General features: G+C 46.0%; 2 protein-coding genes and 2 pseudogenes across 3 annotated transcripts; 2 read left to right on the top strand and 2 right to left on the bottom strand.

Moving 5' to 3' along the window:
* The first annotated feature begins 13,266 nt into the window (after positions 1-13,266).
* Positions 13,267-85,981, top strand: LOC102148233 (cytochrome P450 4B1-like). Its single transcript, XM_070247352.1, has 9 exons — positions 13,267-13,492; positions 16,747-16,895; positions 17,694-17,818; positions 18,117-18,268; positions 18,421-18,524; positions 69,720-69,728; positions 71,212-71,393; positions 73,775-73,905; positions 85,875-85,981. The coding sequence occupies exons 1-9, from the start codon at positions 13,267-13,269 to the stop codon at positions 85,979-85,981; spliced, it is 1,185 nt and encodes a 394-aa protein (XP_070103453.1).
* Positions 23,982-30,820, bottom strand: LOC138920118 (cytochrome P450 4A11-like; annotated as a pseudogene).
* Positions 85,982-88,073: 2,092 nt separating the features above from the next.
* LOC100064287 (cytochrome P450 4B1) lies at positions 88,074-107,448 on the top strand. Of its 2 annotated transcripts, XM_005607074.4 has the most exons (12): positions 88,074-88,364; positions 99,853-99,994; positions 100,175-100,219; positions 100,790-100,917; positions 101,742-101,866; positions 102,165-102,316; positions 102,468-102,574; positions 103,287-103,477; positions 105,253-105,386; positions 106,133-106,197; positions 106,304-106,386; positions 106,800-107,448. In XM_005607074.4, the coding sequence occupies exons 1-12, from the start codon at positions 88,185-88,187 to the stop codon at positions 106,990-106,992; spliced, it is 1,545 nt and encodes a 514-aa protein (XP_005607131.3). In that variant the 5' UTR covers positions 88,074-88,184; the 3' UTR covers positions 106,993-107,448. The 2 variants fall into 2 exon arrangements, with proteins under 2 accessions (XP_005607131.3, XP_070104331.1); XM_070248230.1 differs by lacking the exon at positions 99,853-99,994 and having other exon boundaries at positions 88,085-88,364.
* Positions 107,449-111,600: 4,152 nt separating this feature from the next.
* Positions 111,601-115,731, bottom strand: part of LOC100630182 (cytochrome P450 4A11-like) — a 13,718-nt pseudogene continuing 9,587 nt past the window's right edge.

Raw genomic sequence — 115,731 nt, 5'->3', positions numbered from 1 at the left:
CAGGTATTGTCCTTCATCTTGGTGACCCCATCCATCCATCCAACAATCCTGCCCTGAGGGAGCCCCTATCTTGGAAAGGTCCTGTGTGAGGCCCTGGAATATACCAATAATAACCAGGTTCTGCCCTGCGAGATTTCCCAGGAAGCAGGTAATGGCCCCTGGGTCAATGCCACACAATAGGTTTATACTGGAAAACACACAAACAAACAGAAGGCGAGTCTGGAGTGACTGGGTTTATTTTAGGACGAGAACAATAACCCTGGGAGGAAAGAACCTTCACTATAGCCTCCAGCCCACCTGTCCTGCTCCTGCTCTCTTCCGCTGGGGCTTGAGCTGGAGAGGGGGCTGCAACTGGCCACAGAAGGAGCCCTGGACCAGCACATCTGGGTTGGAGCCTCAGCCTCTCTACTCACTAGCTCTGTGACTTTAGACAAATTCCTTTTCCTCTCTGAGCCTGTTTCCTCGTCTGTAAATTGGAACTAAGAATGCTCACTTCTTGGTAGTGCCTGTGGTAGGGATTAAACTTAAAAGGTGGGAATTAAAGGGCTTCAAGGAATCGCCAAGTTCATCGAGTGGATAGGGAGGCCAGGAAACAGACCTCTCAGCAATCTCATGTGAACCAGGAAATGTAAACAGCACAGGCTGGGAGAGAAGGTGATAGGATCGTGAAGGGTGGGCTCTTCTAATTGAAGAAAGGCTGTGTGTCTCTTTCTCTCTGCTCCCTCCACCAAGGCTGAGTGTTTGTGGGTGAAGGAGTACACTGCAGGAGATGCTACATCAGCAAGGCCATGTGGGGAAAAACCTAGGGGAGGCTTCCCGGGCTCTCCTGAGTCCTTTTCTGAGGGAATAGCACTAGCTCTGTGTGTCTAAGTCAGCCTAAGTCTCCAGCTCCGGCTCCATCTGGTAGCAGCCCATACTCACCTGAGACTGAGACTAGGGAGACAATAAAGACATGCACGGCCTTGTGCTGCCCTCTGCCGGTCTCCTGGACAACTGCACTTTGTAGTGGGACAATTCTCATTCATGCAATTGATAACTCTCCTGTGTCCAGTCCTATGTTGGGAGGTGGGGATACACAGGTAGACAAGATCATATTCCTGCTGTTTAAGAACTCCTGGAGTGTGTGTGCGCGCACGCGCACATTTGAGTGTGTGTGTAACAGAGAGAGAGAGAGCGAGTGAGAGAGAGACAGACATATAAACAATAGAGGTGTGATCACTACCATGATAGAAGATGGAGAAAGGGTAGGGCTGGCATCAAGGAAAATTTTTGAAAGGAGGTGATTTTTTATCCATCCATCACATATTTATTGAGTACTTAATGTATCTAATCTTTGTGCTGGAGCTACAACAGGGAACAAAATACACAAAAATGCTTGCCTACATGGAGCTTGCATTCTAATAAAGGGAAACAATATGTAAGGAAGATGGATAAATATATACATATATATTTGGATATATATATTGTGTTGGACGATGAGTGTTAAGGAGAAAAATGAAGCAGAAAAGAAGGACAGGCAGTATTGTTGGAGAGATTGCAACTTTTGAAGTGACATTTGAATAAAGACCCAAGGGAGAGGAATTTTAGCTCTGAACATGACTGAGTAAGTCGTACTGGACTTTCTCTACTGTGTAAATAACTAGAATGCTAGACCAACATATGAAACAACTGTCCAGACATTGAACAACAGTTAGCATAGGACTATGATCCCTGAGAGAAGGAAGACACACAAGGTGAGCCTGATGATCACTCTAGCTTTAGGCCTGAAGGCAGTTTCTGGCAGAGCAGGGAGGGGAAACCCATAGAGCACAGAGGTATTTTTGTGTTGAGGAGAGGGATATTAGAGTTTGAAAAGGCTGACACACTAGAATTTGCAGGGAAGAGTACTAGAGAGAAAGGAGCTACTCAGAGAAAGAGCTCCAGAAATCTGCATAGGGATCTCCCTTGAGTTTTTGTCTAAATACTGTGCATACACAGAGTGAAACTCCATGAGTGTGGGCAAATAACAACTACTCGGGAGCTATAAGCTGAACAACTTCCAGAGTTCAGCCTAGGCTGGGAGACATTCAAGTTCCAGCTGGCTAGAGTGGCGAGGACGTGTTGAATACTTGGGGCATTCAGTAGAGACCTCAAAAGGGTTCTAGTAGTATAGCTGTAGTAGCCTTAGGGTAAAGGCTACTCCAGAGCTACCTGAATAAAGCTCAAAAAAGAATAAAACTGATCCACAGGTAACTTAATTGCCTACCCAAACAAAACAAACTTCAACATTCTTTAAAGGAAGGAAACAAAATTTGGACCCTCAACAATGGAACTTTCACAATATCCAACATCCAATGAAGTGATTACACATGGAAAGAAGCAGGAAAATATGACCTAAAAGCAGGAGAAAAATTACTGTATAGAAATAGACCCAGAAATGACAGAGATACTGGAATTAGCATAGACTTTGAACAGCTATTTTAAATATAGCTATAATATATTATATATAATATATTAATAATGTTAATAATATATTATTAATTAACACCAATATTTAATTAATTTATTTTAAAGTTGTTTAATTTATATTATTTATTGTTTATATTATATATTATATATTATAATATATTTATATAATTTATATATACTATTATATAATCTACATAATTATACAGTTATATAATTAATTTATTAAAAATAAAAATACAATATGTAATTATATAATATATAACATAGCTTATATAAAATATAAAATATATAATATAAAGTATAATATATAAATTTATATATTATATATAAATAATAAATTATATATTATATTCATATTATTTAATTTATTTATATCAATTAATTTCTTTAATAATCAATATTAATATATAATCTATGTTACACAGATTATATATTATATATTATTAATATATATTAAGAGATTTAAATGAAAAGACGAACACAATGAGGAAAGAAGTGGAAGTTACCAAATGAAATTCAAGAGTCTAAAAGTCTAATATCTGAACTAAAGAAAACATATAGTAGCTTAAAAGCAGATTAGATGCTGAAGAATAAAACCTCAGTGAATTTGAAGACATAGCAATAGAAAATATCCTAACTGTAGCACACAAAGAGAAAAGACTTCAAAAAATGAATAGTAGGGCTGGCCCCGTGGCTGAGTGGTTAAGTTCCCGAGCTCTCCTGTGGTGGCCCAAGGTTTCCCCGGTTCATATCCTGGGCACGGACATGGCAGCACTCATCAGGCCACATTGAGGTGATGTCCCACATGCCACAACTAGAAGGACCCACAACTAAAATATACAAGTATGAACCAGGGGACTTTGGGGAGAAAAATGAAAAATAAAATCTTAAAAAAAAATGAGTAGAGTCTCAGTACCTGTGGAACACTACAAGTGGTATAACATATGTGTTATAACATATGTGATATAACGTATGTCTCAGAAAGGGCAGGGGCAAAAAATATTTGAAGAAATAATAGGCCAAAATTTTACAAACTTGAAGACTATAAACAATAGACTCAAGAAGATCAACAAACCCTAGCAGGATAAACACACAAAAAAATGATACCAAGGTGTATCATAACCACTTTACTAAAACACATGTGATAAAGAGAAAATATTGGAAAGAGAAAGAAGAAGACATGTATTATGTACAGGGGAATAAAAATAAAACTTATCATTGATTTCTAACTAGGAGCAATGCAAGCCAAAAGACAATAGAGTAAGGAGCTGAAAGAAAAAGAAGAAGTCAAACTAGAATTATACACCAGTGAACATACTTCAAAAATGGAGGAAAATAAAGATATTTTCAGACAAACAAAAGCTGAGAGTATTTACACCAATGGGTTTGCCCTATAAGAAATGCTAAAGGAAATTTTTCAAGCTGAGGTAAAATTTCAAGCTGGGAATTTGGATGTATACAAAGGAATGAATAGCACTGGGAATGTTAAATACAGAATCCCTTTTTCTTAGTTAAAAAAATTTAAAATGTACTATTTAAAGCAAAAATAATAGTATATTGTGCTGTTTATAACATTTGTAGAAGTAAAATGTATGACAACAAAGGACAGGAAGGAGAAATGGAAGCATATTATTATGTTTCCTTCAATATGTGTGAAGTAGTATAGTGTTTTCGGAAGGTAGATTGCGGTAAGTTACAGATGCATATTATAAACCCTAGAGAAACCACTGAAAATAAAAGATGGATGGCTAATAAGCTAATGGTGGAAATAAAATGAAATAATAAAAACAGACAAACAACTCTATCCAAAAGAAGGCAGGAAAAGAGAACAAAGGACATCAAAATTTGAGGGTAGTGGCTAAAATTACTTAGAAGGACATTTATAACTTTAAATTCTTTTGTTAGAAAAGAAGAAAGTTTGAAAATCAGTTATCTAAATGTGTACCTTAACATACCAGGAAAAACAGAGCAAATTAAAAATAAACAGAAGGAACGAAATAATAAAGATATGAGTGGAAATCAACTAAATAGAAAACAAACAGTAGAAAAAAATTAAACCAAAGGCTGATTCTTTAGAAATACCAGTAAAATTGATGTATCTCTAGTCAGATTGATCAAAGGAAAAGAAAGAAGACACAAATTAACAATATCAGAAATGAAAGAGGGAACATCACTCCACATCCTTTAGGCGTGAAAAGGATAATAATGTAATATTTTGAAAAACTTTATGCCAATAAATTTGACAACTTAGATGAAATGGACAAATCCCTTGAAAAGTACAAACCGCCAGAGCTTAACTAAAGAAAAAAATGGATGTTTGAATAGCCCTATATTTAGTCAAGAAATTAAATTTGTAATTAAGATCTCTCTCCTCTCCTCCCAAAAAATAATAAAAGAAAAGAAAATCCAGGTCTAAATCGTTTCACTGGTGAATTCTATTAAATGTTTAAGGAAAAAATAATACTAATCTAACACAAACTCATTCAAAAAATACGAGAAAAGGGAAATCTTTACAATTTATTCTTTGAGGTCAATATTATCCTAATGTTAAAACCAAACGAAAACATTACAAAGAGAGAAAATTACTCACTTTCTGTTATGAAAATAGATGAAAAATCATTAACAAATATTAGAAAATTGTAACTAGCAATATACAAAAGTGATATAGTTTGACCAAGTGGAGTTCATCTTAGAAAGGCAAGATTAGTTTAACATTTGAAAATCAGTATAATTCACCATAGAATAAAGGAGAAAAACAATAAGACTATTACAATATATACAAAAAAATCATTGACAACATTTATCATCTATTCACAAGAAAAACTCTAAGAAAATTAAAGGTAGAAAGGAACTTCCTCAATGTGATAAAGAGTATCTGTGGAAAACCTGCAGCTAATAACATACTTAATGTTGAAAGATGGAGTACTTCTACTCAGGTTAAGAACAAGACAAGGCTGTCTGGCTCTCACCATTTCTACTCAACACTGTACTAAGGTTCTCTCAGTGCCATAAGCTAAAAAAAAAGAGATAGATGTGAAGAAGCAAAATTTTCTTTATTTAAAAATGGCATGATCATATAAATAAAAATTCCTAAGAAATATACAAAAGAGCTATTGGAAGTAATATATTAATTTAACAAAGTCACAGGCTAAAAGGTCAATATACAAAAATCAATTGTATTTTTATATACTAGGAATGAATATCTGGAAAATAAAATGTTAAAAACAGGGGCTGGCCCGGTGGCATAGTGGCTAAGTTTGTGTGCTCCACTTTGGAGGCCTGGGGTTCACGGGTTTGGATTCTGGGTGCACACGTACACACTGCTCATCAAGCCATGCTGTGGCAGCATCCTACATACAAAATAGAGGAAGATTGGCACAGATGTTAGCTCAGTGACAATCTTCTTCAAGCAAAAAAGAGGAGTTGGCAACAGATGTTAGCTCAGGTCCAATCTTCCTTACCAAAAAAAAAAAAAAAAAAAGAAAAAGAAAAAAAGGAAAAAACACCACCACTTATAATAACATAAAACATGGAATATTTATGGGTAGTTTTAACAAATCATGCATACAATCTGTACAATTAAAACTACGAAATATTTCCGAGAGGCCCAAATAGTACTGGGAGATCTGAACAGAGGTGGAGCCAGACACACAGCGCAAAATCATCTTTTATCAAAACCTAAGGCCTCTGAGCCTCTGGCCATATGTGGGGTGGTGCTATGCTTGTTGATTGTGTGCCAGCTCTGAGAGCTGAGATGTGAGCGCAGATACACCTTCAAGAGGTCGAGACAGGAACTTACAAATCAGCACCACGGACAGAGGCCTCGGCAATCTTTTCTTCTCAGAGTTCAGGCCAAACCAGGAAGACCCTGCTGAAATCTTTGGCAGAAAAATCTCTGGAGACTTGGACACTCCAGACTCACAAGGACAGGGAAATCCCCAGATCAGGAGACCACCAGCCCTGATCTAGCCTGACAGGATGACATCACGATTGTTCTTGCCTCCTCCCTGGTCTTCCTGCCTACAGGCTCACTGTGCCCTAACCTCCATTTCATCTCCTCACTGCTATCAGAACAATCTTTCTACATCTTGAGTCTGACCATGACTCTGTCTTTTTCGAACTATTCAGTCATACCCCTAGCTTGGCATTCAAGGTTCTTTATGACTTCCATGCCCATATTCCTGACCTTATTGGTCATCTCTGCTCCTATACACCTTTGCTCATAACAAAGCTTTCCCTCCTGCTTCTCTAAGGATCCCCTCTACCTGCTCAGTCTCTAAATGTTGGAGGATACCCAGGGCTCAGTCCTTGGAACTCTTCTCCTATTTCCATTCATCCCATTAGTGATCTCATCAAGTCTCATGGCTTTAAATATGTACCTAACCTAGATCTCTACCCTGGACTTTGGATGCATATTTCTAGATAACTACTTGATACGTCTACTTGGATATCCAATAGACATCTCAAACTTACCATGTCTATAACAAAACACTTGACCTTTTCCTCCCAAAATGACTTAATCTTTATAAATTGAATGGGGATAATTGGGATTTCATTTTCACTTACCTGATTACCAATGAGGTTGAGTAAATATTTATTGAAGATATGGCTTTCTTCTTTTGTGAAATGCTTAATTGTGACTTTTATTCATTTTTATATTGTTTTTCCTTCTCTGAATGGTTTGAGGCATTTTATACATTCTTGATACAAATCCTTTTTGGTGATCTGTTATAATTATTTTCCCTTTTGTTTGTAAATTATTTGTAAATTTTTGTAAATTATTGCTCTTCTTTAAAATGTGTCAATGAACAGAAGTAATTATTTTAGCAAGTTCAATTTATTATTTTTTTTATGATTAACTCTTTTTTGTAAATTGTTTAAAAAAGTATTACCCAGGACAAAGTTATAAATATATTAAACTTATTTTATAGTATATATATTTTCTAAATGTTATATATATTTTATACTAAATATTTTTAAAGTTTTATCTTTTCTATTTTGGTCCTTAGTCCATCTTGAATGAATTTTTGCATATGGGATAAAATATGGATCCAATTTCACCGTTTTCATTTCTGTCATATTATATGATAGGTCTGTTTTGGGACTGTCTATTCTTATCCATATTGGCCAATCTGTACCATCATGCTGTCTTAATTACCATGATTTCGTAATACATTTTGATAACTAGTACGGTAGGTCCTTTCTCTTTCTTTCCTTCCTCAGAAATGTCTAGGATATTCTTGGCCTTTCCCTCTTCCATATTAATTTACAACCAGCTTGTCAGGTTTAATTTAGAAAAAGCCCTGTGGGGATTTTGATTGACATTGCATTGAATCTAAAATTAATCATATTAAGTACTTCTATTTAGAAACATGGGATAGTTATTGTCTCAATTTGTTTAGATCTTCTTTAATATCTTTCAGTAAGGTTTTTTCCCAACTTTTTATTTTGGAACAATGTCAAGGCTATATAGAATACCCACAAGAGTAGTAAATCAACATCCACATACCCTTGCAAAATTAGCCTTAGCTCTCTATATTTATGTAAGTATTAATATGTTCTTGTATTCTGAACCACTTGAGAGTAATGTACTCTCAAATGATGAAATTTTACCCCCAAATAGTCCTACACATAATTCCCAAGTACGCAGACTTTATTCTGTGTGAGTACGACATAATTATAACATTCAGGAAATTTAACACTGATACATTATTATTCTCTGATATGCAGTCCATATTAAAAATTCTCCAATTGTCCCCTTAATGTCCTTCATAGTTGATTTTTTAAAAATCAGGATCAAATTAAAGATTTCACACTGTATTTAGTTGTCTTGTCTCTTTTATCTTTTTTCATCTAGAACAGTTCTCAGCCTGTCATTGACCTATGTGAATTTTGTCCTTCACTATATTTTTGAAAGTACAGGCCAGTTGTTTTGCAAAAATATCATTTAATTTAGATTCAAAATGGTTGTACCAATATGTACTCCCACCAGCAATCCTTGTATGATTGTTTCTTCATGGTTAGATACAGGTTAAACATTTTTGGAAGGAATATTATGTCACTAAGATGTCTATCCCTGTGTTTCACATCTGAGGGCATGCAATGTCATTTGTCTAATGATTGGTGATATTAGATTTGATCACTTGGTTGAGGAAGTACCTCTCAATAATGTATTATAATTATTTTCATATAGATCTTACACAACTTTTAGTTTCAGTCATGCCTAAGTACTCTATAATTTTGTTTCTATTAGAGATGGCATCTTTTAAATATTACGTTTTCTATGTCAATTGCTCATCGCTGCTGTGTAGAAATGTAATGGCCTTTGTATAGTGACCTTACATCCAACTGCCTTGCTTAATAATTCTAATAATTTGTCTGTGGACTTTTTGTTTTGTTTCATTTTATGTGGACAATCCTATTATCTATACATAATGTCAGCTTTATTTCTCACTTTCCAATCATTTATACCTGAATGTCTTTTTTACTTATTAGGGCTGAAGTTTCCCCTTTGTGCTGTCAGGCCCTGTGCTTCCCTCAGTCATGGCACTGACAGAACTGTATTATCACTGTCTGGTCACTTGTCTGTCTCTTTACTAGCCTGAGAATTCTTTGAGGACGTAGATTGATTCATCTCTGAATCCGTGTTACTTAAGTCTTGACCTACAGTGAATGTTTGGGAATAATCATAACCATCTATTGAGCACTGTGCTATGCATTTTACATAAACAATTTTATTTAATTCTTCCAATAACACTTCAAGATGGTACAATTATTATCTACATCTTTAAATGAGGAAACTCAGACTCAGAGAGGTTAAGCCACTTACTAAAGGCCACATAGCCAGAAAAAGGCAGAGCTTAGATTTGAACTCAGATCTAACTCCTGATACTGTCCTCTTGATCACTATTCTTTACTGCTTCCCCAGAGAGTAATGAGTGGGTGGGTAGGAGGAAGGACGGGGTGGGGGGGTAACTCCTTGAGTCGCCAGGGGTTTTGGAAAGATCTCTTGGGGTCCCTCTTTCCTTGGAGAGGTTTGAGCACCGAGGCTACTGGTTCTGGGTCACCTTGGGAAGCCCTAGTGGTTTTCCCTCCAACATAGCAGGGCCCATCTTACATTCTGGGGCCCCTCCAGCTGTCTTTGGGAGCAGTATATGCTGGGGATTCAGGATTTAGCAGAGAGATCATAGGGGCTGCTATTCTAGAACAACCCTTACCAATGCAGGCAATTTGAGAGATGGGCCAAGACTTTTCCATGGGCCTGAGGAGCGACCAGTTAGTTCTGATTCCTCAGGTATCATGGGGTCACCATCTACACCAGCTTTGGCAGCAGATGGCCTATGAGCCTTCAGCCTGAGAATTCCTGGGGGCAGTCCTCCAAGGGTTCATTCTTGGCCCCTAACCTTGGGCTGCCCAATGCCCAGGGCAGAGAGTACTTAGTTTACTATCTACCGTGGATGTCAGACAGGTGAACTGGCATCACTGACCTGGGATCCCCCGAAGTCTTTTAGCCTCTGAGGTTACCCCGCCCTGTGCTACTCAAATGGAATCATCTGGGACCCATTTCCACACATGATGGGAAAACTAGCATGACCCTCACAGTCAGTATTTTCAGAGATTCCCAGTGGCTTCTGTTTCTCCTAGTGACTTCTTGATCTTTGTGGTCATTTTAAACACGTCTGCAAATTTGTTGATACTCTTCCTATCAAGAGTTGGAGTCTAATTCCCATCCCCTTGAGTATGGGCTGGCCTCTCTGATCTGTTTCTCATGAACAGAATGAGGTGGAGGTGATGCTGCTTGATTGATTCCTGAAACTGGATCATAAAAGACAGTAGAGCTTCTGTCAGGCTTTCTCTCTGGATGCTTGCTTTTGGAACCCTGGTGCCATGCTGTGAGGAAGCCCAGACCACACGGAGAGTCCATGTGCAGGTGTTCTGGCCAACAGCCTCAGCTGAGGTCCCAGGTAACACTTGAGTGGCACAGGAGCAAGGAAGCCTTTGAGATGACTCCAGCCCCAGCCACCATCTGACTGCCACCACTCTAGGTCCTGGCAGTGCTTGTCCTCTTTCTTTGCTACTTGGTTCCACACACACCACTGCTCCTCCTCCTTCATCCTCACAAAGCATCACTAATGCAAGGCTAGTGTGGATGATATTGAAGATTTTGGGGCCACAGAGGGTAGCTGCAGCAAAGACCAGGACAAGTGAGAAATTAAATTTGAGTATGAGACTCACTTTAGTGGAAATTTACAGGCACTGCAAACCATGGGGGATTTTTGCTGGTCCTGTTCACCCTTGAGCTGAAGCTTTCTGCCATCATCTTGGGCCTCTCTTTCTCCCTCTACCCTCATTCTTCCTCGCTCTCTTCAGCTGCATTAATTCTTGTTTTGATATGCAGACCCAAAAACCATTAGATTCTTAGTCCATAAATATACGGCTGCATGAAATGAAATGTTATTTCTTTTACATTGAAACATTTTATTTTTCTGACACCCTTCCTCTAGGTGGCATAAATGTTCTCAGTCACTTCAGGCTTTCCTTGCTCCTTCTGCCAGATGTGTGTCAAGTTCTAGGAGTCATCCCAATACTGGTGAGGCTGGAGTGTTGGGGGCATGCCCTGAGCTACACATGGTTCTGTCTCACCATTCTTGTCAATTCACAAGGATGGCCGCTATGTCTTCCTTCATTTCCAACCACAACATCTCTCCGGGTCCAACTCCCTCCCAGCGGCCGCTGATCCCTAGCAGGGTGCACAGAACACTCATTTGCTCCCATGCTGTAAGGCTGTTAAGACTCCTCAGACTACAAGCACCATGCAGCTCCTTTTTCACTGCCTTTCCAGAGCCACATGGGCCTCCTGCTTTCCTGGGTTTGACCCAGGAAGGGCATGTATCCTTTTTCACTCTCCGAGTTCCCAGTGTAGGTAACAAAAGGACCTTCCTCAGGGACTCCTCAGAGTGTCATCTCTTCTTCACCACTGGCTTTTTCTCTCTCCTTGCTGCCTCGTTTCATATAGTTTTGGTCTTAGCTGTGGCAAAGTGGCTCCAATTGATTGTATATTTCTGCAAATCTACTATTTATGTTACAGAGTTTATACAAATCCTTCAGGGCTTAGGTTTTCGAAGTTCAAAAGCCTGGGTTTTTGCAACTCAAGGTCTTAGCTTTTGAATTCCCAAATAAATAATTTAACTTTGTTTGCAAAGAGTTGCAGGCCTAGCTGCCTGAGTGGGGATTGGCAAGGGGATGGGGAGAGCAGTGAATAGCGAAAGCAGGGTGCTGGGTCATAAACATCTTACGCAGCAGTTTAAACTCTCTCTGTCCCATGAGCTCACATTTAACCTATGGCCAGGGGAATTTCATCAAAATTTACCTCTTATGGTCTTTTTCTAACCAAGAGAACATTCTCTCCCCAAGAACAATTCTACCTTCTTCCTTAGCCAATTGGCTCAGACTGCAGATGACTTTTAAAACTAGCACTTTTCCCTTTTCTGTTATATACTTATAAAACTGTTTAATCACAGCTATGGTGGAGGCCAGCACTGGGGACCTTGGGGAATAAAGTAGGGAGAGACAGATTTCAAGGACAGCCCATGGAAAATTTCCTAGAGGAAGTGACATTTGAGCCGCCAAGAAGCATTCCGGGCAGAGCGAACAGCACAAGCAGAGATGCAGATGTTGTCTTGGGCATGAAGAGCAGGAGAGGAGGATGCACTGCAGAGTGCAGGTGTGGAGAGGACACCAGGTTGACCTGCAGGAATCAGCTTGTGTCAGGCCTGGGTGGCAAAGGGTTTGGCTTCCATCGTGAGCGTAAGAGGTGGGATCCCACTGGTAGCTTCTACAGGGGCCGTGCCATAATTCCAATAGTTTCCTCTCTGTTCCCTCTCCTGGTATTTCCTCATTCCACTCTCTCTACCTGAAGTGCTCAGTACTACTCTCTCTCTTGCTTCCTTCCTGGGGTGGCTTCCTTCAGGAGAAGGAGCAGGGAAGTGGGATGGGCAGTGTTCCCAGATCCTGGAGCCTGTTTCTGACCTAAGGTTCAGGGCACTATTAGTGAGAAAACACCATAACTCAGATTAGGTATAAAAATTTGTTGAAATTCTCATGTATTTGAATGGAGAATGAATCATGCTGTTGCTATTGCTATTGCTATTGCTATTGTGAAGCCAATCTCTCCAATGTGAATATAAAAAAGTCCTTGAAGGGCAGCTGGACTAGCATCGGCTAATCTACACCGTCATCCAGTTAACAGAAATGACATAATTTCCACTCTTTCTCACCCAATAGTTGAAAGAGGTTGCTGGTGGCAACTAAAATTAGTATTAAAATATGACATAAAAGTAAATATCAAAAGATTTGGCTGATATTAGGGTCTGAATGTGCATATCAAATTGAGAATTCCATTTGATCATGTAACAAAAAAGTGCTACTGAATGAATGTTATTGGAATATAGTAAACTAGACTGTGGATTCCTTGAAGTCAGAATTCGTGTCTGTTTTGCTTGCAGTTATGTCCCAGCATCTACTGTCCTGCCTGGCACACAGTAGGTGCACATAGTATTTGTGTAGAAAACTGATGACTGGAAGTTTGATATGTACTGGGCCATTATCACCATCAGCTGAGAAAGCTATTCTCCCACTGTTTCCCAAGGTTGATCCTCCACAGTTAATCAACTGTGGTGGCCCAGGTCTAAGCTCTGCCCTCACCCTGTGCCCTCCTCACAGGTGGGCGGGACAATCTTCCCCTGACTGACTTGGTCTGGGCTGTTCAGGGGAGGTCGCAACGGTCAGGGAAGTCAGCACTCCAGAAGCCTCTGCACCATGAGTGTCTCTGGGCTGAGCCCCCCCAGACCCCTGGGCAGTGTCTCTGGGTTCCTGCAAGTGGCCTCCCTGCTCAGCCTGGTTCTGCTGCTGCTCAAGGCCGCCCAGCTCTACCTGCGCAGACAGTGGCTGCTCAAAGCCTTCCAGGAGTTCCCGTGCCCTCCTTCCCCCTGGCTCTATGGGCACAGCCGGGAGTCAGGAAGGAGCGGGATGGGAGAGTGGGACGGTGGGGAGGGCCAGGGCTCTGAGAGCCTGGTCAGCACATCCACCTGACAAAGCCGTGTTGTGTGATGAGCATGTGGCCCCCGGGAAAAGTCAGTTTCCCTCTCAGGTCTCTGCTCCTCATCCCAGTCCAGGGAGCTCACTCCCTCACAGGGAGCCTGTACTGGTGTTCTCAGGTCTGTCAGACAACGCTTCCTTAGGTAGATCTGCAGGCTGACCTGACAGCCCTGCACTTAAGGACAATGACTATTCCTTCCTGAATCTCCTCTCTGTCAAGGCTGAGCAGCCTCAGATGTTCTCACAGAACAGTCTTCTAGATGCTTCTCTGCCCCAGTCACTCAATCCCATCCTCTCTGCCTGGCCCTGAGCTTGCCTGGGAATGCAGACATCAGTCCATGGGTCCCTGCCATGTCGGGTCACAATCTGTGGAGATGATCGACAGGAATCTGAGAAGGCGTAAGGAAAAGAGGCTCACATGCTGGGATGCAGGGGACAGTGGAAGCCTTCTTGTAAGAAAGCAGAGGTAAGCTGAGTCTTAGTTTCATTGTGTGGAAAATGCATGTAAAGAGTGAGTGCCTATGACCTGCTTCTTTGGGTCAAATGACATTGTGTGTAGAAAAGTGCCTGAAACATAAAGGGGCTTGGATGAAAAGGCAGTCGTTATTAGGTGATGATCACACCAAGAATTGCCTTCTGTGTGCTCCTTCAAGGAGCCAAGGCCGGACACATATTGCCTGGTTTCTTTGAAGTCCACCACCTGGTTTCTCTTCAGCTGAGTTCTGTCTCCTCTGTTGTCTGTGACTTTTGAGGCTGCTGTCTCTGCCCTGTGGAGCTCAGCCCAGCCTGGGCTGCTGCTGGCTGCAGGGCGTGGCTGGGGATGGGAGCTGGCAGGTGCCTGGGTCCTGAGTGTAAAGGAAACCAGGGGAAGCAGGAGGCAGACTAGAGCCTGGGCAGGTGCATCTCCAGCCATGGTGCCTGTCCTGCTCCCCTTGAGTCTGTCCCACCTGGGCCTGTGGGCTTCTGGACTGATCTTGGTCTTAGGTTTCCTCAAGCTCCTTAGACTCCTGATGCGGAGGCAAAAGCTGGCCAGGGCTATGGACAGCTTCCCAGGGCCCCCCACGCACTGGCACTTCTGGCACGCCCTTGAGGTATGTTGTGGGGAGTGTAGAGTGGAGAAAGAGAACAGCCTCGTCTCTTTCAGAGAATCAGGCCTAATCCCCTGGGGCCGTGGAGGGAGACCCTATGTTTGGGCAGGGGGATGACGTCCTGGAGGCGTGGTTCCCGTTCAGCTTTCCACTGATCTCCCCCTCACTGCTGCCTTCTGAGCTGGCCTCCGATGGGGAGCATTTCACAGTTGGGGCCCATGCAGGCCACAGACTCCTTCCCACCATTCTGAGGCCCAAGGTTCAGAGAAACCTCTGCTAAGGGCTCAGCGAGAGTGTTGGTGAGAAACCCTAAATAATTCGATAGAACTAGGCAATCACATTTAGAGGGTAATCAGCACCCTCTTTGTTCTGCGCAGTGTAAAGATTTCGATTTTTAAGACTAAAAAGGAAAGTGAAGGCAGAGATGAGTGCTGTCACCTCAGAGACCTCCCCGAGTGTCTGAGCAGTTGGTGCCCACAAAGGTGGGGTTCTCCCTGTCTTGCCTCTGGGCTGGCTCGAGAGCCGTGGCATCTCCTGGGTTCAGATCCTGGCTTGTTCTGCCCAGTTATCTCAGCGTGGTGGGGCCCACCTTAGCATCCATTGTCGGGAACACCTCTTAGCTCCCTGCCATAATGGGGATGTGGACCAGAGGTTTCTGAACACAGGGCAAGGGACACCTGCATTGGAATCAACTGGGAGAAGCAGAGTCCTTCTGAGAAATCTGCTCCACCAGAGCCCCTGGAGATCCTAATTACCATATTGGAACTAGGAGTCCAAAGTTGAAAACCTCCCCAAGAGTTGTGATCTGCAGCCAGGTTTGGGAACCCAGAGATGAAGGCTCAGAGAGGGGCGTGATGACTTCTTCCACCTCCTGAGTACACTTTCCAATTTGCAGTCTAGGGAATTGCCTCTCCTCCATGACTGATGCTGGGAATGAGCTGGACCTCTGGTGAGGACTGCCCAGGCTTATTCTTGCCCCTTCAACTAATGGCCCTCTCAGGATGGCCTGGTAACCTACATGCATCCTGAAGACACTCAGCAAAGGAAAGGGTGAGTCTGGGAGATGAATCAGACCCAGGCCCTGCTCTCAAGGAGCTTCCTGTCTAGAGGGGAAAACAGATACCAGAGCCTTCCCTGCCACAGGCGAGGTGGGGTGCCTAACCAGGATTGAGCATCAGCCCCATGCTCTGTATCTCACTACTTGTCCCTTTGGGTTGTCATCTACTGTTTACTAGTTTATCTTCCTCACTAGACCTAGAGGATGGAGATCTGCTCTGATTCATCCGGGTACTTTCAGGGTCCAGCACAAAGCCTGGCACAGAGCAGGGATCACTGAATGAACAAACAGTGAATGTTGGAGAGCAGGGAGAGGAGTCGACAGAGGAGACAGAGTGATGGAGAGGACAAGTGGAGGGACCAGGAGGGGTTTGGGAGAGGCTTTGCTAAGTCCACAAGGAGGCCATGGCAAGTTTGAGGTCCAACCCTAATGGGGGTATGAGAGGCATTTAAGGAGACCTTCAATCCCTTTGCTCTCGCATCTTCTCCACTTTCACTTGCCTCCGTCAAGGCTGGGTTTGCCCTCAGCCTGTGGGCTTCCCTAGGACAGGGACCTGGCTACCATACCCCCATGTCAGAGCTGGCTGCCCTCTTTCCCCTAAATGCCCCTGTTCCCCACCTTAAGAGTATGTAGAGGGCCTGGAATACAGCTTAGTTCTGGCTTCTTGGCTCTAACACAGTATCTGAAGGGCCTTGGTGCCAGGAATGGTGGGCAGGGCTGGAGGGGTGGTTGCTCTTGGGAGCTACAAAGGTTTCCTGGGAACGATGGCAACCCCCACACCTCTGTATTTCTCCAGGGCTTGGCACTTCTGCTCTGTCCGAGATACACCTGAGCCTGAAAAATGGGGAGGGGTGTGAGTGATTATTTTTTCTAAAGTAAAGACAAGGAAATTGAGGCTCAGAAATGGCCTGGTATTTGCCAATGTCCATGTGGTAGCTCAGGAACTGAGTCAACGCTTGGCCCAGGTCTGGGGTGGGGTGTGCTTGGCTCCAGGAAGCAAGGGGTGGGGCAGGATTGTGTGGACTGACCAGCCCTCTGCTCCCATCCTTTCCCCAGGGAAAGGCCTGCTGGTCCTTCAGGGACCCAAGTGGTTCCAGCACCTCAAGCTGCTCACGCCTGACTTCCATTATGATGTGCTAAAGCCCTTTGTGGCCCTGTTCGCTGACTCCACCCATGCTCGTGGGCACCCTGCCAGGCTCCTGGAGGCTGTGGCTGCTGGCCAGGCCCTCCCCACCTGGCTTTCCCTGGGAGAGGACAGTGAGGAGAATCACTGAGGCCTCAAGGCCCCGTTCTGCCTGCCATAGCAGTGCTGAGCCTTCTCCACCTGCCACCTGCTGAGTGCAGGTGCTGACCAGGTGCTGAAGGTCCCAGTGGCCAGGCAGCCCTGGCCCTCGTCTCCACCAGGAGACCCAGCCCTCCCTCCCGGACCAAAGGGCCTCCGTGGGGCCCCAAGAAGGCTCCGACTGTAGCAGATTTGAGGGCTGCCTGTGTGTGAGGATATTAGGAAGCCCTTTCACATGTGAAAAGTGTCTCCTCCTCATTCTCTGTCCCCCTCAACTGCCTAAAACAACACCATTAGCGCCTCATCTCTAAAAGGGATGCTGGGACCAGGGGGCAGGCTCAGGGTCTTGGGGCTGATAATCCCAGAGGTTACCAGGGCTAGGATCCTCCCTTTGCAACAACTCCTCCCCAGCATGACTGCAGGCCTGACTTACTCACAGACTGTGCTGGGGAGCTCACCACCCCTCGGGCCTCCTCTTCCCGTCTATGCAGGCTGCCCCGGCTGGGAGGAAGTGTCCTTGTGCATGTGCAAAGCCTGCCTTCTGGTCCTGCCCTCTGAACTGCAGCCCCTACCCGCCCCCACCCCCACCTTCTGGCAGGATGGAGGCCAGGCCAAGGAGTGGGGGTGCATGGGAGGAGGACAGGCTGTGGGTTCTGGAGGGCAGGGGTGGGGCACCCAGTCCAGCAGGCCCCTCACATTACTTTCCATCTCTCTGCTCCAGGACAAGTGGGAGGAGAAGGCTTGTGAGGATAAGAGCTTTGACATCTTCTGTGATGTGGGCCACGTGGCGCTGGACATGCTCATGAAGTGCACCTTTGGCAAGGCAGACACTGGCCTGAGTCACAGGTCAGGGGGCTCTTGGGGCTGACCACACTCTCCACCCAGGCCAGCTCCGAGGGGAGACTTGGCAAGACTCCTGGGCCCTTTTCTCAGAGGAGATAGGGTCCTGCCCTGGGTAGCCCCAGCTCGGGGGGAGCAGGGCCTTGAACACGGTGGCGAGACAGATTCTGTCTTTAGTGGGGAGACTTAAGGACAGGGAGAGGAAGGCAGAAAGCGCTGCAGTTGGGGAGGATTCTGGAATGGAGCTGCTCGGGCTCTGCTGGAGGTCAGCGTCTGAGAGACCCTCCCTTTCTCGGCTGTGCAGGGACAGTAGCTATTACCACGCGGTCTGTGAGCTCACTCTGCTGACACAGCAGCGCATTGAGTCCTTCCAGTACCACAATGACTTCATCTACTGGCTTACCTCCCATGGCCGCCGCTTCCTGCGGGCCTGCCAGGTGGCCCACGACCACACAGGTGGGCCTTTGCCTCAGGGCCCACCCATAGAAAGCCCAGCTTCTAGTCCAGTTCCTCTCAGCCCCTCCAGGGTCTGTCCCTTTGCAAGAGCTTGGTTCCCCTTAGAGCTGAGGATGGGTCCCCAGCCAGTGACACCCTGTGCTCTGGCCCAGACCAGGTCATCAGGGAATGGAAGGCAGCCCTGCAGGATGAGAAAGAGCAGGAGAATATCCGGAACCGACACCTGGACTTTCTGGACACTCTCCTGAGGGCTCGGGTGAGTGCGCACCCAACTGAGAACTGGTCCCAGAGGGCCTGCACGCCATCCTCTGGGATGGGGCTCACTGGATGGCAGCAGGGGCTCTTAACCATTGCTGTCCTCTTTCTCCTGCAAACATGACCTGTTCCTTGTCCCAGGACACACAGCAGCACAGGCTCAGAGGTGGGAAGGTGCTAGGTATGGCTGGCCATGGTACTGGGGAGAGATGTCCTAGCAGGGAGGTTGGGTCACATGCTGGAAGGCCTGAAGACCAACTCCAGACTTCTAAGACTGAGAAGAATCTTTGTACCCTAGAATCTTAAACTTTCTTCATTCATTCATTCATTCACTTGAGCCTTTATTCATTCACTCCACAAAACTCCCTGAGCCCTATCCTGGGTTTGTTCCTGTGCTAGGGACGCAGAAGATGACGAATACCTGGCCTTGCCCTCCAGACTCTTACAGTCTAGTGGAGGAGACAGGAGCTGGATGTTGACAGAGAACCTTTCCTCCAGCAGGTGGCGCTCTGTGTGTCAAGTGAGCAGAACTGACAGGGCCCCACAGAAGCAACACAAGGACAGTTCTTTAGTTCTGACCTTACACAGCCCTGATGCCATTTTGAGCTCTCACTGCAGGAGCTGCATTGGGCAGCAGTTTGCCATGAACGAGATGAAGGTGGTCACGGACCTCTGCTTTCTCTGCTATGAGTTTGCCCTGGACCCTTCATGGCCACCGTTGTGATGCCCCAGCTGGTCCTGCACTCCAGGAACAGCGTCCACCTCCACCTTAAGCCCAGGCTCTGGGAAGCAGCTCTTCTGAGAGTAGGGCCCCAGACAGCCCAGGCTGTGGTCTGTCCCTGGGTACTGCCCTCCCCAGGCTGGGTTGTGCAGTAGCTGTGGCTCTCTGCCTTCTGGGGGCTTGTAGATTAGAAGGGGAGGAGGCGCTGGCGTAGACTATCACCTCGAGGGCAGGGCCATGTTGTCTATAAATGCTTATCATGCCTGTATGTCTAGGGCTTGCACCTACTTGCTTCTAGAATCTTCACTTATCTCCCATAATTGGCAGTCTTTCTAAAATGTAGCAGAAACTTACATCCAGCCTCAGTGACTCAGTGACTGCAATGGAAGCTGTGCCTCAGGATTCATGGTTATGACCAAGCACTTACCCACCCCATGTGACAGAGGGGTGGCTTTGTCCCTTCACTGAGATGGGTTTCTTTGTTTCACTTTTGTGTGTGTGCTTGGAATATAACAAAAATAAGGAAAAATTGCCTAAAGCAAAAACATCCAGAACAATGAGTTTCTCAAGCAAACTCCAGGTGACCGCCACCCAGGTCGAGGAATATGGAAGATGGTCTCACGGGTGTGTCTTCTGCCCTCCTGAGATAGGTGTCTGTGGCACTCCTCACATCGTCAGCATCTGTGTCACAGTCACCTGGTGCTCTGGGCATTTGGGCTTTGGCTGGGAAGGTGGCAGAGTGGCATTTGATGGGGCTTCCTGGAAGAGATGGTGCTTGAATCAGGCCTTGAGGCAGGTGAGGCCCGAAGCTGTAAAGAAAGACTTTTGGGGAGGCCTCAGGTGGGGCCCATGCTGAACCAGAGACCCTTCCCCAGGAGTCCCTGCAGCAGCTGCCTGATGGCTGGGGGCAGACTCTCCTCTAAGGCCTCAGGCCCAAGGCCATTAAGTGGGCTCCAACCCAGGAATTAGACAGCTGTGGAAGGGAGGGCATGGAGAATGGGGGAGGGACGGGAGAGGGGAATTCTGGCCCTGCGACTTGGGAGGTCTCTATGCTACCTGGGGATGCACCATCTGGAGACACATCCTTCCTGCTATTGATGCTTCCTCCCTCAGATGAAGGCCACAGCCCTGGAAGGTTGGCATGGGCCACCTGCTCACTCCTGCAAAGCCCTTTCCAGACCCACACCTCCTTGCCCACCTGAGACTGGGATGCCGGGGCCCCAGCCAGTCTGTCCCCCATGCCACCCACTTTCGCCTCTGTTGTGACCCTGGACAGACCTTTCTCTGCTCAAGCGAAGATAGGGTTTCAATAGCCATCACCTGGGAGCTGAGCCCAGTGGTCATAACCGGCTCTGGCCCATGGGTGGTGCCAGAGTCTAAGATGTGTCTACTTCCCTATGTCTTTGGATTATCGGGAGGCCTGTGAGTCAGGCCAGGAGGAGGCCATCATCCCACTTCAACATTAAGGGAAGGAAGCTGCCAAGATGCTCATCAGGCAGAAGCTTGAGCTGGGGCCTTCTGACTCAGGCCTCTTTTGACCAAGACTCCGTAGGGAGCAATGACTCTCTCTGGGGGGGCAGGAGTGGGTGGGAAATAGAGCTGAGAGCTCTGAAGCCTGAGGGAAGGGGGAGGCTTCCTGTGTGAGAGGAGGACAGAGGCTGGGGACAGGTGAGCTAGTCCTCCCAGCTCTGCAAACACTCCCTGCTGCCTCCTATGATCCCAGGCGTTTTCGTGCACGTGTGCGTGTGCAGTGTTATGCGAGAGGGGCACACACAGGGATGGCTGCACAGCAGTGTCTGTATGTGTGTGTCGGGGGGTGTGCATATGCGTGTGAACTCAGCCTGGGTTTTTCCCCTTGCCTGGAGCCAGCAGGGTCCCTTCTTGGTCACTGTCTTTATCTCCTGTGGAATCCTGTGGTTAGAGCTCGTGTCCATGGCCTGCCGCCCAGAATTCCGGGTTCTCGTTGTCTTGTACTCTCTGAGACGGTCAGCCGAGCCCTTCTGCATCACCTGATGCCAGGGACCTGCCGACCTTCCTGTCCAGGACTCTCCCGGCTTACTCTCATGCCCCAACCCCGGCCAAGCGCTGAGTGTCCACCCTTCTTCTCACGGCAGGGTTGAACTAGCCCAGTGACCTAGACGGCAGGGGACTTGGAGGGAGGTCCTGCCTGCAGGCACTGTTACTGAGCCTGAAATGGATTTGCTCACTGGTTGCACAGCAAGCCAATCTCTGACACCAGGTGTAGTGGAAAAAAGTAGGAATTTTATTGCAAAGCACTCAGTGAGGAGATTGGGCAGCTAATGCTGTAATCCTGAACTCCCCAAAAAGCTACAAGCAAGGGTTTTTATTTGAGGTTTTAGGTAGGGGTGGAGGAGCATGTGGCCTTGGGGGCTGAAGTTTGAAGAGTCCCTGTGCAGGCGGGACTGTCTTTCATGTTTGTTCATGGGTCGCATGTGCAAATTCAGGGGAGTTCTACCTGTTGGATGCAGTGGGTTTTTAGTCTGTGACGTCTAAAGTTTACAAAGAGTCATTCTAGCTTCTCAATGCCCTGTGCAACGTTTCATAGCGGGGAGCTGTCAGCAAGCTGCTTTCTTATCCGTGGTCCTCTTGCTGTTCTGCAAATCAGCTCAGAAACTTTGGTTACTTTGTCCCTCATGTCAACCTTGTGGGTACAGGCACGGTTTCACCTAATCCGGGGAAATTTTTCCTCCTTCATTCTCAGTTTCAGCACTGGCTGGGGGAGAAGCCCTTTCCTGGAGGCAGAATGTGGCATCACAGCACAGGCAGAGGCTGCAGGGAGCTCTGTCTATGGCATCATGGGCTCTGGCTGGGAAAGGCAGGGGGTGAGAAGGGGAAGGACCTGTGCGCAGGACCAGCAAGAGAGCAGGGCGGGGTTGAGAGAGGCCAGTGGAGGAGTGCAAAGGGGCCTGGTACAGGGTCAGGGCCCAGGGTCAGGCGTGAAAGTGGGGACCAACTAGCTTTAACTATCCTCAGTTAGTTGTCTGTTTGCAAAAGTAATTAGATAATGCATTACTAAAGCCCAGCCTCCACGTAACATCTCTGATGCTTGGGTCACCATGGTAACAGGTGCTTAAGTGTCAGGAACTGAGGGTTGACTCCTTGTCCAGTTCAGGCCTGTTAAGACCACTGACTCATCAACTTGGCCTGGGTGGATGACCGATAGGCGACTCTTTGACATCAGGAGGCCACCCTCAGATCGTGTTGACGCCATCGTTTTGTGAAGACGTGTCCTACGGAGAGTCAGGAAGCTTGACTCCACTTGTGCAGAGCATCAATTACTTCATGTCTCCTTCCCTCCAATCCTCTATCCCCGCACTTCAGACTTCGCTGCCCCATTTATCCCATAAATATCCCTAACACCCATTGTTGGGGAGGTGCGTTTTAGGTTTGTTTTCCCATTTCCTTGCCTGGCCTCCATGGGAATAAACCCTTTCTCTGCTGCGACCTCGTCTTGGTGACTGGCATTTCATGTGGCGGGCAAAATGAACCTGAATCAGTATCAGGAGGACCAGTCCCCACACAGTCTGCCAGTGTGATGGGGTTGAAGAAGCCCCTCCTCCCTCAGGGTGGCTGACCAGATATGCAGGGGACTGTCAAGGGGCTGTCCTGTGGGGGAGTTTCCATAGCTGTTTACTGCTTGGGGTCTGACGTCCTCTCCCTCCAGACAACACATCTGCCTCCGTGGGCTCCCCCTAGTCCCTCCTGGACAGACGCCTACGCTGTGGCCTCTGAGGCGACAGGACATGACTGGCCCTGCTGGGATCCTGGCACCACAGAGCAGAGATTGTGTCCCTTCCTTGTCTCCTCTGTCTTCCCTCCCCTTCTCTCTCTCTTGTCTTCATCCATCTCCTTCCAAGGGAGGACAACACTCCATGCGACACTGTGAACTTTATTGCAGAGCGTGGGAAAGAAGGAGCAGGTGTGTGAATGACAAATGGGCAGACGGTTCACACAGTGAAGAGACTGGGAGCACAGAGTGATGGTGGTTACACAGAGACTCAGCAGGCTGACTACTGGCTCCCCGTGGTGTCCATGTCCGAATTCCTGGACCCTGTGACTGCATCCTGTTTTACCTGAGTGGGGCCTGTGTAATCAGAAAGGTCCACATAAAGAAGAAGGCCAGGTGAAGACAGAAGCACAGACACATTTGAAGATGCTGCTGGATTTGAATATGGAGGGGGCTCCAGGAGCCAAGGAATGCAAGGAATGCAGCTCCAGCTGATGGAAAGGCAAAGAGAGGTTTTCTCTCCCAGATCCCAGGAGGTCAGGTGGCCCTGCCAACACTTTGGTTCTGGTCCAACAAAGCCATTTCAGACTTCTGACCCCAGACTGTAAGAGAAGAAATTTGCATTGTTTTATTACGACTGCAGTAAATTAGTATAGCAGCAAAGGAAACTAATAGAGGGACAGACAGGCAGACAGAAAGGGAAAGAGGGAGAAGGCAGACAGGCTGGACGACAGGCAGGTGATGAGGAGTTAGGTGACAGTCAGAGCTACAGGTGAGTCAGAGACAGACAGACACACAGGTAGGGAGCCTGGAGAAAATGAGAGAGAGAAGGGCGACAGGGTGATGGGCAGGTGGCAGGAGAGAAGGTAGGCTGACAGGTGGGCAGAGAGAAAACAGGAAGTGGGCAGACAGGCAGGGGCAGGAGAGAGCGACAGGAAGACAGGATGGCTGCAGGGGCCCCGCAGAGCCCATCATTGTCCCCACAAGGGTTAGAGGAGCTTCCTGAGATGCAGGTGGATCCCATTCTTGGACTTCAACACGATTCTTGGAATGGGAGCAGGGACTCTGGAGGGATCTGGTGACAGCTCAAAGCAGAGCAGGGTCAGGGCCACAGCCACCTTCAGCTCGTTCATGGCAAACTGCTTCGTGATGCAGTTCCTGGGCCAGGGAGGGGAAGCAAAGTGAGAAGTGGCCTCAAACTCTATTTGGAGTTGGGCAGGCATTGACCACTGAGCCCTAGCCAGGAACAGGGCATTCGGGGCCCTCCTGCATGTGGCCCAGCCTCCATCCCATCCCTCCAGGTCACACTCCTCTACCCCAAGCTTTGGTTTACATTCTCCACTTGGCATCTGACAAAGCCTACCTCTCCCCCAGGACTAGCTCCTAGGCGCTACCTCTGCTCTCAGCAGGCCTGAAATCCCGGTAGGTGAGGGTCAGCGCTCTAGTCACCAGTCAAGTAAGTAAATCACTAAAATTGTTATTATGAACTTGTGCACTCCCTCCAGAAGCAGTTTCTGGTTTCACAACATGGAAACTAGGTCAGGGCATGGTAGGGGGTGGGCTGGGCTGCACTTTCAGACCCTCACCCTCTAGGGGGACACACAGGGACAAAGATCCCAGAGAGAGAACAGGATGGGGCTGTGTGAGGACGTCAGAATGGCAACAGGGAAGCTTCCTGGAGGGTCCACAGGTTAGCGGCCCTCGGCTTGTTATACCATCTGCCTCCCTATTAATGGTCCAGACCCCTGCCTCCCCCTCATGCCCTCAGTCAACCAGCTTCTGTAGCCTTCCAGTCTAGTCCAGAAACGTCCCCCCTTGCCATCCCTCAGTCTCCTCACCTGGGCTCTTCTGTCTGCCTGCCTCTCCTATGTCTACACTGAAGCCATGGCCCAGCTCAGACCCTCCTGGCCCTCCATCATGGGAAGGACCTGTCCAAATGCCTCAGCTGGCACCAAAGCCCTCTGTGGGTCACTGCCTCACTCACCTCTTACCTGTCCAGCTCCACTTCCCAGCTCAGCTCTTGTTGAGATCGCTGAGAATGGCTCCCTCCACCTCTGCCTGCCACATGCTCAAGGTTACGTCCAATGACAGCCCACCCTCACCCCTCTGCTGGCTCTACCTCTTCCCCCCAGGCCCCCAAATCACCATGAGTGTTTTACTCAAGGACGCATCACCATCCTGTGCCCAGGACAGTGTCAGGAACACGGAACATTCAGAAATCTGCTCAGTGAGTGAATGAGTGACTGAAAGAAAGAATGAATGAATGATGTGTGTCTTGAGTAGAGGTATTTGTTTCTTGACTGTGAAGTCTTGGAGGCAGGGACAGTGTCTTTCATCTCTGTGTTCCCATCTCCCAGCACAGGACTTGGCACACAGAGCCAGGCTTGGTACATAGTTTTCTAATTGAATGAAGTTAATTGAATTGGAAAAAAACCCAGAGTGGCAAAAAATAAAAGTAGACATTAGTACTGACCTAGACCTTGAACTGCCTAGTGCTTTCCTGTCCTCTACTGGCGGCCACAGCCTGCAGCCCATGTCTATGAGGAAGGACCCTGTTCTAGGAGAAACCAAATCCTAGAGCCAATTTCGGGAAGCAAAATTTGCTTAAAGCCTGTTCTCTGAAGGTTGAGCCACCATTTGAAGAATTCACAGAATTACGGATTCAGAAAAAACTTGTTTCTGGTAACTACTTACAGTGTTTGTGGAAGTTCCTGTTTCACAGGATGATTTCAGCAGCCCTGGAGGATTTTCATAGCAGCCGCTCTGGAGTGGACTCGTCCAGCTCAACAGCTGTCTCGAGTGTGCTTTAGATTTTACACACCAGGAAGCTTTCGAAGGCGTGTGTCATACACGGAATAGTGGATCTTCTCTCAAAAGCAGTGGATGGTCCTCATTGTGATGCTTCTTGCCAACTTTGGACCGTGTAGACTCTGGGACCATAGTATGTAAAGAAATTCATGTAAAGAAATTTGCCGACTGGAAAAGTTGTCATCGTTGTGTGAATATTAACATGCAGTCCAATTCTATTGGGATAGACCAAAAACATAGAGAAGACACACATTGGTGTGAAACTTTCTTCCAGGGCTAATGTAACCTTCCATGGATATGGCTGAACAGTTCAGACAAGGAAGTGGCTGGAAATCCATACACACGGGAACATCACTAAGACAGTGAGTGGGAGATTAGAGAATTAAGGAGAAAAGACCCTGAGCTGGACTGCGAATGTGAGAAGAGAGAAACCTGCTGTTAAGATTACTGATAATTGAGAAAAACAACAATCTGAAGTTTAATTTTCACGAAAAATTCTAATTCTGAAAAGTCATACTCCTAAATTGTAGAAAACACCAGAATACACTGAACTTTGGAACAGCCACTGTCACTGATTGTGGCAGCCAGTGGGAAAGTCAATGGGTCCAAGTCCCTGTGGCGTGCCCAGAAATGCCACCTTTCTTTGTGCAGAGACACACACCTCCTTCCAGACACACCAACATACAAGGGGTATAATGCAGACATCAATATGAACGTAAGAGGTCACAAACATCGGCTGTGCACCCAGTGACACTCCTCCCTCAAGTATTGGACATCTCACCTTGATCCTCCTGAGAAGGGCAGGAAAGCGTGGCTGTGTTGAGCGGATCCAGTACAAACTGGGAAGGATCAAACACCTGCAGAGAGAGCCCCAGGACCAGGACAGGTGGGGTCAAGTCCCTCCTTCCAATCCATGAGGGGACAGGACTGCCTGAGTGGGAGTGGGAGGAGGTGTTGGTCTGGAGAGATCACCCCATCCCTTCCTCCCACACCCATCACACCTCTGGGTTTGGCCACACCTCCGGGTTGTAGTGAAAGGCATAAAAGGAGAGCGCAATCATGATTCCTGTGGGGCAGAAGGAGAAGAGAGCAGACTGATCATACACATGTGGTGGGTCCCTGCCCCTGTGGCAGGAGGGGGCATGTGCATGCAGGAAAGATATGAGAACCACTTCCCATCACTCTGAGTGGAATGAGCCTGCTGCAAGAGAGGTGGGGTGGACATGGCAAAGCTCATGTGCACAAATTAGGAGATAACCAGGACCCAGGATTGAGAAGCAAGAAAGAATTGGAGGCTTACTTTTAGGAGCAACTCAAATGACAGCTCATATTTATCAGGTGCCATCCATGTGCCCTTGGGGGATATGCATTAACTCATTCAATCCTCACATCCACCCTCCAGGAAAGGCTCCCGTAGCCCCATGGTTCAGATGAGGCACCTGAGCCTCAGAGAGACTGAGCGACTTGCCTATGATCACACAGCTAGGATGTGTCAGGGCTGGGCTTGAAACCCAATGGAAGGTGAGCCAGAGGGCTGTCTCCAGCTGTTGCAGGGGTCTCAGATCTGGTAGTCAGCTGCTCTCTGCCAGCAAACCGTGGGGTCCTCAGAGACTGGACTATCTGATCCATGACGGTGGATTCCCTGATCTCCCTCATTTGCCTAGACCCCATAAGGAAAGAACCACATCTCCCCCGACCCCTGTCTGATTGTCTCTCCAGCCCTTGCATCTCAGGGAATTAGAATTTTAGGGCCAATTCCTGAGCCCACATTCAGAGGCTAGCATTTGTTTATTGAATTTTGTTGGGTTCAAGGTCTGTGCTAGGCATTTAATATACCTCATCCTAACTACAATGTAAGTATTGATTTTCCTGAGGGGAAAACAAGACCCAGAGATGTTCAGAGCTGCTCTAGGACACATAGATTCCTGACCTTCCTTGTTGCATTCTTGCAGAGTGCTCAGGTTAGTGAGCGTGATGAAGTTCACACCTCTGGGTAAGGGGCATCCATCAGGGAAGGTAAGGGGCTTGCTGAGCTCTCTGCCAATGCTTGGTACTGGTGGATAGAGTCACAGTGCTTCCTTGATACACATGGAGATGTTGGGCATCGGGTCCAGGCGGCCCCTGAAACCAAAGCCCATCCTGAAGGGCAGGCAGGGTCTGGGCAGACCAGGGGCTTCTCTAGCTGAATGGGCAGGGCTCTCCCATCTCTTGAGCACTCACCAGCTGATGTAGGCGCCATCCCCCAGGAGGCTCTGGATCTCCTCCCGGCACCCCTGCTGATGCTAAGGCTGTGTGGCCAGAGCAGAAAGGATCCAGGAGATGCCACTGGCTGTGGTGTCTTGACTCTCAAACATGAACATGTCCACCTCAGCACGAGGTCCTTGTCAGACAAGCTGCTCCCATTCTCCATCTGGGGAAGGCACGGCAAGAGTGCAGGATTTGCCCCATCTTCTGCACTCGTGTGCAAAGCCTCAGGCCTCTCCTACACACACTCACTCTGGCAGTGAGGAGGATGTCCAGGAAATCCAAGCGTCTCTTCTTCCTGACCTTCTCCAGCTCTCCCTCCTTCTGCAGGTGAGCCTTCCTCAGCTTGATCCCTCGGTCTGTAGGGCTTCAGAAGATCATAGTGGAAGGCTGGGGTCAGCATCTGCTGGTGCTGGAAGCACATCTGCCCATTCAACAGGAGCAAACCATGCCCTCAGCATGAGATGGGTGTGTGTGTGAAGGTAGGAAATGGGATCAGAGTGACGACTGGGGGCAACTTGGCAGGAACCAAGGAATCACAAGAAGGCCCATCATGGACAAAGACAGGAAAGGCCAGTACATCTCAGGACTGAGAGTTCCCCCAAGTGGCTGGCACATAGGAAGTGGTTGTGACAGCTGTGAGGTAAAGGTTGAAAAAGAGTAGGGGCAGGTCATAGACGGACTTCAATAAAAGTCAGGCTGAGATCGTCTGTGAGGACTGAGAAGTGACATGGAGGAAGCTGAGCTTCAGGAGGGCTCTCACAACCATTAGGAAGGGGGAGGATCTTGTTGCAAGAAGAGAAATGAAACTTGATCCAGAGATGAGGGTGATGACATGGTGGCGGGGCGCCTGTTGTTCTCTGTGAGCCAAAGAGATAGCTCCTGGCAAACCGAACTGGCAGGTGGACTACAGTCCTAGTTAGACAGACTTCCCAATCCAGGGTGCCAGGAATCTGTAAGATCCTTGAGACTTTGGGTCTGAAACATACAGAAGGGCATTACAGGAGGCTGGAGGGGACCAAACAATGCCTATGCCACCTCTCACTTGCCTCCCATCCCTAATTGTGTCTCTCTTGATAGTCACTGTGGGCTCAGGGGCGCAGACTCAGTGTCCTGGCAGCAGGACACCCACAGGACCAGGATGGTGAACCTGCCGGAAACACAGGCTCTGTTCTCAGTGCCTGAGAAAAGACAGAAGCCTGTGGTTTTCCTCCAATTTGTGGCTTAGCCATCCCATGAGAGAGGATAGCTGACAATTAGACACCCCAAACGCGAGTCAGTGTGCAAAAGAAATTGTCTTTCAGATCTAGGGCAATTTACGTAACAGATCATATTCACTTGGTTAAAAAGGAAAGAAAGAAAGAAAAAAAAAAAGAGAAATTCAGTTGCACAGAGCTCTTTAAGCCTTCAGTTTAGGCAAATAGTATAGGCCTTAGGCTGGCTTCTGTGCTGGGAGGATGCTTGTAAGAGTCAGGTATTGATGGCTGAACTGCTAGTCTCTTCTGGAATTTCACTGACCCAGGGGCATGGACCCAAGAGAGAAGAGATGCTCCAGCCAAGATGCAGGTTTTACTCTCACCTGGTCTCCCCAGGATCACCTTCATGTAGTCAGGGTCACAGCCCAGGAGGGTATCCTTATTTCCCCACAGTTTACCTTTAATATATGTGATGACTGTGTGGCAACCTCGCTTCCCCACAACCAGTGAGGACAGGCACGCAGGAACTTCTCTACCCATTTCTTTATCTGCTGAAGCTCCTCACCCTTTTTGAACTGTCCCCAAGGGAAAGGTAAATCAATAAAACCCGTCTAGTTCCAAGGCTGGAGTGGGGATGAAGGGTAGGATGAGCACAGGGAGATAGTTCTAGATCTACCAGCAGAACGAAGAGTTTCGCACTGTTTCACATGACCTGGGCTCTGCTCCAGAATTTGCATGCTGTCCAAAGTTTGTCCTAAGACCAGCTTCTGTCTCATTGTTGGTGAAGCTGTGGGCCCTCACCCTGAACTGCCTAGAGAAATGTGGTCAGGCATGGACTCCATGGTGTACAAAAATTTTTCACAGACTTAATATATTAGAGTTATTGGTCGAATTGTGTCCCCCTAAAATTCATGTGTTGAAGTCCAAATTCCCAGTACCTCAGAATGTGACTTTATTTGGAGATAGGGTCTTTACAGGGGAATCAAGTTTAAGTGAGGTTACTAGAGTTGGCCCTAATCCCATATGACTGTGTTTCATACAAAGGGGAAATTTGGACACAGACAGACATTCACTGAAAGAAGATGATGTAAAGAGATGGATGGAGAAGTGAGTGATTTACTAGCCAAGGAGACAGCCTGCAGCAGATGCCTCACTCACAGCCTGCACAAGGAACCGACCCCACTAATTCTTTGATTTTAGATGTCTACTCTCCAGAAGTGTAAGACACTAAATTTCTGTTGTTTTAGCCACCCAGTTTGTGGTGCTTTGTTATGGCAGCCCTAGGAAACTAGAACAACTATGTAATGCTGAAGGCAAACCCCAGTAAGGGATGGTTTCTTACTTGATCCTGTTTCACTGAAGAAGGAGGAATCTCACTGAAGGTTGAAGGTTATGCCCAGGTGAGCTGCATTTCAACCCAAGCTTGTTGACTGCAAGGTGACCTTCCCAGAGGTTCTGAAGGCTCCATGGGTGTCTCCATTATCACATTTCACCTCGATGTTCTCATTGCTGCACACCGTGTTGACAAACTTACCTCTAATATCTGTGATCTCTGTATTCTTGGGGCCAGCATAGAGCATGGTTCATAGGAATTATGCCTGATTTTCAAAGAAGGAATTAGTGCATGAAGGATTGAATGAGGACATGTAGGACAGTGCATGAGTGAGTTTTGGTCAAAATTCTTGTTGCAAAGGACAGATATAATCATGAGCTAACGAAAGATAAAAAAGGGACAAAAGATATATGAGGATCCAGGGGTGTCTCATGGAGCCCAAGGGCAGGGGCAGCTAGAGTGTGGAAGGGACAGAACCAGGGACTGGAGAGCTTCCAGGACTGAGTCCCTCATTCCTTCTCTCTGTACATGCATGCATTTATTCTCTCAACAGATAGTTATTGAGGCTCTATCTTGTTGCAGAGATGTTTCTAGAAGCTGGTGATATAGCCGTGAATAAACAAACAACGGTCATTGTCCTTGTGGAGCTGGGTCTCTGCGGTGGAGAAGGGCCATGCCCCCCTCCTGGGGTTGGCACATTACCATCCTACCACATGTCATGTCTGAGTTGCCCTGTGAAACCTACTCTGAGAATGTGGTTGTAATATCACAGCCAAGGGGTCCCTGTGCTACAATCAGCTGTGCCTGGTGTTGAATAGGGCTTTCAGGGGCTCACTGTTTGTGGGGGAAGAGATCTCAGAGCAGGTGAGCTGGGCAGATATCCCAAAATGTTTCTATTACCGTGAATGGAAAAAAACATGTATGAGTAGACGAGTAGCTGGATTCACTCATTCATTCATTTGATAACTGTGTGTGGAGAAATTACTTTGGGTCAATTGCCATCCTCATCGCTGGAGATTCAACAGTGAACCACTCAAGTCCCTGCTACCATGGAGCTTATGTTCTAGTGGGGGCGGGGGTGGCGGTGGGGCAGACAATCCTGCCCTTACCTGAGGAGCATCTTGCTTGAATTACTTCGGAAGGCCTCTCTGTGGTCCAGGTCATGTCCATCACTGGTGCCGCCCTTCTCCTTGGATGCAGTGCAGGGACTGACCAGTGGGAGCCTCTTACCACACCAGCTATGTTACCTGGTCCTCTAGGATCCCCTCATAATGGCCAAGCAGTGGCCTGGGGACCCTTTTGAGCACAGCAGCATGCCTCCTTGCTGATTGCTTGGTGCCCAAGAAAGTCAGCTTCCTGAAAACCCTGCTCCTGGACACTGTCATTAGTTCCCCTCAGGGACCCCAAGGAGCTAAACTGTGTTCTGCCTGCCCATTCTCCTCTCTGGGCCATTTTGGTGCCCACTGGTCTGTCAGCTCTCCTGTCAATGGCTGTGGCTGCTGTCTGTCCATGAGCAGGTCTGGCCAGAGCCAGTTGAGACTCTTGCATCAGAGATGGTGACCATGGTGGCAGTGGCAGTAACCGTGTAGGCAAATACGCATGTCCCTCTGGGCTCCAGGCTGGGGCCACTCGGCAGGCAGTGCTCCACTGGAGCTGTCCTCCCCTGGCTGCTCCTGGGAACTGCAGCCACAAAGGCACTGCCCCAAAGGGAGACACAAAGAGAGTAGGCTGACAGGTACTAATGGGGCCACACAGGCCATGCCAGATGGATGGGCTCTGCTGACAGGGCAGCTATGCCTGGAATAAGAGGGAGGACATGGGGAAATACGGGGCTATTTGGATCCCGAAGTTGTGAGTCCCCTTTCATAGTTCCTGCTGGATTTCGTCCCTATTTAATGCAGTGAATTTGTTAAGCCTACAAAATGCTTGTCCTTCACAGGCATTAATATTATTTGAAATCATAGAAATTAGAGTGAGTGGAACTGTGACCCTTGTCTGTGCCAGGCCCCATTTGGAGATCATAATAACTCACTTGAGTACCAGTGTAGTCATCACTCCCAATTTACAGATGAGGAAACTGAGGCAAAGCGTGGGCATTCAAAGTATGTGGCAGAGCTGGGATGTGAATGCAGGTAGCTTGGCAACAGAGCCCATAGGCTTAACTGCCCCCCACCTGTCACTTGACATCTGGCCTGAAAGATTAGCTTCAGCCTAATTACAAGGGGCATTCTAATTCCTGACTCAGCCAACAAGAGAGGTCTTGAATAAATGAGAATCTCTGTTATAAGAGCAGGAAAAATTGGGCTGCCAGATCTGTGAGGCCAGCAGAAGGTGAGAGGTGACTCAGCAGCAGGAGGGCGCGCGGTACGTAAAGAGCGACAATCTGCTTCCTGGGTCTGCCTATCAGCTCATGGCCATCCGCGTCCTGAGGAAGTCACTGGAGGAAGTTTCACTGGTTCCGTATGTGAAGTCCTAGCTCAGAAAGGTGACAACTGCATCAACAAAAGGTCACAATTTCTCCAAATCAAGAAATCATCTGGAGTCATCAGTACAACCGTTTGCGTGAACAGACTGGGCTTTGGCTGTCTCTCTGTGGCTGCTGTCACAGTTCCCGTCTGGACTCCCCTCTGCTGATCATTGCCTGGCCTCCTTCTCAGAGAAGAGAGAAGCCTCAGCTCTCTGCAACGCCCCACCTCCTGAGGCTTGTTCAGTCCACAAACCCCTGGTGAGCCCTTATCCATGAGGCACCTCACCTTGCTCTCTGCCCTCCTCCTCAGGGATCAGTGCTAACAGAGCTGCCTGGGGAGGCACCGTCTGTTATCCAACCTGCAGGCTACTCCTTGCTCTGTCACTCCACACACCTGGGTTAAGCATCCCTATGTGTCACGCTCTGTGCTGGGTACTTGGGCACAGGAAGGGGGACGACATCCTCAACCCCAAGGAGCTCACACTACAGGGGTTTGGGGATGAGAGGTGGGAGGAAATCAGACTCTGTTTAGTGGTGCCAGTGACTTCTCAGGGTTTTATCAATGAAATCACCAGTGTGGAAAATTCCCCAGTCTTGGGGAAACCACCCGTTGGCCCCCTACACTTGACCTCACCCTCCTAGACCGGCAGGTGAGCCTCTTTTCCTGTGACCTGACATCTTAGATTCCTGGCTATGGTTTCCACAGGGTAGGAACCCACAGAGTAATGTCTGTGTTATGGCCAGGTAGAGGGGTTTCGGTTGAGTGACTTGGGCAGAGAAGCATCTAGAAGTCTGTTCTTTGAGAACAGCTGAGGGTGCTTGGCCTGGAGGAGGGGAAACTCAGGAATGAAGAGTCACTGTCCAAAAGTGCAGGGCTGCCAGGACAGCCTGCGGATCTACCTAAGGAAGGGGTGTCTGACAGACCTGAGAACACCAGCACGGGCTCCCTGTGAGGGAGTGAGCTCCCCGGACTGGGATGAAGACCAGAGACCTGAGAGGTAAACTGGGTTTGCCCAGGGACCATGTGCTCATCACACAAGAAGGCCCCATTTACTCCTGACTTGCTGTTTCACGCCCACCTAACCTCTCACTCCCATCACCCTTCTCCTTTGCTCTACCTGATGACAAGTGACTCATCACACAACTGATGGGACCAGAGTTGTTTTCTTTCTCCCCTAAATCCTGGGCTCCTGTCCAACTCCAGGGCAAGTAACTACTTACATCCCTTCGGGCCTGTCTTCCCCTAGTTCTATGATACTTTCCATCTCCCTCTGTTTCTGCCCCTGGGACTCTTGGATCCTGACCCTTTCCCTTACTTGGCTCAGCACCAGGGACTTTTCACCAACACCACCTGGGGCAGTAGTGGAGAGGGCTTTGGAGTCAGGGAGCCTGGCTCTGAATTCTGGTTGTAACTCTTTCTTTCCCTCCCCGAGTCCTCCATTTCTTCTGCATGGTTCGGCTCATAATGCTTGGTAATCGCTAACATTCAGAGAGCACTTGCTATGTTTGGGGCCCTGAGCAAAGAACTTGGTGTTTTCTCCCACAATAACTCTACACAACAGACTTTTAAAAAAAACACCCATTCTACGTGAGGAAACTGAGGCACAAAGAGGTTCACTGCTTGCCCAGGGTCACCCTCTTGTAAGATTGCACCCCAGGCAGTCTGACTCCAGAGACTTTGCTGTTAACCGTTAACGTAGAGAGATGCTTGTTGGGTTGAGCTTCCAGTCCATACATGACGGCCCCCGAACTTTCCAGGGGGCGTTTCCTGTTTGCTGTTTTATCCAGTGTTTCCAAGCAGCAGGAGAGTGTTTCAGGTTGTCAGCTCCTCATATTGGCCTTAACGCGAGCCTCACTATCCAGGGCAGTTATGAGAAAGTGTCGGGTTAAACATGTGGCTAGATGTATCAGTCATTGAAAATGATGTTTCTAGAGGATTTTTACCGATATGAGGAGGGCTTATAACAAAGTGCTCCAAGCAGAATGTACAACTGTGTGTAGAGTATGAGCTGAACTCTTAGAAAGTTGTGCTGGCCGTGGTCAACAGTTATTAACCAGTAAGTATCTTTCCCATCCGTTTGCTGTCCACACACACAAACCAAGGACTCCTTGATGGTGGTAACTAGGTCTCATACCTCCTTATGCTCCCACAGCATGGAACACAGCACTGTGCCTACTGACGGTGCCGAGAAATACTTACTGGTTTGATGATTGAAGGAAGGAGGGAATGAGGAAAATGTTGGACTGCTTGGATCACCATCTTGAACAGACCAGGTTCAGTTCTGGGTGCCATATTTTCAAAGGAAATTAGTATTTTGTTCCTGCTTGGTTCCTGGTTCAGTTTCTAGGCAACAGAAAGGCAGAATTGGGGGGCAGTGAATCTCCAAGGCGGCAGCTTGAAGCAATTACTCCTGTGGGTCGATCAGCCAGTCACTTCCTGTTTTGGTTTGGTAAAATTGGGTTTGATGGTTCTTGTGCACGTGAATATCCAGTTTTCCCAGCATCGTTTGTTGAAAAGACTGGCTATTCCTCACTGAATTGTCTTGGCATCTGTGCTGAATATCAATTGACCACATATGTGAGGGTTTATTTCTGGTTTCTCTATTTTTTCCTTTTTTTTTTTCAGTTTTTTTTTTATTGAGTTATTGATAGGTTACAATCTTGTGAAATTTCAATTGTACATTAATGTTTGTCAGTCATGTTGTAGGTGCACCACTTCACCCTTTGTGCCCACCCCCCACCCCACCTTTCCCCTGGTATCCACTAAACTGTTCTTAGTCCATAATTTTAAATTCCTCATATGAGTGGAGTCATACACAGATTATCTTTCTCTCGCTGGCTTATTTCACTTAACATAATTCTCTCAAGGTCCATCCATGTTATTGCAAATGGAATGATTTTGTTCTGTTTTGCAGCTGAGTAGTATTCCATTGTATATATGTACCACATCTTCTTTATCCATTCGTCTGTTGATGGGCACTTAGGTTGCTTCCACGTCTTGGCTATTGTAAACAGTGCTGCAATAAACATTGGGGTGCACAGGACTTTTGGGATTGCTGACTTCAGGCTCTTTGGATAAATACCCAGGAGTGGGATGGCTGGATCATATGGTAGTTCTATTTTTAGTTTTTTGAGGACTCTCCATAATGTTTTCCATAGTGGCTGCACCAGTTTGCATTCCCACCAGCAGTGTATGAGGGTTCCTTTTTCTCCGCAACCTCTCCAACATTTGTTGCTATTAGTTTTAGATATTTTTGTCATTCTAACGGGTGTAAGGTGATATCTTAGTGTAGTTTTGATTTGCCTTTCCCTGATGATCAGCGATGATGAGCATCTTTTCATGTGCCTATTGGCCATCAGTATATCTTCTTTGGAGAAATGTCTGTTCATGTCTCCAGCACATTTTTTGATTGGGTTGTTTGATGTTTTGTGATTGAGTTGCGAGAGTTCTTTATATATTAAGGATAGTAAGCCTTTGTCAGATATATGACTTGCAAATATTTTTTCCCAGTTAGTGGGTTTTTTTTTGTTTCAATCCTGTTTTCATTTGCCTTGCAAAAGCTCTGTAATCTGATGAAGTCCCATTTGTTTATTCTTTCTATTGTTTCCCTTCTCTGAGAAGGCATGGTGTCCGAAAAGATCCTTTAATACTGATGTCAAAGAGTGTACTGCCTACGTTTTCTTCCAGAAGCCTTATGGTTTCAGGTCTCACCTTTAGGTCTTTAATCCATTTTGAGTTTATTTTGGTGAATGGTGAAAAAGAATGGTCAATTTTCATTCTTTTACATGTGGCTTTCCAGTTTTCCCAGCACCATTTGTTGAAAAGACTTTCTTTTCTCCATTGTATGCCCTCAGCTCCTTTGTCAAAGATAAGCTGTCCATAGATGTGTGGTTTTATTTCTGGGCTTTCAATTTTGTTCCATTGATCTGTGCACCTGTTTTTGTACCAGTACCATGCTGTTTTGATTACTGTAGCTTTGTAGTATGTTTTGAAGTCAGGGATTGTGAAGCCTCCCGTTTTGTTCTTTTTTCTCAGGATTGCTTTAGCAATTCGGGGTCTTTTGTTGCCCCATATGAATTTTAGGATTCTTTGTTCTAATTCTGTAAAGAATGTCATTGGGATTCTGATTGGGATGGCGTTGAATCTGTAGATTGCTTTAGGTAGAATGGACATTTTAACTATGTTTATTCTTCCAATCCATGTACATGGAATGTCTTTCCATCTCCTTATGTCGTCATCCAATTCTCTCAGAAAGGCCTTGTAATTTTCATTATATAGGTCCTTCACTTCCTTAGTTAAATTTACCCCAAGGTATTTTATTCTTTTTGTTGCGATTGTGAATGGCATTGTATTCTTGAGTTCTTTTTCTGTTGGCTCATTACTGGAGTATAGAAATGCTACTGATTCATGCAAATTGATTTTATACCCTGCTGCAGTTGTTGATTACTTCTAACAGTTTTCCGATGGATTCTTTGGAGTTTTCTATATATAAGATCATGTCGTCTGCAAACAGCGAGAGTTTCACTTCTTCCCTCCCTATTTGGATTCCTTTTATTCCTTTTTCTTGCCTGATTGCTCTGGCCAGGACCTCCAGTACTATGTTAAATAAGAGTGGTGATAGAGGGCATCCTTGTCTCGTTCCTGTTTTCACGGGTATGGGGTTCAGTTTTTGCCCATTGAGTATGATGTTGGCTATGGGTTTGTCATATATGGCGTTTATTATGTTGAGGTAGTTTCCTTCTATGCCCATTTTGTTCTGAGTTTTTATCATAAATGGCTGTTGGATCTTGTCAAATGCCTTCTCTGCGTCTATTGAGATGATCATGTGGTTTTTATTCCTCAGTTTGTTGATGTGGTGTATCACGTTGATTGATTTGTGGATGTTGAACCATCCCTGTGTCCCTGGTATGAATCCCACCTGATCCTGATGTATGATTCTTTTGATGAATTGCTGAATTCTGGTTGCCAAAATTTTGTTTAGAATTTTTGCATCTATGTTCATCAGTGATATTGGCCTGTAGTTCTCTTTTTTCGTGGTGTCCTTGTCAGGTTTTGGTATCAGCGTGATGTTGGCCTCATAGAATGTGTTAGGAAGTGTTCCATCTTCCCTAATTTTTTGGAATAGCTTGAAAAGGATAGGTATTAAATCCTCTCTGAAAGTTTGGTAGAATTCCCCAGGAAAGCCATCTGGTCCTGGGGTCTTATTCTTTGCGATGTTTTTGATTGCTGTTTCAATCTCTTTCCTTGTGATTGGTCTGTTCAAATTGTCTGCCTCTTCTTGAGTGAGCTTTGGGAGATTGTAGGAGTCCAGGAATTTATCCATTTCCTCTAGGTTATCCATTCTGTTGGCATATAGTTTTTTGTAGTATTCTCTTATAATCTGTTGTATTTCTGCAGAGTCTGTTGTTATTTCTCCTCGCTCATTTCTGATTTTGTTTATTTGAGCTTTCTCCCTTTTTTTCTTTGTAAGTCTGGCTAGTGGTTTGTCAATTTTATTTATCTTCTCAAAAAACCAGCTCTTTGTCTCATTGATCCTTTCTACTGCCTTTTTCGTTTCAATAGTATTTATTTCTGCTCTGATTTTTATTATTTCTCTCCTTCTGCTGACTTTGGGCTTCATTTGTTCTTTTTTCTCTAGTTCAGTTTCGTGTGCTTTAAGGTTGCTTATTTGGGATTTTTCTTGTTTGTTAAGATGTGCCTGTATTGCGATGAATTTTCCTCTTAATACAGCTTTTGCTGTATCCCATATGAGTTGGTATGGCATGCTATCATTTTCACTTGTTTCCAGGTATTTTTTTTATTTCTTCTTTAATTTCTTCAATGATCCATTGCTTGTTCACTAGTGTGTTGTTTAGTCTCCACATCTTTGTGCCTTTCTCAGCTTTTTTCTTGTAATTAATTTCTAGCCTTATAGCACTATGATCTGAGAAGATGCTTGTTATTATTTCAATTTTTTTTAAATTTGCAGAGGCTTGCCTTGTTTCCCAACATATGGTCTATCCTAGAAAATGTTCCATGTGCACTTGAGAAGAATGTGTATTCAGCTCTTTCAGGGTGGAGTGATCTATATATGTCTATTCAGTCCAATTGTTTTAGTTTTTCATTCAGCTCCACTATTTCCTTGTTGATTTTCTGTCTGGATGATCTGTCCATTGATGTGAGTGGGGTGTTGAGGTCCCCTACTATTATTGTGTTGTTTTTAACATCTTCCTTTAGGTCTTTTAATAGTTGCTTTATGAATCTTGGTGCTCCTATGTTGGGTGCATAGATATTTATAAGCGTTATTTCTTCTTGATGAAGTGTCCCTTTGATCATTATATATTGTCCCTCTGTGTCTCTCTTTACCTGTCTTATTTTGAAATCCACTTGGTCTGATATGAGAATTGCAACACCTGCCTTTTTTTCCTTGCTATTTGCTTGAAGTATTGTCCTCCCCCCCCTTCTCCCTGAGTCTGTGTTTGTCCTTGGGGCTGAGGTGTGTTTCCTGGAGGCAACAAATTGTTGGATCTTGTTCTTTAATCCATTTTGCCACTCTGTGTCTTTTTATTGGAGAGTTCAATCCGTTCACATTGAGAGTGATTATTGATGCATGTGGACTTAATGCTGTCAATCTGTCGCTCATTATCTTGTTTTCCTGTGTTTCTTTTCCTGTGTGCTTTAGACTACCCATTTAATACTGCAATTTCTTATGCTGGGATTCTTAGATTTTTCCTTATCTATGATTTGTGACTATGTTCTGTACTTTATTTTAGTGTCTACCTTGAAGTTTGTATTTAGAATCTCGTGTATAATATAGTCTATTCTCTGGTGGTCTCTTACTTACTCGACCAATACTGATTTAGACCCTTTGCTCTTCCCCTCCTAAATAATTATTTTCATTTTTTATTCCAACTCGTCTTATTAATTTGTAGTTAGAGTGCTAAGATCCTCCTTGTTTTGGTAGTTTCCTTATTTTTACCCTAATGCTATAGTTGAATATTTGCTATCCTGTTCTGGTTCTATCCATCGGTCTCCCTAGTCTGTGGATTGTGTCCCCTTTCTCCCTTTTTTCTTTTTTCAAGTATGAGAGCCTTCTTGAGGATTTCTTGTAATGGAGGGCTTTTAGTTACAAATTCCCTTAACTTTTGTTCGTCTGGAAAAGATTTAATTTCTCCCTCATATCTGAAGGAAATTCTTGCTGGATAGAGTATTCTTGGCTGAAGGTTTTTATCCTTTAAAGCTTTGAATATATCACTCCATTCTCTCCTAGCTTGTAGGGTTTCTGTAGAGAAATCCGCTGACAGTCTGATAGGGGCTCCTTTATAGGTTATTCTCTTTTTTTTCCTTACTTCCCTGAGTATTCTTTCCTTATCATTCCTATGTGCCAACTTTACTATTATGTGCCTTGTGGTGGGTCTTTTTACATTGACAAATTTAGGAGATCTAAAACCCTCCTCTACACACATTTCTCCGTTGATCCCTAGATTTGGGAAGTTCTCTTCAATAATTTTGTTAAGCACACTTTCTGCTCCATTTTCCTTTTCCATATTCTCAGGAATTCCTATGATCCTTATGTTCTTACTCCTCATTGAATCCATTATCTCTCGGAGATTTTCCTCATTTTTTTAAATTCTTAGTTCTCTTTCTTCCTCTGTGTGGCGCCATTCAGCCTGTCTGTCCTCGATTATGCTGATTTGCTCCTCTAGGTTGTCTACACGGGCATTCAGGGAATCCGTATTCTGTTTTATCTGGTCCATTGTGTTTTTCATCTCAAGTAATTCTGTTTGATTCTTCTTTATGATTTCAATCTCTTTTGTGAAGTAACTCCAGAACTCGGCTTGTTTCTCTTTCTCTCTACCTCATTGAGTTTTTTGATTATAGATGCTCTGAATTCATTATCACTTAGTTTACCTAATTCCAAGTCCTCAGGACTTAATTCTGTGTTTTTATTGTTTTCCTTCTGGTCTGGGGCTTTTATAAATTGCTGGATGGTAGAGGAGTGGTTTTTTCCCCCCGCCGTCAGCGGGTCTCCACTGAATCAGCGGCAGGAGTCCTGGATGATCCCCAGGTCGCGCGGCCCCTCCCCCACTCCTTCCCGACCCGCGGGCAGCGATCGCAGACTTTAGGGGACGGAGCGATGTTCTCTCCTACCGTTCCGGCACCTCCGAAGGTGTAAGCAAGGTCATGATCTCAGCCTTCTTGGTATTGTAGGTCTCTAACGAGCTGGCATTATGTTTATTCTCTGAAATTCAGTTCTTCCAATCTTTTGTTGTATTTTGGAGGGGAGAGAATCCCGGGTCAGCCCACCCCGCCATTTTGCTCCGCCCACTCCTCTATTTTTTCCTTTTGCCCATATGTCTATCTTTATGCCAGTAGCACAGTGATTTGATTTTATAGCTTTGTAGTAAATTTTGAGATCAGGAGGATTTCAGGAAATCAGAAACAAAACCAACTTTCTTGTTCTGATTTGAGTCAGTTTTGACTCTTTGGAACCCCTTAAGATTCCGTATAAATTTTGGAATGGGTGTTTTTATTTCTGTAAAAAGCATCCTTGATGTTTTGATAGGGATTGTATTGAATCTGTAGATTGCTTTTGGTAGTATTGTCATCTCAACAATATTAAGCATTTCAATCCATTAACATAGAATGTCTTTCCATTTTTTGAGTCTTTACTTTCTTTCAGCAATGTTTTATAGTTTTCAGTGTACAAGTCTTTCACTTCTTTGGTTAAATTTATTCTTAAGTGTTTTTTTGATGCTATTGCAGATCGATTTTTAAAAGTTTTCTTTTCAGGTTGCTCATGGCAAGTATACAGAAACAAAACTGATTTTTTGTGTGTTGATTTTGTATCCTGCAATTTTGCTGAATTTTTTGCAGGTTAGCTTTTCTTCATTTTTTAGGATTTTCTTCATATAAGATCATATCATCTGCAAATGCAGATAATTGTGCTTCTTCCTTTCCAATTTGGATGCTTTGTATTTTTTCTTCTTGCCTAGTTGCTCTGGCTACAACTTCCAGTTCTATGTTGAATAGAAATGGTGAAAGTGGGCATCCATATGTTTCCTGATCTTAGTAGAAACACTTTCAGTCTCTCATCATTGAGTATGTTTCTAGCTATGAGTTTTTCATAAACAGCCTCTAGCATTTTGAGGATGTTCCCTTCTCTTTCTAGTTTATTGAGTGTTTTTTATAACAAAAGGGCATTGAATTTTGTAAAATACTCTTTCTGCATCAATTGAGATGATCACATGTTTTTTTCCCCCTTCATTCTATTATTGTAGTGTATTACATTGATTGATTTTTGTATCTTGCATTCCAGGAATAAATCCCATTTGTTCAAGATCTCTAATCCTGTTAGTATGCTGCTGAATTTGGTTTGCAAGTATTTCGTTAAGAAATTTTGCATCTGTATTCATAAGGAATATTGACCTGTAGCTGTCTTTCCTTGTGTTGTCTTTATCTGGTTTTGGTATCAGGATAACGTCGGCTTCATGGAAAGAGTAAGGAAGTGTTCCTTCCTTTTCAAGTTTTTGGAAGAGTTTAAGAAGAGTTGGGGTTAATTCTTCTTTAAATATTTGATACAACTCACCGATGAAGTCATCTTGTCTGGGCTTTTCTTATTTGAGAGGGTTTTGTTTACTGATTCAATCTCCTCCCTAGTTACAGCTCTATTCAGATTGTCTACTTCTTCTCAAGTCAGTGGTAGATTGTGTTTCTAGGAATTTGTCAATTTCATGGAGGTTATCTAATTTGTTATATATAACTATTCATGATATTCTCTTATAATCCCTTTTCTTTCTATAAAATCAGTAGCAATGTGCCCACTTTCCTTTTTGTTTTTGTAACTTGAGTCATCTCTCCTTTTGAGTCAATCTAGGTAAAGGTCTGTCATCTTGTTGATCTTTTCAAAGGGCCAATTTTTGGTTTTGTTGATTTTTCTTTACTGCCTTTTTATTCTCTCTTCTATTTATCTCCACTCTATTCTTTTTATTTCTTTCCTTCTGTTTGCTTTGGGTTTAGTTTGCTCTTCTTTTTCTGATTCCATAAGGTGTACAATTGGGTTATGGATTTGAGGTCTTTCTTCTTTTTTAATGGATGTGATTACAGTTATAAATTTCCCTCCTCTCACTGCTTTCCATGCACCCCATAATTTTTGACATATTGTGTTTTTGTTTTAATTTTTCTCAAGGTATTTTGTTATTTCTCTTTTGATTTATTTTTGACAAATTGGTTGGTTGTGTGCTGTGTAATGTCCATATATTTATGAATATTTTAGTTTTTCTTTGCTATTGATTTCTAGTTTTATTTCACATGATCAGAAAATATGCTTTGTGTTATCTAAATCTTTTAAACTTATTAAGACTTGTTTTGTGGCCTAACAAATAGTCCATCTTCAAGAATGTTCCACGTGCACTTGAAAAGAAAGTGTTGTTAGGTGGAGTGTTTTGTATACGACCTTTAGTTCCAATTGGTTTATAGTTGTTCAAAGCCTCTATTTTCTTCTTAATCTTCCCTCTGGTTGTTCTACCCATTACTGAAAGTGGGTTGTTGAAGTCACCAACTATTATTGTAGGACTGTCTATTTCTCCCTTCAATTCTGTCACCCTTTGATTCATATATTCTGGGGCTGCTTTGATAGGTGTGTATATGTGTATAATTGTTTCATCTTCTTGCTGTATTGAACTTTTATCAATATATAATGTCCTTCTTTGTCTCTTGTAAACTTTTTGAATTCAAAATCCATTTTGTCTGACCACAATATAGCCACTTGAGCTCTCTTATGGTTGGTTACTATCTTTGTGGAATACATATTTCATTCTTTCTTTTTTTTTGTTGAGGAAGATTAGCCCTGAGCTAACATCCATCGCCAATCCTCCTCTTTTTTGCTGAGGAGGATTGGCCTTGAGCTAACATCGGTGTCCATCTTCCTCTATTTTTTTCTATGTGGGATGCCTGCCACAGCATGGCTTGATAAGAAGTGCATAGGTCCACGCCCAGGATCTAACCTGCAAACCCTGGGCTGCCAGAGCAGGACCATGTGAACTTAACCAGTGGCCCACTGGGCTGGCCCCTTTCATTTTTTTACTTTCAACAGTTTTGTGTTCTTGTGTCTAAGGGGTGTCTCTTCTAGACAGCATATAATTGGATCCTGTTTTGTTTTTTTTTTAAATAATCTAATTTGTCAACCTCTGTCTTTTAACAGGAGAGTCTAATTCATTTATATTTAATGTGGTTACTTATAAAGAAGGATTTACTTCTGCCTTTTAGCTATTTGGTTTTTGTGTGTCTTATATGTTTTGTGTTCCCCAATCCTCCATTACTGCCTTTTTTGTATTAGGTTTATTTTTTGTAGTGTGCCTCTATGAATCTCTTCACCTTTCCTTTCATGTATATTTTTAATTAAATCTTATAGAGATTTTCTTGGGGCTTACAATGAACATTTTACACTTATGCCAGTCTTATTTGAATATTACTAACTTATTTTGATAGCATATAAACACTGTGCTCCTGTACATCTCTGCCCCATCCCCTTACGTGGTTGTCACAGATTATGTCTTTATGCATTGTGTTCCCATTAACATTGATATATAATTTTATTGAACTTTCCCCTTAAATTACTTAGGAAAAAGAGAGAAATTGCAAACCAATAGAGAAGTACAAAATTACTAGCCTTAATATTTACCTATAAAGTTACCTTTAACAGCATTCTTTAAGTATGTTTTATGTCTTAAATTTACTGTCTCGTGTCCTTTTATTTGAAGCAGGGTGACTTTTTTGGGTACTTCCTGTAGGGCAGGTGAACTGGTAATAAATCTTTTCTGTTTCTCTTTATCTCAGAATGTCTTAATTTCTCATTCGTTCTTGAAGGATAATTTGCAAGAAACAGAATTCCTGGTTGTCATTTTCTTTCAGGACTTTAAATATGTTGTCCCACTCCCTCTGGTCTTCATGGTTTCTGATGAGAAATCAACTGTTAGTCTTATTGAGGATCCCTTTACATGATGAGTCATGCCTCTCTTGCTACTTTGAAACTTTTCTCTCTTTCTTTGGGGTTTCATAATTTGACTATAATGTGTCTCAGTGTGGCTCTCTTTAAGTTTATCCTATTTAGAGTTCCCTGAGATTCTTAAATGTGTAAATTCGTATCTTTCGTCAGATTTGGGAAGTTTTTGGCCATTATTTCTTCAAATATTTTTTCTCTGCATCTTCCTACTTCTCCCTCTTCTCCTGAAATTTCTGTTGGGCATATTTTGGTGTGCTTGATGGTTTCCCACAGAGCTCAGACTCTATTTTGTTCATTCTTTTTCTTGTTTCTGCTTCTCAGACTGGATAACTTCAAATGCCTTATCTTCAAGTATCTGTTTTTTCCTATACTTGCTTAAATCTGCTGTTGAGTCCCTTTAGTGAATTTTTCTTTTCAGGTATTGTCCCTTTCAGCTCTAGAATTTCTGTTTGGTTCCTTTTTATAATTTCTTTTTGTTGATATTCTCATTTTGTCCAGATGTCATGTTCCTGATTTTCTTCAGTTCGCTGTCCATGGTTTTCTTTAGCTCTTTGAATATATTAAAGACTGTTGATCAACATCTTTGACTAATAATTCCAATGTCTGAGCTTCCTCAGGAATGGTTAACGTCATATTCTTTACTGTGAGTGGGCCGTATTTTCCCGTTTCTTTGTATGTTTCGTAATTTATGGTTGAGAACTGGAAGTTCTGACTATTATGTTGTAGTAACATGGAAGTCTAATTCTTTCACTCTCAGTGATTACTTGCATTTTGCTTTGGAGGGCTACAGCCATTTTTGTGTGTGTGTGTCTTCTGAACTGTTTTTGCAAACTATGATTCCTTGTTGTGTGTGGTCAACCAGTTCTTCTCCACTGTCTCTGTGTCCAGCCAATGATCTGAGAAGTATTTCTTTAAAGTCTGGCCACAAGATGAGGGGGTGGGAATAGATCTCGCTCTTTAAATCCCCTCTTAGCTGGGAAACCACTTCAGCCTGTGAGGCCAAAACAATTTGTGCTGGTCCCTCAGCATTCAACAGCAGCAATCAGCAGCCCAAATACACATCTCCAAGTCTGGGAGGAAAGGCCTCATCTCCCACCTTGGCTCCAGCAAGCTGCACTGGGAACATGTGCACCGTCCCCACAGCCGCCTGCCCTGGGTTGGGGAAAGGGAGGTGCTAGCCATTGGTGCAAAAAAGCTCAAACTGACTGGAATTTACGTGTCTTCATGAAGCTCTCCCCTGGATGCTGCACTTGTTATGGCAGACTCAGAGTTCCCAAACAGTGGCTCCAGACAGCTCCTGCCAGTTCAAGTGCTGTTTCAGAGGAGATATGGACTCCTGGAGCTTTCTTCTTTGCCATCTTCCCTAATGTCGCTCTGGCAAATGGTCATTCAAACCCAAACGTTTGCCTATTTTTCTCATCTGAGGGAAAACACAGAACTGTCAAGTTTCTCTTCAGCTGGGAACCTTGCGTATCACCACTTCCCATCTGAATGAGAATCAGAGGCAAGTTCTGAGAAAGTGAGACTGCCTTTCCTCGCTATCTAACACAGTGTGGCACACAGCAGAGCTGCAAAAATAAATGTCGACACCACATTGGCCCAGTGCGTAAACTTTCCAAAACACAATCACAGCTACTCGTCAGCTTATCAGGTGTTAATAGGCTCATTTTAGAGACAAGAAAACTAAGGCCCAAAGATATTAATTGACTTTCTCCAGGTCACTAAGCAAGTGAGTGTAAGAGTCAGGACCAACACCTCAGATCTCTAACTGCAGTTTTGCTACTACGGGTCTATCATTCATTTAGCATAATACTATATTCTCGGCATTGTACTAAATTAGTTTCCTTAATATTTATGCTACCCTGCCAAGTGGGTGCTTGGAACAACACCTGTGAGGAAGCAAGGGCAGCAGGGGTTGGGCGGTGGGAGAATACGGACTGTGATGCGCTTGAAACAGTTGCCTCACGTGATCTCATGATGAGCACTGAATCTGGGGTGTCCTGTAGAGTTATCCTGAAAGGAGTGAGGGGCATCCACCATTGTACCTCCATGCTGATCTGTCATTGGCCGCAGGCTGCCCCTAACGGACCAGTGTAAACTTGGGTAAGGCTGGTTCATGTGGTCCCGGGAATTTCCCAGAGAGGAACTCAGATGTGAGCCATCAGCAGGTAATACTCTCGACAGCTGGGGAATAAGTGCCTCAGTCCTGAAAGGGGATCTCAATGGTGTGACATAATATTCTCTATAATCCACCTTGTTCACTTGCTTCATATGTAAATTCCTTGGGAAATTTAGAAAAGGAAGTTTAATAAGACGAGTATTTGTGGTCTCAAGGCCACAGGTCGATTGAGTAGGTTGTGTACTGCCTCCTGGAGGATGGAACCCAATCCTCACAAGGTATTGTCTCCAAGTGGAGCCTCAGATACATCCTCAAAAATTCCATCACCTTTTCAGGACAGAAACTTTTTGGTGGGCAGTACGTGATGAGCCAGTGGATCCCGTGGTTGTATGTTCACTGCCCCAACTCCTTTCTGGTAAAGCAGGTCCCGTGGTCCCAGGTGATGTTATGTGAGATCTTGTTTTAGTAGGTCAGACACTATGTAACCCTTGGACAGTGGTGTTATCTGAAGCCCTGCAGGCAAGAATGGTAAACTCATAACTGGAACTGGGCAAATCCAGTTAAGATTAAATTCTGGAGTTGGTCAGGGGAAATCTGGAGGCCCAAGATTTTCAACTGCATTGACTTAGATGTCCCTATCTCGTGGATTAGGGTCTCCTTCTGCCCAGTTGGTACCCTGACCTCGTGTGGCAGTCTTGATGAGGTTGAAAGTTCAACCCTCTCTGGAGCTCTGTTCTTCCTGGAATTAGGTCCTGGAGCTGATCTTCAGTCTTTGTGCCCTCGGGCTGCAGCTGGGCATCCCAGCAGAGGGAAGCAGCTTTGAGCCATAGGAGCCAACACAGGGAGGAGCTTGGAGAATGAGAGCCTTGGCTCTGTAGCAGGATCTTGAAGGTGAACCAGGGCTTCTACTGCAAGTCCTATGAATTAGCACTGTAAAACGCCCATGTTACAACAGAGGAAACTGAGTCTCCAAAGAGGCAAAGCTACTTGCTCAAGGCTGCACAGAGGGTAAACAGTGCCCATGATTTGAAATCGGTTTGTGCTGAATACTGAGCCAGGGACCTTACCCTATATGCTATATTGTCTTGGATGTGTTTGCCAAGTACGTCGGCTCAAACACCTGCTTCGTTACTTGGACAAAGCCCTCAGTTAGCCTTTGGATTCCTTTTTGCGGTAGGCAGAACAACAGCCCCCCAATAAGTCCACATCCTCCTCCTCAGACCCTGAGACTATGTAGCCCTACACAAGAAAAGGGCTTTGCAGATGTGATTAAGTTAAAGGCTGTGAGCTGAGGAGATTCCTGCATTATTTGGGTGGGTCCCATCTAATCACATGGGTCCTTAAAAGCAGAGACCCTTTCCTGGCTGTGCTCAGAGGGAGATGTGACTCCAGAGGAGGGGCAGAGAGATGCAATGTTGCTGGCTTTTGAGATGGAGGACAGGATCCATGAATCAAGGAGTGCGGGTGGTCTCTAGAAGCTGGACAAAGCAAGGAAATGCATTCTCCTCTAGATCGTCCAGAAACAAACGCAGCCCTGCTGACACCTGATCTTACCCAGCGAGACCCATGTCAGACTTCTGGCCTACAGAACCGAAAGATGATAAATTAGTGTTACTTTAAGCCACTAAGTTTGCAGTAATTTGTTACAGCAGCAATAGAAAACTAACACACCTTTCTCTGAGACTATTCCTGCCTCCTGCATTGGTGTAGCTATGACAGGTGGTCAGTCTTAAGTGACAAATCTTGAGGTCCTCTCCACAGAAGCAGAACCAGATGCCAACCGTGAAGCTGACTCTCTTTGTCCTCTGACAGTCCCTTGAGTTGTAGGGAGAACAGATATCCATTCGCCTGGGACACCTCAGGGGGTAATAGGAGCTTTTGTTTGTGAGGTTTGGCAGGAACTGCCCCCCTCCCAGTCAAAGCTCTTTAGACAGACAGGTAAGGAAGGGACGAGTGCTCCACCCTCAGCTGCACCATGGGAAGGGGGGAGATTAGGGGATCGACAACGTGGTCCCGACAGGCTCGGTGGCAGGGAAGGGCAGTGATTCCCTTGAAATTAAATTACCTCGTGCACAGGGAGGTTCTAGACTGGGCACTATGCTCAACGTGAGGACTTAGGAGATTGTAGGGGAAGGGATGATTTTTGCCTCAGTGTGTGGTTGGTTAGGGTAGCCTTTCCTGGTGCAGGTCTGGAGGAACAGTGGCTGAAATGCGGAGAGGGTGTCAACTAAAAGGAACTGTGACCTTGGCAACCCCCTAGGTGGGGCCCCTGCCTGAAGCTGGGGCAGGATCCCTGGTCCCTCAGCACTGCTCCCAGGTGGCCTTACAGGCAGCAAAACCAGTTTCCAGCAGTGCCAACTTGTGGCAGTGAGAACAGTGACAGTGGCTGAGGCAGAATCAGCTGGAGGCCTGGAATGAGCTACCTCCTTGGGGACTGAGTAAGGCACTGGGGGCAGGGTCTGTGGGAAGAAAGGCCTCAGAGGACCTGGCTGAAACTGTGCCTATGGGCATTCCGTGTGTGAAATGGATGCCTTGCCTTATTTCCCATCATCCTCTACCAGGTGTGTAGTTTCTGCTGGGATCTTCAGAGCCCATGAAATTGGAGAGGAGATGAATTCAGGCGTCAGATATGCACAACCCACAGGCAGGACTCTAAAGGAATTCTGCAGCAAAGATTTGTATTGGGCCTTTAGAAGACACTGCAGAAAGTGTGGGGAGGTTTCCCGCCAATCCAGAAGGGGATGCCACGTCCCCCAGGCCCTGGTCTAGTTCAGGCTCCCATGGGCCCTTTTAGGTCAGTGTATCCCAGAGGCCAGGCAGCACCCCCAGATCACCAGGGGCTTCCTTTGCCTCTCTTGCTTCTGTGACTTCAGTGTCAGCAACACTCCCCACCCTCAGCCCCTTTCTTTTTAAAATTTTTTTTTCTATTTTTATTGAGGTTATGATAGTTTACAACATTGTGAAATTACAGTTGTACATTATTATTTGTCAGTCATCTTATGGGTGCGCCCCTTCACCCTTCGTGCCCACCCCCCACCCCTTCCCCCTGGTAACCACTAATCTGTTCTCTTTGTCTATGTGTTTGTTCATCTTCCACATATGAGTGGAATCTTACTGAGTCTGTCTTTCTCTATCTGGCTTATTTTGCTTAACATAATACCCTCAGGGTCCATCCGTGTTGTGAATGGGACAATTTTATCATTTTTTATGGCCCAGCCCCTTTCTTTTGTTTTCTTTTTCTTTTTTCAATTTTATTTATTTATTTTTAATTGCAATAACATTGGGTTATAACATTATATAGCTTTTGGATGTACATCATAATATATTTCGAATTCTGTGTAGATTACATCATGTTCACCACACAAAAACTATAGTCCCTCCTCTCACATGTGAGCCTAATCACCCCTTTTGCCCTCCCCCACCTTCCCCCATGATAACCACCAATCCATTCTCCATTGTTATGTGTTTGTTTGTCGTTGTTTTTATCTTCTACTTATGAGTGAGATCATATGGTATTTGACTTTCTCCCTCTGACTTATTTCACTCAGCGTAATACCCTCAAGGACCATCCATGTTGTCAGAAACGGCTGGATTTCATCATTTCTTATGGCTGAGTAGTATTGCATTGTGTATGAATACTACATCTTCTTTATCCATTCGTCCCATCATGGGCACCTAGGTTGCTTCCATGTCTTGGCTATTGTGTATAACGCCACAATGAGCATAGGGGTGCAAGTATCTTTATGCCTTTGTGTTTTCAAGTTCTTTGGATAAATACGCAGCAGTGGAATAGCTGGATCATATGGTAGATGTATCCTTAATTTTCTGAGGATACTCCATACTGCTTTCCATAGTGGCTGTACCAGTTTGCACCGCCACCAGCAGTGAACAAGGGTTCCCTTCTCTCCACACCCTCTCCAGCATTTGTTGTTTCCTGTCTTGTTAATTATAGCCATTCTGACTGGAGTGAGGTGATACCTCATTGTAGTTTAGATTTGCATTTCCCTGATAGCTAATGATGTTGAGCATCTTTTCATATGCCTGTTGGCCATCCGCATATCTTCTTTGGAGAAATCTCTGTTCAGATCTTTTGCCCATTTTTTAATTGGGTTGTTGGGTTTTTTGTTGTTGAGCTTTACAAGTTCTTTGTATATTTTGCATATTAACCCCTTATCTGATATATGGTTTGCAAATATCTTCTCCCAATTGTTAGGTTGCCTTTTCATTTGGTTGATGGTTTCCATTGCTGTGCAGAAGCCTTTATTTTGATGTAGTCTCATTTGTTCACTTTTTCTTTTGTTTCCCTTGCTCGGTCAGACATGGGACTTGAAAATATGCTGCTAAGACTGATGTTGAAGAGCACACTGCCTAGGTTTTCTTCTGGAAGTTTCATGGTTTTGGGTGTTACATCCAAGTCTGTAATCCATTTTGAGTTGATTTTTGTGCATGGTGTAAGGGAATGGTCTACTTTCATTCTTTTGCATGTGGCTGTTCAGTTTTCCCAAAACCGTTTATTGAAGAGACTCTCCTTTCTCCATTATATGCTCTTGGCTCCCTTGTGGAATATTAGCTGTCCATAAATGTGTGGGTTTATTTCTGGGCTCTCGATTCTGTTCCATTGATCTGTGTGTCTGTTTTTGTGCCAGTACCATGCTGTTTCGGTTACTATGGCTTTGTAGTTATATTTTGAAATCAGGGAGTGTGATACCTCCAGCTTTGTTCTTTGTTCTTAGGAATCCTTTGGCTATTCGGGGTCTTTTGTTGTTCCATATAAATTTTAGGATTCTTTGTTCTGTTTCTGTAAAAAATGTTGTTGGAACTTTGATAGGGATTGCATTGAATCTATAGATTGCTTTAGGAAGTATGGACATTTTAACGATGTTAATTCTTCCAGTCCAAGAGCACGGAATATCTTTCCATTTCTTTGTGTCTTCCTGGATTTCTTTCAAGAATGTTTTATAGTTTTCGGTATACAGATCTTCCACCTCTTTGGTTAAGTTATTCCTAGGTATTTTATTCTTTTTATTGCGATTGTATTCTTAATTTCTCTTTCTGCTAATTCATTGTTAGTGTATAGAAACGCTACCAATTTTTGTACGTTGATTTTGTATCCCGCAAGTTGACAGTATTCCTTTATTGTTTCTAGAAGTGTTTTAGTGGATTCTTTAGGGTTTTCTAGATGTAAAATCTTGTCATCTGCAAAGAGTGAAAGTTCCACTTCTTTTCCAATGTGGATCCCTTTTATTTCTTTTACTTGCCTGATTGGTCTGGCTGGGACTTCCAATACTATGTTAAATAAGAGCGGTGACAGTGGGCATCATTGTCTGGCTCCTGTTCTTAAAGGGATAGCTTTCAGTTTTTCTCTGCTGAGAATGATATTTACTGTGGGTTTGTCATATATGGCCTTTATTATGTTGAAGTATTTTCCTTCTATACCCATTTTATTTAGAGTTTTTATCATAAGTGGATGCTGTATCTTGTCAAATGCTTTCTCTGCATCTATTGAGATGATCATGTGATTTTTATTCTTCATTTTGTTAATGTGGTGTATCATGTGATAGATTCGCAGATGTTGAACCATCCCTGCATCCCTGGAATGTAACCCACTCGATCACGATGTATGATCTTTTTAATGTATTGTTGTATTCGATTTGCTAGTATTTTGTTGAGGATTTTTGGATCGATGTTCATTAGTGATATCGGCCTGTAATTTTCTTCTTTTGTGTTGTCCTTGTCTGGTTTTGGTATCAGGATAATGTTGGCTTTGTAGAAGGAGTTAGGAAGCCTCGCCTCCTCTTCAATTTTTTGGAGGAGTTTGAGAAGGAGAGGTATTAAGTCTTCTTTGAATGTTTGGTAGAATTCACCAGGGAAGCCATCCGGTCCTGGACTTCTATTTTTGGGAGGTTTTTGATTGCTGTTTTGATCTCCTTACTGGTGATGGTCTATTCAGATTTTCTATATCTTCTTGATCCAGTTTTGGAAGTTGTGTGTTTCTAAGAATTTATCCATTTCTTCTAGATTTTCCGATTTGTTGGCGTATAGCTTTTCATAGTATTCTCTTATTATCTTTTGTATTTCTGAGGTGTGTGTTGTAATCTCTCCTCTTTCATTTCTGATTTTATTTATTTGAGCCTTCTCTCTTTTTTTCTTGATGAGTGTAGTTAGGGTTTGTCAATTTTGTTTATCTTTTCAAAGAACCATCTCTTGGTTTCATTATTTTTTTCTATTTTTTTTACTCTCTATTTCATTTATTTCTGCTCTGATTTTTATTATTTCCTTCCTTCTGCTGATTTTGTGCTTTGTTTGTTATTCTTTTTCCAGAACCTTTAGACGCGCTTTTAGATTGTCTATTTGGGATTTTTCTTCTTTGTTCAGGTAGGCCTGAATTGCTATAAACTTCCCTCTTAGAACTGCTTTTGCCGTATCCCAGAGATTTTGGCATGTCATATTTCCATTTTCATATGTCTCCAGGAATTTTTTGATTTCTCCTTTGATTTCTTCATTGACCCAATCGCTGTTCAGTAGCATTTTGTTTAATCTCCATATTTTTGTGGCTTTTCTGGTTTTCTCCCTGTAGTTGATTTCTAGTTTCATACCTTTGTGGTCAGAAAAGATGCATGTTATTATTTCGATCTTCTTAAATTTAGTGAGGCTTGTTTTGTGTCCTAGTATGTGATCAGTCCTGGAGAATGTTCCATATGCATTTGAAAAGAACGTGTATTCTGTGGTTTTTGGATGGAATGTTCTGTATATGTCTACTAAGTCCATCTGGTCTAATGTGTCCCTTAAGGCCAGTGTTTCCTTATTGATCTTCTGTTTGGATGATCTACCCACTGGTGTAAGTGGAGTGTTAGAGTCTCCTACTAGTATTGTGTTACTATGTCTCCTTTTGTGTCTGTTAATAATTGCTTTATATATTTAGGTGCTCCTATGTTGGGTGCATAGATATTTACAAGTGTTCCATTTTCTTGTTGTTTGTTCCCTTTATCATTATGTAGTGCTCTTCTTTGTGTCTTCTTACAGTTTTTGTTTTAAAGTCTATTTTGTCTGATGTAAGTATTGCTACCCCTGCTTCCTTTTCTCTGCCATTTGCATGGAATATATTTTTCCATCCTTTCACTTTCAGTTTGTGAGTGTCTTTAGGTCTGAAGTGTGTCTCTTGTATGCAGCATGTACGTGGGTCTTTTTTTTTTATCCAATTAGCCACACTATGGCATTTGATTGGTGCATTTAGTCCATTGACGTTTAAAGTAGCTATTGATAAATACGTATTTATTGCCATTTTGTTACTTTTTTTTTCTGGGTGTTTTAGTAGTTCTTCTCTGTTCCTTTCTTTTTCTCTTGCTCTCTTCCCTTGTGGTTTGATGGCTTTCTTTAGTAATATGTTTGATTTCTTTTGTCTTACTTTTTTGCTAGCTTATTATAGGTTTCTGATTTGTGATTACCACAAGGATCCTATTTAATATTCTCTGTATATAACAGTCTATGTTGAGTTGATAGACTCTTTAGCTTGACCTCTTTCTAAAAGCCCTACTTTTTCACTCTTTTCCTCCCACATTTTATGTTTTTCAAATTATATATAGTCTCTTTTTTAGTGTGTGTCCATCCATTACCCTCTTATCATTGAAATAGGTGATTTTAGTACATTTGTCTTTTAACTTTCATAACATCTTCACAGGTAGTTAATCTGCTAGCTTTACTATATTTTTACCTTGACAAGCAATTTTATTGCCTGTTTTTTTGTTGTTGTTCTGTTTTTTTGATAATTTAAAAAAATCTCTGTGGTCATCTTTTTCCACTTAAATAAGTCCCTTCAGCATTTCTTGTAGAACTGGTTTCTTGGTGATAAACTCCTTTAATTTTTGCTTGTCTGGGAGGCTCTTTATCTCTCCTTTCATTCTGAACGACAGGCTTGATGGATAGAGTATTGTTGGCTGTAGGTTTTTTCCTTTTAGCACTTTAAATATGTCGTGCCATTCTCTTCTTGCCTGTAGGGTCTTGGCTGAGAAGTCCTCTGATAGCCTGATGGGCTTCCCTTTATCTGTCACTTGTGGCCTTTCTCTTGCTGCTTTTAGGATTCTCTCTTTATCCTTAATTTTGGACATTTTAATTATAATATGTCTTGGCATGGGCCTCTTTGGGCTTATCTTGTTTGGAGCTCTCTGTACTTCCTGAACCTGGATGTCTGTTTCCTTCCTCAGATTAGGAAAATTTTCATCTATTATTTCTTCAAATACATTTTCTGCCCTTTGTCTCTCCCCCGCTTCTGGGACACCTATAATCCGAAAGTTAGCATGCTTGATATTGTCCCAGGGTTCCCTTAGATGCTCTCATTCTCTCTGATTCTTTTTTCTGTTCTGCTTGGGTGATTTCCTCTAGTCTTTCCTCTAGCTTGCTGATCCATTCTTCTGCACCCTCTACTCTGCTATTGAGTCCCTCTAGTGAATTTCTCATTTCCAGTATTGTATTCCTCATTTCTTATTGTTTTCTTTATATCTTCCAGTTCTTTGCTGATGTGCTCACTGTGTTCATCCAGTCTTCTCCCCATATCTGTGAGCATCCTCATGATATTTTGTTTGAACTCTTTGTCGAGTAGGTTGCTTGTTTCTGTTTCAGTTAGTCCTTTTTCTGGGGTTTTGTCCTCTTCCCTTGCTTGGAAAGTATTCCTTTGTCTCCTCATTATGCCTCTTTCTCTGTGCTTATTTCTATGTATTAGGTGAGTCGGCTATGTCTCCTGATCTTGGAGAAGTGGCCTTATGTGTGAGATGCCTTTTGAGGCCCAGCAGTGTGCTTCCCTCTCATCACCAGTCCAGAAGATCTGGGAGTGACCCCTTTGTGGGCTACTTGTGTCCTTCTGCTGTGTCAGGGCTGCTCCCACTGCAGGTACCCAGGGAATCTAGTGTTTCCTTCCCTGGCCAGCTGTTTGTAAATCCGGTTCGAGGAGCCTCAGCACTGTTGGCTACAGTGTCTATCAGCACACTCCTATTCAGTTTTCCTCTTAATTGGGTTGGTACCTGGGGTAGCTGGTTGCTAGCCTCAGGGTCTTACAGTTGCTATAGGCCTCAGGCCTACAAGGCTGTTGTTATCTTAGGAGTGGAGCTGAGTGGCGCTGGCCCTAGGCAGAGGAGCACTCAATTGTTTCAGGCTTTGGAAGGTGGGGCTGATCCATTTTATGGCTATTTGTGAAGCACAGGTCTTCTGCCACTGATAAGCCTCACCCCCCACAGGACAAGACACACCATCAACATGGTCTTCGTCCATGCAAACTTCTCAACCCCCTGGAGTGTACCCCAATGCCACACTGCAGAGGCCCCCACCTCTCCACCAATGCCCCCCACAGTTCACCTGGTCCTCACACAGGCCCTGCCCCACAGAGGCAGACACCCTTGCCTGCCTGTAGAGGATCAAGGCACCCAGTCAATGCAGGCTGAAAAGTAGCCTGAGGGCTTGCTGTTAGGTGGAGCCAGTCCCTAGGGCGGGTTGCCTGCCCTGGCTCAACTGGATTAAATCTGTGCTCTAGTGGGTGTGGCAGACCCCTGGGCTAACAGGCCAAGAGAAGAACCTCAATGGCACCCACTGGGGTCTGTGTCAGCATGCCTGGACCAGTTCAGAAAAATGGCCCCCACCAATGTCTCAGTCCCCAGAGAGGTCCCTCCTCTCACCAAGTTGCCCCCAAAACCCACCAGGTGAGTCTCGTTTCCCCAAATGACTGTCAGCCTTCTCTCTGGTGATTTTGGGTTGCTGCAATGAGTGAGTTTGTGTGTGGGCCCTTTAAGACCCGGTTCTTTTGGGCTTTCAGCCAATAGCTTTTCTGGGGGTGTCCTCACTGCAGTTAATAGCCAGTAAAGCCAGACAGTAAGACCCTCGTCTCAGTTGGGCTGAGTCAGAAGGATTAGCTTTCTTTTCTTATTAAAACTCACTAACGGTTAGTCTGTTTTGCTCCTCATTTCAGAGACCCAGATCTTAGTTTCATTGACCCTTTCTATTGTTTTTTTCTTTAGTCTCTATTTCATTTATTTCTGCTTTGATTTTTATTGTTTCCTTCCTTGTACTGACTTTGGTCTTTGTATTCTTTTTCTCATGCTTTTAGGTTTGGTTTAGATTGTTTATTTAAGACTTTTCTCTTGTCTTGAGGTAGGCCTGTATGGCTGTAAACTTCCCTCTTAGTACTGCTCTTGCTGCATCCCATAGGTTTTGGTATATTGTGTTTTCATTTCATTTGTCTCCAGGCATTTTTTAATTTCTCCTTAGAGTCGTTCATTTATCCAGTTGTTGTTCAGTAATGTGTTACTTTAACTTCACATATTGGTGACTTTTCCAGCTTTTTTCTTGTAACTGATGTTGTTTCATATGACTGTGGTCAGAAAACATGCTTGATATTATGCCAATCTTCTGAAATTTGTTGAGGCTTTGTTTCCTAGTATATGGTCTATCTTTAAGAATGTGCCATGTCCACTTGGGAAGAATGTCTTTTCTGATACTTTTGGAAGGGTTGTTCCATATATATCTAGTAATACCATCCGGTCTAGTGTTTCATTTAAGACCACTGTTTACTTGTTGACTTTCTGTCTGGATGATCTATCCGTTGATATTAGTGGGTATTAAAGTCCCTACTATTATTGTGTTGCCGTCAGTTTCTCCCTTCAGTTCTATTAATAGCTGCTTTATATACTTTGGTGTTCCCTTATTACTATTACTATTAATATTGATAAGTATTATGTTTTCTTGTGGAATGTCCCTTTCATCATTAAATAGTTATCATTGAATAATGTCTATCTTTGTCTTTTATTATCGTCTTTGGCTTGAAGTCAGTTTTGTTTGATATAGATACAGCTACACTCACTTACTTTTGGTTACCATTTCTTTGGAGTATCATCTTCCATCCCTTCATTCTGTGCCTACAATTGCTTTCTTTCTTTTTTTTTTTTTTGAGGAAGATTAGCCCTGAGCTAACTACTGCCAATCCTTCTCTTTTTGCTGAGGAAGACTGGCCCTGAGCTAACATCCATGCCCATCTTCCTCTACTTTATATGTGGGACGTCTACCACTGTAGGGCATTTGTCAAGCAGTGCCATGTCCACATCCGGCATCCAAACTGGGGAACCCCAGGCTGCTGAGAAGTGGAACGTGTGCACTTAACCACTGCACCAGTGGGCCGGCCCCTACAATTTCTTTAGAGCTGAGATATGTGACCTAATTGAAGTGGTGGTAGTTATTTTTGATGCTTTCTTTCCCTTCACCCTTTATGTTATAATTATATGTTTTACTAACCCATTCTGATCTAGAGTTACAATTTTCTGAGTCTGTCTGTTTATCAGCTTGCTCAAAAGCTTTGTAAACCCTTGCCTTTTTATTTTAGTAGAAGGGCTCCTTTTACTATTTCTTGTAAGGCAGGTCTAGTGGCAACGAGCTCCCCCAGCTTTGTTTGTCTGGGAAAGCTTTTCTTTTTCCTTTATGTCTGAAAGATAACTCTGCTGGATAGAGTATTCTTGGATGATTGTTTTTGACTTTCAATATTTTGAATATTCCACTCTCTCCTAGCCTGTCGGGTTTCTGCTGGGAAATCCACTGATAGCCTGTTGGAGGTTCCTTTAGAAGTTCTTTTCTTCTCTCTGGCTGCCCTTCCTATTCTTTCTTTGTCATTGACTTTTGACAATTTTAATATTATATATCTTAGAGAAGGTCTTTTTGCATTGAGATAAGTAGGAGTTGTATTAGCTTCGTGTACTTGTATATCCCGTTTCTTCCCCAGGTTTGGAAAGTACTTAGCTATTACTTCTTTGAATAAGCTCTCTGCTGCTCCTTTCTCCCTCTCTTCTCCTTCTGGGATACTTATTATCCTTGTGTTACTTTTCCAAATTGAGTCAGATATTTTTCATAGAATTTCTTCATTTTTAAAAAATCTTATTTCTCTCTCAAATTCCACCTGTCATTTCTAATCTTCTATCTTTGAGCTCACTAATTCTCTCTTCCATATGGTCTGCTCTGTTTTTAATGCTTTCTACTTTATTTTGCAATTCATTAATTGTCTTCATCTCAAAAACTTTTTTTTTTAGAATTTAACTCTCTTTGGTGAAGTACTCCTTCTGTTCATTAATTTTATTTCTGGGCTCATTTAAGTGTCTTTCTGAGTTTTCCTGCAACTCACTGAATCTGTTCATGACAGCTATTTTGAATTCTCTGTCAATTAGATTGTAATCTTCTGGTCCTTTGAGTTTGCTTTCTGAAGAGTTTTCCTTTTCTTTCTGTGCTACTGTGTTACTGTAGCACAGTAGTTCTTCATGGTACTTGATGAGTTTATCATCTGCTGGCATTTTTGTGGTGGGAACCACCTTTCTTATTTGGGTACGGCTTTGGTTACTTTGGTTCTGAGCTGCTTCTGGTTGTATGTGAGAGCCTCCACTTTCAACCCTCCACTGCCTCTGCTAGAGGTGTCGTCAGTGTCCCCCTTGTGCTGTTTGTGTCTTGGAGGTAGCTGGTGCCTTGCTGCTTATGATGTTGCTGCGGTCTCAGGTGTTGCCACTGGGGTCACCAGGCTATGAGCACTTCTGCTGCTTCCAGGGTTGGCTGGGTGTCATGTTCTGCCACTGACTCTGGAGTGTTGGTTTCACTGCTGCTAGGGGCACTGAGTTCACAGGTTTTGTTGGTGCTGGGTGCCCAGGGACGCAGGGACTTGTGTGCAGCCCACACAGCTATTACAGCCATTGTTGGGGAGTGCTGCCACTGGGGCTGGGTCATGGGTTCTGCTGTAGTTCCTGATGCCTCAGATCTCAGCTTCCACCTGCTCCTGCAGTGGGAAGGAGGGGCTAAGCAGGGAGTGTTTGTCATTGCTGCTCACTTGTGCAGCCTCAGGTAGCTGGCATGAACGGGTGTGTTTGAAAACTCATGTAGGGGCACCATACCCCAACCATGAAAATCCACGTTTTTTATACTATCCCCACTGGTGGAAGGATTAGGGGTGAGGACTAATCTGGGAGTGCTGTGTCTGCCCCTTCAGCCTCTGTTTGAAGGCACATGTGCTGGGATGAGTATCTCCATTTTGCATCACTGCTGCTGCGGGAGGGGGAGGAAGCAGTTTTTCTAGTCCTGCTGCCTCCCCGGGGCCTGTCCACCCACTTTCAGATGTATAGATGCATGGATCTCTTAGGTATTTTGTTGTGCTCTGTAAGGAATCTTTCCCTGGTCAACGGATATCTGTTTGTAACCTAGAGGGGAGAAACAAAGGGAATAATTCTCCACCATGATGCTGACATCAAATTGTCATTGTCCTTAACTTGCACTACCCTCATGGCATATGATGTGCAGCCTCTTTTCATATGCTTATTTTCTATCTGCATATCCTCATTGGTGAGGTACCTGTTGAAGTCTTTGGTGCAGTTTTTAATCAGGTTGATTTTTCCTTACTGTCGAGTTTCAAGACTTTTTTTGTATCTTTTGGATAACAATCCTTTATTAGAAGTGTCTTTTGCAAATATTTTCTCCCAATTTGGAGCTTGTCTTTTTTTTCGAGTAACTGTGCATTTTGCTCACCAGTTTTCCATTTTAGTGAAGTTCAGTTTATCATTTTTTCTCTCTCATAGGTTATGCATTTGGTGTTGTATCTAAAAAGTCATTGTCACATGCAAGGTCACAGATTTCCTTCTATGTTATTCTCTGGGTGTTTCACAGTTTTACATTTTTCTTTTGGGTCTATGATCTATTTTATGTTAATATTTGTGAAAGGTGTAAGATCCCTGTCTAGATTCTCTTTTTTTGCACATGGATGCCCAGTTGTTCCAGCACCATTTGTTGAAAAGACGATCCTTTCTCCATTGAATTGCCTTTGTTCCTTTGTGAGAGGTCAGTGGCTGTATTTGTGTGGGTCTATTTTGGGGCTTTCTGTTCTGTTCCATTGATTTATTTCTCTCTCTTTTCACCATTACCAGACTGTCTTGATGACTGTAGCTTTAGAGAAACTCTTGAAGTTGGGTAGTCAGTCCTTGACTTTGTTGTTCTCCTTAAATACTCTTTTGGGTATTCTTGGTCTTTTGCTTTTACATATAAACTTTCGAATCAGTTTGTTGATATCCACAAAATAACTTGTTTGATTTTTTTATTGTGATTGTGTTGAACCTATAAATCAAGTTAGGAAGAACACAATATTGGGTCTTTGTATTTATGGACATGGAACCTCTGTCAATTTATTTAGATGTTTTTTGATTTCTTTCACCAGAATTTTGTAGTTTTCCTCATATAGGTTTTGTACGTATTTTTTTAGATTTATACCTAGGTACTTCATTTTTTTTGGTGCTAATGTAAATGGTATTGTGATTTTAATTTCAAATTCTAATTATTTATTGGTCGTATGTAAGAAAGCTATTGACTTTTGCATATTAGCCTTGTATCTTGCAACTTTGCTATATTTATTTCTTAGTTCCATGAGGTTTTTGTTGATTCTTTGGGATTTTCTACATAGAGAATTATGTCATCTCTGAGCAAAGATCATTTTATTTCTCCCTTCTTAATCAGTATATCTTTTATTTCCTTTTCTTGCATTACCTGGGACATCCAGTACAGTGTTGAATAGGAATGATGAAAGGGGGCATCATTGCCTTGTATCTGATCTTAGCAGGAAAGCATCTAGTATCTCACCATTAAGTATGATGTAAGCTCTACGGTTTTTTTACATTTTTAAAAATCAAGTTGAGGAAGTTCTCCTGGTATTCCTAGTTTGCTGAGAATTCTTTTTTTGAATCAAGAGTGGATATTGCGTTTTGTCCAATGCTTTTTCTGTGTCTTTTTATATGATCATCTGATTTGTATTCTTTAGCCTGTTGATGTGATAGATTACATTAGTTGATTTTTGAATGTTGAACCAGCCTTGCATACCTGGAATAATTCCCCTTTGGTGATGGTATATAATTCCTTGTATACATTGCCACATTAGATTTGCTAATATTTACTTGAGGATTTTTGCATCTATGTTCATGAAAGATCTTGGTTTATTGTTGTCCTTTCTTGTAATGTTTTTGTGTGGTCTTGATATTAGGATAATGGCTGGCCTCATAAAATGAGTTAGGAGGTATTCCATCTGCTTCTATTCTTGGGAAGAGATTATAGAGAACTGATGTAATTTCTTCCTTAAATATTTGGTAGAATTCACCAGTGAAATCATCTGCATCCCGTTCTTTCTGTTTTGGGAGGTTTTTAATTATTGAGTTCATTTCTTTCCTAGATATAAGCTCATTCAGATTATCAGATTATCTATTTCTCTTTTGGAGTGTTGGTTTATTGTGTCTTTCAAGAAATTGGTCCATTTCAGCCAAGTTATCAAATTTGTGGGCATTGAGTTGGTCATAATAGTTCTGTCTTATCTTTTTAATGTTCATAGGTTCAGTAGTGATGGCCTCTTTTTATTTCTTATCTTAGTAATTTGTGTCTCCGTCTTTTTTTTCTTAGTTAACTCGGCTAGAGCTTTATCAATTTTACTGATCTTTTCGAAGAAAGGACTTTTGATTTCATTGATTTTTATCTCTTAATTTCCTGTTTTCAGCTTCATTGCTTTCTGCACTAATTTTTATTTTTTCTTTTCTTCTACTTACTTTGGTTTTAATTTGTTCTTCTTTTTCTAGTTTTCTAATGTTGAAGGTTAGATTACTGATTTTAGATCTTTCTTCTTTTCTAATATATTCATTCAGTGCTATCAACTTCCCCCTAAGCAGTGCTTTCACTGCATTCCACAATTTTGATCAGTTGTCTTTTAACTTTGTTGAGTTCCAAATATTTTGAAAAATTCTCCTGAGACTTCTCCTTTGAGCTATGTGTTATTTGGAGGTGTGTGGTTTACTCTCCAAGTATTTTGGGGTTTTCACACTATCTTTCTGCTATTTATTTCTATTCCATTGTGGTCTGAGAGCATACTTTGTGGGATTTCTGTTCTTTCAAAATTTAGGGTGTGTTTTATGGCCTAGAATGCGGTCTCTCTTGGTGAATGTTCTGCGTGAGCTGTAGAAGGAGGTGTATTGTGCTGTTGTTGGAGAGGTATTCTATAGATGTCAATTAGATCCAATTGATTGACGATGTTGTTTAGTTCAACGATGTCCTTGCTGGTTTTCTGCCTGCTGGATCTCTCCCGGACTAGTGGAGAGGCATTGAAGTCTCCAAGTATAAGAGCTGATTCATCTATTTCTCCTTATAGTCCCATTAATCTTTGCTTCACGTATTTTGACACTCTGTTGTCAGCACACTCACATGAAAGTTTGTTGTCTTCTTGAAGAATTGACTTCTTTATCATTATGCAATTTCTTTCTTTATCGCTAATCATTTTCCTTGCTCTGTAATCTCTTTTGTCTGCAATTAGTATAGTTACTGCAGCTTTCCTTTGGTTAGTTAGCATGGTATATCTTTCTCTATCCCTTTACTTTTAATCTATATGTGTCTTTATATTTAAAGCAGGTTTCTTGTAGACAATATATAGTTGGGTCTTGTTTTTTTTATCCTCTCTGACAGTCTCTGTGTTTTAATTAGTGTATCAAACCATTGATGTTTAAAGTGATTGTTAATATAGTTGGATTGATAACTACCATACTTGTTACTGCTTGCTAGTTTTTGCTTTCTGCAAAAATTTTCCACTGTTTTTCATTTGTTAATGGAGCATTTTATATGATTACATTTTTCTCCTCTCTTAGCATATAAATAATACTTCTTTTTAGCCCATGAGTTTAAAATATATATTTATAACGAATCCAAGTTCACTTTCAAATGCTTACAAGTACCTGATAGCAGAGTATTGCCAACTTTTCTCCTATCCCTTATAAAATTGTTCTCATTTATTTCACTTATCTATAACCTAAAAACAGTGGGTACATTGTTGATATTATGATTTTGAGCAAAGTAGTATCTATTTGATCAATTAAAAATAGGAAAAACAAAAGATTTTATGTTTCCTTCATTTATTCCTTCTTTAAGGCTCTTTCATTTATGTGGATCTGAACTTTTGATCTACATATATTTTTTTTACTATCTAAAGAACTTCCTTTACTATTTCTTGCAAAGTCAGTCTAATGGTGACAAATTCCCTATTTTTGTTTTTCTGGGAAAGTCTTTATTTCTCCTTTACCTTCAAAGGTAATTTTACAGAATTCTAGGTGTGGGTTTTTTCTTTCAACACTTTAAATGTTTTGCTACACTCTCTTCTTGTTTGCCTGGTTTCTGAAGAGATGGTCAATGTAATTCTTATCCTTTCTTCTATATAGGTAAGAGGTTTTCTCCCTTTAACCACAACATTCTTGTAACTTTCAAGAGTTTCTTCTTTTCTTTGAAATTTCCACTTTTTGAGTATGGTGTCTACAGGTATAGATTTTTTGGTGTATTCCTGCTTGGGGTTCTTTGAGTTTTCAGTATCTGTGGTTTTGTGTCTATCATTAATTTTGAAAAGTCCTTGGTCATTTATTGTTTCAAATATTTCTTGTATTCCTTTCTCTCTTTCTTTTCCGTATTCCTTTATCTCTTTCTTCTCCGTGGTCCTTTATTTTTATTTTCCTCATAGGAGTAGTTCCTTGGTTTCTTTCTTTGTTTCTTCTATGGAAATTAGCCTAAGTTTTCTATCTGTATTGGGGTCAATTTTGGTACACTGATTCCTCCATTTCATCTGGGTTTTAAAGTTTATTTGGCTAGAAGTTGGTAGTCTCATGATTTAAAAAAAATTCTCAGTATCAAGAGTTGCTTTTCTCATATCATTTCTTACTTTGTATATTGTACTTTCTGGCATTTTTTTTTTTTTTTTCTGATCAAGTTGGCTAATATATACCTGTTATGGATTTTTCTTTTGAAGGAGCCACGATTTTGATTTCTTAATTTGGTCTACTGCTTTTCTTTTCTTTATTCTATTAATTTTCGCTATTTTCCTTATTATTTTCTACCTTGTACTCTCTCTTGGTTTATTTTATTGTTCTTTTTCTAGTTTTTTATTTAGTATTTAATGTATTTATTTGCATTCTTATTGCTACTTTTTTTTTTTTGCTTTGTTCATCTATTTGTATGTGAATGTGTGTTTGTGTTTGTGTACGCATGTGTCTTTGTAGGTTTTTTGTTGTGGTAAAATGCACACAACATAAAATTTACCGTCTTCACTATTTTTAAATGTGCAGTTCAGTGGTATTAAATACATTCACATTGTTGTCCCTTCTCACTCCCATCCATCCCCATAATTCTTTTCATCTTGTAAAACTGAAATTCTATACCTGTTAAAATAACTCCCCATTCTCTCCTCTCCTCAGTCGCTGGTGACCACCATTATACTTTCTGTCTTTATGATTTTGACTATTCTAAGTACTTCATATAAATGGAATCATCCAGTGCTTCTCTTTTTGTGAGTTGTTTTTTCACTTAACGTGTCCTGAATGTTCATCCATGTTGCAGCACATGTCAGAATTTACCTTCTTTTTAAGGCTGAAAATAGTACATTGTATGTATATACCACCTTTTGTTTATCAATTCATCCATCGATGGATACTTGAGTTGCTTCCATATTTAGCTATTGTGAATATTGGTGCTATGAACATGGGTGTACAGATATGTTTTTGAGACCCTGCTTTCAACTCTTGTGTATGTACCCAGAAGTAGAATTCCTGGATCATATGAAAATTCTATTTTTAATTTTTTGTGGAACTGTCATACTGTTTTTCACAGTGTCCGTACCAGTTTGTATTTTCACCAATAGTGTGCCAAGTGTTCCAATTTCTCCACATCTTTGTCTACAGTTCTTTTTTTGATGATAGCCTTCCTAATGGGTGTGAGGTGGTATCTCTTTGTAGTATTGATTTGCATTTCCCTAATGATCAGTGGTGTTGAGCATCTTTGCACGTACTTATTGGCCATTTTTGTGATCTTCTTTGGAGCAATGTCTATTCAAGTCCTTGGCTTGTTTGTGAATGGGGTTGTTTGTTTTTTTGTTGTTGCATTTTAGAAGTTTTCTATGTATTCTGGATATTAATCCATTATCAGATATATGATTTGCATACATTTTCTTTATTCTGTGGGTTGCCTTTTTGCTCTGTCGATACTGTCTTGTCATGCAGAAGATGTTTAATTTTCACAAAGCTCAAGTTGTTTATTTTTTCTTTTGTTACCTGTGCCTTAGGTGTGATACCCAAGAAATTCTTGCCAAATCCAATGTCCTGAAGCTTTTGTTCTATGTTTTATTCTAAGAGTTTTATTGTTTTAGGTCTTACATTTAGATCCTTGATCTATTTTGAGTCAGTTTTGTATATGGTGTGAGATAAGAGTCCAACTTTATTCCTTTGCCTGTGGATGTCCAGTTTTCCCAGAATCATTTGTTGAAAAGATTGTCCTTTCTCCATTGAATAGTCTTGACACGCTTGTGAAAATTCATTTGACCATCTACGCCAGGATTTATTTCTGGGTTCTCTATTCTATACATATATTCTATTCATATATAGTATATGTCTGTCCATGTACCAGTAGCACACTGTTTTGATTAGTGTAGGTCTGTAGTAAGTTTTGAAATTACAAAATTTTAAATTACAAAACTCTGCCAGTTTTGTTCTTCTTTTTCAAGATTGTTTTGGCTATTTGAGGTCCCTTGACATACCATATGAATTTTAGGGTGGATCTTCTATGTTTTATTGCTATATGTTTTTTTTATTGCTGTGTGTTTTTAAGGCTATGATTTTTTGTTTTGTTCACTGATTAAATATATCCTTTTTATTTTTTTTTTTTTTTATTTTTTTATTTTATTTTTTTTTTTTTAAAGATTTTATTTTTTCCTTTTTCTCCCCAAAGCCCCCCGGTACATAGTTGTGTATTCTTCGTTGTGGGTTCCTCTAGTTGTGGCATGTGGGACGCTGCCTCAGCATGGTCTGATGAGTAGTGCCATGTCCGCGCCCAGGATTCGAACCGACGAAACACTGGGCCGCCTGCAGCGGAGCGCGCGAACTTAACCACTCGGCCACGGGGCCAGCCCCTATATCCTTTTTATTTTGATAAGCAATCTCTTCATTATTTTTTCATAAATTCTGTATTTTCTGTTTTATTTCCTTTTTATTCCAAAGATATTTAATAGAAGGCCTAAAAATTTCTATGTGGAAAGGTTTTTTTATTTTTAAAAATTTCTACTTTTATTGCATTGCAATTAGAAAGCATTGTTTGTACGATTTCCCCTTTATGGAAGTTAGTAATGTTTTCTTTGATTTACTGTATGGTGAATTTTTGTAAATTTTCCACGTATTCTTGAGAAGAAGATATATTTTCTGGTATTAGGAATGGTGCTTGATATTTCTCCCCATCTGTTGTGTGATATTATTTTGTTGATCTTCCATATCTTATTTTCTTGAACTTGACATGTCATGTCCTGAGAGTGGTATGTTAAAGGCTCCTATTATTAGTGTGATTCTGCCTGCTTTTTCTTCCATCATCTGTGGTTTCTGCTTTAAATAGGTACTGCTGTGTCTGTAGTGCGTGTATTTGATCATAACTATTGTATCTTGTGATTTCATGACTTTTAGCATTAAAAACTGATGTCGTTTAATGAGGTTTTGATCAAATTCTACTTTGTCTGATTTCAGGATTCCAACCCCAGCTTTCTTGTCATCTTGTCATCTATGCTTGCCTGGTATATCTGTGCCTTTATTTTTAGCCATTTGAATTACTTTTATGTGTTTTTCTTCTACGTAGCCCATAGTTGGGTTTTGCTTCTTGGGCCAATTTGAAAATCATTTTCTTTTTTTTTGGTGAGGAAGATTTGCTCTGAGCTAACTTCTGTGCCAATGTTCCTCTGTTTTGTATGTGGGTTGCTGCCACAGCATGGCTGATGAGTGGTGTAGGTGCTTCCCCAGCATCCAAACCTGGGTGCTGAAGTGGAGCACGCCAAACTTAACCACTAGGCAACTGGGCTGGCCCCTGAAAACCTTTTTAGTTTAGTAAGCAAATCACTCTCATTCTTATTTATTGAAATGACTGACGTTTAGTGTCAACGTTGTCATATTATTATGTTTTACTGTGTGTATTGTGTTATAATTAGTTTTCGTGTTAGTTCCCTAGGGCTTCTATAACGAGTAACCACAGACTTGGTGGCTTAAAACAACAACAGTTCATTCTCTCACAGTCCTGGAGGCTAGGTGTCCAAAATCAAGGTGTTGGCAGGAGCATGATCCCTCTTGAAGGCTCTAGGAAAGAATCCTTCCTCGCCTCTTCCTGCCTTCTGGTGGTTGCAGGTGATCCTTGGCATTCCTTGGCTTGCAGCTGTTTCACTCTCGTTTCTGTCTCTGTCTTCCTGTGGTTGTCTTCCCTCTGTGTGTCTATCTTAGTCCATTTGGGCTGCTGTAACAGAATACCACAGACTGGGTTGCTTATAAACAACAAATGTTCATTTCTCACAATTCTGGAGTCTGTGATGTCCAAGATCAAGTTAGCAGTAGATTTGGTGTCCAATGAGGGTCTGCTTCCAGTTCTTAGCTGGCTGACTTCTCGCTGTGTCATCACATGGCAGAAGGGGTGAAGGAGCTCCCTGAGGTCCCATAAGGGCACTAATCCCATTCATGAGGGCTGTGTCCTCATGACCTAATCACTATGCAAATATCTCACCTGCAAATAGCATCATATTGGGTATTAGGTTCCAACCTATGAATTTTGGGAGGGCAGGAGCATTCAGCATATAGCAGTGTCTGTGTCCAAATTTCCCTCTTTTTCAATGGATACCAGTCATTGTATTAGGACCCACCCTAATCCAACACGGCATCATCTTAACTTGATTACATCTTTAAAGACCCTATTTCCAAATAAGGCTACATTCGCAGGTTCTGGGTGGACATGAGTTTTGGGGGGACATTACTCTACCCAATGTGCCGTGTTTTTTTTTCTACATGGTATGTCTTCTTTGCTCTTTCTAAATGTAATACCTTTTGACATTTAAGAAGGTTTATATTTTTGTTCTATGTCGATTGTAGTATTTAGTCATTTCATAGATCCTTAATCCCACTTTTCCTTATTTAATCTTTTGCTATCTGGTTGATCAGTACTTTATATTGTGATAAAATACACACAACATAACATTTACCATCTTCACCTTTTTGAAGTGTACAGTTCAGTGCTACTAAGTACATTCACATTGCTGTACAACCATCACCACCGTCCATCTCCAGAACTCTTTTCGTCTTGCAAAACTGAAGCTCCATACCCACCAAACAATAACTCTTCATTCCACTCCCCCCTCAGCCCCTGGCAACCCCTGTTCTACTTTCTGTCTATGAAGTTGACTAGGTACTTCGTTACGTCGTGTTTGTGGAACCATACAGTATTTGTCCTTTGGGGACTGTGGCTGATGGTCTGTCAGCTTTCAATGACATCTTGTGATTTTCATTTCTCACCTGGAAAACTATTAGGTTTCTTATTCTACTTCCCCCTTTTTTTCCTATACTCCTCCGACTTTTGGTTGCGTTATTCTCACTTTCAATGTTTATGTGTTATTCTTAAGTGCATGTCCCTACCCTTGTTTTAGTCTGAGATGTAGAATTAAATCTATGAAACTTTTCCATTCCTCTCTTGGTTGGATGAAGCTTATCCAGTATGGATTCCTGAGGATGAGCTCGTGAGTATAGTATTTTCTGAGTTCATGCAAGTTGACAACTGTTTTTCAGTACACTTGATACTTGGAGGACAATACTGCTGGCTATAAAAATACTTATTTCACACATTTCCTTGAGTTTCTTGAAAATGCTCTAATCTTGATTGATTTCTTTATTGTTCTTGAGAAGCAAGATGCTAGCCTAACTTTCTTACCCTTAAAAGAAATTGGGTCTTTTTTTTTTTCTGGAGTCTATGAGGATTTTCTTTTCTCTGTCTTTAACATTGAATAGTTTTACTAGGATGTATATTGGAATTGGTTATTCTGTTCCAATGTTTCCAGGCATAGGGTGAACCCTTGAACATGTAGATTTGAATTTTCTCTTATTTCTAGACAGTTTTCTTGAAGGTTTCAAATATCGTGTTGCATATTTTTGTCTTTTCGTTTAGCTCTTTCAGTTATACACATGTTGGCCTATCTTTTCCTGTATTCCGTTTCACTCCATTTCATTTGATTACTTTTCCATGAAAACGAGATATTAGCCTTAGAAAGAATAGAATGATTTTTCACTTGCACCTAAATTTGAAATCATCTTCATAATATTGCCTACCTAGTTATATGAAGTGTATTTTTGGTCTGTTGTGGTTGTCTTTAGCTTTGATCAAAGGTTATCATTTGATGGGAAAATAAACATCTGCAAAAATTACATCTATTTAAGTGTAATATCCTCCCAGGACATTAGGCAATATTGGAAGCTATTTATGGGCCGTAGCTTGCTCTGTAATTGATTTTACTTTGATTGACTTTGCTATCACTTTGCTAATGGGGAATTATTATTCTACCCCAGAAAAGGTAATCCAGGATGGAAAAATAATCCCTCAAGGATAAGAAGAGGCAGGATAGCACTCAAAGAGGAAGTACCAGGATTTTCTGCATGTTGTCCCTTCTGGCCAGATAAATGTTTCAAATTTCTGAGCCTGCTCAGGTGTCTAGTTAATTGTGTGAGTAGGTGGATGAGTTGGGAGGAGGAGAGACATAAGCAAAATTGATGACCTAAATTTGACAGTACTTCTGACCTGATGGATTGGTTCTATACAGTTTGAGGTAAACAGAATTCTGTACTCTGACACTAGAGGGAGTCAGAGAAGAATAAGTTTTTTACTGATTTGACAGAATTGTCATGATGACACATGGTAGTGCCGGGAAGCACAGGAGAATGGGTCACCGGGTAAGCTGGAAAAATCCTGAGGAGGAGGTGCTGGAAAATCTGGACAAATTGGGCAGGATGAGTGGAGGAACTCTTTGCAAGGCCTGCTTTCCTTATCTAACTTTGTTCTCAGTTATGCTGTGGGCAGAGTGTGGCTCATATTATATATTTGTTGAACTGAATTAAAATGGAAACTCTCATTTGAAACTCTAGTTTTTTCCCTAAAACCATTATTTTGATCGGGGTTCCAAACATCTATAAACTGACATTGCGTAAAAATCTCTCTCTTGTACTTTCTAGGCCGAAAACCTCTCAGACACTGACCTGCAGTCCAAGGTGAACACGTTCCTGTTGGCAGGGCAGCACACCACGACGGGGGGCATGTCCTGGCTCCTCTACCACCTGGCTCTGAACCCTGAGCATCAGCAGAGATGCCGGGAGGAGATCAGGAGCATCCTGAGAGACAGGTCCTCTATTACCTGGTGAGATCTGCATCCCTAAGCATTTCATCCTAGTTCTCCTCCTTCTTTCCTCTTGTACCTGGTAACCATAGTGATGAAGATATGTGTATGTGGAAGCAGAAGAGGTGGACTACCATTCTGCTTTTTTTCTAGAGGGCCCCAAATTATCCTTTTGCTTTTGCAAAAGAAGTTCATTTATCCTTACGTTGTCTGTTTCATTGTTTTTCTAATCAGTGACATGTGAAATGCCCTATTTCTTTCTTTTACCCAGGCTCGGGTGCATTGGAAATGGGGTTTGCTCCCTAGACTTGCATTTAGAGTTTGAATGGTTTGGCTCAAGTGGGCTCCTCTTCTGAGGGACTGGAGTGAGTATCTGCATCATTTAAGCCTCATCATGGACATTCTCTCCCATCCCCTTGTTCGCTCGTCGGGATTGGCTTTGGACTTTGAACATCGTGCTAAATGATACACACTGATGTTGCCAGGGATGAAAGCAAAGTCCAGAGGCTCTGTTGCCTACCATTTGTTGTAAGGAGAGAATCGCAATAATATTTTAGAGAATAAAATGTTTTTATTCCACAATATGGCCTTATAGTTACATTTAATGAAATTTCTGCATAGCATTCTGAGAACTTATAGTTTTTTTCAACAGATAATAAAACCACACTGCAAAGAGCAATTTCTGGAAAAGCTGGAAAGCTGTTCACGGTCTCCATTTGGCTCCTCGTCAGCCCCTTTCTGCTTTGGGTTCAAATTCCTGTCTTCTTTTTGTACCAGGGCTGAGATGGACAACACTGTTTTTCTTAAATGTGCAAAGTGACAGGCTAAGCAGAAGTATTCTTTTTATTTTGGGCTTAAGGAGGAAAGAGTTCAAAATTAAAATTTCACATTAATTAATGGCCAAAGTCTGCATTCAAAATAAGCATCGGAAAAGCGAATAGAAATACAATAAAGCAGGGGCTGGCCCCGTGGCTGAGTGGTTGAGTTCACGCGCACCGCTTCTGCAGCCCAGGGATTCTCCAGTTTGAGTACTGTGCGCTGACATGGCGCTGCTTGTCAAGCCATGCTGAGGTGGCATCCCACATGCCACAACTAGAAGGACTCACAGCTAAAAATACACAACTATGTACCGGGGGGCTTTGGGGAGAAAAAGAAAAGAAATACAAGAAAGCAAATAGACTGAATACATGCAGTCATCTTATTGAACCAATCTGACCAGCCAGGATGTAAATAAAAACTTTACTCTTCTCTCACTGGCACTTCACCTTGCTGTGCACGGCAAGTTCTTTAAATCTCGGAGATGTAGTCTTGGGCTAATCTCATAGAGTTCCCATCCATTGAAAGCACAAGAGCAGTCTCATTACAGTAACTAGGCCGTCTGGACCAGCGTCATAATAAAAACCTCAAGTTCTCACTCACTTGGAGCATCTCCCTCCACCCAGCTCGGTACATCTTTGGGTCTGGAAGCCAGCGGTGGGAGAGGGGTTGTGGTTGGCTTCTTACTGATGAGCTCGTGCCCTGCCCAGTAGCTGCTGTTTCTGACCCTTGTAGAAATGGTCCCAGAAGGGACTGAGGATAAGGAGAAAGGAGCTTGTACTGTCGTGATCTTGCCCCCTGAGCTTAGTGGATAGTCAGTGCTTCCTTTTACTCTTTTTGGGAGTGTCCATGGGATTCTTGAAGATTCCCTCACTGGGACTTTGCCATGGTGATTCATGGGGCAAGGAAATTCTTGTCCTAGGTCAGAGTTCCTCTCAAGCTGGTTCCAGAGCTCTCTCTCCTGTGGGTTCATTGGCCCACATGACACACTGGGGCATTCCTGCCTTGCCCTTGGCTCTCCCCTGCCTCTCTGTCTGTTCTGTGTCACAGCTTTACTATCAGTCCTATCCCTCCAAACTCTAGGGAGCACTTGTCAGGTCATCAAGTGACCCTTCTGAAGCCCAGCTTTGCTTCATGGTTGGGGGGGGTGGAGCACCCTCCTCCATTTTCCTTGGCACTTGGCTTTCCAACAATTCTTTTTCAAGGATGCTTTTATTTTCTCTGAAAACTCTTAAGCCTCCTCTTTTCAATCCTTACACATTCTTGATTTACGTGATGAGCTAAGGTGGCAAAACTGGTTTTCAGAAATCTCCTTAAGCAAATCCTTCACTGTTAGTTTAGCACCCACCTCACATTATAGTGAGGATAGTTGGCACCTGTTTGTTTTCTCTTCCTCTGGGACCTCAAGTGATCTGAGGCAGAGAGAGGCTTATTTTAATATTCTGTTACATAAGCCAATTGCAAAATAGCTTTAATCTGAGAAGGATATATACCAGGAACCAACATCAAATAGAAAAATAATATCCAAATTATTAACTGGTGGTGGGGTCCAAATCCCCCTCCTTCCCTCCCTTGTCCCTTCACAGGGACCAGCTGGGTGAGTTTTTGTCCACTATTGTGCATCAAGGAGTCACTGCGATTGGCCCTCCAGTCCCATCCCTTTGCAGGGAACTCAGCAAACCCATTACCTTCCCAGGTGGATGCTCCTTGCCTGCAGGTCTTTGTATTCTTTCCCTAAGCAGTTCCTGGAGACTGTGGGATCCTCGGGACCAAAGTGACGAAGGCCAGCAGGTTTCTCAACTCTCAGAGGAGTCAAAAGACAATCCTAAGGACAGCTGGCTTAGGGTTGGGCACCTGTTAAGAGCTCAGTGGCTAATGTTTTGATCAGGTGGGTTTCGGAGATTTCCCCGAAGGCACACAGCATTTGCAGCAAAGCTCTGCCCGGAACCGGTGTTGCCAGAATCCCAACCCAGGCTTTCTTCCATTTTGGGACACTGTTTCTCAGTTCGTTCTTGTTAGGCTGAGTTTGAGACACAGGGGAGACTTCATGGCAGAGGAGCACCATTGTCTTTATCTCAAGGACCCGAGGAGGGTCACTGGCTTCATCTTATTAATATCACCCTTATAAGTGTGTAGCACTTAATAGTTTACAGACAGCCTTCAAACAAATTCCCTCATTTTTTCCCCCTTTGAACATGATGTTAGCAGACACTGTACAGTGCTTGGTAGTTTACAAAGCACTTTCAAATAGTTTCGCTGTGTCCAAAACCCACTGGGGACCCCAACGTGCAGATGAGCAGAGCTAGAACTTGCACAGAGGTCCCTCTCCCAGAGCCCAGTGCTCTTCAGAAGAACACAGGTTTCTGAGCAGAAGGAGTGGGAGGCAGAGGGGTCACATGAGACGGCCTTCACTCATGTGAGTCAGTGTTCTGTTGACTCTTACCCTTGGAAACAAGCTGACAGGATGGCTTGTAGTAAACACCAACAGCGTGTCACTGACTTTCACTTTGTTGACAGATGAAGCAGTAATTTACCAGAGTTACTTTTGGTAACCAGATAATCCTCAAATTCTCTCTCCTCTGTCTTTAAAAATAATCTCCCTTCAGCTATTTGCCCAAATTCCCCAGGTTCCATATATGAACAGCACCAACAGAAACTGTCATTGGATCTGCACGATGGAATTATGATTTGGTTCTTATGCACCCAGACTGTCTCCAGTGGGTGCTTTATGGTCCATTAATAGATATATAAGTAATTTCTAGAGGTAGCAGAAAATCTAAGTCTGGGTTACAGTTTTGACATGATACCAATAGGTCCTTAAGCTAGAATCATGCATTAAATAGATCATTGCTCTGACTACTGAGGTGGCACCAAGGCTCATGTTCCCGTGGGTCCTTCACTGCTGGCATCGGCTACAGCACACAGGGCTGTGCCAGGACCCTCCTCTTTCCCTTCAAGAAGAAAAGTCTTACTGAAGAGCCGTATAACAGCAGCCCACAACTTGCCCCTTCTCCTGAAATCTCTTTATTTCCTTTCTTTCCAGGAATAACTGTGGTTCACAGTATTTGGGGTCTTCACCACGACTCTGCCATCTGGGAAAAGTCAAAGGCATGACTGTCTGACATGGAAGCACTTCAAAGAACTAATGCTGTGCAATTCACTTTTTGTTAGTTATGCATAGAAGTGGCCCATGACACAAAACCAAGAAAAATAAACATAAAAACCAAAAATGTAAAACTTTGCCACCAAAGGAAAACTGTCCTCTTCCCCTATTCCTACTTTGCCTTTGCTTTGAATGAACAGATTGCCATAATGTCACACGAGCTTCTCTAAGTTGCTGCAGTCTGTACATGAGTCATTTACTCGACGAGCTCTACCAAGCACTTACCTAGATATCAACCAGACTGTCGACTCAACAGTAATTCAGGCAACACAAACTCCCTTTGCTGGATGTAACAATCAGGATTCTGGTAGGAATCTGATGACACTCTCAAGCTGGGCAATTTGAGGAGAATTTCATAAAGGAAATTCTCCTCAAATTTCTATTTAGAAAGGTCTGGGTAGTGTTCAGGAAAAGGAAAATGGAGCAAATAACTGCTGAAGTCTGTGGAAATTAATTAAAGAAACCTTAACTTACTTGCAGCCGGGAAGGCCTTAGGGGGAGCTCTCATGCCCTATCACACATCATCAATTACACCAAAGGGGAAGAGAGGGATGCTTGCATCTTGGACAGGAAGTTGAACTACTTTACTACTGAAGGACGATTTCTCTAGCCACGTGGCCACAGCCCAGACAATGAGAAATGCTGTAGCTCAGACAAGGAGAAGGCATTGCTGCCGTGCACTGTTGATTTCCCCCAATGGACTTTGCTTTAGAACAGCCCTCCCCTACTCCCCATTTTTCTCTATAAAGGCAGCTCCTGATCTCTGTTTGTTGAATTTGCCCAGGGTTCGCCATAGCATGATCATCCCTAACTGCAATTCATTCAGCTATTCCTGAATAAACTCGTTTTGAGGCTTTTCAAGTTAATGAGTGCTTACCACTTGTAGGCCTGATGGGACATGGGAGAGAGGGTCACGAACCTGGAGAGAGACTGCTGCTGGGAAAGGCCATCAGACAGGAGCTGTGGCTTCAGTAGAACATGCAGCCAACTACAGGCAGCCTGGAAGGGTGGGGCACAGGGAATAGATAACCCAAACACTCTCTCCTCCCACCCTCCAGATAGCCTATTACTGTCTATTATTGGCTAAACCCAACAGGAAATTGTGTGGGTCAGCTTGCTGGAGCCCAGAGCAGAGTGGGAAAGGAAGGAGAGAGGATCTTGAGACAAGAAGATGTGTCCAGCATACCTCAGTTCCTTCATCCAATTTCTTGAAACTGAACACTCACAAAATGTAGAGACTTCCTGTTACACAAGCTGCTAGGGTTTAAGATCTATTACATGTAATGGGAAGTTGGACCGTGTGTCTCAGTAACAACAGATCACATAATCATTTCGGCTTGGCTTCTAAGTGAGCGCCCTCTTACCTCCAACGTGAACATAACTCCACTGGCCGTTGTATTTCTCCTTTCCCCCTACTTAGTCTGGGTAGCGGACTAGTCCCTCGGGAGGCCAGACAAGGTCTGTAGGTCTAGAGTTGCTCTGTGCAGTGTGGTAGCCGCTAGCCACATAAGGCTATTGAGTGCTTGAAAAGTGCCTAGTCAGAACTGAGATGTTCTGGAGATGTAAAATACACACTGGATTTTGAAGATGTAGTGCTGAAAGTTTGAAATATTTCCTTAGTAACTATTTATATTGAGTTCATGTTGGAGCTGTTACCACAAAAAATTGGGGTTCTCTTGCCTGATGCACATAAGCAGCCAATTAATTATGGCATCAGCCTTTGGGAGAAGAGATCAGCTTCAGTCTGTGAGATCAATCTGCAGGGAGGCAGGGGGCACGTGCCCTCAGACCTGTCTCCCCAATTCAGGGTTTGGGGTGAAATTTAAGAGGTTACCAAGAACAGGCTGGCACACGGAAATGCTGGCAGGACAGGTCTCGATTGGTGGGCCTCTAGCGTGTATGGTAAGGTTTTAGACATTTCTGAGAGGGTTCTAAACACATGATGAGGATCTAAACTTTTATGACAGGGTTCTAACCATTTTTGATTAGGTCGGAAATGAATTTTAACACTGAATCTTCCTGAAGGAGGAAACTCTCGCTTCTGATAACAGTCCAACTTTCAAATGTCGGTCGTGTCTCATCCTTGGGTCCCATGGGAAGGAGGATCTTTGGTTCCACAGTCATTTCAGTTCAGGATTTACTCTTATGTGCATGCTCTGGCTATGTGACTTTGCAGATTTCCTGAAAGACAATTCTTAATCACTCTGTTGATAAGTTGGTGTCATTGAATTGGTCCTGGAGGGCCCGCAGGTACAGAATGATGCTATTTTCTGTAAAATAAATTCTACCATTAACATTAATTTTGCCTTTTTAAAATGTGGCTTCCAGAACACTGGAAATTACATATATGGCTCACAGTATATTTTTGTTCATCAGTGCTAAGTAATAGCTTTCGAAATGTGTTAATGGTGTTCTGGATATGGTGGTGGGTTGCCCTCTCCTTTCTGGTCTTTGAGTCCTTGAGTTTCCCTTGGAACGATTCTGATCAGAGACACCCCCACTCCTTCTTACCGTTTTTAGCTGGACCAAGGTGAGGACAATGTGAAATTGTTGAAAAAACACAACAATGTTTACTTGGGAACAGCTTTCTCGCTTTAGCCCCTCAGCTCTATAAACTCTTCCACGGAACCCCATCTTCTCACCTGACCTTGAGGCCGATCTTGGTGCCTATTTGAACCCTTGAAAGGTCCAGTTAGTTTCACAAAGGACAAAGCCCTTCTCTATCACATCCTGAACAGCCGTGCTTCAGAAAGCTCTCCCATGTGAGCGAGGGGAAAATTCCCCCTTTCCCCTCTTGGTCCTTATGGACAAATTATGAACTTTTGAACAATTAAAATGACATAAGGCAGGTTAACAGGAGAAAATCAAACGGTCAAATATTTGGGAACAGCAAATTTACATAAGTGTGAAAAATTCTAAAGACAGTCAGGCAAAATGTGGAATATATGTCATTCTGGACTAGGGAAAAGGGGCAGGGGTCTGGATTTTCAAAGGAGAAAGGAGGCATTTACAGGAAGATGGTAAGAGTTCATATTTGGTAAACAAAAGTTGTTGGGCCATCTAGAGTCAATAGGACACAGAGAGGACTTTGATCCAATGGGCCTTGCTAGGTTCCTCCCTGTCTACCACGCCTAGTTCACATTATACTATAGTTCTCAATGGCGATAGCTCCTTCCTGAGACAGGCCTTCTGTCTTAAATTCTTTGAGGCAGTTAGAGGGAAGTTCAGAGTTTCTTCCTTAGTCTTTTGTTCTTAAAATAATCAGCCTAAAATAGTCCTCAAGCCAAAGAGACACATTTTGGGGTGGCAAACCCCCTGCACTCACAGTGTAAGGTGTTGCTCGTAGGCTCAACGCAGCCCCCCCGCCTCCCCCAACGCAGGAGAAACAATTCTTTTCCTTTTTAATTTCAGTTTACTGAGGTATAATATATGTATAAAATACTAAGATATTTAAAGCGTACATTGTGGTGATTTGATGTACATATAAATTGTGAAAGAATCTCCCCCACTAGTTAATTAATACATCCTTCAACTCACATATTTATCTTCTTGTGTGTGTGTGAGAACATTTAAGTTCTACTTTCCTAGCAAAGTTGAACTATACAATGCAGTGTTGTCAACTATAGGCATGATGTTTTCCATTAGATCCTCACAGGAGACACAAGGAGACACAATCTACGAACAAATCCAAGTACCACCTTGTTCGTGGAGGGCGTCATGTTGGAGGCTCCCAGCTCACATTCTTGCAGGGAACAATTGTCCAAAGTCCAGAAGTTTCCATGGCATTTACTGTGAAACTGTTGCTTTACTGTTAACATCCCAATTGTTCTAGTATCTCCTTAAAGAGTCAGGAGAAACAGCATTTCTTCAAGTATCTCTTTCTTTCCCTCGCTGTGTGCAGGAACTGCGTCAGGCAGCATTTTGCCATGGCTGGGTTAAAGCTGTCCATTGCTTTGATTCTGCTCCTCTTTAAGGTGACTCCAGACCCCACCAGCACTCTTGTGTTCTTGCTCCAGATTATCCTCAAGCCCAAGCATGGGGTCCACTTGCACCTGAAGAAAGTCTCTAATGTTAGAGCCCAGGGTACAATGATTGTAAATACTGTGTTTTCAAGTTAAATTACATCAAATGGTCCAAGAAAATGGAGAGGAATCAAAGTGTGGTGGGAGGGCTAGGGGGTGGGATGGGGTCTCTGTGCAGCTGCATGTTATCCAAAAACACAGTGTGAAGGGTGAAATAAAATGGAGTCTCTTATGTCAAGGTGTTTTAAACTGGAGCTGGGAGGCCATTAAGGAAGTAGGACCTGTGGATGTCCTCACTGAGTGGAGCTGTGAACTTTCGAACTGGGCCAAACCACAAATATTCCAAGGAATTTGCAAGAACACTTGTAAATTTCCACAGTAAAAAAGCTTTTGCTTAGTGATAGCCTTAGCAACAATCCTGTTTAGCGAAGATTAGTGTTCTGCTGCCAACACTAATGAAAATTCTTTGTAAACGCATTATGCAAACATTCCTTTTTTGTCTTTAAAAACCACTGGTTTTTGCTCCCCAGTGGGACTCTGTTTGATTGCTGCCCAAATCTGTGGACTCTGAATTGTACTTCTTTGATCCCAGATAAACACTTTGTCTCTTAAACCAGTTTCTTGTTTTTAGGTTGACAATGGGCCTACAGGAGGCGTCACCTAGACCTGTTTCTTGATAACTGTGGGAGATTTTCATATCTTTTGTGCTTGATTCTGGCTACTATTAATGCTAGATACCAAGAATTTTGCTAGGTGACTTCCATCCATTTTCTGTTGTTTTTAAGAATAGTTTTCAGAATTATACAAGTAATAGGTGAAGGTATGGTCACGGTAAGGGATTCTCAACACTAGAAAAGTCTGTCGAGTGAACAGTAAAAATCCCGCTTCACGTAGCCCACGCCTCCCTGCCCTGACCAATCCTACAGCTTTTCCTGACACAGAATAGTTTGGTGTGCATTCTTTCAGACTTTTCCCTCTACATTCATATGTACATATGTCTGTCTGTATTCTTACATATGGGATCCTATCTATATTTGTTTTTGCTTTTCTCAAGTAATCAAAATGCATCTCATTCCTAACCATGGCTTCATGATATTCTGTAATATGGATGTACTATAATTTCTTTAAATATTTTCTTATCATTGGGTATTTAAGCTATTTGCAGTTTGAAAAACATGCTTATTGGCCATCGGTGTTTACGTTTGTTTTGTTCTCTGTGACTTGTACATCATCTATGTTTATTTTTCTATGGAGTTTTTTGTCTTTCTTCTTGATTCACATGGGTTCTTTATATATTGTGGATAATAATCTTTGCAACTTTTCTTTGTAACTTTGTCACATTAGTTTACTTTTCTAAAGTTGTATTTATATTGTCTGTTACCATATGGAAGGAACTTCTAAGTTTTCATGAAGTAACATATCTAAACTTTTCTTTACGGTTTTTGGGATTTGATTCTTGGATAAGAAAGCCTTCATTTGGAATATTATCAAGCTATTCTATAGTTTCCTGGTGCTAAGAACTCTTGTGAAGCCTGAACGGGAATTTTTAAGTGATTTCCAGATTCGTCACTCATTTGATGTTTAAGTGCTCCTCCCTGTCAGATACTGTGACAAGCACTAGGGATTAGGTGGATCAATAGACATGGCCCCTGCCCTCATGGGGCTTGTGTTCTAAAGTGGAAGATGGATGAGAACCAGATAATTCCACGTTGTCCTAAGAGCCGTGAAGGAAATGAGTGGGCTGAGCTGGAGTGTAGTCCGGGGAAACGTACTTTAAATTGGGTTGACTGGAAAATCGTCTTAAGAAGCTGACATATAAATTGAGACCTGAAAGATGGTGCTGGGAGCTCCCCTGCTTTTTCTCATGTGCCTTCTAGAGGAAAATTGTGGCCCATAGCTGGACATTTTAAATCAGCCTGAAACAAACAGTGGAAGTCTGTTGTCTCTGCCAAGTGAAAGCAAAATGATGTTGACTATCTGGATGGGTAGGAAATGAACAGAAAGCACCGGTCTGATCCCTAACAGCCTACTGCAACAAAAAGATCTCCCAATAGAGAAGCTAACACAAGACAACAACGTCTTTCTCTGTCACATGAAGGTCTTGAGCAGGAAGGTGGTCCAGAGCTGGTCGGGTGGGTTGCTCTGCAAGGTCATCAGGCATCCAGGTGTTTTAGCTTGTTCTCCACCTTCAACATGTGGCTTTCAACTAAAGATCTAAGATAGCTGCTAGCTCCTGCCACCACATCTGCCATCGAGCCAGTGGGAGGAGATAAAAGGGAGTGGGAAGGCACGCACCTTTCCTTTTGAGATATTAGCTGGAAGTTGTACACATCACTTCTGCTCACAGCTCTGCCAAAAACTAGTCACAAAACCTAGTCCCACCTTCTTTAGCTGAATGGGAGGCTGGGGGAGGTGGTCTTTAGCTGGCAACTGCGGGCTGAGCTAGAAGTTCTGTTTGTCCAAGGGCAGAACCCTGGTTGCGTTACTGGCTGTTGCCTGCATGGAACATGGCCAGCTTCCAGGCCTCCTGATCCTGCCCTGCTCTGCCCACATTCCACAGCCTGAGCCGTCTCCCTCCACTTTGCCCATACCCAGGCCTTGGCACCAGCCGGGCAGTGATGTTTACTCTGAAGCACTTCTATCTCATGGGATAAGCTGTCCAGAAGACAAAGGCCAAGAGTCCACATACCAGAGCCCACCCTCATGGGAAACATGCCCTCCTGCCCAGGTGCCTCCAGAGAGGAACAGAAGGGCTGTTTGCCTGAGGCCACACTGGCAACTGGTTCAACTGTGTCCCAGGGGGAGCCAGTCAGGAAAAGTGCTGAGTCATCATCCCTGCTGGGAGAGGGAAGGACAAAGAGGAAAGAAGAGAAGGAAGGAGAGAAGGGGAGGGAGAGAGACAAGGAGATAGGTCATTTAGGAATGTCATGAAGTTTTCTCTGATGTGCCAAACACATCCCTTCCTGCTATGGGTTCTGAAGCAAATGAGAAATACCCGTATTTCTTTTCTTGGTATCTGGGAAACTGGGTATTCATGTGGGGGTTCCCAAGCTCCATGATTCCCCAGGACCAGGCTGTTAGAGTTTCCCATTGACTCAGGGTCCATTGCACCAATCAGTGCAATAAAATGGGATTAGCACCTGCATTTAGCATCAGCATGCAATCCCTCCCCTTGCCCCAGCTTCTGATCTCTGACACCCCAGCAACCCCCATCCACACAGAGTCACACGACCAGGAGTCACATAGCCATACTTCTTAGCTTGGGCTCCCCCAAAATGCAGAGCTTGAGGGAAAGGCTCATTAGTAGGTAGTTGATCCCAGAAAGTAGGAGGAGGGAGGTGCCTGGGAAGGGTGAACAGTATGGAGGCAAAGCCAGTCCAAGGTATGTTATTGAGCTTGTTACCACTGGAGGCAACCAGGCTCAGTCCTGCTTCGGGAACTTCTGAGGAACTATGTAAAATGCCCCTCAGAACTGCTTGCCCTGGGTGTGGGGAGGAGAGTGTTTGTTTATTACTTACTAGCTCCTGTTCCTCCCTGGTCAAAGGTTGCCTCAGTGGTGTCAGCTCTCTGGTCCTACCAGGTGTGTATAACTGTGCTTGAATGTCTAGGCAGCCTCCTACAGCTATCCTGCTGGCAGCAGCAGGGAAGCCCTGGGACAGAGCACAAGAGGTGTGAAGTGAGGTGAGGTGCCAACAGGCTACAAGTGGGTGCAACTGGCTACTGCAGAAATGGTCAGAGCAAAAAGGTGGGCAGAGAGGATGTGAGACGGGGCATAAATGCTGCCAGAGCAGCCGTGCACAGTTTGCACACAGGAGAGCACAGAGCACTGCCATGATCTCAGGATCCTCAGCACAACTCTGTGAACCCCTAGATGCCATCTGATTCAGTGACGTGGGGCAGCTGAGGCACTGAGAGCAGAGGGTGTCATCTGAGGTCACCCAGTGAGCCAGAGACAGACTTGAAACCAGATCCTGAATTTCCTGACTCTCACCCAATGGTCTTCATTTGACTGGGCTTATATGGAACTCATCTTCCCATGAGCAGGGTCACCTGGCAGGTGCGGGAATGCCTGAGTTCTGGACGCAGGCTCCTGGGAATGCAGGGAGAAGTCTTTCTTTTGGCAGAACCACGTTAGAATGTGAGCTCCTTGTCTGTCTTGTTTATCATTTTATTTCAGTCCCAACAGACTTTCTGGCCTGTGGTAGGTGCTCAGTACACGTGTTGATGCACGAATGAATCCGTTTGATGACTGACAGGAGACAAGTGGCACCACTCCTGGCTCCTCCTCTTGCATGCAGATGAGCGCAGTCCTCCTCTTTGGTGTTGACCTGCATAGCACTGACAGGCCTTCCTTCCATTCCTGTAACTCAGGTCTGCTGGATTTTGCCTGTTCTCTTCCCTCACCTCCCTTTCTCCACCCGGTTGCCAAGATTGTAGTGTCCTTCCCAGGGACACGTCTCTTACTCATTTTCTTCAGAGTGATACACGGCTCACAGTTTTTCCTGGAACCTGAAGGATCCCACTATTCCAGGTGGTGCCCTTGGAAGAGCAGGGATTCTGAGACATGCCCTCCCCCATCATGCTGCATCCTTAGTTAGCTGTCCTCGTGGCAAAGCCATCCTTGGGTGGATCAGAGCACCTTGGAAGGAGGCCCCTACCGTCTCCAGAGCCTCCACTCAGCACAAAGCCTGCAGAATGACCAACTCCTGCCCAGCCCAGTCACTTCACATCCCTCACTGCCCTCCTGCCCTCCCCACCTACACCCTCCACACCGCCCTCTCCTACATCTCACACTTTCAGGAGCAAGATACTCAGCCAAAGCTGGTTGGGATTGCCCATGGGCTAGTACAGCCTAGGTGGAAGGAGCTGGGAAGACCATAAAGATCGGGAAGTTCCACATGCAGGGGTGGGGGGAAACCATCTCCCCTGCCTCCCCTCATTCAATTTGGGCGCTGAACCCTCACCTGTGAACCAAGTTTACCATGTGCACAGAGCATTGCCTGCTCTCCAGATGCCCCCCATCCCATGAAGAAGGTCATGTGAGCAGGAGACACTGGAGTGGGCAAGCACAGAGGACAGGGAGGCCTTGAGGGCATCAGACATTTCTAAAGCTGCCCAGGAGACCCCATGTGCAGACACGATCTAGACTGTTTTAGACACAGCACTTCTCCTCCTGGATATAATCTGGTCCCTCCTTTCCCCTATCAGGAATTCACACTCAGCACTCCCTCAGTGTGCCTGACATCCCTGGGAAATAGAGGTGGGTGTCAGGTTGAGGATGATGGTGAGCTTTGGGCTCCTCATCAGGCAGCGGCTACTGGGACCCAGCCACTAGAGGTGCCAAATGTGCTGTCCAGAAGGACAATAGTTTGGTATTTCCAGTATATTTTGCATTAGCCAGTCAACCTTTCCTCACTTTCTCCTCCCCACAACCCCCGATATAATAGCCAATCTCTTCAACCTCCATTCAACAAACAATTACTTATTAAGTGCCTACTGTTTGCTGGGGTGGCAGAGACAACCCTGACATGGACCCTCCTCTGAAGGTTTATGGAGTCGTGGGTGGGTATGCGCAGTGTGCTATGGTGGGTGCACATTGTCAATGTTCTCTCAACCCTGCAAACCTCAGTGCCTGCACAACCCTCAAAGGTGGTCCATTCTTTCCTGTATGCGCCTGGTCATGGGACCCCTGAGTGCTGGTATCGTGCCTGTCTCAGCTCAGCCACGCAAAGTGAGGGAAAGACAAGCTCAGGCTCTGGCTTGCAGCAGAACGGGAAGATTTCAGGACAAGACAAACACTCCGAAACCTGCCATGAGGGAAAAGGTCAACAAATCCAAGAAGAGTTGCAGGCAAAGTCTTCAGACTTCAGAAGACTGGCTCTAACTGGTGTTTCTGAAGTGGAGGAGGGGTGTGGAGGAAGGCTTTCTGGAAGAGAACCGGAAAGCATTTGGATAAAGGCAGAGTCTGACAGTCTCTATCTTCCTGACAAGCACACTACGGCAGCGAGGCTCACCTGTAAGCTTTTCCTTATGACTGACATTTTCTACTTGGTGCATGAGGGTGGAACTTAGACCAGTGGGTGAAAGCGTCAGCGAGGCACACCTTGGCTTCCAAGAATCACACTACTGAGGTAGCTGGACGGGTAACTGGTAGCACCAGGACCTGGGAGTTGGCTGCCGTCCAGTCTCTGATTCTGGCCACATGGTGACCTGTCCTAGGCTCTAGAAGTGGGGATGACTGTCAGATTTCAGCCAGGGAGTGGAGAGCAGGGTGTGTGACAAACAGACCATGAGTGCTGGGAGTGGCAGGAGAAGGTATGCAGGACCTCTAACGCCATAAGCAGTGTCCACCATGCTGGGCCTCCCTCTGACTTCCTCTTCCTGATTGCCAAGCCAGGCTCCCAGCCCCTTCCACACCAGGCCAGCTCAGAGCCACTGCACACGCAAAGGGGGAGATCTTTCTGGAACACGCCTCTGACCACCTTTGTTCCTCTGTTTAAGATCCCTCCGTGGCTCCTGTCAGCATGGAAGACAAAGTCCCGTCTTCTCACCCCTCTGTTCCCTTTGAGGCTCTTGTCAACTCTGCTTTTGACACTGCAATTGCCTGATCTGCTCCTCCCCGTGTGGTTTCTGCTTCATATCCCCCAGATGTTTGCTTCCCCTCCAAGCCATGGCCTTCAGTTTCTCCATAACCAGATCGTACCTTGCTCCCTCTTGAGGGAGCTCTGCTCAGGCTAATCTCACTTAGAGCTCCTCTATGAGCCCTCTTAGTACTTCCCAGGCTAGGCCCACTGCTTAACGTCTACCACGTTATTCTCACTTGGTCCCTTCCCAGGTAATTCCATTCAGTTTGTCGCAGGCTAGCCCCTTACACAGGTTTCAGCCCAACTTAACCAAGCCTTGCCCACTTTCCTGGACTTAGGAATCCTTTGGTTTCAGGTAACAAAAAACTAACTCAAATTGAATTTGAACAATAAAGAGGATTTATTTGCTCCCATAATTCAAAGATTTGGAGGCATTCAACCCATGTCCACAACACCCACTTACCCGCTTCTAGGCTAGCCCTATTCACTTACTAGGGGAATCCTAAATGGTCCTTGCCAGGAGCCGTGGCTCTTTCGTCGGGTGGGAGCTCCTTGAGGCTCTCCGCCAAACACTGCCTTCATTACCCTGCCGGGCTGAGACCACGCTGATAAACAAATTCACCGTAAAGCATGGAAGTCTGCTGATAGGTCTTCCTGCTCCCTTACTCTCTGACCTGGATGACTTGCGTTTTCCTGGGGCACTCAAGTCTCGATCTAGGGACATGAAGCACGAATGCAGAATTTCAGGAAGTCCCTTGCAGTGTTGTCATCTTGCCTCCTCTGCCTATGGGTAGGAAGGGATGTGGTGTCCCCTCAACATAGGAGGAGGAGGCCATGTTGACACTTTACCATTCTCTGAGTTGCACCTGTGATCTGAGCGCTGAGATTGAGTTCCAAGTCCACCTGTTTGCTGGTTTTCCCCCTGCCACCTCCACGCCAGGCCCAGTCTTTGCTCTCTCTGCCCTGCTGGGAAGCTGGTTTCCCAACACTGACTGCTCGAGGTTTCCTTGTCCTCTCACTCCTGGTTGGGTTTGGCGGATAGGAGACACCAGGAAGAGATTGGAGGGTGGGAGAGCAAAGGCGGACACATTTCTTCTCTGCTCCTTCCCTGCTCCGGCTTCACGTTCCCGGCGATAGCTGCCTCCACCAGGCTCCAGCAACGCTGTTTCCTCTCCTGTTCCTTCAGCCTAGGGATGTCGATGGGCCTCTGCTGTTGCTCCTCTCTGGATGCCCCATCATTGTTTGATTCCTGACTCTGCCTCCCCTCTGAAAGGAGCCCTGCATCCAAGTCTCTTCATCTGAAGCATCAGCAGTGAATTCTGTTTCCCGTGGGACGCTGACTGTTACCACCCAAGACTGGAGGGAGAAACCACAGACTCTCCCCAGGCAAGCCTGGGGCCTGGGCCAAGCTTGTTCTTCAACAGAACCCTGGGATGGGGAGTTGAGAGCTGCCACTACCCTGCTGTGAGCCTTTGGACTGTTCCTTGCCTCTCTCTGGGCCCAGGTGTCTCACTCCATCAATCCAGGATTATTGCTTGTAATGATCTCTCTTTACCATCCTGAAAGTAATATTCTATGTTCCTTAGCGTCAAGTTTGTACTGTGGTCTTGGGGGTGGAGTTGGCTTCTTTCTGACCCAGGATCTCCCTTCTGGGGCTAGAATCTTGTCCCTGAAATTGTCTCACAACAAAGGACTCAGAGCATCATGAGCCTGGCATAAATGCATCCCACCCCGTGGTCCATACTGATGGGGACAGTGGAAGCTTTCTCGTTAGAGAGGACAGGCAAGCTGAGCCTCAGTTACGTTATCAGGAAAATGGGTATAAAGAGCAAGTACCTATGACCTGCCTGTTTGGATTAAACGAGAGAGTGTTTCGAAAGTGCCTGAAACATACAAGGTGCTTCAATGAAAAGGCAGTCGTTATCATGTGATGATCACACCAAGAATTGCCTTCTGTGTGCTCCTCCAAGGAACCAAGGCCGGACAGCCATTGCCTGGTTTCTTTGAAGTCCATTGCCTGGTTTCTCTGTAGCTGAGATCTGTCTTCTCTGTTGTCTGTGACTCCTGAGGCTGCTGTCTCCGCCCTGTGGAGCTCAGCCCAGCCTGGGCTGCTACTGGCTGTAGGGCGTGGCTGGGAGTGGGAGCTGGCAGGTGCCTGGATCCAGAGTACAAGGGAACCCGGGACAGCAGGAGGCAGGCCAGAGACTAGGTGGCTGCATCTCCAGCCATGGTGCCTGTCCTGCTCCCCTTGAGTCTGTCCTACCTGGGCCTGTGGGCTTCTGGACTGATCTTGGTCTTAGGCTTCCTCAAGCTCCTTAGTCTGCTGCTGCGGAGGCAGAAGCTGGCCAGGGCTATGGACAGCTTCCCAGGTCCCCCCACGCACTGGCTCTTCGGGCACGCCCTCGAGGTACGTGGAGGGGAGAGAGGGGCAGAGAAAGAAAATGGCCTCCTCTCCTTCAGAGAGTCTGGCATAATCCTCTGGGGCCATGTACGGAGATGCTACATTTGGGCAGGGGGATGACATCTTGGAGCCATGGTTCCCGTTCAGCTTTCCACTGATCTCCCCCTCACTGCTGCCTTCTGAGCTGGCCTCAGATGGGGAACACTTCACAGTTGGGGCCCAAGCAGGCCGCAGACTCCTTCCCATCATTCTGAGGCCCAAGGTTCACACAATGCTGTGCTAAGGGCTCAGCAAGAGTGCTGGGGAGAAATCTCCTGGACAGTCCGATAGAACTAGGCAATGTTGTTTAGAGGGTGACCAGCGCCCCCTTTGTTCTGTGCAATGTAAAGATTTCCATTTTTAAGACTGAAAAGAAAAGTGAAGGCAGAGATGAGTGCTGTCACCTGAGAGACCTCTCCAGGTGAGTGAGCGGTTGGTGGCCCGAAGGTGGGGTTCTCCCTGCCAAACCTCTGGGCTGGCTTGGGAGCCGTGGCATCTCCTGGGTTCAAATCCTGGCTTGTTCTGCCCAGTTATCTCAGCGTGGTGGGGCCCACCTTAGCATCCATTGTCAGGAACACCTCTCAGTCCCCTGCCATAATGGGGATGTGGACCAGAGGTTTCTGAACACAGGGCAAGGGACACCTGCACTGGAATCAACTGGGAGAAGCAGATTCCTTCTGAGAAATCTGCTCCTCCAGAGTCCCTAGAGATCCTAATTACCATATTAGAACTAGAAGTCTGAAGTTGGAAACCTCCCCAAGTGTTTTGATCTGCAGCCAGGGTTGGGAAGCCAGAGATTAAGGCTCAGAGAGAGGTGTGATGACTTCTTCCACCTCCTGAGTACACTTTCCCATTTCCAGTCTAGGGAATTGTGTCTCCTCCACGATTGATGATGGGAATGTGCTTGACCTCTGGGTGAGGACTGCCCAGGCTTATTCTTGCCCCTTCAACTAACAACCCTTTCAGGATGGCCTGGTAACCTACATGCATCCTGGAGACACTCAGCAGAGGGAAGGATGGGTCTGGGAGATGAATTAGACCCAGGCCCTGCTCTCAAGGAGCTTCCTGTCTAGAGGGGAAAACAGACAGCAGAGCCTTCCCTGCCCCAGGCGAGGTGGGGTGCCTAACCGGGATTGAGCATCAGCCCCATGCTCTGTATCTCACCACTTGTCCCATTGCATTGTCATCTTCTGTTTACTGGTTCATCTTCCTCACTAGACCTAGAGGATGGAGATCTGGTCAGATTCATCGCTGTGCCCTCAGGGTCCTGCACAAGGCCTGGCACAGAGCAGGCATCACCAAAAGAAACAAACAGTGAATGTTGGAGAGTAGTTGGGGGAGACGACAGAGGAGACAGAGTGATGGAGAGGACATGTGGAGGGACCAGGAGGGATTTGGGAGAGGCTTTGCTAAGTCCACAAGGAGGCCATGGCAAGGTTGTGATCCGACCATCACAGGGGTATGAGAGGCACTTAAGGAGACATTCAATCCCTTCCCTCTCGTGTCCTCTCCACTTCTACTTGCCTCCATCAAGCCTGGGCTTGCCCTTAGCCCATGGTCTTCCCTAGGACAGGGACCTGGCTCCCTCATCCCCATGTCAGAGCTGGCTGCCCTCTTTCTCCCAAATGCCCCTGCCTTCCACCTTGAGAGTGTGTGGAGGGCCTGGAACACAGCTCAGCTCTGGCTTCTTGGCTCTAACACAGCAACTGAAGGGCCTTGGTGCCAGGAGTGGTGGGCAGGACTAGAGAAGTTGCTGCTCTTGGGAGCTACAAAGGTTTCCTGGGAGCCTTGGCAGACACCACACCTCTGCCTTCCTCCAGGTCTTGGTGCTTCTGCTCTCGGTCAGAGCCAAACCTGAGCCTGAGAAATGGGGAGGGAGGAGAGGGATTATTTTTTCTAACATCAAGACAAGAAAATTGATGTTCAGAAAGGCAAGGCGTTTGCCTATGTCCATGTGGTAGCTAAGGAACTGAGACAAGACTGGGCCCAGGACTTGTGCCTTTTCATTCAGGACACGATCAGTCCATACAGAATGACTGATGTTTGAATGCTGGGCCTGGCAATGACGGGATAGGACGGGAAGGAGGAGGACTGGTGGTGGAAGGAAGGGCCCGGGGCTGGGAAGAGCTGTCCATCAGGATTAACTGCTCCCTTCTCATCTCCAGTTACAGTCTGGAGGCCCTGGAAGCATCTACCTGTGATCCTCCTCAGTTCTCAGAATGTGTCCCCTTGAGGCAGGCTCATGTCCTATTCTTGTAGGGTCCCCCTCATTCCACTCGGGGCCCAGGGAGGACTTTGCACATAGGAGGTGCTCAGCCATATTGTTGGCCTGAGGTTGGGGCCCCTGGGAGGGGCCCGTGAATCTGACCTGTGTCTGTCTGTGTGCCTGTGTTGGAGGTCGGGGAAGGGAGGGGGAAATGCCAGCTCCCAGCCTGGGAAAGGTGATCCTCTGAGACTGCATAGGCCTCTTCTCTGGCCCCACCCATTGCTGGGACCGTTCTCTTGACCCTGTGCTGTGCAGCCCCTGGTGTGGGGCTCTGGCTCATTTTCACTCGGCAGTGTTGATCATGGGCCTTCACTGTGCCTCCTCTCTGGGCTTCCCTTTCCTTGTCAATAACGTGGAGATAAGCCTTTTTACCTCACTGGGCTAGAAGAGGATCAGAAGAGATCAAGTACAGGTGCTTTGCAAACTGCTGGGTAGATGGATGTCAGGTGCTAAAGCATTGTAGAGGTTTTCTTGCTGCAAAACACCCTGAGGCATTTGCTTCCTTCCTCCTCTCCCTTCCTCCCAAATCAACCCAGTCTTTGGGAGCCAGATGAAGTCTCTCTTTTCCCAATCAACTAGTGTTATCTGATCAATAAGTCTGCACCTGGCCCTATGCTGAGGCCAGAGGATGAAGAAACAAGACTAGAGGTGGCCTTTGAGGACCTCGGTCTATAGGAAACAAATAACACAGCGCAGTGTTCCAGACCCTTGGGCCCAGGGAGGGGATGCTGAGGTGAGGCCTATGTGATCTGGAAGCAGCAGCCTGTGGACGTGCAGAAGGAAGAGTGGAAGACACTACCTGCGCAAAGGCACAGACGCTGGAAAGAGCGTTGTGTGTTTAGAAAATAAGTTTGTTCAACAAATATTTGTTTCTCGAAGTCTAGTATGTGCCTATGTTACCAGCTCTGCACAGCTAGAGTGATGAGAGGGAGACAGAACGGAGAGGATGAAGCTGGAAGTGAGTAGGGGCAGACCACGTAGGACCTTGTCAGAAGGCTGTACTTTATTCTGAGAGCAATTGTGCACCATTGAAGGGATTCCAGCAGGGGAGTGACAAGCTCAAATTCGTGTGGTAGAAAGGTCACTTTGGCTTTTGGTGGGGACTAGATTGGCAGAGACTTCAGATGATTTAGGCAGACAAGGACGAGGCGGAGGCAGCGACTCAGGCAGATGTTGGAGGAGTGAAGCAGCGAGACAGAGAGAAGTGAGAGGTAGAGCGGCTGTCTTGGCACCGTGGGCACAGGAAAGGGAGGCATTAAGGCCCCACCACAGCCGGATGTGGGGTGACAGTGAGGCCCCCTTCATGCGCTAGGAAAAAAGGGGGCACAGGATTGCCCTGGGAGCTTTGTTACACTGTGGCATCAACATAGCTGGATCAGAGCAGAGTTCGGCAAAGTCACCTAAAGAGAGAAAAGGACCTTTGATCCACAAGACTGGACTGTAACCAGGAGGAATGAATTTCTATATTTAGGTATAAACATGTGTGCATCTGAGACCCAGGAAGAGGAGTCTGAGGGCCTGGAGGCAGCTGTCTGTCTCTGGGCATAAGAATGTTAGGGTCTGGATTTGGAGATTGTCATGGCAGGACCCTCCTCATGGGAGCTGCTACATCAGGCTGTCTTAATTCCAGTTTCTGGAGTCCGGTGTAAGAATAACTTGGTGGACCTGGAGGGGAGAGGGGCAGCCTCCACAAGGCACCCACCTTGGTATCTCTATAAATCACGGGGAAAACTCCGTTCCATGATTCTGGCTGGCATCAGGGTGGATGGTGGTTCCATTCCTAGGTACAGAAGGAGAGGCAGATTTGGGGGACAAACGTGCTGTGTTCATGTTTGGAGATGTTGGGTCTGAGGGGTCATGCAGAGATGTCCAGGGGTGGTCAGGAGAAAGATAATCTGGAAGGAGCTGTTGATTTAGGAAGCAGTGTCAGGAGGATGGGAAAGGAAGCCACAGGAGCTGATGAGAGCCTATGGGGAGAATGTACAGTGTGGGAAGAGGCCAAGGTCTGGATTTTGGGAGCCTCCATCTTTCATTTAACATCATTTCATTTAACATCATCATTTAACATATGATGGGTGAGAATTGCTGAGAAGGGGCATCAGGAGAGGTGAGAGGACATGTAGGAGAGAGTTCCAGAAAGAGAGGGGAATCGACTGTGTCACAGCATCTGGAAGTCCTCTGGGCTTACTTACCACCAAGGAGGGTACTGGTCATCTTCGCAAGAGCAGTGGCAGAGAGGTGGGGGCTGTGGAGGGCGGAAGTGGAAACAGCGGAGTCAGCTCTTTGGAGATGTTAGGTAATGAAGGGAGCAGGAAGTGGAGTGTAAGTTAGAAGAGGAAGTGGAACCAAGGGGAATCTTGTTTTGTTTTTTAAGTGGGATAGACTTGAGCCTGTTTTAAATGCAGAAGGGCAGGAGCCAGTGGAGAGGGTGGGGTCTGTGATGTGGGAGAGATAGGGACTGATTGATGGTTGAGGTGCTTGAAGGGAGGGTTGGAACCTAAAGGGATTGGCCTTGGAGAGGCCCTGGACTCCTCCTCTACTGGAACGGAAGGGAAGGTGGGGAGGTTGGGTGAGGGCAGCTGGCTCTTCAGGTCAGGTTGCTGACTTTTAGGGATTTCTTATCTAATGGCTTCTATTTTTTCTGGGAAGTGAAGCAAGGCTACTTTTCTGGGAGCCAGGAGCAGAGGGCTGGAGGGGACAGTTGAGGAAAGAGAAGTTATGGAGGTACAGATTGTGGCCAATGCCACGGGGCTTTCTAGAAGGTATTTCCGCTGATCTCTGCTCAAATGTCACCTCAGAGGGGCCTTCCCTGACCCTCGCAGCTCCCGTCTACAGTAGCAGCCCTGCCCTTATCCTCCTGTATTTTTCTTCCTTGAGTTTTCCTGCCTGAAATTATCTTACTGGTGTATTTGATTCTTGCTGATTTCCTTTCTCCCCACCTGGAATGTAAGCTCAGGAGGTCAGGGCTTGTGTTGTTCTCACTGTGTTCCCCGGATCTGGCACCACGCCTGGCATTGAGAGTGGGTGCTCATGCCCTTTTGAATATGTGAATGAATCCCTGGGGGACCCAACTTGGGGCAGTAAAGCTGCTGACACAGGGTGAGGACCAATGTCTGCAGCCCTCTGGACTCTTGGGCACTTCTTGGCCCCTACTCTGCTGTATTCTTAGGTTTTTGGGTGCTTCCCTGTGCTCCCCCTTCACCAGGGTCATCACTGGGGCTGTGTTCATCTTTGGTGCTGGCACAGGGAGGGTTGGGGCAGAGCATACGCTTTGGAACAGAAACACCTGGACTTGAACGTTGTGAAACTTTGGCAAGGCCCACTGTCAGTCTTCAAAAACAGCAACCAATTTAAGAGGGAAGAGAGTCCACCATCATCAGTCTTTGTCTCGAGATGTCTGTTTTCCTATTAGCTTCACAGTTGTTTGGAAGACAATATTTGTTTGGCCCAGGCTAAAGTTCTGGCCCTGTCCAAACAGTCCAAAGTTTCCAGGAGTACGACGTGTAGGCAGTTCCTGTGAAATGGCTGTGCCAGCTTTATTTTAAAATGGCTCCACTCTGTCGACTTTTCACACCACCATCACTTCTTAGCCAATATGTGTGCCTAGGGGAGTCGTGGTGACTCATGTCGATCTCACCCAAAGTCTCTCTGCTCTTCCTATTGAGCCAGAGGTTCCTCTGTGTGTTGCTTGTTCACACGTGTTCTTGTGTTCACACGTTCACACGTATATGTGTAGTTGCACACTTGTCTCTGAAAAAGAGGCTGGAGGATGAAGCCACCCATTGGTCACTCTGTTGTGGAGGGAGTCACTTCTCTGTTCCTTGGGGCGTTACACATTGGATCCCCTCTCTCCAGGCTCCCGTGGCTGTACGCTCAATCCCATAGTTGAATCCCCAAAAAGTTTGTGTAATTTGAGTGCATTTTTTTGGACTGATTTTTATGGCTATTTCAAAGATACTTCCACTTCTCAATTTTAGTTGGTTCCTCTTGGTGGGTGCTCCTAACCCTTGAGCTTTGAATATACAGCTTTGCTGTCCTTGACACTGGCTAGGGCTCACTCACACGCAGAGTGCTGACCAATCTTGTTGGGGGGACAGTGACTGTGTGGTGGGGGAGATGACTGTGACTAGGGCCCCCAAGGGCACCTGAGGATGTCCATCCCGGAGGAGAGCAGACCCAGGAGGACCTGGCCCCTGATCCCCAATCCCTGCAGGATGTGCCTGGGCTGTGGGAGCCTGTGTCACCCCAGAGACAGACTGGAGACTTATGGGGGGGCCACAGCCCGGTGGCTTTCTGTTCAGTGACCAATAAGTATTTTAAAGCAATTAAGACAGTCCAAGGGTGGCTGAGCTGTTTGAAAAGCAGTCAGTTTTCTGTCCCCAGAGATGTGTGAGCTCTTGGGGCTGGATTCCCACCTGGTTAAGGTGCTGGGCCAGGCCGCCCTGGCCTGGAGATCAGCATGAGTTGCCTGGAGGCAGCCGCACCATGGTGAGGAAGAGGAAAGCCCTGCCCTCTCCCCTCCCTAACCATCTGTTTTTCTGACCTCTCGTCCCCACTTTGAGCAGATGTATTTTTGTTCCCAAGCAGCCCCCTGGGAGAGCTGTGGCTGAACTGACTGGCTGAGCAGGCAGCTTGTTTCTTGAAGGCTAGCCAACTGAGCTCCAGGTCAACTGGCTGCTGGCCTGGGCAGGCTTGCTAACAGGGGAGGCAGCAAAAGAGCCTGAGTCAGTGTCGCAGTCTACCTGACTCATGTGGGACAACTCCCTGTGGTCTGTGGGCTGCACTGTTCTCACCTATAAAGATGGAGTGTGCTTGCTCTAGGTGATGTTGAAGTCTCAGATCTGATGCTTGGAGCAAAGCTTACTCAGACTGTGCGGGAGGAGAAGAGGGTAGTAACTTATGCTTGCGCTTGCCAATCCACCCCGATTTGTTTTCTTGGCGAGGCCAACAAGGAGTGCAACTGTGAGGCTGAGGGAGTGCGGCTGGGGAGTTGGGCTCAGCGAATCACCTCCATGCTTTGCTCTTTCCCTACTTCCTTCCTTCTGGAGAAAAACAAGGCAGCCCATCTTCAGAGCTCTATAGGGATCCCAGCTTGGGGCATCTGAGGACGGGTCTGAGGTGTCCCGTTGTGTAACCCAGAGGAGCTGGCCAGGCAGCCATCTGGCCCCCAGAGAGGATGCCCAGTCCTCTTGGAGAAGCTGCAGTTCCACTAGTGGGGCCAGGTGCAGAGAGCTGTCCTCACTCCTACCAGGTTCCTGGGACAATCAGGGCACATAGGAGAAAGCTGGCACAGGGAGGCAGGGGCCAGCTCAAGCTGTGAACCCGTGGTCAGCATGACATCAGGGTCTCCAGTCCCTGGCAGAGATGCGGCAGAGAGTCACACTCATGGCTGATGAGGAGGGGAGTGGAACTCAGATGAACCAGATCCACCAAGAGCTCCTTCCAACCCTGAGATCCCGTGAGTCTGGCTTCCCTGTGACCTAAGCCTCTCATTGCTCTCTGTCCAGTTGGGCTTCCCGGACCTGGGAGGAATGGAGAGCAGGGGAACAGCCATGGAGATCAGAAAGTTGGCAAGGAAAACCCAGGATGGCAGTTGGAAAAACAAGAGAGACACAGGAAGAAGGGGACATTCCCAGGGACACGAGCCATGAAGGAGGCAGGAAAGGGAAGGGGTTAGGGACACCAGAAGGTTCCCTCTTACCAGTGGATGGAGATGAGCTTCATCACTCTGTGCCGTTTTTGACAGGTGTGCACAAGGGCAGTGAAAACTCTTACAACCCCCCTGGGTCAACTCAGGATGCCGAGTTCAGAGGCAGTGAGGGAGGGGATCCTTGGGGAGATTACACTGCCTCTGCAGAGGGTCTGGAGGAGAGGAACCCCGGAGAAGGCACAGATGGGTGGCTGGAGACCAGAGCAGCCAGGCTGAAACGCCAGGGCCCTTGGGGGAAGTGGCTTGGGTCAGAGAAAGATCCTAGGGGGCTACATTACCAGATGCCCTGTGTCGTTCGTCAAGGCTGTTTCCAGGAAGATACAGCATGGGTTAGTTGAGTGGATTATGACTATAAAGGGCGCTTTACAGGGAGGAAAAGGGGGACCAGCACCTGCACAGACCTCAACATGAATGGCACACATTGAATTGCGCAGTGCACAACTTACACAACTGACACAGCAGCCCTGACAGACTTCAATGTACAGAAGAGTGTGTGGGGCTCTAACCTGAATTAGAGCACTACTAACCTACCAGCAATAGGCAAGTCAGTTCACATCTCTGAGCCTCAGTTTTCTCATCTGTAAAATGGGAGTAATTATCTGTTCCACGTTAGGTGCGTGAGGCAATCTGTGAACTCCCTCACATAGAACCCGGCATATAGTAGATACTCAACACAAATCTGTCCCCTTCCATTCTCTATGTACAGAGGCAGAAAGTGGAAACAAGAGGTGAAACTGGACACCAGCCAGAGCAGGCAGACTAGGGCCTGCAGGAAAAACAAATGGAAATCTGCACTGTTGCTCCCACACAGGAAGTGCTGGTGGGACCACCACCTGGACTGTGTCTGAGGCCCTGTGCAGAGCTCCACGGTGACCTGGAGATGCCACAGTGTGATCTGTGCACTTGGGAAACCCAGAGGTGGAGGTTCCATGGCTAATGAACCATGTGACCAAGCCTCCTTTCCTCACGTGTGCAATGGGAATTATGGTAGTGCCCGTTTTATAGCATTTTGTGAGAATTAAAGGAAAGAATTGAATAGCAGGATTAGCACAGTGTCTGAACACATTAAATGGTCAATGAATGTCAATGTTAACAGTGTTACTTTTGTTTTGTTCTGGGTGCAAGCAATTGTAACAGGAAGCACAATGTGGATAAGGTCCCAGCAGGGCTGGAGAGGCTGAGAGGAGGTAGAGATTTCAGTCACGGAGGACCGGAGAAGTTTCCAGAGAAGGGCATTCAAGCTGGATGTCGAGTAACAGGTGGAATTTCAGCAGGCGTCCTGGCTAGAGTGTGTACCATGAGCAAGGAATGGTCTAAGCAAAGGCACAGAGATGATGCCACACCCCAGGAGGCCATCGTAGCTCTAAGCATTCACACTCACAAGCCTACCGTGGGCACAGTGAGCATCAGTCCACTCCGAGGATCTGGGCAGCTTGCCAGCAAGGCAGCGTCACTCTTTCCTCACCACATCCACACAGACATGGTCGATCCACGCCAGTGGGTGTGGGCCCATCCTGTCTTAGAATCCCGATGCCCCACAGAACTCCAGTGTCCCCTAACCATCCCAGGGTTCTTGCAGCATCCACGCACATTACAGGAGTCACCAAACTCAGGGAAGCCCAAAGCATGGTGTCCTCCTGATAGTTCATTCGTGGTTCTTCGCATTTCAGAAGTTATTTACCAACCCATGTTCATTTTTGCCATAGCCATGTTGTCGAGTGTCATCTTCAAAAGCAAAATTGCTTATTTTATTGTCAAAATGAGTTTATTTGGGAACAGCCAAAAGAATTGAGATTTGGGAAGTGCACGTTACGGCACCATAGGCAAATCGAGAAGACAAAGGGGGGAGCTGGTTTCATACAGAAAAAGGGGGAGTCGGGAGTGGCTGTTCTAGAGGAAAGTCCATTGGGGGGAAGTAGCAGTTCAGGGCGGCAACAGCTTCTCATTGGCTGGGCTGCAGCATTTCTCACTGGCTGGGCTGTTGCCAGGTGGGGAGAGAAATCTTCCTTCAGTATTAAAGCAGTTTTAGCTCCTGTCTGAGATGCAAGCATCCCTCTCTTCCTGGTTGGGGTAATGGACATATGGGGTAGGGGTGAGTGTTCCTGCTCCAGGCCCTCCTGACTGCAACTTAGTTACGGTTTCTTTGATTAATTTCCACACTAGCAACACCGTTAACATTCTCCAGTTACCAGGTTTCCTGGGAGACGGAGTTGGAGAGTGTAATCCAAGGTCAGCTTCCCAGGGGATCAGGACAAGGTCTGGTTAGTCCTTAGCCACAGGTGGAAGGATCTCAGGGCATGTTCAGAGCACATTCTCTAGTACAGTTTGGGGGCGATCGGGAGTAGGATGTGGCGGGAGAGGCAGGGAGGAGACTTGGAGGAAGGTGTTGGGAAGGGGAGGCTTGCAGGGAGGGAAGTCGAGGCTTAGTCTGTGCGGGATCCAGCGCTAGGTGCCTCCAGGCGTTATGTCAGTCAAGGGCCTTGAATGCCACACAACGGTTATGGACTAGTTTGAAAAGAGGGACAAGATGTATTAAATGCAATGCAGAAGTTTTCATAAAAGTATTTATCACACACTCGATCTACACAAAACCCCTCTGGGTGAGTAGTTGAGCTATAAAACCCTCAGAGAGCACACAGCTCCCTCTGGATGGTTTCTCCAATCTCATCTCAGACCTCTGTCCCACCAAGTGGCAGCTCCTGGAATACCCCACACTCTTTCCCACCCCAGAGCCTCTGTGCCTGCTGTTCCCTAACCAGCAAGGCTCTTCCCTTACTCTTCACCTGGCCAGCTCCTTGTCATCCTTTGGGTTCCACTTGAAATGTCATCTCCAACAGGAGCCATCCTGGATCACTCCATCTAAGCAGGTCTCCCTGTTGGTCTGTCTCATAGCACAAGGTTTATTTCCTTCTTCACAGACACTACTGTCTGTAGTGCTTTTACCTAACTGTTTACTTACTTATTATCAGTCTTCCCCAGAGAATGAAAGGGCAGGACCATGTCTGCTTCATTCCCCTGAGACGTCTAGACAGTGTCCTGCACATGCCAGGTCCCCAATAAAAATGTGTCAAAGGACTTCACAGGGGTGGAATCGAGGTGTTTCTGTATTGCACAAGCTGGTATAATCTTTCTAATGAAAAAGCTTTAGTGCTGAAGAGAAAGCTCTTTCTGGCTGCAGTGTCGACAGAGTCTTGGTAGCAGGAAGGAGATGGAAGCAGCTTGGCCAGTTTGGGGTTGTTGAGTCAAGCCAAGTGCAATAAGAGGGTGGCTTGGGCTTAAAGCAGTGGCTCTGGGGCTGGAGAGGGGCCTGAGCCCAGAGATGGATGGGACTGGGGGACTGGCTGGGAGGGGGTGCAAGAGGAGGGAGAGACCCTCCAAGGGACTGTCTGGGCGGCCTCCTCTCTTCCCTGCCCAGGGTCTTGGGGCCTGGCTGGTGATGTTGGGTTCCTGAGTGGCCTGGACCTCTGTTGCCATTTCAGCTCCAGCAGACAGGGAGCCTGGACAAGGTGGTGTCCTGGGCCCACCAGTTCCCCTACGCCCACCCACTCTGGTATGGGCAGTTCCTTGGCTTCCTGAACATCTATGAGCCTGACTATGCCAAAGCTGTGTATAGCCGAGGGGGTGAGTGCTCCTGGGAGAGGGTGGGGCTTCCTGAGAACAAAGGCCTTAGGGCACCATGTGGGGAGGAACCCAGGCCTGCCCCCTGAGTCGGGGCAGCTGAAGTCCCCATCCTGTTTATCAGCAAGACTCCTGTAGGATCCCCCAGTCCCCAGCTGGCCTGATCTTCTCTTTTTCCTGCAGACCCTAAGGCACCGGATGTTTATGACTTCCTCCTTCAGTGGACTGGTGAGTGGGCATCTGCCCTCCCAGCTCAGAGCTTTGGAGCTGGGCGACCAGGATCCTTCCCTGCTTTGCCACTCCCTGCCCTGTCCACTTAGTCAGTTATCCCATTAACCAGACTACCAGGCTTCCAAGGGCCCCTCCTAAGCTCAGCTGCTCCATGGGGAGACACGGAAGGAGGCAGAAGATCCCCTGGCTGGTCGGGAAATGGGGCTCAGGTACCTTCTCCTGCTGGCTGAGTCCTTCTCCCTGGAAAGGCAGGGCCAGGCCTCTGAAAATGTGTGAGTGTGCAGAACAGCTTCCTGGAGGAGGTGGCACTAGATTGGTCCTAAGAGATTTGATGGGTTTTGGTGACCAGGGCAGAGCCTGAGGAATGGAAGGGTGGTAGGACCAAGGCAGGTGTCACGGAGGCTGTGAGGCTGTCTGGGTGGCTGGAAGGCAGAGCTGGGTGGGGATATGCGGCTGGGCAGGCAGGACAGGGGTGGGATTGGGTGGGCTGTGCTTGTCCCCAGGCTACCAGGGGTGGGGCAGGATTGTGTGGACTGACCAGCACTCCCTCTCCCATCCTTTCCCCAGGGGAAGGCCTGCTGGTCCTTCATGGGCCCAAATGGTTCCAGCACCGCAAGCTGCTCACGCCTGGCTTCCATTATGATGTACTGAAGCCTTACGTGGCCGTGTTCGCCAACTCCGCCCACACCATGCTGGTGAGCACCCTGTCAGGTTCCTGGAGGCTGTGGCTGCTGGCCAGACCCTCCCCACCTGGCTTTCCCTGGGGGAGGGCAGCGAGGAGAATCCCTGAGGCCCTGAGGCCCCATTCTGCCTGCCACAGCAGTGCTGAGCCTTCTCCACCTGCCACCTGCTGAGTGCAGGTGCTGACCAGGTGCTGAAGGTCCCAGTGGCCAGGCAGCCCTGGCCCTCCTCTCCACCAGGAGACCCAGCCCTCCCTTGCAGACCAAAGGGCCTCAGTGAGGCTCCAAGAAGGCTCCTACTGTAGCAGATTTGAGGGCTGCCTGTGTGTGAGGATATTAGGAAGGCCTTTCACATGTGAAAAGTGTCTCCTCCTCATTCTCTGTCTCCCTTGACTGCATCAAACAACCGCATTAGCGCCTCATCTCTAAAAGGGATGCTGGGGTCAGGGGGCAGGCTCAGGGTCTCGGGGCTGATAATCTCAGAGGTTACCAGGGCTAGGATCCTCCTTTTGGAGGAACTCCTCCCCAGCATGACTGCAGGCCTGACTTACTCACAGACTGTGCTGGGGAGCTCACCACCCCTCGGGCCTCCTCTTCCCGTCTATGCAGGCTGCCCCGGCTGGGAGGAAGTGTCCTTGTGCACGTGCAAAGCCTGCCTTCTGGTCCTGCCCTCTGACCTGCAGCCCCTACCCACCCCCACCCCCGCATTCCGGCATGATGGAGGCCAGGCCAGGGACCGGGGGTGCATGGGAGGAGGACAGGCTGTGGGTTCTGGAGGGCAGGGGTGGGGCACCCAGTCCAGCAGGCCCCTCACATTACTTTCCCTCTCTCTGCTCCAGGAAAAGTGGGAGGAGATGGCTCGTGAAGATAAGAGCTTTGACATCTTCTGTGATGTGGGCCACATGGCGCTGGACACTCTCATGAAGTGCACCTTTGGCAAAGCAGACACTGGCCTGTGTCACAGGTCAGGGGGCTCTTGGGGCTGACCACACTCTCCACCCAGGCCAGGTCCGAGGGGAGACTTGGCAGGACTCCTGGGCCCTGGTCTCAGAGGAGATAGGGTCCTGCCATGGGTAGCCCCAGCTCGGGGGGAGCAGGACCTTCTCCATGGCAGGGTGACAGATTCTGGCTTTAGTGGGGAGACTTAAGGACAGGGAGAGGAAGGCAGAAAGCGCTGCAGTTGGGGAGGCTTCTGGAATGGAGCTGCTCGGGCTCTGCTGGAAGTCAGTGTCTGAGAGACCCTCCTTTTCTCGGCTGTGCAGGGACAGTAGCTATTACCAGGCGGTCTGTGAGCTCACTCTGCTGACACAGCAGCGCATCGACTCCTTCCAGTACCACAACGACTTCATCTACTGGCTCACCCCCCATGGCCGCCGCTTCCTGCGGGCCTGCCAGGTGGCCCACGACCACACAGGTGGGCCTTTACCGCAGGGCCCACTCGCAGAAAAACTAGCTTTTAGTCCAGCTTCTTTTGGCCCCTCTATGGTCTGTCCCTTTGCAAGAGCTTGGTTCCCCTTAGAGCTGAGGATGGGTCCCAGACAGTGACACCCTGTGCTCTGGCCCAGACCGGGTCATCAGGGAACGGAAGGCAGCCCTGCAGGACGAGAAAGAGCAGGAGAAGATCCGGAAGCGGAGGCACCTGGACTTCCTGGACATTCTCCTGGGGGCTCGGGTGAGTGCCTGCCCAGCTGAGAACTGGTCCCAGAGGGCCTGCACACCATCCTCTGGGACGGGGCTCACTGGAGAGCAGCAGGGGCTCTTAACCATTGCTGTCTTCTTTCTCCTGCAAACATGACCTGTTCCTTGTCCCATGGCACATATCAGCACAGGCTTGGACGTGTTATGGTGCCGGGTGTGTCTGGCCGTGGCCCTGGGGAGAGATGTCTTAGAAGGGAGGTTGGGTCACAGGCTGAAAGGCCTGAAGACCAGCTCCAGACTTCTAGGATGGAAGAATCTTAGTGCCCTAGAATCATAGAATCTTAGACTTTCTTCATTCATTCATTCATCCAGAAGATGAGAAACACCTGGCCCTGCCCTCCAGACTCTTACAGTCTAGTGGAGGAGACAGGAGCTGCACGTTGACGGAGATCCCTTCCTCCACCAGGTGGCATTCTGTGTGTCAAGTGAGCAGAACTGGCAGTCAGGGCTGGGTAAGGTCACAGGTCACGTGGCCAGAGGGATCAGGGAAGGCTCCCTGGAGTAGGAGGCAGGGAAGCTGGGCTTGGGAGAACAGATAGGAATCTGTGGGAAGGTTCTAACCCTCAGTCTGAAAAGGAACTGTCCCTCCCTCCCTCGGACCTACATGTGACAACTACTGTTATGGCTTCCTCTTCGTACTCACCTCAAATGCCTTGGGCCGTGTCGTTATGCCTCCTCTAACCCAGGATGAAGATGGGATCAAGCTGTCAGATGCCGAGCTCCGCGCTGAGGTGGACACGTTCATGTTTGAAGGCCATGACACCACCACCAGTGGCATCTCCTGGTTTCTCTATTGCATGGCCCTGTACCCTGAGCACCAGCAGCGTTGTCGGGAGGAGGTGCGCGAGGTCCTTGGGGACCGAGACTCCTTCCAGTGGTGAGTGAGGCTGCAGGTGAGCCCAGTCTGTCCTGCTCAGCCCCAGGGAAGGACTGTGCCCATGCTGTCTGGTGTCATCCTTGGATGACACAGCCCTCCTGGAAGCCAGGTGAGGGTGGTGGCAGCTCTCCTGGTCCCACCAGTGAGTGACGTTTTTGGGCAGCTGTGATGGACGCACCCCTGAGCCCATCTTCCCACAACAGAGCCTTTCCAGGTGTGAGTCCTGAGAGAAGGTTCAACAGGAGCCTGATTTCTTGTGTGCTGCCTCCTCTGACAGCAGAATCCGATGACCCTTCTGGGTTCCTTCAGAGAGCAGGGAGCTCTGGGAGAGAAAGAGGCGGGAATCGGGGGTGAGCAGAGCTGGGAAAGCCAGGGGAGCTGATCCCTCCACCGCCATTGCATGTGTTGTGTAGCCTCCAGAGTCATCTAGGGAGGAGAAAAGGCTGTTTCCCAAACTCCGTCACTGAAAACCTTTCCATTGTTTTCTGTTTCTTGGTTCAAGCTTGAACTCATTAACAGGACACCGATCGATGCCGATCTCTCTTTGCAGCATGATCTCTGGGCATCTCCCACAGGCTCCGCTCCCACCTCTGTCCTGACATCCCTCTCTCCCTGCCTCCCCGCCTCAGGCCTTAGCATCTGGTCAGGCACCTCACCTTTCTCTCTGGGCTCCACGAGGCATGCCCACAGCAGGGACGCAGAAGATGCTCAGTCGATGGGAGAAACTTCAAATTCACTTGAGGGGGGCTGACCTAGGATTCCAGGGCCTAAGGTTTGGAGGACGAAGTCTTCACTACCCACTTTTATTGGTCAGCTGTTGGAAACCTCCCAGAGTGTCCAGCCGTGTGTCAGGTCTTGTTGGGGGTGCAGGTGGGGAGAGGAGGAGGGGGAGCCAAGTTGCTCCCCTTGGGGAGTTTTTAGAGACAAAGTCATCTGACCACAACTAGAGAAAACACTGGAGTAGGGAAGATGGAGTGGCCCCTTACTGAGGGCAGAGGACTCAGAATGGGTGGGGCTTGATTTGGCTTTCCAGGGAGGGGTGAAACTCAGATAGGCAAAGTGAGAGAAGGCTGGGCATTCCAGGCTGGGTAACACTGTGAACGCAGCCTGGAGGCAGTGAATTAAAATATTTATTTTAAGATCACTTCATTGCATCTAGAGCTTGAAGCAACTTAAAGGAAACTTATTTAATAAAATAATAAAATACAAATGAAAATGGACCAGAGTGAAAACCTTGGAGTTTGGGGCTCTGTAATAAAGTGTTACACATAGTTGTAGTTAGACCATTCTGAGCTTGATGGTGGCAAAAGGGAAAATAAAAACATATATGTATATACTTTTACCTGAGATTTCTGTTGTTCACGCATTTATTACCTCATTTGACCAGTGTATATCAGCCCCTGTTCCTTTCCATTCTAGCTCCACAGGGAACACGAAGCAGAACTAAAGAACTGTCCTTGTGTGGCTTCTGTGGGGCCCTGGGAGACACAGGGCTGCCATTGTCTTTGATGGCTGGGTGCACATACACCTCTAGGGTCCTGTGCTTTCCCTTCCTGGCAGTGAAGATGAGGGAGGGATGGAGACAAGCGGCACCAGAACCCCTGGGTCTGAGTGGCCACCCCACGTCCAGTCTCGCCTGGACAGTTGGAGCGCTTATGTCCCTCTGACTCTCGGGTGTGTGCTGGAGATGAAAGGGAGGCTGGGGCTGGAGCCTGCCTTCCCGTGGGATCCTGAGGCTCCCCATCCCCAGGACGGCCTGGTTGTGTTGCCGGCAGGGATGATCTGGGCAAGATGACCTACTTGACCATGTGCATCAAGGAGAGCTTCCGCCTCTACCCGCCCGTGCCCCAGGTGTTCCGCCAGCTCAGCAAGCCCGTCAGCTTCGTGGATGGCCGCTCCCTACCCGCAGGTGGATGGGGTGGCTTTGGGGATGGTTCTCTGATACTCTCTGTGCCTTTGGCGAAATCTGTGCACCAATGGGGAAGAGCTCAGGCTCTGTGTTTGGCCTGGCTCCAATCCTGGCTGCACATGAATGGGTCCCTCTTCCCCTCAGCCTCTGTTTCCTCTTCCATGAAATGGGAGTGTGAAGAGTCCCTGCCTTACCAGGTTGTTGTCAGGATTAGAGACAATGTCCATCAGGGCTGTCATGGACCACCATGCAGGTTGTGCCCTGAACAACTTCAGGAAGCATCATGCACATAGACTATGATGCTGTGCAGTGCACAACCTGACCAACTGTAAGTGGTGGCTGTGTAAAGAAAGTTTATCTTGGTATCTGGCACATAGTAAGCATCCAATGAATGGTAGCTGTTACTATTGATAGAATAACATTATGGATAACAACTTCCCCTGATAGTTAATTGAAAGCAGAAAGTGTGTAATCATCCTTGCCTGTTCTACCTCGTGGTGGGGTAGCTTCAGTGCTCCTTTTTGTGCCGGGTGCTGTGCCCAGAGCTGGGGCTGCAGGAGGCAGGTGTGACGATGATCAAAAGCCCTTTGATGTGTTGAGGGTGGTAGAGAAGGGTCTGTCAGTGGCAGTGCTCAAGCAGAGGCTGGTGTCCAGCTGTGGGGACACTGGGGGATCCTGGCCCAGTGAGGGGGTAGACCTGGCTGTCCCAGGACCACCTGGTCACCAGGCCTCTGCTCTGCCCGCAGGCAGCCTGGTCTCTCTGCACATCTTCGCCCTCCATAGGAACAGCGCAGTGTGGCCCGACCCTGAGGTACCCCATCCCTGGGCCTGGGCCTAGGCTTACATAGGGTGGGAGGCTGTGGGGGCCCACCTCCCCCAGCACCTGGCAGGTATTTAAGGAAGGCCTGTCCCCTCAGGTCTTTGACCCCCTGCGCTTTTCATCTGAGAACGTGGCCAGGCGCCATCCCTTTGCCTTCATACCCTTCTCCGCTGGGCCCAGGTAAGGAGAGGCCCAACCTCCCCAGACATGAGCAGCAGGGCGGGTGAGGATGGAAAGTATGGGGGAGGCATCATTTTGGGGAACTCTATGATGAGGGGACCATGCTGGGTTTGTGGTGACTCTAAGGCAGGGTGAGTTCCAGGGACCTTCTTCTTGCCACTGGCATATTCATGTCCCTGGCAGGTGCTGGGTGGGTGAGTCACAACTAGAGAGAGCCCCAACCCAGAATGTGAATCTACCCGGTCTGGACCCCTCACCATGCCCTCAAGATCAGTTTCTTAAGCCCAGGTCAATTAGTTGATCAGCCAATTGTTCTCCTCACAATCCTTACTGATTTTTTTGGCCACTAAGAGCACTGGATCCCTCACTCTGGACACCCCACAGCCTGATGCCATGTTGTTCTCTCACCGCAGGAACTGCATCGGGCAGCAGTTTGCCATGAACGAGATGAAGGTGGTCACGGCCCTCTGCTTGCTGCGCTTTGAGTTCGCCCTGGACCCCTTGCGGCTGCCCATCCTGTTGCCTCAGCTGGTCCTGCGCTCCAGGAATGGCATCCATCTGCACCTGAAGCCGCTGGGCCCGGGCTCTGGGAAGCAGCTCTGCTGAGAGTAGGGCCCCGGACAGCCCAGGCCATGGCCTGTCCCTGGGCACCGCCCTCCCCAGGCTGGGTTGTGCAGTAGCTGTGGCTCTCTGCCTTCCAGGGGCTTGTAGATTAGAAGGGGAGGAGGCACTGGTGTAGCCAATCACCTCGAGGGCAGGGCCATGTTGTCTATAAATGCTTATCATGCCTGTATGTGTAGGGCTTGCACCTACTTGCTTCTAGAATCTTTACTTATCTCCCATAATTGGCAGCCTTTTTAAAATGTAGCAGAAACTTATATCCAGCCTTTGTGACCGCAATGGAAATTGTGCCTCAGGATTCATGGTTATGACCAGGCACTCACCCACCCCATGTGAGAGAGGGGTGGCTTTGTCCCTTCACTGAGATGGGTTTCTTTGTTTCCCTTTTGTGTGTGCACTTGGAATTTAACAGAAATAAGTAAAAATTGCCTCAAGCACAAATGTCCAGAAGAATGAGTTTCTGCAGCAAACTCCCAGGGGACTGCCGCCCAGGTTGAGGAATATGGAAGATGGTCTCACGGGTGTGTCTTCTGCCCCCCGAGATAGGTCTCTGTGGCACTCCTCACATAGTCAGCATCTGTGTCACAGTCACCTGGTGCTCTGGGCACTTGGGCTTTGGCTGGGAAGGGGGCAGAGTGGCATTCGAGGGGCCTTCCTGGAAGAGATGGTGCTTGAATCAGGCCTTGAGGCAGGTGAGGCCTGAAGCTGTAAGGAAGGACTTTTGGGGAGGCCTCAGGTGGGGTCCATGCTGAACCAGAGACCCTTCCCCAGGAGTTCCTGCAGCAGCTGCCTGATTGCTGGGGGCACACTCGCCTCTAGGGCTCCGGCCCTAGGCCATTAAGTGGGCTCCAACCCAGGAATTAGACAGCTATGGAAGGGAGGGCATGGAGAATGGGGGAGGGACGGGAGAGGGGAATTCTGGCCCTGCGACTTGGGAGGTCTCTATGCTACCTGGGATGCACCATCTGGAGACACATCCTTCCTCCTATTGATCCTTCCCCCCTCAGATGAGGGCCACAGCCCTGGAAGGTTGGTATGGGCCACCTGCTCACTCCTGCAAAGCCCTTTCCAGACCCACACCTCCTTGCCCACCTGAGACTGGGATGCCGAGGCCCCAGCCAACCTGTCCCCCATGCTACCAACTTTCGCCTTGTTGTGACCCTGGACAGACCTTTCTCTGCTCAAGCGAAGATAGGGTTTCAATAGCCATCACCTGGGAGCTGAGCCCAGTGGTCATAACCGGCTCTGGCCCATGGGTGGTGCCAGAGTCTAAGATGTGTCTACTTCCCTATGTCTTTGGATTATCGGGAGGCCTGTGAGTCAGGCCAGGAGGAGGCCATCATCCCACTTCAATATTAAGGGAAGGAAGCTGCCAAGATGCTCATCAGGGAGGAGCTTGAGCTGGGGCCTTCTGACTCAGGCCTCTTTTGACCAAGACTCCGTAGGGAGCAATGACTTTCTCTGGGGACAGGAGTCAGCAGGAAATAGAGCTGAGAGCTCTGGAGCCTGAGAGAAGGGGGAGGCTTCCTCTGGGAGAGGAGGACAGGCTGGGGACAGGTGAGCTAGTCCTCCCAGCTCTGCAAACACTCCCTGCTGCCTCCTATGATCCCAGGCATTTTCGTGCACGTGTGTGTGTGCAGTGTGATGCGAGAGGGGCACACGCAGGGATGGCTGCACAGCAGTGTCTCTATGTATGTCGGGGGGGTGTGCATATGCGTGTGAACTCAGCCTGGGTTTTTCCCCTTGCCTGGAGCCAGCAGGGTCCCTTCTTGGTCACTGTCTTTATCTTCTGTGGAATCCTGTGGTTAGAGCTCGTGTCCATGGCCTGCCGCCCAGAATTCCGGGTTCTCGTTGTCTTGTACTCTCTGAGGTGGTCAGCCGAGCCCTTCTGCAGCACCTGATGCCAGAGACCTGCCGACCTACCTGTCCAGGACTCTCCTGGCTTACTCTCATGCCCCAACCCCGGTCAAGCGCTGAGTGTTCACCCTTCTCACTGCAGGGCCGAACTAGCCCAGTGACCTAGGAGGGCAGGGGACTGGGAGGGAGGTCCTGGCTGCAGGCACTGTTACTGAACCTGAAATGGATTTGCTCACTAGTCGCACAGCAAGCCAATCTCTGACACCAGGTGTAGTGGAAAAAAGTAGGAATTTTATTGCAAAACACTCAGTGAGGAGAACGGGCAGCTAATGCTGTTATCCTGAACTCACCAAAACCTACAAACAAGGGTTTTTATTTGAGGTTTTAGGTAGGGGTGGGGGAGCATGTGGCCTTGGGGGCTGAAGTTTGAAGAGTCCCTGTGCAGGCGGGACTGCCTTTCATGTTTGTTCATGGGTCGCATGTGCAAATTCAGGGGAGTTCTACCTGTTGGATGCAGTGGGTTTTTAGTCTGTGACGTCTAAAGTTTACAAAGAGTCATTCTAGCTTCTCAATGCCCTGTGCAACGTTTCATAGCGGGGAGCTGTCAGCAAGCTGCTTTCTTATCCGTGGTCCTCTTGCTGTTCTGCAAATCAGCTCAGAAACTTTGGTTACTTTGTCCCTCATGTCAACCTTGTGGGTACGGGCACGGTTTCACCGTAATCCAGGGAAATTTTTCCTCCTTCGTTCTGAGTTTCAGCACTGGCTGGGGGAGAATCCCCTTCCCAGAGGCAGAATGTGGCATCACAGCACAGGCAGAGGCTGCAGGGAGCTCTGTCTATGGCATCATGGGCTCTGGCTGGGAAAGGCAGGGGGTGAGAAGGGGAAGGACCTGTGCGCAGGACCAGCAAGAGAGCAGGGCGGGGTTGAGAGAGGCCAGTGGAGGAGTGCAAAGGGGCCTGGTGCTGGGTCAGGGCCCAGGGTCAGGCGTGAAAGTGGGGACCAACTAGCTTTAACTATCCTCAGTTAGTTGTCTGTTTGCAAAAGTAATTAGATAATGCATTACTAAAGCCCAGCCTCCAGGTAACACTCTGATGCTTGGGTCACCATGGTAACAGGTGCTTAAGTGTCAGGAACTGAGGGTTGACACCTTGTCCAGTTCAGGCCTGTTAAGACCACTGACTCATCAACTTGGCCTGGGTGGATGACCGATAGGCGACTCTTTGACATCAGGAGGCCACCCTCAGATCGTGTTGACGCCATCGTTTTGTGAAGACGTGTCCTACGGAGAGTCAGGAAGCTTGACTCCACTTGTGCAGAGCATCAATTACTTCATGTCTCCTTCCCTCCAATCCTCTATCCCCGCAGTTCAGACTTCGCTGCCCCATTTATCCCATAAATATCCCTAACACCCATTTTTGGGGAGGTGCGTTTTAGGTTTGTTTTCCCATTTCCTTGCTTGGCCACCGTGGGAATAAACCCTTTCTCTGCTGCGACCTCGTCTTGGTGACTGGCATTTCATGTGGCGGGTAAAATGAACCTGAATCAGTATCAGGAGGACCAGTCCCCACACAGTCTGCCAGTGTGAGGAGGTTGAAGAAGCCCCTCCTCCCTCAGGGTGGCTGACCAGAGACTCAGGGGACTGTCAAGGGGCTGTCCTGTGGGGGAGTTTCCATAGCTGTTTACTGCTTGGGGTCTGACGTCCTCTCCCTCCAGCCAAAACATCTGCCCCCGTGGGCTCCCCCCAGTCCCTCCTGGACAGACGCCTACGCTGTGGCCTCTGAGGAACAGGACACGACTGGCCCTGCTGGGATCCTGGCACCACAGAGCAGAGATTGTGTCCCTTCCTTGTCTCCTCTGTCTTCCCTCCCCTTCTCTCTCTCTTGTCTTCATCCATCTCCTTCCAAGGGAGGACAACACTCCATGTGACACTGTGAACTTTATTGCAGAGCATGGGAAAGAAGGAGCAGGTGTGTGAATGACCAATGGACAGACGGTTCACACACTGAAGAGATTGGGAGCACAGAGTGATGGTGGTTACACAGAGACTCAGCAGGCTGACTACTGGCTCCCCGTGGTGTCCATGTCCGAATTCCTGGACCCTGTGACTGCATCCTGTTTTACCTGAGTGGGGCCTGTGCAATCACAAAGGTCCACATAAAGAAGAAGGCCAGGTGAAGACAGAAGCACAGACACATTTGAAGATGCTGCTGGATTTGAATATGGAGGGGGCTCCAGGAGCCAAGGAATGCAAGGAATGCAGCTCCAGCTGATGGAAAGGCAAAGAGAGGTTTTCTCTCCCAGATCCCAGGAGGTCAGGTGGCCCTGCTTACACTTTGGTTCTGGTCCAACAAAGCCGTTTCAGACTTTTGACCCCAGACTGTAAGAGAAGAAATTTGCATTGTTTTATTACGACTTCAGTAAATTAGTATAGCAGCAAAGGAAACTAATAGAGGGACAGACAGGCAGACAGAAAGGGAAAGAGGGAGAAGGCAGACAGGCTGGACGACAGGCATGTGATGAGGAGTTAGGTGACAGTCAGAGCTACAGGTGAGTCAGAGACAGACAGACACACAGGTAGGGAGCCTGGAGAAAATGAGAGAGAGAAGGGCGACAGGGTGATGGGCAGGAGGCAGGAGATCAGGTAGGCTGACAGGTGGGCAGAGAGAAAGCAGAAAGTGGGCAGACAGGCAGGGGCAGTAGAGAGCGACAGGAAGACAGGATGGCTGCAGGGGCCCCTCAGAGCCCATCGTTGTCCCCACAAGGGTTAGAGGAGCTTCCTGAGATGCAGGTGGATCCCATTCTTGGACTTCAACACGATTCTTGGAATGGGAGCAGGGACTCTGGAGGGATCTGGTGGCAGCTCAAAGCGGAGCAGGGTCAGGGCCACAGCCACTTTCAGCTGGTTTATGGCAAACTGCTTCCCGATGCAGTTCCCGGGCCAGGGAGGGGAAGCAAAGTGAGAAGTGGCCTCAAACTCTATTTGGAGTTGGGCAGGCATTGACCACTGAGCTCTAGCTAGGAACAGGGCTTTCGGGGCCCTCTTGCATGTGGCCCAGCCTCCATCCCATCCTTCCAGGTCACACACCTCTACCCCAAGCTTTGATTTACATTCTCCACTTAGCCTCTGACAAAACCTACCTCTCCCCCAGGACTAGCTCCTAAGCGCTACCTCTGCTCTCAGCAGGCCTGAAATCCCGGTAGGTGAGGGTCAGTGCTCTAGTCACCAATCAAGTAAGTAAATCACTAAAATTGTTATTATGAACTTGTGTGATGCGGGGTCGGTGAGCCGAGGAGTCAAAAGAAAGATTTCTTAGACTCTCAAGATCTGGCAGTAGTGCTCTTTTATTTAGAGAATAGTGTGGAATAGCACGGGGACAGGACCCATGGGCAGTCAGAGCTTCTGCTGCCGCCACTTCTGCTGCCCCCGCTGGCATGAGGACAGGACCCATGGGCAGGCAGAGCTGGTGCTGCTGCCGCTTCTGCTGCCCCCGCTGGCATGGGGACAGGACCCATGGGCAGGCAGAGCTGGTGCTGCTGCTGCCCTGAGTTGAGGGTTAGGGCTAATTTTATAAGGCGTGGGTACGTGACTTATTTTTACTGGAAAAAAAAAGAAAAAGATGATGTAAAAAGTCATTAAATGATTTCAGTGCAGATGGGGTCTGGTTATTGTGCGATCATATAACTTTAGATACGAATCTGGCCATATAGATCGGCATGTAGGTGAGGATGCCCTGGGCTTCTCTCCCTGGGGCAGCCCTAATTCATACCATAAAAAAAGTCCACTGGGTCATATAGTTTGGCATGTAGGCCAGGTCACCTTGGGCTTTTCTAGCTGGGGCAGCCTTAATCCACATCATAAACCCCCCCGAACCCATTTGGCCCCCAAATCTTTTGGGGATATGGACGACGGTCAGTCTTCTGTAACTACTTCTGGCTGTACAAGGTCGTAGAGCTGTCCCTAAATGGGGCCATAGGTATAGGTAGGAAGTTCAGTGGACCAGAAGGCTGCACCCGTGGAGTCCAAGCCTGACAAGGTGTACAGATCCTCTGGAGACGAGAGAATCATTTGACGAGAGGTGGTCCAGGAGGTGAAACTTTGTTGACATGCAGAAGACAAACAATGAAATAGACAACAAATTATAATAGGAAATACTAGCAATATGATTAACCCAATGAATAAGGTTTTGATAGTAGTCTAGAAACCTGGTCCTGACCAGGAGTGAAACCAATCGTTTAGAGATAGGGTAGGGTCAGACATGAACTTAATTTGGTGGTTCATATCACATAGGAAGCCAGAGATATTTTGATGGTAGTCAGGAATATAAACACAACATTCAGTTTTTATAATGGCACGAGTGCCCCTCTGTGCTGCTGTCAATACATCCAGTGCCATTCGGTTTTGGAGGACTGCCTTACGCATTTGGGAAACTTCTAAATCAAGCAGCAAAAGGCTATGTTGTGTATCATTTTAATGCTTTCATAGTAAATTTGTTTAGGACTTCCATGTGCAAGATGACACTTTCAATTCCTAATTGGGGAAGGAAAATTGAGGAAAGATGGTCATACCAGTGGAAGACAGAGCGGGTCCAGCGCTGTTGCAGGTTGGGTAGGTTAGCAGGGGGAGATATACTAAATGCAGTTCTACCTTCATCCAGACGAAACCTAGGGTGCATCGTCCAATCCATCCAGGTGGCAGCCAAGGCCATAAGTTGGAGCCACATAGCCACTGAGTGCCACTAGGGGCTAACCAACGCGCGCTGGGCCGTCTATCCCAGTCAGTCTCAAACCAATCAGTATTTTTTAAGGTTATGATATGAGAACACATATGACAGGGAATTTTCCCATAGGTCGGGTGCTATTAGGCCATGTACCACAGGTGTGATTGGTTTGTCCCCAACATAGAGTGGACTTTTACTGAGTTGATCACTAGCAGGAGTGAGCCAAATATATTCGTCCCAAATTTGATATAGTCCATCCTGTGTGTATCAATAAGTTGGGGACTTTACCTTTGGAACTTGTCGTTTATGATCCACCTGTGACAAGGCAAATCTAGTTAGTGTTTGGGCAGTAGTATTGAAGGAAAAGGTTTGATTGTGGCCTGGGAGCTCCCAGGTATCAGAGACAGATGGCCACAAGGAGACATTATGATTAGTAATAGATGAATCTTGTAGAAGAGAAGAGCTAGAAATGTATTGTGTAGTGAAGAGAAGCATTGCATGCCAATCAGTACCCTGGAGGGGTGAGACCCACCAGGGGAGGCCAGAAGTACCAGACAGAGGCAAGAGTCCACAAACCCAACATGTGGTTTGGTTACGGAGCTCAGCATAATGTTGAGCCCATTTTTAAAAAAAATTGTCTGTCATTACAAAAGGTGATAAGAAGAAAATAATCAAGATAGGGTTCATTTTGTTCTAAAAAGCAGTTTTAAATCACCGGTTTGTTCACAAGAGTAGTCCGGCGGAACAGCAGGATCTGGATCAGCTTTGTCCTGAAAAGAAGTCATAAGTTTTACTCGGGAAATATGAGTCCAAGAAGTATGATCTTTTAATTTTACAGCTGTGGGAGTACTTAGAATGACTTGATAAGGTCCTTTCCATTTTGGGCTTAACCCATCGGAATGTGTTTTCCAATCTTTTAAATACACCATATCTCCAGGATTTACCTGGCAAGGTATATCGGCAGACAATGGTTCCGGCTTAGGTAAATGATTATTAACATAGTCATTTAGTTCCTTTCGTATCAGACCAGCCTCAATGGAATATTGACATAATTGGTGGTAATCAGAGTCAAATACTATATCAGTGGATAGAAAGGGCCTTCCATGCAGGATTTCATAAGGGCTTAACCCTAAACTACTCTTAGGGGCCGTTCTCATCCGTAGGAGGCCAATAGGTAATAGTGTAATCCAAGTTTCCTGAGTCTCGAGACTTAACTTAGAGAGATGTCGTTTTAGAGTATGGTTTGCCTTCTCCACTTTCCCAGAGGATTGTGGATGCCAAGCCGAATGCAAATAGTATTCGATTTGCAAAGCTGAAGAGACCTGTTGTGTTATTTGAGCTATGAAAGAGGGACCATTATCACTCTGTAAGGTCTTGGGCAAGCCAAAGCGTGGGATAATTTCCCTTAAAAGGGCCTTTGTTACTTCGATTGCCCGTTCGCTTCGACAAGGGAAGGCCTCAATCCAGCCTGTAAAGGTATCGACAAATACCAAAAGATATTTATAGCCATGGCATGGAGGCATTTGGGTAAAATCCAGTTGCCAATCTTCCCCAGGATAGGTGCCCCGTCGTTGTATAGGCCGTAACAGAGGAGGTGGTCTAGCTGCCCCCTCTGGATTGACTTGAGCACAAGTGGCACAAGAGCGGCAGACCTGTCTAATGGTGGCATGGAAAGTAAGGCCATCGAAGGATTTAAAAAGTAGCTGAGTCAATGATTGTTTGCCAAAATGGGTAGCCTGATGAATTCCATTAACTAATTTCCATTGAAGGCTTTTAGGTATGAAAATTTTTCCCTGGTCATTAATTAGCCAAGACTGTTTTGTTTCCTGGGTATATCCCTTTTCTTGAGCCAGGGTTATTTCTTGAGTTGTATAAGTAGGACTAATAAGGCCCAAAGCAGGGGGAGTGGGAAGTAAGCTAAAAAGGGTACTTTGTTTAGACGCCCGTTTAGCTTCCCGGTCAGCAAAGTTATTACCCTTGCTCTCAAGGGATAAATCCTTCTGATGTCCCCGGCAATGGACCACAGCCACTTGCTTAGGAAGAAGCACAGAGTTTAAAAGAGCCAAAGTCTCTGCTCCGTATTTGATAGGGGAGTTCTTTGTATTGAGTAAACCCCTTTCCTTCCATATGATCCCATGTGCATGTAGGA

Source organism: Equus caballus, chromosome 2 (genome assembly GCF_041296265.1).
Source record: "Equus caballus isolate H_3958 breed thoroughbred chromosome 2, TB-T2T, whole genome shotgun sequence".
In the NCBI taxonomy this organism is placed as follows: domain Eukaryota; kingdom Metazoa; phylum Chordata; class Mammalia; order Perissodactyla; family Equidae; genus Equus; species Equus caballus.
This window is presented reverse-complemented; position numbering and strand designations above follow the sequence as displayed.

Excerpts from the sequence above, each read along its gene's own strand:
- LOC100064287 (XM_005607074.4), top strand. The coding sequence starts at position 88,185 with ATGGTGCCTGTCCTGCTCCCCTTGAGTCTGTCCTACCTGGGCCTGTGG. Across the intron at positions 105,387-106,132 it reads TGGCCGCTCCCTACCCGCAG|GCAGCCTGGTCTCTCTGCAC; the intron begins GTGGATGGGGTG and ends CTCTGCCCGCAG. Across the intron at positions 106,198-106,303 it reads CAGTGTGGCCCGACCCTGAG|GTCTTTGACCCCCTGCGCTT; the intron begins GTACCCCATCCC and ends CTGTCCCCTCAG.
- LOC102148233 (XM_070247352.1), top strand. The coding sequence starts at position 13,267 with ATGAGTGTCTCTGGGCTGAGCCCCCCCAGACCCCTGGGCAGTGTCTCT. Across the intron at positions 16,896-17,693 it reads ACCCTGCCAGGCTCCTGGAG|GACAAGTGGGAGGAGAAGGC; the intron begins GCTGTGGCTGCT and ends TCTCTGCTCCAG. Across the intron at positions 17,819-18,116 it reads GACACTGGCCTGAGTCACAG|GGACAGTAGCTATTACCACG; the intron begins GTCAGGGGGCTC and ends TCGGCTGTGCAG.